At 46.2% G+C, this 144,179-nt stretch overlaps 1 protein-coding gene and 1 long non-coding RNA gene across 3 annotated transcripts; one reads left to right on the forward strand and one right to left on the reverse strand.

Moving 5' to 3' along the window:
- Positions 1–24,526: 24,526 nt before the first annotated feature.
- LOC137531718 (uncharacterized) lies at positions 24,527–27,070 on the forward strand. The gene is made up of 2 exons (XR_011023718.1): positions 24,527–24,925; positions 26,583–27,070. It is a non-coding gene; the product is annotated as an uncharacterized lncRNA (long non-coding RNA).
- A 20,576-nt stretch (positions 27,071–47,646) lies between these two features.
- On the reverse strand, positions 47,647–119,044 carry LOC137531719 (isovaleryl-CoA dehydrogenase, mitochondrial-like). Of its 2 annotated transcripts, XM_068251674.1 has the most exons (12): positions 118,899–119,044; positions 107,092–107,181; positions 95,327–95,378; positions 82,326–82,495; positions 78,808–78,901; positions 73,871–74,007; positions 72,584–72,680; positions 70,640–70,733; positions 64,357–64,438; positions 62,849–62,953; positions 61,879–61,951; positions 47,647–48,137 (listed from the first exon to the last, which is right to left on the reverse strand). In XM_068251674.1, the coding sequence occupies exons 1-12, from the start codon at positions 119,031–119,033 to the stop codon at positions 48,004–48,006; spliced, it is 1,263 nt and encodes a 420-aa protein (XP_068107775.1). In that variant the 5' UTR covers positions 119,034–119,044; the 3' UTR covers positions 47,647–48,003. The 2 variants fall into 2 exon arrangements, with proteins under 2 accessions (XP_068107775.1, XP_068107777.1); XM_068251676.1 differs by lacking the exons at positions 73,871–74,007; positions 78,808–78,901.
- Positions 119,045–144,179: the final 25,135 nt, after the last annotated feature.

Raw genomic sequence — 144,179 nt, forward strand, 5'->3', positions numbered from 1 at the left:
GCCTTTTGCGATTTTTACATCGCAAAAAGCGCGGATGTTCTGAACGATTGTCTTGACTCTGTGTGCCTTTTGATTGATTCTGATGAATGTGACGAGTGTGTTGTGGATCTGGTGATGTATGTGTGGCAGATCATTTTGGATGAATTACACACACACCAATTAATTGATCCCAATAAAGAGGTAAAAGATTCCCGTTCTGTTCCTGCTCCAGTTCCATCTGTAGACTGTGCACACTATGATTGTTCATCCTTTGTTAAGTGTGCATGGGAGCCCCCATTTGAGAAATGGGAGATCGAGCTCCTGATCTATGAATTGGAATGTGATTGGAGATCGTTTTGCAATCATTACCGTTCTAAAAACGAAGCAGTTTTGTATGCGTGCATTGAGTCTGCGTGCACTTTAATCAAGACTGGTGAATGTATCTCTGACTTTGTGGCTCCGCTGTTTGACGTGTGGAGAATGATTTTGGATGAACTACATGCGCTTCAATCTGCTAAAAACACATTGTCAGCGGACGATTGTTCCAATCCTCTGGATTTAAAGAAAGTGAGTTTTGAATGCATTCCCTTTCCCAAAGCAACTGAGTGTTTGAAGTCTGAGTGCAAGTCGTTCAGAGCAGTTGCTTGTGTGGAAGTTGAACCAGTGCGGTCTGATGTCGCCACCGAACGTATGGCTGCAAAAGGTCTGTGTGGTCCTGTGTCTAAGGAAGACAGATTTTTTCCCTCAGGTTCTCTAAGATCGTCCGTTTGTGAGCCTGCCATGGGGAAAATTCCTAAGTTATGCAACTTTAAGAAAATTATTGATGTGTCTAATAAAGTTTCTCCTGTTGTTGTCGCCACTTCTTTTGCAAATGAATCTATGTCTTATTCTGTTCGCACCTGTGCAGGCCTGTTGCCTGATGACAGTTGCTCCAGTGTTTCTGTCCTAGATGCCTTGCAGTCTGCTCCGCAGATCGCGGAGGTTTGCGATATGGAAGTGTCAGTTTCGCAACCTAAAGCGATCTTGGATCCGCAAATTTTGCGTTCTGACTCCTCGGATTCGACTTTGTTAGCCGAATCTAAGAGTGAGACAGCGCCATTCGGTTTTGCGAATCTGATGCTGAAGCTTCTTTGCCTTGTCCAGAGACGCTTTCTCTGAACCTGCCCTGTACCATGAATGAAGGCATGATGTCCACTTGCATTGACATTTGCGAGTCTGATTCTGAAGAAAGTATTGACTCTCCACCCAGTACTCTGGATGAGTCAATATTTCCTTGTACAATATCTCCTGCCCTGCCCCTAGAGGCTCGTCTAGGTATTGCTGCTATTTTTACCTGTCTTTCTGCAGTTTTGGAGTTGCAAGCTAGTTTGACTACTACGCAGAGTTCTGGGTGCAGCGAGATTAAAGTTAGGGAGTCAGTGTGTGGTCCAGTGAATATTCCTGTACGTTCCACTCATGATGATGAAAATCAGTCTCAGTTTATGGTGGAACCTTCCCTGGGACATCTGCCCTGTTCTCAAAGTAAAGTTCCAGTTTTGCCCTGTAACATGGATAGTACAGAATCCTTCTTAGACAACTTGAAAAATGATGTTCCTGAGGACTTGTTTGATGATCTGAAGGTCTCCGAGTTCCTCCCAAAGGGTGCAGAACTTGTAGGAGATGTCTCCTGCCCCCCAGGTCCTTCTGAGGTGTTGCCCACTTCAGTAGGCATTGCTGCCTTGCTGACTACTTTTGCAGCTCTTGTGGAGCTTCATTCATGTGTAGTCAATGATGATATTACAGTTACAGAAAATTCTGAATTTGAGTCCGAGTCTTCTTTTGAAAGACCAGTACCTGTGACCTTTACTCGTGATGATTTTCTGCCCGGTACTGGTTTTGGTCTTGTCGTGTCGGACTCTGAGGTTGGCAGTTCCCCGACATGTCCTGAGGTTTCTCCTGTACTAGTGTACCCCGATGTGCTCTGTGACCCAGAAAGCCCAAGTGTGCCTCGGTTACCAGCGTACTCAGATGCTTCCTCAGTGGAGACATGTTCTGATATAGCCTGCCTGCTTGCATGCCCAGAAGTGGTCCCTGAAAGTCCTGATCTTGATGGGTGTCCTGCTAATTTTGAGTCTGGAATGATCATAGGTTCCATAGGGGTTCTTGGTGGTTCTCCATGTGAGCCTGGTGAGCGTTCTGGCTTCTTGGGATCTCTGCGGAGCTTCAAGGCGTTCTGGGAGATTCCGGGAAAGGTTTTGCTTGGTGCCCTGAATACGATCAGCAATGGCTTTGGTGTTGTAAGGGACACTTCGAACAGGTATTGCAGCAGGTTTGGTATTCTTGGACGCTCCTTGGAAGGTGGTGGGTATTGTCTGGAGGGTGTCGATGGCTTCTTCTCTGGTGTCCACAGTCCTGATGGGTGTTACGCTGAGAATTGTAGTGCTGATGGGCATGTTTCGGTGGCTTCTGCTTCCGATGAGGTCGGTTTCGGATGGACTGACTCTGGAATTGGGCCTTGTCGGGCTGTCCCGACCTTCATGAGTCTTCAGTTAAAGTTTTGTGATGATACCAGTTTTGAGGGATGTCTGGAATCCATCCCTAGAGGGGGGGGGGGGGGGGGGTACTGTGATGATCCGCTCAGCTGGCTGCACAGGCAGACAGCTGTTTGTCCATTCCTCTAGTCTGTGGGTTGCAGGTCTCTGGAACAGAGACCTGTCTTTCCATTGCAAGTTTCTGGTCTGTTCTCTTGCTGGGGAATTTGCATACATTCGTTATGCAAATCCCCTACCTGCCTTCTTTGATGACTGGCACTATAAGAGCTTTATGTTTCCCAGAAGGCTTTGCTGGTCATTTCCTTTCCATGGTCTGTTCCTGATGGACACTGCTGGAGTGTCAGCCATTGCTATCTAGTATAGTTAATTCCTTGGGATTGCTTTAGGCTCCCCTTCTAGCCCAGTCAGGTTGTATTATCTGTATTGCCTGTTCTGTCTTGTCTTGCCTGTTGCCATTGTCCTGCCCCAAAGGTGGTCGACAGGAAATGGTTCTGATCTCTGTTCTTGGAGTATAGCTGGTGCAGCGGTTGCTACCAGCTATCTCTTCTGTTCTGTCTCCTGGGATCGCGCTAGCTACTTTTCGCTAGCGCTGGGGATCCTTCTGTTTTGTCTTCTGGGATCGCGCTAGCTACTTTTCGCTAGCGCTGGGGATCCTTCTGTTCTGCTACTCTGTACCTGGATCGTGCTAGCCACTTTTCGCTAGTGCTGTGGATCCTATCTCTCGCTTGTCCCTGTTTTCGTGTGTCTGTCTTGTCTGCTACGCTTGCTGGAGGCTCGGTGAGGTAACCGTTAAGCAAGCGCTCGCGTCCTCTGTTTCATGTTTGTCTGTCGATGGTTAGTTAGGCGTGCTTGTCTCTATTGTGCTTATCACGTGGAGACAGCGCATAACCGCGTGCACTGTTGTGAATGAGTGCGGTGTTCGCGGTTAGCTAGCGTTTGTTATTTTCCGTATCTCCTTATTGTATTATTTGCTGTGCCTTTGCTACCCTCGTATTCTATTCTGATCTGCCTTGTGTCACGTCTGGCGATTGCACCTCTCGCGATCGCGTTCCTATTTCATATCTGCTGTTGTGTGTGCGCGGTCGCGGGGTGGCGACTGGATTGGCGCACACACATACAACCTGTCCCTTTGCTCAATCTCATTCGCAATCGCCTCTCCTGCGATTGCGCTCTGCGCTTCGTACAATTCCTGTCTGGCACTTGTGGAGGTACAGAGGATTGGTTCCTCTGCACTCCCCAGCGCCATCTGCCGACAGGAATTTCCCTCTACAGGTGCGTAGCACCTTTTGCTGGGTGCCTGCAAATATACGCTTGTGGAGGATTTCCGCCGTGTCAGCGCACGCGTTGTGCGCTGATCACGGAGAAAGTTCCACAATCGTTACACTAACATACGTGGTACCAAAGGAATTAGACAGAATCAGCACAAACAGGAAAGCAGGGTCAGCAACAGATAATCAGATAAACACGGTACCAGGGATTAGGCAAGAGAGAGGTCAAAGACAGGATAAACGGGCCAGAACAAGAAGGAACAGATACAGATCGGGTAACAGGTATACAAAATGTCCAGAGGCTCAGGTCTGCAAAAGACTACGAAGTTCTGGCAATCAGCAGGAGGAAGAGGTAGATCTTAAAATAGTCAAAATAGTCTAAATGGTCTAAATAGTCCATGTGATTAGCACACACATGATGCAGCTGGTGGTGAGCACTTGCAATGAGAGTTTATTTGAGACCATCCAGTGAACTGGGAACTGCAAGTCTTTCCAATAGCAGTAACAGGCCGCCTGCTGGTGGAAGGTGGAAGTTCAGTCTTCAGAGCCCTCTGCTGGTAGAGTAATGAATATCCAGGGCAGTCCAAGTTAATAACACCACCAGCAGACATGAAATGGCAGGACATAGTTTGTGAGAAGAGACCAGTGCCTAACAGCAAAGCAGCTCCAGACACAGTCAATACCAGGGTAGAGAACTCAGACCTTACTAGCTCCAACACTGTGCGCAGCTTGGGTTTACTGATTGATGCGGAATTAAACTTCAGGAATCAAATTTCAGCTCTTGTGAAACACTCCTTTTTCACCTAAGGAAAATTGCAAAAATTAAGCACCTCATTTCTTCAGAGGATCTTCCAACCCTAGTTCACACCTTCATCACATCGTGACTGGACTATTGCAATGCCTTATATGCCAGGCTTCCAAATAAAGACATACATATACTGACTGCAGATAATAAAGAATGCTGCTGCAAGACTGTTAACAAGCCAACCCTGCCATTGCCATCAATCCTTTGCCCACTACACTGGCTACTCATAAAATGGAGAATTATTTTCAAAATTAGCATGTTAACATTCAAATGCCTACATGACCTAGGCCCTGGATACCTGAAGAATTTGTTGCAACTGCGTCATACTTCCCGCAACCTCAAATCAAAAGGATCCAATAAGTTAACCACTCTCATTCCAACTAAAAACCTTTGGAGCCAGAGCTTTCTGTCATGTTTCCCCTACCTTTTTGGAATGCCTTGCCAAACTTAATTAAGACAGCTCCAAGTCTGGACATCAAAACTGAAAAGCCACCTGTTTTGTCTGGCATTTATAAACACATAACTTTTACCCGCTAAACATCACTATGTACTGATCTGAGACAAGCTCATGTGCTTTGGGTCCTATAGTAGAAAAACACTTTACAAATATTTCTTTCTTGTTGTTGTAGAACATGTAACAATCACCACAGACCTAAACCCCTTGCTATTGACTCAAACGCCAATACAATCCAAATACAACAATACCACCCAAAATGAACAAACGGATTACAAACACTGACAACAGTTACAACAACATTCTAATGCTGGATACACACTATGCGTTTCCGCGTGCGACGCGGCCGTCGATACGCGTCGATTCGATTATTTCCGACATGTCCGATTCAAGCTTCGATGGATCATTAGGTCGATTTGCCATACTTTACATGGCATTCGACCTAAAAATCATCGAAATTCGTTCGGAAATGTTCGGAAATAATCGAATCGACGCGTATCGACGGCCGCGTCGCACGCGGAAACGCATAGTGTGTATCCAGCATAACAGATTCTGTGTTTTGCAATGCAAACATACGACCTGCATGATTTTTAAAGGCATACCAAGTTGATATGTGACATGATGAGATAGACTTTTGTATGTACAGTGCGGAGCACACAAATAACTATGCAGCATTCCTTTTTTTCTTTCTCTGCCTAAAAGAGTTAAAAATTAGGTATGCAAATGATAAGTTCTGAACGGAGCGGACTATAACGTAAGCCTCACTGATAAGGTATTACAGCCATAATACACTTTTCTGGCAGAAAATGGCGTATGAGAGCAGGAAAGAGATAAAAAAGGACCAATAGGTCATAGATTTTTAGCTCTGGCAAATGTCAATGAATTGGTCATTGAGCAGAGACAATGAAACAGTAAAAACGTAGATTTAAATATAAAATAAAACTGAGGGATATCTTAAAAAAAGAGTCCTTTTTAGGAGAAGGAGGATATATACAGGCCTTTAAGGACAGCAGATGCCTTTCCCACAGAGGCCTTTGGTGGAAATCTCCTCCAACCAGGCCACAATGCACCATTAGAGCAGACACTGCACTGTCCGCTTCAGTTGGCTTTTGACAATCTGACATGATGTGATGTCTCAATCCTTGACACACTGAATCTACTATTGATCCTGCTGCTATTTCTGTATCCCAGCCAGTGCTGTCGCCAGTATGGGTTCTCCATTTACCCTTCCTACCACTGGAACAGTGTCTACCACTGCTGCAGAGTCATCCCCTGTAATAAGCTAAAGTGTAGAGCAGGGGTCTCAAACTCGTGGCCCACGGGCCATTTGTGGCCCTCGATACAATATTTTGTGGCCCGCGCCGGCAAAAGCTTCCTTATAGTTCGTTTCAGTGCTCCCAAGTAATCTGCAGCATCCCCGGCGCTAAACGAGGGCTGCAGAGCCCCCAAATCGCCCGGGGGGCAATCCACCGGCATTTCCTGGAAGGGGCAGAGCTTTCAGCTTCAGCTCTGCCCCTCCTGACGTCAATTGTGGCGAATCGCCACCTCTGCCCGCCCCTCTCACTCTTCCTTCACAGAGAGGGGCGGGGAGAGGCGGCAATGCGCTGTGATTGATGTCAGGAAATCCAGGAGATGCCGGCGGATTGCCCCCCAGGCGATTTGGGAGCTCTGCAGCCCTCGTTTTGCGGCGGGGACACGGCAGATTACTTGTAATGGGAGCACTGAAGCGAACTATAAGGTAAAATAGGCAAAATAGTTCGATTCAGTGTGAATTTGATTTTGAAATAAAAATCAATGCAAGGGACGGGGGGGAGTGTTCGGGTCTGGAGCTGCTGATTGACTTTTTTTATGAAATCCCTTATGCCTGCCTGCCTAATCAGCCTCATCCTGATTTTGCCTCCTGCGACCCCCAGGTAAATTGAGTTTGAGACCCCTGGTGTAGAGGTTTGGTTAGGTTAGGTTAATACTGGCATTGTTGGCCAGATCAGCAACATTTAATCATAATTATTACACATCAGTCAAATAATAGTCAAGCCATTAATTACCTAGGAGAAGGGTTATGCTGTTCTGGCAGCAATCTGGTAACACTGAAGGATGGAGCTGAGGGATATGTTTGCAAGAGAAGAAACATCAATGTAGGTGCCAGCTATGTCTTCTGGATTTACTTTATTTAGCTATGGATTTCTCTGTCTTTTCCATATTCCAAGCAAAGTCATGATGACAATAAATGTTATTAAAAAAAAAGGTAGCGGATCACTCACCTCGGCAGTTCATCAAAATCTGGAGTATTGTCATGGATAAAACAGAGGCTTTATTGCATAAAGAAAAAGCAGCAAAACATTCAAAAAATTGTGACATTTCATTAAACTGGTTATTTCTCCAGAACAAATTCAGTATTTAGTAGATCCCTTCAAATATACTTCCTGGTATTGCGCGAAACACTTTAAAGGAACTCTGAGCCCATTGCAGATGCTTCTTAGGAGATCCATTGAATTTTAGTTGTATCATCTTATATAGACCCTGGAGAGAGAGCAATTGGTTGGATGGTACTTGGAAGTGTTAAGAGTGGGATGTTCTGGGTGGGTATGGAGGGGTTGAACAATTTGCTTTAGTTTTTTGGTTCTTTTGTTACCTGGACTTGATCTTTACTCTTACCAAGAAGGTGCTCTTAAAATAGTACCTTCCAAGGACTCAGCCTACATATTATACACAGTAGACATTGGCCTCGATTCATCAAACAGTATGTGGTAAAAATTTGCTTTTCGTTAATTTACCACATGCAAAATTTACCGAATGCTTAGTCGTATTCAGCACATTTTTTTTAGTTGTCGGCTTTTGTTCGTTAAAAGATTGCTAGTGTTCGGTAATGATGCGGTAAGCAAGCTGTAAATATCAACACTAGCGATCTTTTATGGAATAAAAGCCGTTTTCGAAGCGCATTGTGGGTAAGGAAGGTGCATTGTGGGCTATGGAGGCTGGGCTTAAAAGCTTTTGGCGCTACTAGGGGTGTGTTCATATGTGCTCCATAACAAGTAATAGTTACAATTTAAAGAGAACCTGAACTGAAAATGAAAAGTCAAAATAAACATAAACACGTCATACTTACCTCCTGTGTAGTGTACTCATCAATCTTTTTCTCCTCTCTTTGTCCACTGTGATCAATGGAATTTTTTGTCTACCATTTTGGGAAAAAAATGGCCATTACCCCATAACAGCTTCCTGGTCAGCACACTGTTAAACTGTAATATTGCCCATTTGAGCCATTGGGAAACATGGACATTTTCTTACACATTCAGTTGTAACTGACAGCAGCTGATATATAACTGACAGCAACTGGTATATTTCAGTTCTGACAAAATCGACGTAGGTAGCTACAGGTGCCCCTTAGTATTATGTATCCAGAAGTACCCTCAGTATTAAGTAGATAGGGGTGACCCCGCATGAAGGAGGGAGGGAGGTGCTCGAGTAGGGGAGTGAGCCGCCTTTCTATCATCAGGCGCCTGTAGACACGTGCCTACAATGCCTTTGTAAGGGACTCACCCGTCAGCGATTACAGCAATAGCTGGGGCGGCTCGCGCGGCGGAGTTCAGCCGCGAGCTTCCCCTTCTAATTCTACCGGCGCCACCCCAAGCACCCCTGCGGTGGTGAGTGAGTGTGCACGTCCCGTCCATTCCTCTAGGCAGGTGTGCGTTTCAGAGCCGGTCTTATGCCCTGAGACGCCGGCGATCATAGCGTCAGCAGTGCTGTTTTAGTTGTTCACTGCCCGTGATAGCACTCTGTCACTCTGTGATATTATTGTATTATTATTGTGATTGTATATTAATGCGACTGCCTGACTGACTTTAGTTTTGACCATAGCCTTACCAGTAGCGTTCCTACCTAAGGGCGCAGGGGGGCGGGGCGCACCGGGTACCAGTCAGCCAGGGGGGTGTCGCCACGACCCCCCTACACCTGACTAAGGAGGGGAAGAGCAGCGCTAGGAGGAGGGGTGACAGCAGGGATAGCGGCGGGGAGGGGGAAATATCCCCCCCTCCCTCACCTGGGTCCCCTCCTTCTGCCTCTCTTCTCCCCATTAAAAATGCGGGCAGCGGGCCGGTGGCAGTGGGCAGCGAGCAGGCGAGCGCGGAGTATACTCACGTTACTTCCGCGTATCAGCCTGGAACGCTGCGTCACCGTCACGTGCCTCTTCTGCGCCTCCAATCATTGGAGGCGCAGTAGAGGCACGTGACGGCTACGCAGCGTTCCAGGCTGATACGCGGAAGTAACGTGAGTATACTCCGCGCTCGCCTGCTCGCTGCCCACTGCTACCGGCCCGCTGCCCGCATTTTTGGGGGGAGAAGAGAGGCAGAAGGAGGGGACCCAGGTGAGGGAGGGGGGGATATTTCACCCTCCCCGCCGCTATCCCTGCTGTCACCCCTCCTTCTAGCTACACGGGGGGGGGGGGGGGGGGGGAGGAGCACTATACTACCTAAACTGGGGGCCACTATACTAGCTGGGGGCCACTATACTGGGGGCAGCTAAACGGGGGGGGGGGGGGCACTGTACTAGCTACACTGGGGGCATCTATGGGGGCCACTATATTACCTATACTGGGAGGGGGGGGCACCATACCAGCTACAATGGAGGCAACTATACTATCTAAACTGTGGGCCACTATACTAGCTATACTGGGGCAACTATGGGGGCCACTATACTAGCTATACTGGAGGGCAGCTGTACGGGGGCCACTATACAAACTACACTGGGGGCAGCGACACTACCTACATTGGGGGCAGCAGCTATGCTGCCTATCCTGGGGGCAACTATACTAGCTATATTGGGGCAACTATACTACCTTCACTGGGGGCAACTAGCTACCTATACTATGGGCAACTGCTAGCTACCTATACTGGGGGCAGTGGCGGCACGGGGGGGGGGGGGGGGGGTGGGGGGGGTGCTTTGGGTGCTGAAGCACCCCTTAAAATTCTCCAAGCACCCCCCAGCGTGAACTGACTTTCGGCGTCTGATAGACGCCGTATCAGTTCACCGCAGCGGCAGAGCAGGGCTATAGTAAAATGTCCGAAGCCCTGCTCTGGAGACTTTGGGAGTTGCTGGCTGCAGAGGATCGTGGGAGCTGCGCACTGGACGGAGGCCGGAACAGGAGCTCTGCTGCAGGTGAGTAAATGTTTTTTTTTTTTCTTTTTAATTTATATTAGCAGCCAGGGGTAGCATTTATGTTCTGGCCAGGTCTGCTACACGATTGAAGAGTTTTCTGGACAGGTCTGCCACACGATTGCATGTATTTTCTGGGCAAATCTGCCGACATGATTGAACGTATTCTCTGGGCAAATCTGCCGACATGATTGCATGTATTTTCTGGGCAAATCTGCCGACATGATTGCATGGATTTTCTGGGCAAATCTGCCGACATGATTGAACGTATTCTCTGGGCAAATCTGCCGACATGATTGAACGTATTCTCTGGGCAAATGTGCCGACATGATTGAACGTATTCTCTGGGCAAATCTGCCGACATGATTGAACGTATTCTCTGGGCAAATCTGCCGACATGATTGCATGTATTTTCTGGGCAAATCTGCCGACATGATTGCATGTATTTTCTGGGCAAATCTGCCGACATGATTGAACGTATTCTCTGGCAAATCTGCCGACATGATTGCATGTATTTTCTGGGCAAATCTGCCGACATGATTGAACGTATTCTCTGGGCAAATCTGCAGACATGATTGAACGTATTCTCTGAGCAAATCTGCACACATTACGTGTATTTTCACCCGGGTTCACGTCAAATTACAGTTAGCTCCGCCCTCATCCGGTCATGGCCACGCCCATTTTTTTGCCGCGGCTATAGCGCCACCCATTTTTTGCCCCTTTACTTTTTTTGGGGGGGTGTCTTATAACACCCAGCACCGGGTGTCAAATGCCCTAGGTACGCCACTGAGCCTTACTGAGCATTCTCTCGCCTAGTCCTATTGTGCCTCAGCCATCTGATATCTCGTGTATGACCCTAGCCTGATTATCGACCTAGCCTTTGTCTCAGCCTATTGTACCGCAGCCATCTGATCTCACGTGTATGACCCTAACTTACGTTTTGACTATGATTATCTGAGCCTCAGTGTATATGCCTTGTACCAAGCGTGATAGCCTTATGGTAAATTTATGTCTTGGTTTACTACTTGGATCTTTAATTCTTTTGTTAAAATATGAAAAAATCCAAATAAAACAAGTTTTAAAAAAATCTGGAATAAATTTACAAAGGTTTTATTTGGCACTTTCACAATACGTTTTGCGGCTCTTGCCCTTTCCCAGGTATCGTGCCTGGAAGAGGCGGCGTCTTACCTTGAAGGGTAAATAAATATGTATGGACTCATTTATCAACCACATATAAAATGAAAAAAAAAATTACATTAATATTACATACAATTGCAGATAAAGTAAATGATGAAAGTATATAGTGAAAAACTATTATAACTAAATGGAGATTTGCATTAGAAATTAGTAAGTAAAAAAAAATGAACAACAAAACAATAAAAAAAAATGTTGTAAAATAATATTAAAAAAAGGTAATCCATTATGTGGTCCATAGTCAATGGAAGTGGGTTGACACACTACGTTGGATCACAATAATAAGTCGCAAGCAAAATGTTATCCTGTGGCCGCTATGCTTCAAAATGTCCTGGTCCAGAGAGACACCTGCAGCTGCTGAGAGTTTCAGGGTGGCATCATGCGAATTTTGTAGTTACACAAAACAAGGACACATTTCTTGAGGTGATAATTTTGAGCCATAATAATAGGGCACTGAGAGAAGCAATACAAGATACCAATAAAAAATCAGAGAACAATCACCAAAAGAGACAATAAAAATGAAAATCATACCAAAACGGTTAAAAAAAAAAGTTGCTTGAATTTACTATATAAAATTCAAGCATTAAAGATATCTAAATTTTAATAAGATTGACAAGTCTAAAATACAGTCTGTCTGTGACACTATTCCTCCAAGTGTCAGTTAGCTGCAAGGTCCTCCTGCTCCTCAGAGAGTCCTTCCTGCAGTGCAGCCAGTGGCCTCTATCCCATATGAGTCCCCTGGCTGCAGTACAGTCTGATTCCTAGTTTACCAGGGAATCACTGGCTGCAGGATTATCTCTATCCCCTTCTCTTTAAGAGATAGTCCCTGCACTGCCGAGGGCCACCTGCTCCTCAGGTGGTCTCTGGCCGAAGTTATCTGTATCTCCCGCCCCACGGGAGATAGCCTACAGTTGCACCAAACACTTACACTTTATTAGGTGTCCAGAGGTTAGTCATACTTGTATTATTGGTGATTCTGCAGATCATCCATAATCAGGTATACATCTGTATTGTTGATGATTCTGCAGATCATCAATAATCAGATTCTCTCTGTGTGCCGACACCAATCGTTACAGTGAGAAGCAAAGTGCGTGTGTTAATACAGATAAGTTAATTGGCTTCCGCCCTAAATTGGCCCTAGACTGCAGTACATACACAATATGATATAGACATACAGAGGGATGCGAAAGTTTGGGCAAGCTTGTTAATCGTCATGATTTTCCTGTATAAATCATTGGTTGTTACAATAAAAAATGTCAGTTAAATATATCATATAGGAGACACACACAGTGATATTTGAGAAGTGAAATTAAGTTTATTGGATTTACAGAAAGTGCGCAATAATTGTTTAAATAAAATTAGGCAGGTGCATAAATTTGGGCAGCACAAAAATGAAATGAAATCAGTATTTAGTAGATCCTCCTTTTTCTGAAATTACAGCCTCTAAACGCTTCCTGTAGGTTACAATGAGAGTCTGGATTCTGGTTGAAGGTATTTTAGATACCATTCCTCTTTACAAAACATCTCTAATTCATTCAGGTTTGATGGCTTCCAAGCATAGACAGCTCTCTTTAACTCACACCACTGATTTTCAATTATATTCAGGTCAGGGGACTAAGATGACCATTCCAGAATACTGTACTTGTTCCTCTTAGTGGATTAGTGGATTTTGAGGAGTGGTTAGGGTTGTTGTCTTGTTGAAAGATCCAGCCCTGGCACAGCTTCAGCTTTGTCACCGATTCCTGGACATTGGTCTCCAGAATCTGCTGATACTGAGTGGAACCCATGCGTCCCTCAACTTTGACAAGATTCCCAGTCCCTGCACTGGCCACACAGCAACACAGCATGATGGAACCACCACTATATTTTACTGTAGATAGCAGGCGTTTTTCTTGGAATGCTGTGTTCTTTTTCCTCCATGCATAACCCCCTTTTAATGCCAAATACCTCAATTTTAGTTTCATCAGTCCACAGCACCTTATTCCAAAATGAAGCTGGCTTGTCCAAATGTGCTTTAGCATACCTCAAGCGGCTCTGTTTGTGCTGTGGGCGGAGAAAGGGCTTCCTCTGCATCACTCTCGAATACAGCATGTCCTTGTGTAAAGTGCGCTGAATGATTGAACGATGTACAGTGACTCCATCTGCAGCAAGATGATGTTGTAGGTCTTTGGTGCTGGTCTGTGGGTTTACTGACTGTTCTCACCATTCATCACTTCTGTCTATCCGAGATATTTTTTGATCTGTCACTTTGAACCCTACCTTGAACTGAGCCTGTGGTCTTCAATTTCTTCAATATGTTCTTACTGTGGAAACAGACAACTGAAATCTCTGAGACAGCTTTCTGTTTCCTTCCCCTAAACCATGATGCTGAACAAACTTTGTCTTTAGCTCATTTGAGAGTTGTTTTGAGACCCCCATGTTGCTACCCTTCAGAGAAAATTAAAAGAGGAGGGAAACTTACAATTGACCCCCTTAAATACTATTTCTCATAATTGGATTCACCTGTGTTTGTAGGTCAGGGATCACTGAGCTTACCAAGCCAATTTGACTTCCAATAATTAGTTCTAAAGGTTTTGGAATCAATAAAATCAGAATCAGAATCAGGTTTATTTCGCCAAGTACAACAAGAGTTGTACCCGGAATTGATTTTGGCACAACAGGGTCGGTACAGTAGCAAAATGGTGCAATTTAGCATACAATAGACATACAGTAGATACATACAGTGCATATGCATACTTACAGTAGGTACATACATTACATACAGCAAATATACACGGCATAGAATAAAAAGGATAGATAGAAGGAAAACTCAAGAGATGGACCCAGGAGAGGACCGGGGGTAATCAGCTGCCGTATAAGGCACTCAAAACGCTTCTTCAGTGATACTTTGAATCAGATGCCCCCCAGTCCATCCTTGGGAGAGAGAAAGAGAGTAAAAAGAATGAAAATGGAGAAGGTAAGAACAGTGAAAAAAAGTGAGTCCCCTTTTGCCGGGCAGCCTTTAGATGGATCAGGCGTTCACGCAGGCGGCAATAGTTTTTTGTGTTTGTTGTCTTATGGCGGCAGAGCATCAGAGTCAGCGGGACCGTTCAGCGATGTGGCTCCTTCTGTGCGATCACTGCATGTCTCCCAGCGGATTTTGATTGACCCCTTCTGCCATGGCTAGAGCAGTGAGGGAGTGACTCGATCCCCCTTTGTGCTGGAGATTGCATGGGGGCCCTGGGGTGATACCAGCCTATGATGTCTGGATGCTGTGATCGTCCTGGCAGTGGCCTGCCAGTGGTAGTCAGGCCTTGCGAGAGAGCTTGGAGAAGAGGATCTCCTCCACATGGTAGGTCTAGCGGGCTGGAGGAGGCAGTGGAAGACTGCCTCTGAAGCGGCCAGTGGAGCGACGTTGGCATCGAAAGCTCCTCCACGTGGGTGGCCCAAGCAGGAAGCGGCGACAAGTAGACTGAGGGGCTGGCCTGGAGGTGACCCAGCGCAGGGGCAACAATGGCTGGCATCAGGTGTTAGGTGACGGAGCGGACCGCGGCACTGTGGAAGCCTCCCTGGGGATCGATCAGCTGTGACCCGCAGAGTGCAGCAGCAGCGAATCTCCCGTCAGCGGCCCGGTATGGATCTGCAGCAGTGGAGCCGGCACTCAGCTGCGGTGGTGGGAGTGAGCAGCGGTCCCTCTGCAAGCCGAACGGCGCCCCCCACATGCCGCCCCAAACCGCCGATGTACCAATCAGCTGGACTCTATGGCCGGTGCGGAACAATACCGGCATGCCCGTGATCCCCACATCTCACCCCGGCGGTAGAGAGGCTCGGCGGCGAGTAGGGGTGGGAGACTACATAGAAGAAAAGAAACAAATCCGGAGCCCTGTGGCCGCGGCGTCCAGGTCCGGCGCCATCTTTGTGTACAACAGTGCCCAAATGTATGCACCTGCCTAATTTTATTTAAACAATTATTGCGCACTTTCTGTAAATCCAATAAAATTCATTTCACTTCTCAAATATCACTGTGCGTATCTCCTATATGATATATTTAACTGACATTTTTTATCGTAACAACCAACGATTTATATAGGAAAATCATGACGATTAACAAGGTTGCCCAAACTTTCGCATCACACTGTATGACAATGGTAGGGATTTGATTGTGAGCCCCTCTGAGGAACAGTTAACTGACAAGAAAATATACTCTGTGCAGTACGTAAGAGGTCATACCTGCGCGCAGCTACTACAGTTCTAAATAAATGAATAGGAAATTGAAGGCAAAATGCATTATAGCAGATAAGGCTCCATCTAGTGGTGGGTAATTAGAATACGCTGTGGCCTGAGTAAAGCTAAGTATACAAATAATTCTAAGTGTACACGCCCCAAGAAACTACCGTATGTATCAGTGATCAGCCTGGCGGATCTCTACTAACCACGTCCATCAAGTGACGCAACTTGCGTGCCGCCCCATCAACCATCCTCCCTACTGCATAGCCCCGGTCCTGTAATGTCACCGAAGGGATCACGACACAATCCCTGTCGGGTGACATGCCTCATACATTTGTACAACACTTTAGTTATAAATACTGAGATACTGCACTGTACATACAGATGTATTATATATATATATATATATATATATATATATATATATATATATATATATATATATATATATGTATATATATATATATATGTGTAGATATATATATTTATATATACAGTGGTGTGAAAAACTATTTGCCCCCTTCCTGATTTCTTATTCTTGTGCATGTTTGTCACACTTAAATGTTTCTGCTCATCAAAAACGGTTAACTATTAGTCAAAGATAACCTAATTGAACACAAAATGCAGTGTTAAATGATGGTTTTTATTATTTAGTGAGAAAAAAAAACTCCAAATCTACATGGCCCTGTGTGAAAAAGTGATTGCCCCCCCTTGTTAAAAAATAACTTAAAGGTGGTTTATTACACCTGAGTTCAATTTCTGTAGTCACCTCCAGGCCTGATTACTGCCACACCTGTTTCAATCAAGAAATCACTTAAATAGGAGCTATCTGACACAGAGAAGTAGACCAAAAGCACCTCAAAAGCTAGACATCATGCCAAGATCCAAAGAAATTCAGGAACAAATGAGAACAAAAGTACTGTAATTGAAATCTATCAGTCTGGTAAAGGTTATAAAGCCATTTCTAAAGCTTTGGGACTCCAGCGAACCACAGTGAGAGCCATTATCCACAAATGGCAAACACATGGAACAGTGATGAACCTTCCCAGGAGTGGCCGGCAGGGCCGGCCTTTGACCTGAGCGACCAGAGCGATCGCTCAGGGCGCCGGCCTCCAGGGGGCGCTCCTGCCGCCTGGCCGCATGCATTATCTGGCTGCTGCGGGCTCCAGATGGGTCCGTCTTGCTGTGCGTCTTTCTCCACCCCCTGGTGCCGCTGGGGGCGAAGAACAGCAAACTGCTGGCGTTTCAGCTGCACCTTTGCCACTGAGCCTCCCCTCCCGTTGCCGCCTCTGCACCCGCCGCCTGTCCCCGACAGACCTCAGATCGCGGCGACAGCAGAGTGGCTGGCTGCGCAGGCTATCCACACTGAAGGTATTCCAAATGCGGAAGTGACGTCATTGACGCTGACGTCACTTCCACATTTGGAATACATTGAGCGCGGGTAGCGTGCACGGCCAGCCACTCTGCTGTCGCCGCATCTGAGGTCTGGACTGCCAGACAGGTCTGTCGGGGACAGGCTGCGGGGACCGGTCGCCGTGAGATCTGAGGTCTGTAACTTGCCCCAGCCACAACTGCCCACCCAGCCACAACTGCCCACCCAAACAGCCCACCAAGCCACAACTGCCCACCCAGCCACAACTACCCACCCAAACAGCCCACCAAGCCACAACTGCCCACCCAGCCACAACTACTCACCCAAACTGCCCACCCAGCCACAACTGCTCGCCACAACTGCCCACCCAGCCACAACTGCCCACCCAGCCACAACTACCCACCCAAACAGCCCACCAAGCCACAATTGCCCACCCAGCCACAACTACTCACCCAAACTGCCCACCCAGCCACAACTACTCGCCACAACTGCCCACCCAGCCACAACTACCCACCCAAACAGCCCACCAAGCCACAACTGCCCACCCAGCCACAACTACTCACCCAAACTGCCCACCCAGCCACAACTACTCACCCAGCCACAACTGCCCACCCACAACTACCCACCCAGCCACAACTACCCACCCAAACTGCCCACCCAGCCACAACTGCCCACCCACAACTACCCACCCAGCCACAACTACTCACCCAAACTGCCCACCCAGCCACAACTGCCCACCCAGCCACAACTACTCACCCAAACTGCCCACCCAGCCACAACAACTGCCCACCCAGCCACAACTACTCACCCAAACTGCCCACCCAGCCACAACTACTCACCCAGCCACAACTGCCCACCCACAACTACCCACCCAGCCACAACTACCCACCCAAACTGCCCACCCAGCCACAACTGCCCAAACTGCCTCGCCACAACTGCCCACCCTGCACCCAGCCACCAGCCTGCACACTGCCCTAACCAGCATCCTGCCCCTGCACCCATCCTGCACACCGCCCTAACCTGCACCCAGCCACCAGCCTGCACACTGCCCTAACCAGCACCCAGCAAATACCCTGCACCCAGCCAGCAATTGGGGGTCCGCTATGGCTACCTAACATCTAGGGGCACATTTTTCTACCTACTGATATGTATGGGCACATAGCTATCTAATGCTTTTATTTTGTGAACATGGCTGTTTAATTTATGTATCCAGGGTGGACTTGGCTACTAAATTGTTTTATCTTGAGGCATCTGTCTATGTAATGTTTTTATTGTGAGGTACCTGGCTACTTACCGTAATTATTTTATCTGGTTGACTGTTGCAACTTTATTTTTATTGGGCAGCATGTGACTACTTGATGAATTATCTGATGGCATGTGATTACTTGATGAATTATCTGATGGCATGTGATTACTTGATGAATTATCTGATGGCATGTGACTGCTTGATGAATTATCTGATGGCATGTGATTACTTGATGAATTATCTGATGGCATGTGACTGCTTGATGAATTATCTGATGGCATGAGACTACTTGATGAATTATCTGATAACATGAGACTGCTTGATGAATTATCTGATGGCATGAGACTGCTTGATGAATTATCTGATGGCATGAGACTACTTGATGAATTATCTGATGTCATGTGATTACTTGATGAATTATCTGATAACATGAGACTGCTTGATGAATTATCTGATAACATGAGACTGCTTGATGAATTATCTGATAACATGAGACTGCTTGACGAGTTATCTGATAACATGAGACTGCTTGATGAATTTTCTGATGGCATGAGACTGCTTGATGAATTATCTGATGGCATAGGATTACTAGATGAATTATCTGATGGCATGTGACTGTGATGTGTTGGGGGGGGGGGGGGGCGGAGAAATTTCAGTGTTTGCCATAGGCGCCGTATTACCCAGATATGCCTCTGGCTGCCTCTTGGAGTGCGAGACTCTGCCAGGCCCCGCGATATGTCAGGAATCAGCATGGGCGGAGGCGCCCTGAGGCTCAGGCTGCTGCAGGGAAGCACGCAGTACATGTGCCACCAGCTCTGTGACAGTGTCCTGAGTGACGACAAGTCCTTCTCTCCTGCTCCCAGAATTCCAGCAGCTACACTGGCACTGCTCTGCAGACAGTAAGAATAGAAGACCAGCAAAAAAGTAAGGTTCCCTATCCCCAACCTCCCTACGCGAAAGGGAGAATATGCCTATGCTAGATACACTAAGAGGGGAGGGGGGGGGGGGATTGGCTGCCTAAATACACTAAAAGGGGATCTGCAACTGCAAGACTAGTAGCCTAAGCCTATATACACTAAGGGGGGATCTGCCTATATATACATTAAAGGGGATCTGCCTACATATGCAAGACAAGTAGCCTATATACACTAAGGGGGGGATCTGCCTATTATATGCACGTGAAGAGGATGAATGGGGAGGGGGGGGGGGCGCCAATATCTGATTACGCTCAGGGCGCTGTGAAACCTAAGGCCGGCCCTGGTGGCCGGCCGACCAAAATTACCCCAAGAGCGCAGAGAAAACTCATCCGAGAGGCCACAAAAGACCCCAGGACAACATCTAAAGAACTGCAGGCCTCACTTGCCTCAATTAAGGTCAGTGTTCACGACTCCACCATAAAAAAGAGACTGGGCAAAAACGGCCTGCATGGCAGATATCCAAGGCGCAAACCACTTTTAAGCAAAAAGAACATTAAGGCTCGTCTCAATTTTGCTAAAAAAACATCTCAATGATTGCCAAGACTTTGGGGAAAGTACCTTGTGGACCGACGAGACAAAAGTTGAACTTTTTGGAAGGTGCGTGTCCCGTTACATCTGGCGTAGAAGTAACACAGCATTTCAGCAGAAGAACATCATACCAACAGTAAAATATGGTGGTGGTAGTGTGATGGTCTGGGGTTGTTTTGCTGCTTCAGGACCTGGAAGGCATGCTGTGATAAATGGAACCATGAATTCTACTGTCTGCCAAAAAATCCTGAAGGAGAATGTCCGGCCATCTGTTCGTCAACTCAAGCTGAAGAGATCTTGGGTGCTGCAGCAGGACAATGACCCAAAACACACCAGCAAATTCACCTCTGAATGGCTGAAGAAAAACAAAATGAAGACTTTGGAGAGGCCTAGTCAAAGTCCTGACCTGAATCCTATTGAGATGTTGTGACATGACCTTAAAAGGCGGTTCATGCTAGAAAACCCTCAAATAAAGCTGAATTACAACAATTCTGCAAAGATGAGTGGGCCAAAATTCCTCCAGAGCGCTGTAAAAGACTCGTTGCAAGTTATCGCAAATGCTTGATTGCAGTTATTGCTTCTAAGGGTGGCCCAACCAGTTATTAGGTTCAGGGGGCAATTTCTTTTTCACACAGGGCCATGTAGGTTTTGAGTTTTTTTTTTCTCACTAAATAATAAAAACCATCATTTAAAACTGCATTTTGTGTTCAATTATGTTATCTTTGACTAATAGTTAAAGAGAACCCGAGGTGTGTTTAAAGAATGTTATCTGCATACACAGGCTGGATCTGCCTATACAGCCCAGCCTCTGTTGCTATCCCAAACACCAATAAGGTCCCCCTGCACTCTGCAATCCCTCATAAATCACAACCGTGCTGTGAGGCTGTGTTTACATCTGTAGTGTCAGTCTCAGCTGCTCCCCCGCCTCCTGCATTGCTCCGGCCCCTGCCCCCGTCCTTTCCCTCCAATCAGCAGGGAGGGAAGGGATGCAGGTGGGGACTGGAGTTCTGCAGGAGGCGGGGAGAGCAGCAGACTGACACTATAGAGATAAACACAGCCAGCTCTGACAAGCTGTTTGTCAGCAGCGTGGCTGTGATTTATGAGGTATTGCAGAGTGCAGGGGGACCTTAGGGGGGTTTGGGATAGCAACAGAGGCTGGGCTGTATAGGCAGATCCAGCCTCTGTATGCAGATAATATTCTTCAAACCGACCTCGGGTTCTCTTTAACGGTTTTTGATGAGCAGAAACACATGCAAAAGAATAAGAAATCAGGAAGGGGGCAAATAGTTTTTCACACCACTGTATATATATATATATATATATATATATATATATATATATATATATATATATATATATATATTAGATTTTTATTTAAGCTAGATCATCATAGGTGATGACATCAGTGCTAGGGATAAGCGGGCACATTTTTAAAGTTCAGTCTCACGGCAAATCGGGCTGATTTTGAGTTCTGAACGGTCTGTCAGAACATGCCAGCCGTTCCGTCTAAAATTTGCCTATTTGGCAAAATTGCATTGAAGTCAATAGCATTAAACAAAATAAAAATAAACAAAACAAAATAGTGGATAATAGCAAAGCTCCCATATATGCTTAGATTTTCTAAATATATTAGGGAGAATAGTAAGCAATACGTAAGTAATAGTAAGGAGAAAAACATCAGAAAGACCTTGTTGTGTTTGAAAAAATCGATTTAAAAGTTATGATAGGAAAATGTTTTTTAAATACAGTTAAAGAGACACTGAAGCGAAAAAAAAAATATATGATATAATGAATTGGTTGTGTGCTATGAATAATTACTAGAAGATTAGCAGCAAAGAAAATATTCTCATATTTTTATTTTCAGGTATATATTGTGTTTTCTAACATTGCATCATTCTCTAATATGTGCAGATTACACAACACTCAGCATTCAAAATGATTCTTTCAGAGCAGTCTGTGAACTAATGAACTCTCCTCTGGCAGATAAAAAGAAAACTGTACACTTACAGTTGAGATAATAAAAGTCAGAAGACAGCCCTCTCCACGACTTTGAAAGTCGTAGAGCTTAATGGTTTTTTTTGTATAGAGATAACAACTGGAGTTTCTTAAATCTTCCTGTACTGGAAACAATTAGACTGATGGATCTGATCTTAATGTTTTATTTCTTAGCTGTACTACACATAAAAATCATAATATCATAATTTTTTCGCTTTAGTGTCTCTTTAAGCGACAGAATCTAACCATCAGTATGGTAGATTTACATATTTTTGTGCACCCTGAGCTATACCAGCCCACATGGTCCATGATATAGGGGGCTCTGGGCGAGAGGGATGGTAAAGTCCATTTGCATACCATGGAAAAGGGGCTCATCCCCTGGAGGATAGAGTAACTACCCCCATGCCTGTGGGTGTAGAGCCGGGGGGGGGGGGGGGGGGGGTTTGTTCATGGTGGAATAGGGGGACCCCCCAGATGCCCACCTCCCCAGGTGAAATGGATATATGGGTACTGATGAATCCCTTGCCCATTTGCAAATTTAAGTAGGAAATAAAAACACAGACAAGTAAAAAGTCTTAATTGACCACAAATACTCATCTTTCGGTTTGTGCTTTTTAAACTGGTTGCTCAAGCAACCGGCAAGCACATCTATCTGCCATCAGAAAATCCCAGCTGTATCTAAGTTTTCTTGTTTTAATAATAATCCGAACATTTGTATAGCACTTTTCTCCTGTCAGACTCAAAGCGCACAAGAGCTGCAGCCACTGGGACATGCTCAAGAGCTGCAGCCACTGGGGAGCACTCAAGAGCTGCAGCCACTGGGACTCGCTCAAGAGCTGCAGCCACTGTGACGCGCTCAAGAGCTGCAGCCACTGGGACGCACTCAAGAGCTGCAGCCACTGGGACGCACTCAAGAGCTGCAGCCACTGGGACTCGCTCAAGAGCTGCAGCCACTGGGACGCGCTCAAGAGCTGCAGCCACTAGGACACGCTCAAGAGTTGCAGCCACTGGGACGTGCTCAAGAGCTGCAGCCACTGGGAAGCGCTCAAGAGCTGCAGCCACTGGGACGCACTCAAGAGCTGCAGCCACTGGGACGTGCTCACGAGCTGCTGCCACTGGGACATGCTCGAGAGCTGCAGCCACTGGGACGCACTCAAGAGCTGCAGCCACTGGAACGCACTCAAGAGCTGCAGCCACTGGGACGCACTCAAGAGCTGCAGCCACTGGGACGCACTCAAGAGCTGCCGCCACTGGGACTCGCTCAAGAGCTGCAGCCACTGGGACGCGCTCAAGAGCTGCAACCACTAGGACACGCTCAAGAGTTGCAGCCACTGGGACGTGCTCAAGAGCTGCAGCCACTGGGATGCACTCAAGAGCTGCAGCCACTGGGACGTGCTCACGAGCTGCTGCCACTGGGACATGCTCAAGAGCTGCAGCCACTGGGACTCACTCAAGAGCTGCAGCCACTGGGATGCGCTCAAGAGCTACAGCCACTAGGACACGCTCAAGAGTTGCAGCCACTGGGACGCGCTCAAGAGCTGCAGCCACTGGGATGCACTCAAGAGCTGCAGCCACTGGGACGCACTCAAGAGCTGCAGCCACTGGGACATGCTCAAGAGCTGCAGCCACTGGGACGTGCTCAAGAGCTGCAGCCACTGGGACGTGCTCACGAGCTGCAGCCACTGGGACGTGCTCACGAGCTGCTGCCATTGGGACATGCTCAAGAGCTGCAGCCACTGGGACGCACTCAAGAGCTGCAGCCACTGGGACGTGCTCACGAGCTGCTGCCACTGGGACTCGCTCAAGAGCTGCAGCCACTGGGACGCGCTCAAGAGTTGCAGCCACTAGGACACGCTCAAGAGTTGCAGCCACTGGGACGCACTCAAGAGCTGCAGCCACTGGGACTCGCTCAAGAGCTGCAGCCACTGGGACGCGCTCAAGAGTTGCAGCCACTAGGACACGCTCAAGAGTTGCAGCCACTGGGACGTGCTCAAGAACTGCAGCCACTGGGACGTGCTCAAGAACTGCAGCCACTGGGAAGCGCTCAAGAGCTGCAGCCACTGGCATGCACTCAAGAGCTGCAGCCACTGGGACGTGCTCACGAGCTGCTGCCACTGGGACATGCTCAAGAGCTGCAGCCACTGGGACGCACTCAAGAGCTGCAGCCACTGGGACGCACTCAAGAGCTGCAGCCACTGGGACGCACTCAAGAGCTGCAGCCACTGGGACTCGCTCAAGAGCTGCAGCCACTGGGACGTGCTCAAGAGCTGCAGCCACTAGGACACGCTCAAGAGTTGCAGCCACTGGGACTTGCTCAAGAGCTGCAGCCACTGGGAAGCGCTCAAGAGCTGAAGCCACTGGGACGCACTCAAGAGCTGAAGCCACTGGGACGCACTCAAGAGCTGCAGCCACTGGGACGTGCTCACGAGCTGCTGCCACTGGGACATGCTCAAGAGCTGCAGCCACTGGGACATGCTCAAGAGCTGCAGCCACTGGGACTCACTCAAGAGCTGCAGCCACTGGGACGCGCTCAAGAGCTGCAGCCACTAGGACACGCTCAAGAGTTGCAGCCACTGGGACGTGCTCAAGAGCTGCAGCCACTGGGAAGCGCTCAAGAGCTGCAGCCACTGGGATGCACTCAAGAGCTGCAGCCACTGGGACATGCTCAAGAGCTGCAGCCACTGGGACGTGCTTAAGAGCTGCAGCCACTGGGACGTGCTCACGAGCTGCTGCCACTGGGACATGCTCAAGAGCTGCAGCCACTGGGACTCACTCAAGAGCTGCAGCTGTAGCAGGTAGAAAGAGGGGGGATCTATTTATTTTTATTTTTATATTATTACCTGGTCAGCAGCTTTAAATAGAGGCGCTGCTGACACAGGTTTGTTAAGGGCATTTTTCCCTTAGTTGTAATGTGTAATGTGTGGGTAGGCAGAGCTGATGGCTGAGGGAAGGTTGCTAAGCAACCAGACACACAAGCAGGGGAGCCGTTAGGGAAGATATAACAGCTTTCTGAGGGGTTGAGTTGGCAGTTGGAGCAGACAGGAGAAGGGGAAAGATGCAGCAGGCACAGCTGAGTAGAAGCAGGCCAGACGATGCGATAGCTGACATTTTGTGGAGTTCTCCTTCAGTTGGCGGTTTGAAATCGTTTACACAGCCACTGGGACGCACTCAAGAGCTGCAGCCACTGGGACGCACTCAAGAGGCCAAGCTGCAGTGTTTGTGAGTCTTGCCTTGAACTCCATACTGAATAGACACTGACCCTGGCCAAGATTTGAACCCTGGTCTCCCATGTCAAAGGCAGAGCCCTTAACCAGTGCACTATCCAGCCACAGTCACTTCAGGGTCACCTTAACTAATTTAGGTACCGTAGCTCATTTTTAAAAATCTTCAGGACGTTTCAGTCATTTTTATCATTTAAAGACAACTGTAGAGACAAGTATATGGAGGCTGCCGTGTATTTCAAGATTAGCTGCATGCTTATTTCTGGTGTTATTTTGATACTACTGCAGCCAAATAGACTAGTAGGGCTGCCAGGCAACTGGTATTGTTTAAAAACAAATAAATCTGGCAGCCTCCATATTCTTCTCACCACAGTTGTCCTTTAAAATCCAGGTGGCTTCTTCTCCTAATAGATTTGGTTCACAACAACTATGCCCCCACCCTTGTCTGCTGCTTTGATAATAAGGTCTGGGTTATTGTTAGGTTCTAGGAGAGCTCCTTGTTGTTTCCTATTCTCCTTGTTCTTTCCTATTTAAATTTAGTTTAGGAATAAAATGATACTTATCATTGAATAAGCTATGTACAGTATAAGTTCTGTGTCTATTTATCACTTCAATCAAGAACAGCTTTTGCATGTAGGCTGTAATATTACATCTGACCACTGAAGGGCGAAAATTTACAACAGCTTATATTGTCGTTTTTCAAGTTCAAGTAGGACACATTTGTACACTGCATTGATAGTCTCTAGGCCAGGGGTCAGGAACCTTTTTGGTTGAGAGAGCCATAAATGCCACATATTTTAAACTGTAATTCTGTGAGAGCCATACAATATGTTTCAAACTGGAACAGTGCGCAGCGCAGCAGAGGACTCCCGTCCCTGTTCCCATGGTAATGTGTATACAGTTGATCCGCTGGGCAGCGGAAATGTCACATGTCTTTAGCTTCTCCTGGGTTTCAGCAACATCAGCGATTTCCCAGACAGGAGAAATACTGACTAACAGCTTGTACAATTAGCTAGGTGACTTGGGTTGTAGGACGAGATAACAGCACTTGGGCCCAATAGGCTGCCTGTGAAGTGACAGGCGGCCTATTGGGCCAATCATAGTGCAGGGATTTCATCCTACAATGTCACTGGACCTGACAGGGTCCAGAGTGGGACAATTGGAGCAACTGTTTGTGTTGGGGGGAGCACGAGTAAGTTAGCAGTGCATTCTACAGCAGTAGTGTGCCTACTATGAAAAATTGACTTGCGCTGCTAAACTAAGCTGCGCTGCTTGAGCAGTGTAACTTAGTGAATCAGCCCCTACTGATTTGTCTGTGAGCCAGTTGTAGCCATAAAAAGAGCCACATATGGCTCCCAAGCCATAGGTTCCCTACCCTTGCTCTAGGAAAACTTATATACCTCTAAACACATTCATCTCAGGCTGATCTTATGTTTAGTTTTCTAAAATGTTCCAAAACAAGCAAATACAAAGTTTTAATGAAACTGCCTTTGGCCTGTGTGGACTTTTTCTTATGTTTGGATTATTGTCTCTGTTGGTTTTCTTTTTAAAAACCCCCACAGAACCCCTGTAAGTGAAAAATAAAAGTTAAAATAAACATACACACATTATACTTATCTCCATAGTCTACTCAAGAATCATTTTCTCCTTTTCAGCGTTCCATTCGTCCACCTTGATAGATGAAATTCTCCATCCTCCATTTTAAAAATGGCTCTGATCTTGTAACAGCTTTCGCCTTCTTGAGTTTGTGAGTGCATAAGCCAAAGGAGAATGAGCCCAAAGACAGCGCATGCACGGAACCACCTTGTCCTTCAGCTCACTAGATCTAGACAGAATTTGGAAGGGATAATTGAAGAAAATGTTGAGCTTCAAAAAGAGCTGACGAAGTATGTAATGTTCTTTTGCTGGTACGTCATCATGTGCTTAATAATTTTACCTGATGCCCTTGATGCCGCCTCCATGCACTGCCCTCCATGGTGCGATCCAGCTATCAGCATTCAGCACTGAACCGGCAAGGTGGAGAGAGAAGGGAAGCCTCTGGAGCATCCAAAGGCTTCCCTCTCCCGAGGTAAGTATCAGAATTTTCCTTTTTCTAACCCCACAGGTTTACTTTAAAGATAAATAAAGACAAACTTAACTTAAAGGGACCCCATCATAAATTAGGTCATTTTGAGTTAAGTGAAATAATACAATAAATATCCAGCAATGAATTGTGGTGGGAATATACCAGCCAGCTCCTGACAATCTTGTTAGACAACGGGTTCTAAATCTTTGCCTTCAGAATATGAAGATGTGTACCTCAAAGAAATGGTAAATGAACAAATAATAGTGCAGATAAGGTTAGAGAAATCGAGAGCCCAATATAGTGTAGTAAGTTCAGCAAAAAATTAGTAAAGATAATAAGTGAGAAGAATATACTCACAAACGTGGGTTACCACAAAGGCAACCACTGTATAGGCAGGTGAGGAGATTAGACCTGTCCTCACTCAGGATTAAGAAGTCGCTCTCTGTAGATCAGAAAAGGGGTAGATCACCCCTCCACCAGGGGTGGACACGGTACAGCAAACGGGGAACAGAGGCACCAGCAGGATAAAAGTGAATAAAACCTTTAAAATTTGCTTGGAGGAAGCAGTGGACTTACCTCCATAAAGCAGACACAAAAGACTGTATAATAGTAATTACATTTATTGTATAGTACCCCAAAAGTGCAACGCGTTTCGCAGGCAACGCCCGCTTCATCAGGCAATAAAGTGGGGACAAACAGAATTTCAGCAGTAGCAGGAGTAGCGCCTCATTCTCACTGAGGAGAATTACCCAAATAATAGTGCAGTATCTTCCAATCTGTGGATAACCACCACCTCCCTGTGGCGAACCAGACACTTATGATTCACTCTACAGTGCTGTCACTAAAGACGCATGCAATGTGCTCACCAGAGTTGGATGCTGCCCAATTACAAACAGCTATTGCGCTTATTTCCATTCCACACAATTGATCTGGTCTCTACCAACATGGGATTCAGGAAAATTATAGTTCCATCAAGAATGGCAGGGGTGTTGCTAGGATCCTAAGAGATCCGGGGCACTTTTTTTTTCAAGCCGGAAAATAGGTGAGACCAAATGTGGGTGTGGTCATGGGTGGAGCCACATTTACGTGAACTTAACAGCAGTCTAAGTTGGCCTTCCCAGCAAAATGTTGGATGAAGCCCCCTTCTTCATTAATACAAAAAAATGCAGCATATAACATAGAAATACAGTGTCACTTAAACATAACTAGGCAGCTACCTGGGTATGTGCTGGTTAGTCTGGCTTTCTACTGGGCAGGCTGGCCTGCTGCCTTGTTATCTGGCAGTTTCCCTATAGAATTCCCTGACCTTCTAGTGGACCCCCTCCCATGGCCTCCCATTGAGGTACCACATCTTCCAGCATGCCCCCATAGAACCACAGCTCCCTGGATGCCCCCATAAAGGCAACAAAGCATCCAGCATGGCACCACAACAATTGATGCACCTCAGCTCCCAGCATGCCCGCCATTGAGGCACCACAGCTGACTCTGCCTGGGGGACATCCGGGGCACCCCAGAATAGACCCAGGGCACGTGCTACTAATCTTTGAGGCTAGCAACACCCCTGAAGAATGGTATTCTTTAAAAGCTCAGCCAGAACATAAAATAAATAATAGTGCAATATCTTCAAGTATGTAGTGTACGGCCACCTCCCCGTGGTATATATACACTTTTGTAATATCCTCTACACCACTGTCACTGACAATGGCTATCATTCATAAAGCATTCCCGCATGCGGAAATGCTTAATACCGCTGACTTTACCGACCACATTGCAAAATGTCCATTCATAAAGGCTCTTTCCGCATGCGGAGCTGACATTCCCGTGCAGAGTGATAACTTACCGCCTTGTGCGGTGTTGATACGCAGTTATCCAGAAAAAGTAGCAAAATGTCCATTCATAAACATTTCCGCATAGCTGTATGCGGACGGGGATTACCGATCCCCTGGATGTAGCGGGAAGCTTGCGGAGTACTTGTAAGTGAATGGGACGGACCTCCCAAGCAGCAGCAGAGAGAGCAGCGCACGGAGGGACTTGGCCAGCTTTTCTGTTTCCGCATGCCTACCGACAGCCTACCGACACCATTCTCCAGAAAACCTCCGCACTGCTATCGCACCAGGCACAATTTGGTTTGTGATGGATTTTCAATTTTTTGGGTCATTGGACATTGGTCAGATTTTTGAATTGTTACAATCAATCAGAAAAATTGATTGCTATTCTTGAATTGAACAAATATTTAAAAAATTGTATGGTGTGTGGCCACCTTCATTAGGCTTGTCCTGGATATTTTTCAGAAAAAAATGTTAAACTAGATTAGAACTGTCACATCAATCAATCGATCAAGGTAACTGATACATTTTAAATTAATTTCTCTATCTTAAAGTAGGAATGGTGGTATGTTCCTACTTTTCACATCTCCCTCACACCGCTGTTGAAGATATTATGCCTAACTACATTGTTCTTACTAACAGTAGTATCTCTGAGACCCCCAGCACTTTAGCAGGCTCTCGTAAGGACACCTCTGTGCGTCCGTCTACCACTGGAGTGTACTGCACATGTCCGAAATTCTTTGGTGTGCAGTACACTCGAGTAGTGTAATTCAATGCACTGTCACAGAGGCAGACTGTCTTTTTTTCTGCAGGCCACACCAATGTTATGACTGCTTTATGGTCTTCAGATGTCAAAATTAAGCAGCTGGGCTCCCCAGATACCAGAATTTAATAGCCACTATGTTTCCAGGATATATAAATTAAGTAGTCACATGCCTCCAGATAAAAATACCTAGTACTGTAGTCACATGCCTCCCGATAAAAGAATCAAGTATTCACATGCCTCCATACACAATAATCAACTAGTTTGATGCCTCCAGACAAAAGAATAAAGTAGTTGCATGCCTCTAGATAAAATAATCAAGTAGCCATGTGCCTCGAGATAAAAGAAGTAGCCAGGTATCTCCATAAACAGAACTTAAGTGGTCACATGCCTCCAGATACAATAATTACATAGCCATGTTCTCCCAGATAACATATGTCAGTAAACGCACATAATGACAGGTAGCCTTTCACCAGTAAATGCACATAAGAATCAGCTTTTCAGCAGTTAATGCACGTAATGACAGACTGCGTTTCTGCAGTAAATGCACATAAGAGCCTGCTTTTCACCAGTTAATGCATGTAATGACAGACAGTTTCCCCATTAAATGCACATAAGAGACAGCTTTTCACCAGTTAATTCACATAATGATAGACTGCGTTTCCGCAGTAAATGCACATAAGGGACAGCTTTTCACCAGTTAATGCACATAATGACAGACTGCGTTTCCGCAGTAAATGCACATAAGGGACAACTTTTCACCAGTTAATGCACATAATGACAGACAGCATTTCCCCAGTAAATGCACATAAGAGACAGCTTTTCACCAGTTAATGCACATGACAGACAGCCTTTCACCAGTTAATGCCCATAAGAGACAGCTTTTCACCAGTAAATGCACATAAGAGACAGCTTTTCACCAGCAAATGCACATAATGACAGACAGCGTTTCCCCAGTAAATGCATGTAATGAGAGACATCCTTTCACCAGTAAAAGCACATAAGAGTCAGCGTTTCCCCAGTAATGGCACAGAATGAGAGACATCGTTTCACCGGTAAATGCACGTAATGAGAGACAGCATTTCACCTGTAAATGCCCATAATAGACAGCTTTTCACCAGTAAATGCACATAATGACAGACAGCCTTTTTCCCAGTAAATGCATGTAATGACAGACAGCCTTTCACCAGTAAATGCACGTAATGAGAGACAGCATTTCACCAGTTAATGCACAGACAGCCAGTGTCCCCCACATAGGTAGCCAGGCATATAGCTGTCCCCAGTATATGTAGCCAGGCATATAGCTGTCCCCAGTATATGTAGTTAGGCTGGTGGGCTGGGGGACCCAGGGCAGCTCAGGCCTGGCTGGTGGTGGTGGGCTGGGGGCCCCAGGGCAGCTCAGGCCTGGCTGGTGGTGCTGGGCTGGGGGCCCCAGGGCAGCTCAGGCCTGGCTGGTGGTGGGCTAGGCGGAAGGCCTCAGGCCTGGCTGGTGGTGGGCTTGGGGGCCCTAGGGCAGCTCAGGCCTGGCTGGTGGTGGTGGGCTGAGGCCCCAGGGCAGCTTAGGCCTGGCTGGTGGTGGGAAGGCCTCAGGCCTGGCTGGTGGTGGCGCGCTGGGGCCCCCCAGGCCTAGTTGGTAGTGGTGCTGGGCTGGGCTCCGCTCAGGGAAGCTCAGGCCTGGCTGGTGGTGGTGGGCTGGGGCCCTCCAGGCCTGGTTGGTGATGGTGCCGGGCTGGTCTCAGCTCAGTGCAGCTCAGGCCTGGCTGGTGCAAAAAAAAATAAATACATTGGCAGATGGCTGGCTGGACACCCACTCACCTTGAGCTGCATTGAGTCTTCCCTCGGAGTTCCTCCTGCTGGCTGCTGCTGCTGGCGTCTGGACGTTTCCTGTGCTGTCCGTGGCTGTGGGTGCCTGTGTGGATGTGAGTGCTGCCGGCTGGCTGGCTAGTCACTATCTAAGTGACACAGTCTGTCTTCGCCTCTTCGGCCGTCGGCGGGAACTTGCTGTAGCTGCCTGGGCAAGTGGGCGGGCCAGGCGAGAGGAGCGGCTGCAAGTGTCACATGACGCCGGACATCGTCACGTGACACAAATTTATACGCCACCAACAACGTACACTTGTGGGCCGCTCTGCGTGGCTGCTAGCCAAAGCCAGCATGTATATGACCCGGCCGGGGCGGTGACTGACTGGCGGTCATACTGACAGAGTGACAGTCAGCGCCAGGCCCTCCTCCCACAGGCTCAGTCCAGACAGACAGTCCTCCTCCTCGTGTGAAGGAACTTGCGGCGGGGGGGCTTTAGGGGGGGCTGATAAGTCACCAGCTGGGGCTGAAGCCTGGGTAAGCCCCAGTGTGGCGCCGCCACTGCCAAAGCACCCCCTGGAGTGAACTGACTTCAGGCGTCTAAAAGACGCCAAGTCAGTTCACACAGCGGCAGCACGGAGCAGCAGGCAGGGCTACGGTAAGATGGCCGCCCGGAGCCCTGTTCTGCAGACTTCGAGTCTGCAGTGCATGGCTTCGGGCGGCCATTTTCCCGTAGCCCTGCTCTCAGCATGCAGGCAGGAAGTCTCGTCGTGACGTCGGGAAGGAAGAGGATCGTGGGCGCGCGGGCGCTGCGCGCCACAATGAGGTCGGGACAGGAGGTCGGGAAAGAAGGTCTTCTGGCTGTAGGTGAGTAAATGGGTTTTTCTTTTCTTTTTCAGGTGATGCTGATTGTGCATATTGGGGCCATATCTGCTACGGATTGTGCATATTGGGGTCATATCTGCTACGGATTGTGCATATTGGGGTCATATCTGCTACGGATTGTGCATATTGGGGTCATATCTGCTACAGATTGTGCATATTGGGGTCATTTCTGCTACCGATTGTGCATATTGGGGTCATTTCTGCTACCGATTGTGCATTTTGGGGTCATTTCTGCTACCGATTGTGCATATTGGGGTCATTTCTGCTACCGATTGTGCATATTGGGGTCATTTCTGCTACCGATTGTGCATATTGGGGTCATTTCTGCTACCGATTGTGCATATTGGGGTCATTTCTGCTACCGATTGTGCATATTGGGGTCATTTCTGCTACCGATTGTGCATATTGGGGTCATATCTGCTACCGATTGTGCATATTGGAGTCATATCTGCTACCGATTGTGCATATTGGAGTCATATCTGCTACCGATTGTGCATATTGGGGTCATATCTGCTACCGATTGTGCATATTGGGGTCATATCTGCTACCGATTGTGCATATTGGGGTCATATCTGGTACCGATTGTGCATATTGGGGTCATATCTGCTACCGATTGTGCATATTGGGGTCATATCTGATAACGATTGTGCATATTGGGGTCATATCTGATAACGATTGTGCATATTGGGGTCATATCTGATAACGATTGTGCATATTGGGGCCGTATCTGATAACGATTGTGCATATTGGGGCCATATCTGATAACGATTGTGCATATTGGGGCCATATCTGAAAACGATTGTGCATATTGGGGCCATATCTGAAAACGATTGTGCATATTGGGGCCATATCTGATAACGATTGTGCATATTGGGGCCATATCTGGTAACGATTGTGCATATTGGGGCCATATCTGATAACGATTGTGCATATTGGGGTCATATCTGCTACCGATTGTGCATATTGGAGCCATATCTGATAACGATTGTGCATATTGGGGTCATTGGACGTGTTTTTTGTTAAAATCTGCTCACATTACGTGTATTTTCTTGAGAACACCTGCACAATTATGTGAATTTTCTGGGAAAAGGGTCACCAAAACTTGGGCCCTCTGTCTTTGCGTTGCACTTTTAAAGGGAACCCGAGGTGAGAATAATATTGAGGCTGCCATATTTATCTCCTTTTAAGTAATACCAGCTGCCTGGCTGCCGTGTTGGTCCTCTGCCTCTAATTCTTTCAACCATAGACCCTGGACAAGCATGCAGCAGGTCAGGGGTTTCTGACAATATTGTCAGAACTGACAAGATTAGCAGCATGCTTGTTTCTGGTGTAATTCAGTTCACTACTACAGCCAAATAGATCAGCAGGGCTGCCAGGCAACTAAAATTGTTTAAAAGGAAATAAATATGGCAGCCACCATATCACTCTCACCCTGGGTTCACTTTAAATTACAGTTAGCCCCGCCCTCATCCGGTCATGACCACGCCCATTTTTTCGCCGCGGTGCGCGCCGCAGGTTGTAGCCACACCCATTTTTTGCCGCAGCGCGCTTCGCGCGCCGCAGGTCGTCAGCTCCCCCGGAAATTGGTGCAGCACCTGCATAGCACCCCCTAAAAAAAATTCCTGGAGCCGCCACTGCTAATAGCTGGATAATGGAAGAGGTTACACAGGCTGCCCAGAGCAACTGCAGCTCTGGGCTTCTGATATCGCTACAAATAAAACACAATGGCAGCGCAGTGCGATGTTGCGCTGCCTTAGTTCACACTGTGCTGCCTTAGCCATAGCAAGCATTCAGACAGATACAAGACAGGACTATAGATTGGAGCGTAACCAGTAGCAACCGCAGCTCACAGTCCCGTCCACAGAAGCGGAGCAAGCAGGCTAACAACAGTCACCAGCAAGCATCCACCCAGGCAAGACTACAGGATAGAACGTAACTAATAGCAACTGCAGTCTAAAGTTACGTTCCCAGAAACTAGAGTAGCAGGAATATTACAGTCATCAACGTGGTGATGGCAAAATCCAAGCTATCTGGATAATGGACTTCACTGACCCACCGCGGATGCAGCGAACGTCCATCAAGCATAGAACTAGGCAATACACAATAATAAGAAAAATAACAAACGGCTCAACTAACGGATAACTATATATTAGCAAGTCTGCATATATATTTATCAAGAACTAGCTAAAGCACAAGTAATAAGGTTGCATAGACTACAATAACAGAACTATACAAAGTAACAAGGTGCCCAGTAGATCAATGTACTGACCACTATGACGGGCGGGGTATGAAATGGGAGGCAGACTTTTATGCTGGCATCAGCCAATGGATGCAGGTATGCAAATCTCCACACATCTGAATGGTAATCACTCAATCCTGAGCTGGATGATTACCATTTGCTAGCTGGCTGTGAATGCAAAGGACTCCCATAGAAAATGCATGCAGTATTATGTAACAACATGCATGCAGGAAATCCAAGGCTATCTGGCCACAGCTCAGCTGCAACAAGCAATTGGTGGAATGATGACAGCATCCTGAGCTGCCCAGAACTGCAGAGCGACTGCAAATGACAATGAGACCCATTTACATAGTTACATAGTTATTTTGGTTGAAAAAAGACATACGTCCATCGAGTTCAACCAGTACAAAGTACAACTCCAGCCCGCCCCCCACATACCCCTGTTGATCCAGAGGAAGGCGAAAAAAACCCCACAAGGCATGGTCCAATTAGTCCCAAAAGGGAACAATTCTCTCCTGACTCCAGATGGCAATCAGATAAAATCCCTGGATCAACATCATTAGGCATAACCTAGTAATTGTAGCTATGGATGTCTTTCAACGCAAGGAAAGCATCTAAGCCCCCTTTAAATGCAGGTATAGAGTTTGCCATAACGACTTTCTGTGGCAATGCATTCCACATCTTAATCACTCTTACTGTAAAGAACCCTTTCCTAAATAAATGGCTAAAACGTTTTTCCTCCATGCGCAGCTCATGTCCTCTAGTCCTTTGAGAAGGCCTAGGGACAAAAAGCTCATCCGCCAAGCTATTATATTGCCCTCTGATGTATTTATACATGTTAATTAGATCTCCTCTAAGGCGTCTTTTCTCTAGACTAAATAAACCCAGTTTATCTAACCTTTCTTGGTAAGCGAGATCTTCCATCCCACGTATCAATTTTGTAGCTCGTCTCTGCACCTGCTCTAAAACTGCAATATCTTTTTTGTAATGTGGTGCCCAGAACTAAATTCCATATTCCAGATGTGGCCTTACTAGAGAGTTAAACAGGGGCAATATTATGCTAGCAGCTCGAGTTTTTATTTCCCTTTTAATGCATCCCAAAATTTTGTTAGCTTTAGCTGCAGCGGCTTGGCATTGAGTACGATTATTTAACTTGTTGTCGATGAGTACTCCTAAGTCCTTCTCCAAGTTTGATGTTCCCAACTGTATCCCATTTATTTTGTATGGTGCTAGACCATTGGTACGACCAAAATGCATGACTTTACATTTGTCAACATTGAATTTCATCTGCCATGTATGTGCCCATATAGCCATCCTATCCAGATCCTGTTGCAATATGACACTATCTTCCTGAGAGTTGATGATTCTGCACAATTTTGTATCATCTGCAAAAATAGCAACATTGCAAATGCACAACCGAATGCAAGCAGATAAGCCAGAATTGTCCTTTTCCAGCTCCACTGCAACAGACAGAACACACTACAGGACAATAGGTTCATGGTTGTTTCCTCATTTAAATTATTTATTTATTCTTATCAGTGTTTGCCTTAGTTTGTTTTCCCTATTGCAATATCAGACCATGCACCAGTGTCCTTTAACAGTAAGCTTCTATCTATGAGAGGTTAAAACAACCAGACAGCATTGCAAAAATTATTACTGGATAACAATGACAGTCATTATTTATTTTGTTTACAAATTTTTTGCAGAAGTCTTCTTTACGTTTCATGAATATTTCAAATATATAAACAAATATATTTATTAAAGAGATGCAAACTGTTTAGCAACCAAAACCAAGTTATTAAAGTAAAGAGCAATTGTACATCCTTACTCCCTCTTAGCTCAAATGACGATAATTCCAAAAGAAATGTGCACCCTTTTCCACTGTGAAAATGAACTTCCAATATCCTAGCTTAATGAATACATAAAACATTTGATAAAGTGTTAACAAATACATTTTTACCTGATTTAATCCACCCAGATCAAGCTGGATTTGTCTACTGGTGAGAACTGAGAAGACAAAGATAGTTCAAGAAGAGCTTTAAAAATTATACATCGGTCTAAATACAGGGAGTGCAGAATTATTAGGCAAATGAGTATTTTGACCACATCATCCTCTTTATGCATGTTGTCTTACTCCAAGCTGTATAGGCTCGAAAGCCTACTACCAATTAAGCATATTAGGTGATGTGCATCTCTGTAATGAGAACGGGTGTGGTCTAATGACATTAACACCCTATATCAGGTGTGTATAATTATTAGGCAACTTCCTTTCCTTTGGCAAAATGGGTCAAAAGAAGGACTTGACAGGCTCAGAAAAGTCAAAAATAGTGAGATATCTTGCAAAGGGATGCAGCACTCTTAAAATTGCAAAGCTTCTGAAGCGTGATCATCGAACAATCAAGCGTTTAATTCAAAATAGTCAACAGGGTCGCAAGAAGCGTGTGGAAAAACCAAGGCGAAAAATAACTGTCCATGAACTGAGAAAAGTCAAGCGTGAAGCTGCCAAGATGCCACTTGCCACCAATTTGGCCATATTTCAGAGCTGCAATATCACTGGAGTGCCCAAAAGCACAAGGTGTGCAATACTCAGAGACATGGCCAAGGTAAGAAAGGCTGAAAGACGACCACCACTGAACAAGACACACAAGCTGAAACGTCAAGACTGGGCCAAGAAATATCTCAAGACTGATTTTTCTAAGGTTTTATGGACTGATGAAATGAGAGCGAGTCTTGATGGGCCAGATGGATGGGCCCGTGGCTGGATTGGTAAAGGGCAGAGAGCTCCAGTCCGACTCAGACACCAGCAAGGTGGAGGTGGAGCACTGGTTTGGGCTGGTATCATCAAAGATGAGCTTGTGGGGCCTTTTCTGGTTGAGGATGGAGTCAAGCTCAACTCCCAGTCCTACTGCCAGTTTCTGGAAGACACCTTCTTCAAACAGTGGTACAGGAAGAAGTCTGCATCCTTCAAGAAAAATATGATTTTCATGCAGGACAATGCTCCATCACACGTGTCCAAGTACTCCACAGTGTGGCTGGCAAGAAAGGGTATAACAGAAGAAAAACTAATGACATGGCCTCCTTGTTCACCAGATCTGAAATCTGATTTGTTTTTGTTTTGTTTTTGAATGTCAGAAATGTATATTTGTGAATGTTGAGATGTTATATTGGTTTCACTGGTAAAAATAAATAATTAAAATGGGTATATATTTGTTTTTTGTTAAGTTGCCTAATAGTAATAGTCACCTGCACACACAGATATCCCCCTAAAATAGCTAAAACTAAAAACAAACTAAAAAGTACTTTCAAAAATATCCAGCTTTGATATTAATGAGTTTTTTGGGTTCATTGAAAACATGGTTGTTGTTCAATGATAAAATTATTCCTCAAAAATACCACTTGCCTAATAATTCTGCACTCCCTGTATAAAAGGTGCCTCGCTGTTTTTTGTCCACAGAAGCCAAAAAGCCCTTGGAAAGGTTAAACTGCATTATTATGAAAGAATAATTAAAACATTTAGGACTTAAAGAGAATCTGTATTGTTAAAATCGCACAAAAGTAAACATACCAGTGCGTTAGGGGACATCTCCTATTACCCTCTGTCACAATTTCGCCGCTCCTCGCCGCATTAAAAGTGGTTAAAAACAGTTTTAAAAAGTTTGTTTATAAACAAACAAAATGGCCACCAAAACAGGAAGTAGATTGATGTACAGTATGTCCACACATAGAAAATACATCCATACACAAGCAGGCTGTATACAGCCATCCTTTTGAATCTCAAGAGATCATTTGTGTGTTTCTTTCCCCCTGCAGCTATCTTCCACTGAAGTGTCAGGCTATTTCTTCCTGCAGAGTGCAGACAGCTGTGCCTGTATGTAACTCCTCAGTATGTGAAAGCCCAGCCAGCTCAGAGGAGGATTTATCCAGCTTGTAAAAGATAATAGAACAGAGAGAAGCTGCACTAAACTAAATATCACACAGGCAGTGTGCAGAGAAGGGCCTGGATGGATCATAGCAGAACCACGACACTGAAGAACTTGGCAGCCTTCCAGACACAGGCCTGACAAGTCTGACAAGAGAGAGATAAGTTGATTTATTACAGAGATGGTGATAGTAGAACGTGCTGCAGTAAGCCAGAACACATTAGAATAGCTTTTGGAACTTGTAGGATGATAAAAAACAGGATGCAATTTTTGTTACGGAGTCTCTTTAAAGAGAGTCTGAAGCGAGAATAGATCTCGCTTCAGACCTCATATATAGCAGGGGCACGTGTGCCCCTGCTAAAACTACGCTATCCCGCGGCTTAACGGGGGTCCCTGTCCCCCCAAATCCCCTCCGTAATGCGGGGGAGCGCTTCCGCATTGGGGCAGGGCTAACCGCCGCAGCCCTGCCCCACGCGCGTCTGTCAGCGCGTATCTCCGCCTCTCCCCCGCCCCTCTCAGTCTTCCTTCACTGAGAGGGGCGGGGGAGAGGCGGCGATGCGCGTCTGATAGACGCGCTGGGAGGCAGGGCTGCAGCCGTTAGCCCTTGCCTCCAGGAAGAAGAAATTAGCGACCAAGTCTGCGACCAAGGTTTGCGGGGGGTGGGTTGGGGGTGAAGGGACCCCCGTTAAGCCGCGGGATAGCGGCGTTTTAGCAGGGGCACGCATGCCCCTGCTATATATGAGAGCTGAAGCGAGATTTAGTCTCGCTTCAGTGTCTCTTTAAATGTAATACAATGTTATGAATTATCCTACTATACTCAACGTTCTGGGCCAGTGGATATTGACTCGATTTAATATACAGTATCAGATTGTACAAAGTAACAATGCTCTCCCTCTCTCTCTCTTCTTATTTCAATTATCAAGTATTATGAAGAAAGTTTACAATTACCAGTAACCCACAAATTTGTATTAAAGCGGATCTGAACTTAGAACTTTCTTTCTGCTCCAAAAGATAAGCAACAGCATAATGACCTTTAAAGAAAAACTTGTCTTTGTTACAGATGATACAAATACTGCAATAAATCATTAGTGTGTCCACTTCCTGCTGTCATGGAAGCAGACATAGGGTTAACATCCTGTGTTTTCAAATTAGCTGCTCTGCCAGGCAGCCAGCAGACACAGCTAAGAGATCAAATTACAGTTGTGATTAGCAAAAGATGAAGGAGAATAAGACAGGCTAAAGTAAACTCTCGAAATACATACAGGGTGCATTTCACTGTTTTCCTTCTGTCCTGTGCAAGACCTCCTGTGAGGTCCACTTTATGAGCATAAGATCAACCAAAGCCCTTACTCAATTCACTTTTTTCCCCAAGATTTCCCCTGGGTCATATTTTCACACCTTATTAATAAAATGCATTTTAAGCCATCAGAAAGTGAGAACAAACTCAGAAAAAAAAAGCTCTGTTGGTGGCAAGAAAAGGGGGCAAGATTAATTTGTGTGCTAAGTTGTATGGCTATGCAGCACACTGTTAGAGCTGCAGTGTACTGAGTTATAAAAATGGCCTGGTCACTGGGAGGGGGTGTAAGACTGTGTTCCTCAAGCGGTTAAACAGAAGAAGATAAATTATCTCCTAGGAAGTCCCCCAGGACTTAAATGGTGGAGGACTTAAATGGAGGAGCTGCAACGAGGGCAGCGGGAGAGGAGAGGGAAGGCTCTATAGGACCCAGAGCCTTCCCTTTCCTTAGGTAAGTATATGGTTTCTTTTTTTTTTATAGACTCCCATTAGCTTTAAGGAAATCAGAAATGTTGAGCCTTACAGTTCTTCAGTGTAAATGAAAAAAAAGAAAATATCCCTCAATTCATGGAAACAAGATTTCTTAAAATATCCCAGTATCAGATTAATGGCAGACTGTGAGTCATTACACAGATAAAATTATAAACCACACAGAAACAATTACACGAGACCTGGAGAAATGGAAACAACTAGCGGTTACATAGTTAGGATTTGTGAATACGGTATCCTGAAAATAAATATTCTGCCACAATATCTCTACAAATGATTCCAATTACATTCCCTCCGGGTTCTTAGAGGATCTGAAACTAAGTCCATCAAATCCATCTGGGCAAAGGAAAAAACTCAAAAAGCACGGGCTAATAATAGATGGTTAAGGCTAGTTGGCATAAAACTTTATTAGTGAAGATATACTAGATTGAGTGTATAGTGGTAAAAGTAAATTGTGTGTAGCACTGGGGATAAGTCCGTGTGCATGAAAAAAGGGCACCAGAAAAAAAGGGCCCAGCTGGATAACAAAATGGCGCCGGTGGATAACGAAATATCAATAACGATAAACATTGTTAACAAAATTGGTTAAGAATAAATACGGTTTTGAAACAGATGGATGTTGATAACGAAGATATATTAACGTTAAAAATTGGAACGTAATTCAACAATACAGCTTAACCCAACCCTACTCTCACACAGAACCCTTCCCTGGTGGTGCCTAAAATTATGGTAATTTAAAAGGTATTTTATAAACAAGTGGGAGAAAAAGTGAATTGAATAAGGCCCTGGGGCCCATATGCAACTCACTTTTTCTTCACTATGTCAATAAAAGGCTTTTTAAACTATTTACAAACAAGAAAATACTTTTTGGTATTTTTTCATTGCAAAGTGCTGAAAGGGTTATTTTAAAGGAAAATTGAAGTGAGAGGGATATGGATGCTGCCATATTTCCTTTTAACCAATACATGATGCCTCACAGCCCTGCTGGTATATTTGGCTGCATTAGTGTCTCAATCACACTAGAAACAAGAATGAAGCTTATCTTGAAATGCAAAAGATGGGCAATCTTGCGCTGCTCAGGCACCTGGACCGATGACGGGTCACACACTCTAGCGACTCCTGCAAGCTAGGTTGTACAGCTAGACTTGGTGAACAACAGAACAAAAGAGACAAGGAGCGCTCCGTAGTGTGTTATCCTTTAATGAATAAAAGCAATGTGCATACAAGTTGCACTTACTGGATTAAAAGCAATTCAAGCGTGTAACTGGGCTGTGATAGCCCTCTCTGCAGCAACTGGACGATGGTAACCTGGGGACAGCTGTGGCCACTGGCCAATAGCCGACCGGGTCTGGATGGTGAAAGGACAAAAGGAGAAGGAGAAAAGGGGGGAAAGGGGGAGAAAGGAAAAGTTTATGATGGGAAAAGGAGGTCTGATGCTGGAGGGGATCTGGCCAATAATGGAATCAAATTAGGTGGTGTTAAAGACTGGAACAGGGTGTTATCGGGGTGGAGTTAGGGCGATTGGGCCTGGATCATACAGAGCTGGCTGTTTTGAGAGGGGCTAGACTATATGAAGCTAGCTGTTTTCCACGTCTTTATTTAGGCCATTCTTTACCAAGGAATTCAGCTTGAAAATCCAATATGCTTCCCTTTCACATAATTTGCTGTACCTTAGGCATGGTGGTAGTCCTGATGAGATTGCCTCCAGGCCCATGACCGCCAAGCCCTGCGTACAATGACTGTGCTCATTAGTAAAGTGACAGGGTGCACTGTGATTCTTAGCTCCATCCTCTATCCCCGTCTGTGTTCTCCAAATGGTTTTCATAGGGGACGTGTTGTTCTGCCTACGTAGGGCTCTGGGCAGTTACAAGACAGCAAGTAGATCGCATACGGCGTCCCACAATTAATGAATTGCTGTATCTTTGTGACCATTTTGTCTATCTCCAGGTGTTGTGCACAATGTTTCATGAACTTGCAGCTTTTGCATCTCGATTTCCCACATCGGAAGTTGCCTACTATCTTCTGGACCTCCCCCTGTTGCTGACTGCTTTTGCCCCCTACGTTACTTTTAGCCACCTTGTTTTTTATCATTTTAGCTTTACGGAAAATCGTTCGTGGTTTGGTTAGTAGATGTTGGTGGAGTACGTGGTCACGTAATAGCAGAGGCCAATTTGATTGAATGATTGTGTCTTTTTTACTGGCTCCAGTGTTATAGGTGGTGATAAACAACGGACCTTTCTTGTTATGAATGTCAAGTGTCTACTTAGTCCTATTTAGGGCTTCTTTTCTCTCAAATTCCTTCCTGGCTCGGTCGATTGTGTTTGCATCTTGACCTTTATCGATAAACTTTCTCCTTAAGTAATCGCCCTGTGTCTGATAATCTGTGTCATTGGTAAAACGACAGAACTGGCTTCTGGGTATATTGCTAATCCATCTTGGATGATAGCAGCTGTCCTTATGCAAAAACGAGTTCCCTGCGATAGGTTCGAAATGGGTGCGTGATATGATACTCCCTTGCGGATCATGTTCCAGTTCTAGGAAGATGAGCCTATTTTTTTCACAGAGGTGAATGTTAAGCCATACGTGTTCTGATAACAGAATTCGTGGGATCCATTGAAAAGGGCGCCTGAGCTGCCTGTATGAAAAGGGCGCCTCCATAGACATCAATGTTATTTCTGGAAATATGGGCTACAAGGTGGTGAATAGAGCGCCAGAGTTTTGATATAGGCTACAAGCGGGCGCCCCTTTGTAGCCCATATTTTTTTGGCTACAGTAAGGCGCCCCTTTGTAGCCCATATTTTTTTCAGCTACAGTAGGGCACCCCTTTGTAGCCCATATTTTAACAATATTGGATGCTCTTTCAGACAGTAAGAGATTGCATGCTGGAACTTACCATCTAAAATGATAAAAGGAGTGGTTGTGATATTTATATACTGTGTAATTCACATATAAATTGAAGATGGCAAGAATCAGCAGTTTATAACTGAGCATATCGCGGACTCAGCTAAAAGTGGGCAGCCATACAGCTGGCAGTATGAGCTTACTTCTGTCAGGGGAAGCAATTTAGCTGGGATTACCCATGTCTGTGTGAGTATTGAGTGAGGAAGCACCAGCTGGAATCCCCCTCCTCCTCCAGTCAGAGGCTCCCTACTCACTACTGTTCTCTTTCCTGTTTACAGGCCTTTGACCATAAGGGATTGAATTAAATGTTTCTGTTCTTGCTTTGCGTAGCCTTTTGCTGCCAAGCGTTCAACGGCAGAAGGGGGCAGCATTGTTCCTTCCTTTACTGGTTACTGTATCTGTTACTGGCTGTGATTTGGTAGTGCAGCTCATTACTAGTTATTTAGATTTGCTTCATAATCTAAATTAATTTTTAAAGGAAACATCAGGGAAATTAAAGCGGACTCAAACCAAACATTTTTTTTTAAAGAGGAACTGTAACGTGAAAACGTCCCCTGGGGGGTACTCACCTCGGGTGGGGGAAGCCTCAGGATCCTAATGAGGCTTCCAACGCCGTCCTCCGTCCCTCGGGGGTCTCGCTGCAGCCCTCCGTACAGCGGTGACGTCATTATTTACCTTCCCGGCTCCAGCGCAGGCGCTCTGATGGCTGTCGCCTTCGAAGTAGGCAGAAATACCCGATTGCCGTCGGGTCCGCTCTACTGCGCAGGCGCAAGTCTCCGGCACCTGCGCAGTAGAGCGGACCCGACTGAGATCGGGTATTTCCGTCTACTTCGGAGCCAACAGCAGCCACAGCACCCCCGCTGGAGCCTGCAAAGGTAAATATTGAAGTCACAGTCGGGTCTGTCGCCGGCTGTTCGGAGGGCTGCAGCGAGACCCCCGTGGGACAGAGGACGGCGTGGGAAGCCTCATTAGGATCCGGAGGCTTCCCCCACCCGAGGTGAGTACCCCCCAGGGGCGTTTTTTTAATGTTACAGAGTCTCTTTAAATCAAAATATTTAGTTGCACCACTCTGACACATACAAAGATAAATAAACACTCCTTCAAGCCTATGAGCATTTCAGTGCATGCTTTTCACCCTTTTCTTTTCATAACTAGTGTTATGCAGGTGGTAGCCATTAGCAATTCCTCCTTTGCCAGACACCATCTACTCCACCAGTTTGCCGGATTCTGTCCCGGCAATATGAAAAGGAGGGAGGGGTTCCTCCAATAAATGTAAAATATTTATATTTGTCATCATGCAGCTGAAAAAAGGCTGCTATTTATTATTATAATTTAGAAAATAGATTGTATTTCTGAAATCTTGTATTTTTAATTTGGGTCCACTTTAAACTAATCTTAATTTACTTATCTGGGACTTCCTCCAGCCCCCGCAAGCTTATGTGTGTCTCACTGTAGCTCCGCTCTCAGAGCGTAGCCCCGGGGTCCCCATCGTAGCAGCAGGGGCTAATGTGCATGTGCGAGCGCGCAGCCACACTGTTCGCGTTCATGCTCCTGCCAGGAGCATTCTGCACAGGCTCAGTAGTACTGCGCAGAACACTCCTGGTGACGGGAGCATGAACGTGAGTGGCACAGCTGCACGCTTGCACATGCGCAGTAGCTGCCGCCGACCCCGCGGCTGTTTGGCGGCTGCTACGGAAGGGACCCTGGGGGACCTGCTGAGAGTGGAGCTGCGGCAAGGCACACATAAGCTTGCAGGGGCTGGAGGAAGCCCCAGGTAGGTAAATCTGGATTAGCTTCATTTTCTGGATTGGTGTTCAATGTTTGAATCGATAATTTATATCAAGATCAAGGGATATGTGCATGCGCAGATCATACAGACTGGACACGACTGAGCTGTTACCAGGGCTGATCGTTTTTACGCATACGCATTGAATTTAACCACATGCGGATTTTCAATGCGGATTTCCGCGTGACGGTTGAATGACGTTTTTTCCATTCAGAACATGCTCTACCCTCGTTGGTCGGCCCTCCAGTGGCCATTTTAAAATGATTGGAGTGTATAAATAGATGTAGTTCCCCATCAGGTCCTCCACCAGATGGGAGGGCCTACAAGCAGGAACTTAACCTAATTGGTTTATGACAGGGCCATTCTGATTGGCTCCCTAGTGGAGCAAGGACTATTTAAGGCTGATAGTGTTTCATGTATTCAGAGGGCTTGTCAGCTTGAGAAAGAGAGGAGTCGCCTCTCGAAACGTCGCACAGACTTGCCCTTTTTTGTCTTTCTGATGCTTTAAATAAATAAAAGAGCTTATAATACACTTGAAGACGGTGCTGGGTCTCTTCTCTTGGAGTTTCTACTTGCTGTTCCTGGAGACAGAGGGACAACGACCAATAGCACGTCGCATCTAGATGGTTGGGTGCTGCCTGTAACTATACGTCTACTACTATATAAATATTGTTGTTGTTGTTAAAAATTAACCCCCCCCCACGCCGGGGAGTTCGGTATGGATGTCCGCAGTATAGGTTAGCCAGGTCTAGTTGCAATCAGTATAGGTTGCCTGCTACAGGTACCCCCAGTATAGGTAGCCAGGCATAGGCGCCCCAGTATAATTGCCCCCAGTATAGGTTAGATAGGTAGGTGCCCCCAGTACAGGTTAGATAGGTAGGTGCCCCCAGTATAGGCTAGATAGGTAGGAGTCCCCAGTACGGGTTAGATAGGTAGCTGATCCGAGTATAGGTTAGATAGGTAGGTACCCGCAATATAGGTTAGATAGGTAGCTGCTCCCAGTATAGGCTAGATAGGTAGGTACCCGCAATATAGGTTAGATAGGTAGCTGCCCCCAGTATAGGTTAGAAAGGTAGGTACCCGCAATATAGGTTAGATAGGTAGCTGCCCCCAGTATTGGTTAGATAGGTAGGTGCCCTCCTCCCCCATAATGGAGGGGGGAGTCAGCCGCGGGGAGGGTGGCCCGACCTCTCCCTCCCTTCCTCTCCCGGGCCGGCCTCCGTGCTCCCCCTTCCGCTGCAGAGTTAGCGCAGCAGGAAGCGCTGTACACAGTCAGAAACCCACCTCCCTGCATTCCAATCGCCGATCACCTACCGCTGGTGTCCTCCTCTGCATAGCCGCTTATACACACTCTACTTCCTGCTAAACAGGAAGTAGTGCGTGTATAAGCGGCTATGCAGAGAAGGAGACCAGTGGCAAATAACCTGCGATTGGAGCGCAGGGAGGGGAGCAAACAAATAAAAGCTCATGCGTATCGGAGCGAGAATGGCTCCTTAATCATAGCTATGATTAAGGGGCCATTTTCGTTCCGATACGCGTGAGCTTTAATTTGTTTGCCATGATGTTGGATTGAAGAATAAAGACAATTTTATTTCACCTAACCATCTGGTGCAGCAGAAAATTCTTTTTGACTACTACTGGACTTTGGCATCAATGTTCCTGCACCCATTTGCTTGGTGAGTGTAGCAGCCTTTGCCATTTTTTCCTCTATCTCAGTTCTGATTTGATCCATTCATCAATATTACAAATAAGACCACAACAATGTGAATCCTCCCTAGCAACAGGGAGGATTCTCATTGGTCTAACTATATTCAGTTTGTTTTAGTACATACAGTAGATTTGGTAAAACTGGATATGATACTATAGTGTACGGGTAGCTTATGGGATACTGAAGAACTGACTTAAATTTATTATAACAGTTTTCTTTTTGCTGGCATCTGTCCGCGTGGTCAGCAAGAATTTTCCTGCAGTGTTCATTATGAAGGTCAGGATGACCTAGATTCAAATAGTTAAAATAAAAAAGGGGGGCTCACAGCCAGTGTGTGCACAGTACCGTTATACAACTGCTACTCTGCTCATTTAATAAATCTCATAATATGGCCTGATATAACTCAGGTTATTGTTAGTTACCATCGCCTCTCAATTACACACGGTTATCAAAAAACCTGATCCCGGGTTTCAGGCCCACTAATAATGGCGGATTATCTCTGGGCTAGGAATGCCTTAGTAAATCACACCCAGGGCAGTTTCTAGGCTAAATTGCACCCAGGGGAAGGGTGCAAAAATTGCGCCCCCTTCCCCCCCACCCCTGTGTACTCGCGAACCCTTACTCTTTAGGGACAGTCACGCAGCCACAGGTCACATGTAGATCTCCCTACTTACTAGTGACCAGCCGCTCATTCAGGAGGAAGCAGGGACCAGGAAAACACACAGGCAAAGAGAGCCCGGAAAGCCGACTCCTCCATTGGCGCCGCACACCAACAGCCTGCAGTACCGCTACAGAACATCAGGTGTCATCATGCGGTGGTGACGTGATGATGACTTGACGTCGGATGCATGCACCCCAGGAGGAGTCAAGGAAGGTGATCGCACTGGTAATCTTCTTCCATTTGGCTGCATCGCGTGTCATCAGCTCCCTAGCGGTTATATCCTTCTGCCAGCGCCCCCCTTCTTCTACTTGTCGGTCTGCACCCAGGGCAGTTACCCTGCCTGCATTGCCCAAGAAACGGCCCTGATCACACCCAGACTTTCAAAATGTTTTCATGAAACGTATTTTAATCACATTTTTGTAAATGTCTATTACCAAAATACCGGTCAGCATAGCCTCTTGGCTTCCTATGAGGGATAGTGTGGACAAGTTCAACAGGCCAGCTGTATAACAAATCAATTTATTCTTTATTTCATAATGTCAGAATCAGTTCCTGGTGAAAAAGTATAATCTGCTCTTCATGCATCCATGTTATAGACCGGGAACAAAACCTGTGACAGAAAAAATGTTTCCTGTGTCATTCTCTGTGCAGAAGGAATGAACTAAAGTTATTTTGGAGCGGTGGTTGATGTTTAGTCCATCTGCCACCAGAGGGGCCGTGGAGATCTTCCATAAAGTCCTGGTTATTTGTAGAGATTGTTGAAGGCTCTGCCTATGATAAGTCTCCGGATTTCGCTAGTGCCAGCACCTATCTCATACATTTTGGCATCACGGAGAAAGCGTCCCATGGGGTAATCATTTATATAGCCGTTGCCTCCTGCAAGGAAAGAACAGAGATCAGAATATGGAAGCAGGAAGCAGTCAGTGCTGTTCTTCCATACATGGCAACACTATGGTATGCTAAAACCTCATATCACAAATCTCATTAAAAGCAATGGGCATATTCAAGTTCAATATCTATAGGCAAAACAAATAGCAACCAATTAAAACATTTTTCATTGCTATGACTCCAGTAAACTGAGGTTTGATTGGTTGAAATAAGTAGCGGCCCTCTGTAATGCTTGAATAAAACAATTGGGGGGGGGGGGGGGGGGGTTGCAATACTGACAACTTTCTTAACTGTGAAATTTATTACCTGCTGCTACACAAGATGAATCTTTGGGGAAAAAAAATAGAGGGCACTAATTTATGAAAAGGTCTGATACAAAAAATATTTAGCAATTAATGACATTTAGAATGTGTATTTTGGAGTAAGCCAGTGGTTCCCAACCTTTTTGGAGTCGTGACACATCAAACCAAACGTTCAGATCTCCGTGACACGTAGACTAAATGCATGTAATGAGAGACAGAGTTTCCCCACTAAATGCACATAAGAGACAGTGTTTCACCAGTAAATGCAGGTAATGACAGACAGCCTTTCACCAGTAAATGCACGTAAAGAGAATCAGCTTTTCACCAGTAAATGCACATAATAAGAGATAGCTTTTCACCAGTAAATGCACATAATAAGAGACCTCTTTTCACCAGTAAATGCACATAATAAGCGACCGCTTTTCACCAGTAAATGCACATAATGACAAACAGCCAGTTGTCCCCAGTATATGTAGCCAGGGATATATGTGCCCAGTATATGTAGCCAGGGGTATGTGCCCAGTATATGTAGCCAGGGGTATATGTGCCCAGTATATGTAGCCAGGGGTATATGTGCCCAGTATATGTAGCCAGGGGTATATGTGCCCAGTATATGTAGCCAGGGGAATATGTGCCCAGTATATGTAGCCAGGGGTATATGTGCCCAGTATATGTAGGCAGGGGTATATGTGCCCAGAATATGTAGCCAGGGATATATGTGCCCAGTATATGTAGCCAGGGGTATATGTCCCCAGTATATGTAGGCAGGTGTATATGTCCCCAGTATATGTAGCCAGGGGTATATGTGCCCAGCATATGTAGCCAGGGGTATATGTCCCCAGTATATGTAGGCAGGGGTATATGTGCCCGGTATATGTAGACAGGGGTATATGTGCCCAGTATATGTAGCCAGGGGTATATGTGCCCAGTATATGTAGCCAGGGGTATATGTGCCCAGTATATGTAGGCAGGGGTATATGTGCCCAGTATATGTAGGCAGGGGTATATGTGCCCAGAATATGTAGCCAGGGATATATGTGCCCAGTATATGTAGCCAGGGGTATATGTCCCCAGTATATGTAGGCAGGTGTATATGTCCCCAGTATATGTAGCCAGGGGTATATGTGCCCAGCATGTGTAGCCAGGGGTATATGTCCCCAGTATATGTAGGCAGGTGTATATGTCCCCGGTATATGTCCCCAGTATATGTAGCCAGGGTGTATATGTGCCCAGCACCTCAGGGTGCTCTCCCTCCCTCGCTCTCTCCTCCGGAACGAAGTGCGGTGGCTGGCAGAGGGGCGGAACTTACCTTCCGTGTCTCCGTCTGGTCTCGTCGCCGGCGCGGGATGATTTGCCACTACTCTGGCCTGATCCAGACCAGAGCAGCGGCTGCAGAACCAGAACTTCCGGCCGGCGCTTGGAGCGACACGGAAGGTAAGTCCAGGCCGCTGCCAAGCGCCGCCACACACACAGTATCGGAGGGGAGAGCGAGGGAGGCAGAGCACCCTAAGGTGAGAGAAGGGGGGGAGATGGCCCCCTTCTCCGCCGCTGCCCACAGCTCTCCCTCCGCTGCGCTGCTCCCCTCAGAGAGAGCCGCGACACATACCCGAAGCTGCCACAACACATGTATGTGTCGCGGCACATGGGTTGGGAACCACTGGAGTAAGCAATGGGAAAGGCCCAAATGTTTTGGTTTGACTGACTTTTTGTTTGATGCGGTTAAAAAAAATTGGGGTTAGTGACAAGGGGATACATGTGGTGTTATTCATCATCTACACTTGTGATCACTTGTGCCAAACCTTTACCTCCGCCATTAAAGGGAACCTTAACTGAGAGGGATATGGATGTTTCCTTTTAAACAATCCCAGTTGCTTGTCAGTTCTGCTGATCTCTTTGGCTGCAGTAGTGGTTGAATCACACACCTGAAACAAGCATGCAGCTAATCCAGTCTGACTTCAGTCAGAGCACCTGATCTGCATGCTTGATGATGCATTAGAGACACAGGATCAGTAGGAGAGTCGGGCAACTGGTATTATTTTAAAAAGGAAAAATCCATATCCTTCTCAGTTTAGGTTCCCTTTAAAGTGAACCCAAGGTGTGAGTGGTATTAAAGAGACTCTGAAGCGAGAATAAATCTCGCTTCAGAGCTCATAAATAGCAGGGGCACGTGTGCCCCTGCTAAAACGCCGCTATCCCGCGGCTAAACGGGGGTCCCTTCACCCCCAACCCACCCCCGCAAAAGTGTGTCGTAGAAAGGTCGCAGAATTTCCCTTCCTGGAGGCAGGGCTAACGGCTGCAGCCCTGCCTCCAGTCGCGTCTGTCAGCGGCGCATCGCCGCCTCTCCCCCGCCCCTCTCAGTGAAGGAAGACTGAGAGGGGCGGGGGAGAGGCGGAGATACGCGCTGACAGACGCGCGTGGGGCAGGGCTGCGGCGGTTAGCCCTGCCCCAACCAGGAAGCGCTCCCCGGGTGTATCGAGGGGGATTTGGGGGTGAAGGGACCCCCGTTAAGCAAGGCGTTTTAGCAGGGGCACACGTGCCCCTGCTATTTATGAGGTCTGAAGCGAGATTTATTCTCGCTTCAGACTCTCTTTAAGGCTGCCATATTTATTTTCTTTTAACTACTTGTCGACTGCTCCACACCAATTGGCGTGAGCAGTGCGGCAGCCCCAGGTACGCTCCACGCTGATTGACGTGAACGGCCGTCTATGGGGCTAGCAAGAGATCGCGCGCATCTCCTGCTTTGGGGGGGGCATAGCTCCGCCCCGCCTTCAACCTCCGAGCGGCAATCGCCGCTCAGGAGACTGTTAGAGGGCGAAACCGCCGCCATCTGGGGACAGCCGTGTGACACGGCTGTCCCCCTGTGACACAGGGAAGCAATCCGCTGTGATAAGCTGAAGCCTATCACAGCTGATCGCAGTGATTGGCTGGCCAGGGGTGGGAGGGAGGTACAGAAGAAATAAAAAAATAGTAAACTTTATTCCAAATTTCATAAAATAAATATTTACAAATAAAAAACAAACACAAGGGGGGGGGGGGGCGATCAGACCCCACCAACAGAGAGCTCCGTTGATGGGGAGAAAAGGGTGGGGGGGGAGAAATCACTTGTGTGCCGAGTTGGTCGGCCCTGCAGCTTGGTCTTAAAGCTGCAGTGGCCGTTTTAGCAATAAATGTCTTGGTCACTGGGGGAGGTTAACACCGCAGTCCTCAAGTGGTTAAACAATGCCAGTTGCATGGCAATCCTGTTGATCTTCTGGCATCAGTAGTGTCTGAGTCACAACCCTAAAACAAGCATGTGGCTAATCCAGTCAGACTGGAGTCAGAGCACCTGATCGCATGCTGGTTCAGGGTCTGTAGCTAAAAGTATCAGAGACACAGAATCAGAGGGACAGTCAGGCACCTTGCATAGTCCTAACGACCGCGTCACACTGATGGGCGTGGATGCGACCGCAGCCGCAGGACCGCCTAACGATAATTGGCGACAAGTCCTGGGGTGGGGTTTTGCAGGAGATCATGCACGGGGTTTTGCAGGAGATCCGCTCTATCATCGGTCTCCCAGTGGCGTTCACCGCTAGGAGACTGTTAGCGCAACCGCCATCTATTTACAGTGTACAGATCTACGGCACGGCTGTCCCCCTGGGAGACAGGAGAGTGATCGGCTCTCATAGGCTGATGTCTATGAGAGCCGATCGCTAGGATTGGCTGGCGGGGGAGGGAGGGCAGTATTTATAAAAAAAAAAATAATAGTAATATTTTAAAAAAGGAAATCAATATTTATAAAAAAGACAAACAAACATTGGGGGAGCAATCAGAGCCCACCAACAGAAAGCTCTGTTGGAGGCCTTAAAGAGAATCTGTATTATTAAAATCGCTCAAAAGTAAACATACCAGTGCGTTAGGGGACATCTCCTATTACCCTCTGTCACAATTTCGCCGCTCCTCGCCTCATTAAAAGTGGTTAAAAACAGTTTTAATAAGTTTGTTTGTAAACAAACAAAATGGCCACCAAAACAGGAAGTAGGTTGATGTACAGTATGTCCACACATAGAAAAATACATCCATACACAAGCAGGCTGTATACAGCATTCCTTTTGAATCTCAAGAGATCATTTGTGTGTTTCTTTCCCCCATGCACTGAAGTTTCAGGCTGCTCTTTTCTTCCTGCAAACAGCTTTGCCCTTGTTTGTAATTCCTCAGTATGTGAAAGCCCAGCCAGCTCAGAGGACGATTTATCCAGCTTGTAAAAGATAAGAGAGAAGAGAGAAGCTGCTCTAATCTAAATAACACACAGGCAGTGTGCAGAGAGGGGCCTGGAAGGGTGAGTTCATAGCAGAACCACAACACTGAAGAACTTGGCAGCCTTCCAGACACAGGCTGACAAGTCTGACAGGGGAAAGATACATTGATTTATTACAGAGACAGTGATAGTATAAAGTGCTGCAGTTAGCCAGAACACATTAGAATAGCTTTTGGAACTTGTAGGATGATAAAAAAACAGGATGCAATTTTTGTTACGGAGTCTCTTTAAAGCTGCAGTGGCCTAAATAGCAAAAATTAGCCTGGTCACTAGGGGGGTGTAAGCCTATAGTCCTCAAGCGGTTAAAAGGAAATGTATATGGCTCCCGCTGCATCACTCACCTTGGTTCCCTTTAAGCAGCCATTCCTGATGCCTAATTTTACTAATAATGTTAAACCCTCCCACTACCCTACTCCCAAAGCTTCCAGTTCCTGATAATCAACAGATCTTAAGGCCCCATTTACACTTAATCAGTTGCCCTCAGTTATAACTGAAAGGACAGCTGATTTTCAAAGTAATGCCCATGTTTTCCTATGGCACCTTTCACACTTAACGCATTTTAACTGAAATCTTTTTCACAATGCATTGCTATGGAGAAGAAAAAACCGCGTACCAACTGATTGAAGTTTAAACGGGGCCTAACTGAAACTCATCTCTAGGACTCATTCCTAGCACATTGCTCAATAATGCAGTAACTTAGCGCAACAAAGTACACTGCCTTTACACTTAAGGCATGTTCAAATACCTGCGATGTAATGGACTGCGTTATACTAACTCTATACTGAGTTTCTGGGTAACAAGTGAGAAAACTTCTTACATAGTAAGCGGCAAGGCTATGAAATAATGTGCACAGTGTGTATTGCATTAGGTGTGCATTATGACATGACATAATTGTGCAAAAGTAAATGGAATTTTTCTATCCACCATATTCCCAAACCTTCAACTGAAGTAAGTCTGCTGTAGCTCTCTGCATCAGCTGACACTTGTTTGCAATGAGTATGGTAACATCAGTTTGTAGACTGAGAAGTACTTGCCACCATCAGCTGTAAATTATGTGATTATTGTTACCTTTAGAACTTTGTGTCTGCACTGAGCTTCAACTATCAGCAGAGCCATTGTTAAGGCCTACAATCCTCCATCATAGCGTCATCCCTATTATTAGTTACAACATAGTGTACATAGCCTGCATTCTCACTGCTGCCCCTCAACTCCCAGAACATGCTGGCTGCCAAGTATGCATTTTGAGAGCAAAAACCTAATATTTGGATTTTTAAAAAGGTATGCAGATACCCAGGTCATCAGGCAGCCACATGACTTCCGCTATGATCACGCATATGCAAGGAAGTACAGAGGCGCCAGTAGGATAAAAATCAATAAAAACGTCTAAAATATTAAGGCTGCGGTGGTGGACCAGCCAGCCTCAAACAGACACATGTATTGTTAATATAAAGCAGTAACAATTTATTTAAATACTCCCAAAAAAAGTTGCAACGCGTTTCGCAGGCAAAATCCCGCTTCATCAGGCAATAGATAACAGGAGTGATACACTGAAAGAATGACAAAAAAGAGTGGCAATCAGAAGGATGAGTGTGGCTACATGGTAAGTCAATGGTGTGGAACAAACAGAAATTGCAATACGGTATCTGGTGACGTGATGACTACAATTGTATACCAGTGAACACATGGAGTAAAGACAATTATATTAAATGCTTGGTGTAAAAAATGCCAGCTTATAATACATTCAGTAAATATATTTTTACACATGAATAACTTAATGTTTTTAACATTTCCTATGGGCAATACTTGGCAGTCTCCCTGTGTGTGGGTTGTAGAGTGGGATGGGTAAAGACTGTTAGTAAGGGAGGAGAGGGGAGGGCAGGAAAAGCGAGGGGTAAACCTTATGAGTATGTGCTACACCTATCTGAGGGTGGGACAAAGGTAATATCATGGTAGCCATAGGTGAAGGGGGGAGAGCGTGCAGGAGTGTACATAATTGACAGTAAAAAGTCGCATTTTTAATATATTGAACTTACCAGCACGGAGTCAAGAATGGACTTGGCACCTCTGTGCCGGCATGTTGATACTGAGGTAGTATAAATAGGAGGGAGAGCACGTGTGTGATGATGTGGGAGGTGCGTGGTGGTGAGTGGGAAGTGATAGGTCTGAGAATGACAATGGCCAATGGGGTGGGGGTGGGCGGAGCCAGGTGGGCGGCTGTGTACTCCGTGCGGGCATATAGACGCGTGGAGTGCAATAGATACGGGTGGTGAATGGGGCAGGGGAGGTGACGTGGCATCTAGTTTTATGTACGCATGTGCGGACGGACGATGGAGGCGGGGATGAAAGCGGAGTGAGTCTGGAAGTATGCTTACTTCCGCAGTAGCGGCGGACATGTTGGATGAGGGAATAGGGGACGTAGGTAAAGGGAGAGTGTCCTGAAATGAAATAAATAAAACTAAAACTACATCAAAGAGTGATAAGTTTGCCATTATGTAGGGGAAAAGGGCATGATTTGTATATGTAAATATGGTGTATATGTTACGGCCAGAACCCGAAGTGTGGCCACTTCTAGTTCTGGCCGGCCACTTCGGGTTCTGGCCGGCCAATGCGCGAAGTGGCCGCAGCGCAGCGGCCAATGTTAGAAATGGAATGTTTCCTTTTATTATGAATGTAGTTTTCCGGCCGTCTCTGGCCAAAATGTAGCAAAACAGTTCGTTCATTAAATGAAATGAAGCTGGCGGCTCCGCCTCCTCTCCTCCGCCCCTGCCTCTTCTCTCTCTCTCTCTCTCTTCTTCGGGCAGCCGGCGGGGACACGCGTGTCCCCGAGAGTCGTTCGTGGCGGCAGGAAAGCAGAGCTGGGAGGCTGCAGACATTGCTTCTGCCGGCACCCGCTCTGCAGGGACGAACGACAGGATTGCCTGCCGCAAGGAACGACTCTGGGGGGACACGCATGTCCCCCGCTGCCAGTATCGGGGAGAAGAGAGAGAGGCAGGGGCGGAGGAGAGGAGGCGGAGCAGAAGCCGGGCGGCTTCATCCTTCTACATTGCCGCCAGCTTCATTTCATTTAATGAACGAACTGTTTTGCTACATTTTGGCCAGAGACGGCCGGAAAACTACATTCATAATAAAAGGAAACATTCCATTTCTAACATTGGCCGCAGCGCTGCGGCCACTTCGCGCATTGGCCGGCCAGAACCCGAAGTGGCCGGCCAGAACTAGAAGTGGCCACACTTCGGGTTCTGGCCGTAACATATATAAGAAAACTACGTTGTATCATTCTGGAGCTAAATATGGGCACTGGTGACCCCTGCTGGTATAAACAAGTAAAGGCACTATAGAAGTGTATACTTTGTATCATTGTTTGACAATTCATTAAATAGACTCGTTCCTCATTGTGACATGATATACACCAGTGAATTTAGACCATACAATTATAAATAAGTATCAGTGTATGATGTGTGATTTAGGATTATCTGTGCAGAAGATAGATAATATAACATGTTCTCTGGAAAAATATAAATAGTATATTATAAGCATAATTTAAAATACATAAAAATTCAAAAAAAAATTAAAAATACAGTAAAATAGATGAATAAAATTTTCGATTTTACAAATGACCCTCGTCTATGAGGTGTCATGTGTGTGTAAGGGGTTAAAATCAATTTGTGATAGGTAAAAAGAGCGGACGGTATGAGAAGGATAAAATAATGACTGACAGGATGATGGGTTAGTAAATTTTTTTCCAGCTGTTCGTTTAGACCGCCTGGAGTTAGGGCTTTTAGAATCTGTATCCAATACATCTCACGTGCTCGTAAGAGCTCAAAAGAGTTGTGCCGGTTATGTGGAATGATTTCAATTAGTGTGATCTGTAGATGATTAGGATTATTGTCGTGATGGGTAGTGAAGTGTCGTGACACGATGTGAAGTGGGTATTTATTGAGGATGTTTCTTTTATGTTGTCCAATTCTACTTCTTGCGGGCTGGGTGGTTCTACCAACATACTGGAGCTGGCATGGGCATGATATAACGTATATTATGTATTTGGATTCGCAGGTGATACGATGTCTGATCTGGTATTCCGTGTTAGTGACCTGCGATCGGAAAGAGTTTGTCTGGTGGACAAATTTACAGGCCAGACACCTTTTATGGTTACATGCAAACGAACCGTGGGGTGAACTAGTAGAAAAATCGGTGGGGTCTGTGTGAGCTGTGCGTAAACTGCTGGGAGCTAGAAGGCCGCGTAGGTTAGGAGCGCGTCTGTAAGTGACCGCTGGTTTGGGAGGTAAAATGGATCGGAGGTGGGGGTCTTGTAAAAGGATCTCCCATCTATTGTTTAGGATATTGCGAATGGATGAGTGTTGGGCGCTAAATTTGGTTATGAATTGGGGTGTGTCGTTGGTTTGGGGGTTGAGAGTAGGTTGTGGGGGTTTATGGTATTTAGCTTTATGATGTGCGTCCTGCAGTAGTTTTTTCGGGTATTCGCGGTCTGTGAATTTTTTAGTTAGAATTTTGGATTGGGTGTTGTATACCTGTATGTCTGTGCAGTTGCGATAAATTCTTTTATATTGACTGTAAGGAGTGTTTTTAGTCCAGGGGCGATGGTGAAAGCTGTGGTAATGTATGTAGTTGTTGGCATCTACAGGTTTGAAAAAGGTTTTGGTTTTTATGTGGGATGAGTCGGTATATAGAACAAGGTCCAGAAATTCAATGGAAATAGGGTCATGTTGAGAGGTGAACTGTAAACATGCTGAATTAGTGTTGAGGAATTTTACAAAGGACGGTATTAAATCTGTGGGAACTTTCCATATAAAAATTAAATCATCTATGTACCTTTTGTAGAAAATTATATTATTAGAAAAGGGGTTGTTTCTGTACATTTTAATTTGTTCTAGATATCCCATTGCAAGATTTGCATATGACGGGGAGAACGAACTTCCCATTGATACGCCATTGACCTGTTGGTATACATTGTCTTGAAAGGTGAAAACATTGTTTTGAAGTATGAATTCTGTACAGTGTATCAAAAAGGCCTGTTGTGTTATGGGCATGAGGGTATTGGATTGTAGATAATGTTGTAAGGCGGTGAGACCAAATGCATGTGGTATGTTCGTGTAAAGTGAAGTAACGTCACAAGTTAACCAGATGTAATCGTCTTGCCATGGTGTGGATTGTAGGAAGCTGATGAGGTGTTGCGAATCTTTGATGTACGAGGGGAGAGATTGGACGTGGACTTGTAAGTGTGTGTCTATGAACCTAGATAAATTACTGGTGATGGAATCGATTCCCGAGATGATTGGTCTCCCTGGAGGTTTGTGCATATTTTTATGTATCTTTGGTAGGTAGTAAAAAAATGGAGTTTTGGGGTGATGGTTGATAATAAAATTCCTTTCATTTTTAGTGATGATATTGTTCAATGCGACTTCGTTGATAAAACTCTTGAGAGTTTTATTTAGTTCTAAAGTAGGGTCAGTGTCAAGTTGGATATAGTGTTTGGGATCACTGAGTAATCGTGTGGATTCTTCCAAATAGTCAGTTTTGTTGAGGATGACAATCCCTCCCCCCTTGTCAGCGGGTTTAATGATAATGTTGGTATTGTTTTTTAAGGTTTTTAGGGCCATTTCTTCTGATGGAGTGAGATTGGATTGGGGGGGGGGGGGGGGGGTGCTGTCAGGGCTGAGCAATTGTTGTAAGTCGTCTAGGACTAGGGCATAAAAGGTGTCTATGAAATTACCTTTGGAGGCCGTGGGATAGAATCTTGAGCGGCCTTTGAGATGAGTGTTGATGTACCTTTCTGTTTCAATTTCTGAAGCGGATGCTGTGACTATGGGGAGGGAATCATTATTTGTGATGATGAGGTTGGGGGGGTCTACGTGGGGTGTTGCGTTGAGTTTTTTTTATTGCGAAGTGTCGTTTTAGGGTAAGCTTCCGGATGTAGATATTTAAATCACTGAAAATTTCAAACAGATCAGACTTATTTGTAGGGCAAAAAGACAAGCCTTTTTCTAGAAGGCTAGATTCTTGTTTTGTTAGAGTGTGGTCAGATAAATTAAATATGCTTCGATTTGTGTGGGCTGTTTGGGGGGTGGGGTTACCGGGGTGTGTATTGACTAGCGTTTGTTTCTTTTTTCTTTTCCCTCGGCATCCTCGCTTTCTGAGTCTGATAGGGGGCGTTTCGTTTTCCTGAGGGGCTTCATGATGGTGCGGGACGAGATGGGGCTGGGTAAATGGGTGGATAGAACATTCTGTGATAGGTAGGCTGGCAACTCTAAAAAAGATGAAGACATAGTGAGATTTTGAGTCACATCTGTTGGGATTGGATTGGTGGATCACTGTCAGTATCATTGCAGCTTATGGAGCGACGTAGCGCAGGCTGCCACTATTACTTCCTCCCAGGGCTGTGGAGTTGGTACAAAAATTATCCGACTCCAACTCAGACTCCTCAGTTTATGAAACCACTGATTCTGACTCTAGGTACCTAAAAATTGCTCCAGTTCTGACTTCACAACACTGCTTCCTCCATTATGGTCTTCTGGGAGAATGTACACCCAGGCTACCACTCATCCTGCTGCTTAATTCAGGTACCAGCAATCAACAGATCCCCGAATTACTCCATGCACAGGCTGCGCCAAGTTTCGGTGCTGCGCGGTCACTCAGCCGAAAAGTCCTGCTTCAATCCTCCCTCCCATTGGAGGAGGTGTGTGCCAGACAACCAGGCACTCACACAGTGTAGAAGGGAGCCTAGCTGTCCATGGTGCTGGACAACTGCATGCGACTGCTTGTTTGCGCACTTCTAGCAATAATAATGTTGATTATATGGGGTGAATGGAGTGGGCAGGGCAAGAATGATCTTCCTGGAGAGGAGATTTAAAGTGTACCCGAGCCAAAGCGTGGGTCAAAAAGGAAATACTTACCTAAGAAGAGGAAAGCCTTTGGATCCTGTAGGCTTTCCATGGTGTCCTCCGATACCATGTTGCGCTCGCGGACCCCCCAATGATTTCCAGCAAGGGCTTGTCACAAATCTGATCAGGGCTGCGCTCCTTTTCAAGCACTAGCATGGCATACTGCACTTGCATGAGTACAGCTACACCTACGCAGTAAGCTTGAGCTGCTCGTGCACGAATAGCTCCGTGCTACTGCGCAGGCAGGGCCATGCTTGTGCTTGAAAAGGAGCACGGCCTGGATCTTCTGGAGGGTCCCGTAGAGCTGCGACAGAAGCAAGGAGGATCCGGGAAGCATCTATAGGATACAGAGGCTTCCCTCTTCTACGATACGGTAAGCATTTCCTTTTTGACCTGAGCTTTGGCTCAGGTTCACTTTAAATCCTTCAAGACAATATTGTACAGTAGAAACTAAAATGCACAGATTCCACCCTGGAAGGAGAGAAAAACAAAGACTACTATTTAAAGAGACACTGAAGCGAAAAAAAAATTATGATATTATGATTTGTATGTGTAGTACAGCTAAGAAATAAAACATTAAGATCAGATACATCAGTCTAATTGTTTCCAGTACAGGAAGAGTTAAGAAACTCCAGTTGTTATCTCTATGCAAAAAAGCCATTAAGCTCTACGACTTTCAAAGTCGTGGAGAGGGCTATTATCTGACTTTTATTATCTCAACTGTAAGTAAACAAATGTCTTTTTCTCTGCCAGAGGAGAGGTCATTAGTTCACAGACTGCTCTGAAAGAATCATTTTGAATGCTGAGTGTTGTGTAATCTGCACATATTATTGTCATGATTGCTTCTGCAGCATGTACTGCTGGCTGCAGAGGTGCTGCAGCCAAGTAGTTCTGATTCCTTCACATGCATTTGCTAGCATAGCATTGCTTGTGATAGTCTGTCAGCTAGGGAATGGTGGTCAGGCCAGCCTGCTTGTGACTGATTACCATTCACCTGTGTGGAGATTTTCATCTCTGTTTTCATTGGATGACTTCAGTATAAAGGTTTGCTTCCTGCAGGCGTGCCCGGCCCATCATAGTTTCAGTCAGTCTAGGCTGATACTGGATCTCTGAACACTGTGAAATGTAGTTCCTTGTACTGTTCCTTTCTAGTTTAGTTCTTGTGGAGTTACATTATATATTTCCCACGGGGACATACATACGTACTCCTTCTAGTATAGAGTTGTAGTATTGTATTGCCTAGCTTAGTTGCTGCATTGCTTCAGATCTAGCTAGTCATCCTGATTTATGTTATATATTGGTTCATTGCCAATATATACATATTCTAGTCAGCATTTGTTATTTTTGCTAGTCTTGCGTCATATATTGGTTCATTGCCAATATATACGCATACTAGCGTGTTTGTTGTTTTCCTTATTGCGTTCGCGGATTACTGTATCACATTGATAGCTGTAATTATAATTCTTGTGATACTCTTGTGTGATTTATCTGTGCTCTTGTACTCTGCCTTGTGGGTTGCGCCAATCTCCTGCGCAGGAGCGGCAAATCCTCCCAGTCCTGTCCTTGTGAAGTAAGCCATTTCTGCGGTCGCGATTGGCTGCTTCATTCCAGTCCTCTCCTTGCAAGGTAGCCATTGCTGTGGTTGCTGTTGGCTACCTCACTCCAGTCTGTCTTGTATTCGCCTGAATGTTTGCTATCGCAAAAGTAGCGCAACATCGCGCTGCGCTGCTATTGCGTATTATTGGAAACCCAGAGCTGCAGTTGCTCTGGGCAGCCTGTGTAGCCTCTTCCATTATCCTGCTCTTAGCTTTATTGTGCTGGGTGGTCAGACAGTATGCCCCCCCAGCATTACAATTATAGAATGATGCAATGTTAGAAAACACTATATACCTGAAAATAAATATTTTCTTTGCAGCTAATCTTCTAGTAATTATTCATAGTACACAACCAATTCATTATATCATATATATTTTTTTCGCTTCAGTGTCTCTTTAAGCAGGGTAGTAACTAGGCATAGGTTTTTGACTGGTTGGTCACAACCATGTCTGACTACTGCTTCCTGTGTAAACTCAAAAAATAAGCAAAAGTGAGAAACGACCACATGATTAAAACCAGCCAGACTTTGAAAGCTATTAATTTATCAAATCAACCACATGCTTCTCCGTGTATTCTCCTAGAGAAATAGATAGAAAATAATAATTTATCTAATTTATCTTTGTTAGTGACAATCTTACCTAAGCACTGGATACCATCAAGGGCCACCTGAGTAGCACTTTCAGCAGCATAAAGAATCACTCCAGCACAATCCTGCACAACAAAGAAAAGGACATTGTCATGGATCAACCTGCATGTGCAACTTACAAACAATATGTCTTCTTTGCATGTCTCTGGTTGTGAAAACCCTTGTACGCACCAAGGTATTTCTGTCGCCTGGCAGGGATCAGTACTGGGTCCAATGGGGGACAGTGCAGTGCCGACACTGTACAGATGCATCACTAGCCTCCAGGCTAGCGAGACATCTGTTGCTATGGGAGGAGGAACAATGAACGGCACATGACAGAGCAGTTTACTATGAGTGGGGTAAGTGGAGAGAACAATTCGACTATAACTCGCTCAGCGTCAAAGATATTTAAAGATGACTGGCAAAGGATTGATCCAAAAAATGATCAATAATCGATTGTTCATTGTCAATTGGTACCACCAACGATGCCTGATCCGATTAAATTGGATTGTTAATGGGCACATTAAGATGGATTTTTAAAGGAACATTTCAAACATACAAAATAAACGCGGTGGCACAGTGGCTAGCATAGTTTGTAAGCTTTTTGGGCGTCTGCATGGACTTCCTCCAGGCACTCGGGTTTCCTCCCACATCCCAAAAACATACAAAGAAGTTCATTGGCTTCCCCCTAAATTAGCCCTAGACTACGATGGACATATGACTATGGTAAGTATTACACTGTGAGCTCCTCTGAGGGACAGCAAATTACATGAGTGACATGTTGGTGCTATATAAATTCTAAATAAATAAATAAGTAGTTTCTATCTCTGGAAATACACTGTATGTATTTGTGTGGCAGATATTCAGTCTCTGTTGCCTAGTTTGGTGAATTTATATACTGCTATGTAATAGATTTACAGCCCCCTTTGGATGTCGCACAGTAAGGAAATCAGATACAAGAAAAGCTCTGGGCAGCCACTTACCTTTGCACTGAAATGTCCCTTGTCACAGGCTCTGGCCACATTATAAACATACTGCCGGCAAGCTGACAGACGGGTGTACATATCGGCCATCTTCCCTTGCATCAGCTGTCAAACAAACATTTGATTTTACATATGCCATTTTCCTGGCTCTACCTAACAGCCATTCATCGTCGTTCTATACTGTACTTATAAAGAGAACACTCTCCTGCCTTGCTACACACTTGTTCTGCTAAATTTGGAACAAACACACTGGTAATATTACAAACACCATAACAATCAATCCCAGTACATGATTCAACTGATGATGTTCTGGCTAGAGCCTTTTGGAATGCATACTATCGAGTTGTCTAACAATGCTAAATTTCTGATCTGCAACCAATTTAGGTATATCATAAAACACTTCATGGTCCATATCTATTTACTGTATAAAACTTGTAACAGTCATCAGATAATTCTGATATTGTGACCCTGGATGCCAATCTGATCAGGTTACATACAACAGCTAAAAACATATCATGGATCATTTATATAAACAGAGGAACCAGTTTAGGGTATCCAGGCCCGGATTTAGATCACAGGCGCCTATAGACACAGATGTTCCGGCGCCATGGACTTCACACGCCATGAAACTACAAACCCCCACTGAACCGAACCGCAAGTGTGCTGGCTGGCCCAGCTGTCACTTCTCCCTTTCTTCCCTTGCCTATCATAGGTACATGTGTCCCTTAGTATTAAGAGACCAGAGGCACCCTATTTATTAAAGGGAACCCAAGGTGAGAATAATATGGAGGCTGCCATATTGATTTCCTTTTAAGCAATACCAGTTGCCTGGCTGCCCTGCTGGTGCTCTGCCTCTAATACTATCAACCATAGACCCTGAACAAGCATGCAGCAGGTTGGGGGTTTCTGACAATATTGTCAGAACTGACAAGATTAGCTGCATGCTTGTTTCTGGTGTCATTCAGTTCACTACTGCAGCCAAATAGATCAGCAGGACTGCCAAGCAACTAGTATTGTTTAAAAGTAAATAAATATGGCAGCCTCCATACCACTCTCACCTCGGGGTCACTTTAAGTAGCTAGAGGTGCCCCTGACTGAGGGGAGATCTTGTTAGTGGAATGCAGAGAGCTGGATGAGTAACCTCATTTATGATCTGCTCTGGACTCCGCATAGGGAAGGAGGGAGGGAGGCACTAAGGGAGGGGAGTGAGCGGCCCTTCCATCATCAGGCGCTTGTGGGCGCATGCCTACAGTGCCTTATGGTAAATCTGGCCCTGAGGGTAGCGTCAGCTTTAAGTGCCTAATTGGTAAGGTCCTATATAGTTCTGTTAGCTGCACTTACTCATGGCAAGAATCCAAAGCAGCATGAAGTCTGCAGCCTGAAGGACAAACCTGCATACATGCTATCCTTCTCACAAACAAGGTCAATACAGTGGGATATACATATAGTGTGATAGCGGAAAACGTAATAAGTAGTTTGCGGGAAAACATGGAATTTGAAGTGCTTACCTGGAAATGTCCAATTTTCTGACCAAAAGCCTCTCTTGTGTGTAGATAAGGCAATGCATGGTCCAAAACACTTTGCATGATCCTAGAGGGGGGGAGATAAAGCCTTATTTCATGGCAAAATAAGAAGTAGCCCCTATAAATAGTGTAGTATCATGAAAAAAAAAACTTGCTTATATGGAGATCCAATAGAAAGAGCAGTTTCACGAAACGGCACAACGAAGCATACCCAATGTCTATGATGCCACTCTAAACTAGGAGAAATTGTGCCGTGGTGAGTAATTTCAATACAGCACACACTCACTATCATACAGGATTCCAGAGAAGAATGAGAAAAAAATTTAAACTTAATAGAGAAAAGGGTCTTAACCGCAGGCACTGTGGGAAGATCCTCTGAGGTCTTGATCCAACATACCTCTGCCCAGTGAAACCTGCTATCAGTGCAGTAATTCATGCCAAAGATGGCTGCAACATCCTCCACATCTTCTGCTCTCCAGCCTTCCCTCTGGTCTATCTAAAGCAAGATGAGAGGCTAGTAAATATGTCAGAGCAGCTGCCCTGACCTTATGGTCTAGATCAGGCATGGGCAAACTTGGCCCTCCAGCTGTTGAGGAACTACAAGTCCCACAATGCATTGCAGGAGTCTGACAGGCATGACTCATAAAGGCAAATGCATTGTGGGATTTGTAGTTCCTCAACAGCTGGAGGGCCAAGTTTGCCTATGCCTGGTCTAGATTTACTAAGGCTGGGAAGCAGTTGAGAGCCTGTGCTGGATTCCTTTAAAATTGTGGGCTATTAGGTGCCAACCCCCCCCCCCCCCCCCCCCCGCATTATATCAGACCATAGTGAAGACTGCTAAACATCCAGCAGTCCTTTATGAGGTTTGCCGACTTTTGCCCCATAATAGACAGTTTTCTATAATCCACTTCAGGTGTGAGGAATGGCACAGGTGGTTAACCACCTGCTCTCCAGCCTTCATTAATCAGGGCCTCTGCCTTGCACCTCACAGTGACAGGACTGGGTACAATGATTATCTTGAATAGACCCGTATATTCTCAAATATAAAAGTCAACCTTGTGTGTAAGTCGATCCTTTTAAGCTGGAATGTAATGTTTTATTGACTCCAGTATAAGTCTACCCAGCCAAGTTAATGACTGCACATGGGGACCAGGAGGAATTAGCAGCTGCTCTTGGGGACTAGGAGGGGTTAATGACTACACTGCATACAGAATTGCCGCCATTAACCCCTCCTGCCCCTTAAGTACAGCCAATAACGCCTCCTGGCTTTCAAGTGCAGCAACTATTAATTCCATTTCGTGTGTGTGTGTGTGTGTGTGTGTGTGTGTGTGTGTGTGTGTGTGTGTGTGTGTGTGTGTGTGTGTGTGTGTGTGTGTGTGTGTGTGTGTGTGTGTGTGTGTGTGTGTGTGTGTGTGTGTGTGTGTGTGTGTGTGTGTGTGTGTGTGTGTGTGTGTGTGTGTGTGTGTGTGTGTGTGTGTGTGTGTGTGTGTAAAAACGCACAAATTCATACCTAGTGGAAACAGCCCCTTAGCGCATTTTCCTTGATACATTCACAAATGAGAAAAAGGCAAAAATGAAAAAATGTATATATACATGACTATAGCTTTCACTCTAAGGGTGCAGAAAAGTAGATCTTCTATCAAAGAATGTCTTGCTATTGGCTCAGTAACGATTGTGGAACTTTCTCCGTGATCAGCGCACAACGCGTGCGCTGACACGGCGGAAATCCTCCACAAGCATATATTTGCAGGCACCCAGCAAAAGGTACTACGCACCTGTAGAGGGAAATTCCTGTCGGCAGATGGCGCTGAGGAGTGCAGAGGAACAAATCCTCTGTACCTCCACAAATGCCAGACAGGAATTGTACGAAGCGCAGAACGCAATCGCAAGAGAGGCGATTGCGAATGAGAACGAGCAAAGGGACAGGTTGTATGTGTGTGCGCCAATCCAGTCGCCACCCCGCGACCGCGCACACACAACAGCAAATATTAAATAGGAACACGATCACGAGAGGTGCGATCGCCAGACGTGACACAAGGCAGATCAGGACAGAACACGAGGTTAGCAAAGGCACAGCAAATAATACAATGAGGAGATACGGAAAATAACAAACGCTAGCTAACCGTGAACACCGCACTCATTCGCAACAGTGCACGCGGTTATGCGCGGTCTCCACGTTTTAAGCACAATAGAGACAAGCACGCCTAACTAACCATTAACAGACAAACATGAAACAAAGGACGCGAGCGCTTGCTTAACGGTTACCTCACCGAGCCTCCAGCAAGCGTAGCAGACAAGACAGACACACGAAAACAGGGACAAGCGAGAGATAGGATCCACAGCACTAGCGAAAAGTGGCTAGCGCGATCCAGGTACAGAGTAGCAGAACAGAAGGATCCCCAGCGCTAGCGAAAAGTGGCTAGCGCGATCCCAGAAGACAGAACAGAAGGATCCCCAGCGCTAGCGAAAAGTAGCTAGCGCGATCCCAGAAGACAGAACAGAAGGATCCCCAGCAGTAGCGAAAAGTAGCTAGCGCGATCCCAGGAGACAGAACAGAAGAGATAGCTGGTAGCAACCGCTGCACCAGCTATACTCCAAGAACAGAGATCAGAACCATTTCCTGTCGACCACCTTTGGGACAGGACAATGGCAACAGGCAAGACAAGACAGAACAGGCAATACAGATAATACAACCTGACTGGGCTAGAAGGGGAGCCTAAAGCAACCCCCAGGAATTAACTATACTAGATAGCAATGGCTGACACCCCAGCAGTGTCCATCAGGAACAGACCATGGAAGGGAAATGACCAGCAAAGCCTTCTGGGAAACATAAAGCTCTTATAGTGCCAGTCATCAAAGAAGGCAGGTAGGGGATTTGCATAACGAATGTATGCAAATTCCCCAGCAAGAGAACAGACCAGAAACTTGCAATGGAAAGACAGGTCTCTGTTCCAGAGACCTGCAGCCCACAGACTAGAGGAATGGACAAACAGCTGTCTGCCTGTGCAGCCAGCTGAGCGGATCATCACAGGCTCTTGGTGCAATAGAAGAGGGCAGATTTCCTCAAAAACTTCAGTATTTAGAGACCAAGGGCTTGATCAACTGACCGGCGCTAAGTGTTAGCGCCGGTGTGAAAAGCCGTTTTTTGTCCCTAGTGTGCGCAAAGCTACTTTGCGCGCAGCACCGCTCACTGCGCGCACAGCGCGGATGCGCCTATATTAGTGCGTGGTGCGACGATCACACCCGCTGCCCCTTAAGCGACGATAACGGCACATCGGGTGCCCCGAAGCGGCGCATTAATGCGCCGTTTCAGGGTCACCCGATGCGCTATTATCGTTTAAGGGGCAGCGGGTGCACTAATATAGGCGCACCCACGCTGCACGCGCAGTGAGCTGGGCTGTATCCAATGTGTGGGCGCAAACCACCTAACGCCGTGGTTTGCGCACACTAAGTATTAGGGCACACTACCTGGCTTAGCGCCGGTTAGTGAATCAAGCCCCAAATGTAGTAGAACATCACCATCACCCCATACACAGCAGATTTCTCTACGAGACATTACTCTCTGTGATACAAAACCTGCTTACAGTATGAGAACAAATGGCAGGCGGTGCTGGGGAGAGAACTCGCCCAGGAGTTGTGGGACAAGGCATTCCTATTTTAAGAAAGGTCACGTTTCTCTCAGAGCATACATTTATCAATCTTTAAATTCCCATTTCCTCATGCTACCTATGGGCTGGTTTATACCAAGAGTGCTTTAGAGACAATTCAAAAGCGCTAGCATTTTTTTTTTGAAAAGTGCTTGGCTAATGCGTTTGTATGCGCTAGGTCATACCAGAGGAATGTGATTTTTCTCTCAAACACAAATGCAGGTCTTGCAGCCTTTTGGAGGCGATTAAACCTTAATATAAAGAATAGGAAGACTGTAAAACCGCTTTGAAAAATCGCTGAACAGAATAATTTTCAAGTTAGTTTTTGCAAAAAGCTGTTCGCTTACAGGTCAAAGTGTGCACCCTTTGCCACAAGAACTTCACAATGGCCAAATGCCGAAAATCGCTGGGCACAAATTGAAAATCACTAGGCTCATGCCGAGAACTGCTACTGCAAATCTCTACATAAAGCAATAAGCATTTACAATTACGCTTAGCGATTTTCAATGTGAACTAACCCTATGACTTTGAAAAAAAAACCTAACTCAAGCACATACTAGTGGCAGCCAGGTTTTCCCCAATTCTGGAAGTCCACTATAACTCCCACAATCAAGGCCTGGCTTTTAGAAGTTACCTATATTCAAAAAATGTACAGTAAGTGATTGTGCAAGAATCCAACAACAGATTGCTTAAACATCAAATTACATTGATCTTTTGGTCTCTTTTCAAAGAATCTGAAGAAGGAAAATTCCTGTAGGCTGTGCACAATGTTAAAGGGAACCTGAAGCGAGGAAAATTATTTAAAATAAACACATGACGTAGCTGCAAATTAATATTACATACTAATTTCACCATCAGTTCCTCTCAAAGGCATTTTCTACTTACAGGGATCCCTTCCAGTTCTGACAATATTTTGTCAGAACTGAAATGTACCAGTTGCTGTCAGTTACAGTATATATCAGCAGCTGTCAATTACAACTGAATGTGCAAGGTAATGTCCATGTTTCCCTATGGCTCAAGTGGGTGATATTACAGTTGAACAGTGTGCCGACCAGGAAGCTGTTAGGGGGTAATGGCCTTTTGTAAAATGGAAGACTGAGAATTCCATTGATCACAGTGGATCAAATGGGATGCAGGAGAGGAGAAAGATTGAGTAGTAGACTACACAGGTGGTAAGTATGACCTGTGTATGGTTATTTTGACTTCTTATTTTCAGCTCAGGTTCTCTTTAAAGAGATTCCGTAACAAAAATTGCATCCTGTTTTTTATCATCCTACAAGTTCCAAAAGCTATTCTAATGTGTTCTGGCTTACTGCAGCACATTCTACTATCACCATCTCTGTAATAAATCAACTTATCTCTCTCTTGTCAGACTTGTCAGCCTGTGTCTGGAAGGCTGCCAAGTTCTTCAGTGTTGTGGTTCTGTGATGCATCTCCCCCCTCCAGGCCCCTCTCTGCACACTGCCTGTGTATTATTTAAGATTAGGGCAGCTTCTCTCTTCTCTCTTATCTTTTACAAGCTGGATAAATCCTCCTCTGAGCTGGCTGGGCTTTCACACACTGAGGAATTACCTACAGGCAGAGCTGTCTGCACTCTGCAGGAAGAAACAGCCTGACACTTCAGTGGAAAATAGCTGCAGGGGGAAAGAAACACACAAATGATCTCTTGAGATTCAAAAGGAAGGGTGTATACAGCCTGCTTGTGTATGAATGTATTTTCTATGTGTGGACATACTGTACATCAACCTACTTCCTGTTTTGGTGGCCATTTTGTTTGTTTATAAACAAACTTTTTAAAACTGTTTTTAACCACTTTTAATGCGGCGAGGAGCGGCAAAATTGTGACAGAGGGTAATAGGAGATGTCCCCTAACGCACTGGTATGTTTACTTTTGTGCGATTTTAACAATACAGATTCTCTTTAAGCATGCCTCGCTGTGCTTACGTGCCTACCTAACTTCATGCACTACTTGTTAGGTAAAAGCTTTTTTCTTTGTATTTGCTTCTTACTTTTATTATTAGTAAAAATCTACTTTACAATAAAAAAAATAAAAAAGATCAGGGCATCTGCCTGCAGTGTTCCCACCACTGGTGGTAAGTATGTTCCTTCCTTTCCAAAAGGCTTGCTTTACATTGAACCGGATTGCTAATGGCCAACCAGAGCGGACAGTGCAGTGTCCTCTGCGATGGTGCATTGTGTCTGGTTGGGGTCTGAAGCAGACGCATTTCCACCATAGTCATCTGTGGGAAACGCATTCACTGTCCGTAAAAAAATGGGCAGGTCGGATTTTCCACTGCAGTTACCGATGGATCCATTGTGGACTGACAAGTGTAAGCGGATCTGTCAACTGTCAGTTTTTGTGATCTGGCAAAACGGACAATAAAATATTTGCTTTGCATTGTAATGTGAACCGAGCCTCACGGTGGGTTCAATTCTCCCCAGGCCTCGACTATGAATTATGACTGAATGTATAACACAAACACGGAGCAAAGTGTAACAATACTAATATTTTTTATTCAACCCTTTCCATGGTTACCAAAGTGTTCCCAGTGTACAGTTATTTATCTATTTACATTGACTTGCTTTGCATAGTAATACTGTATACAGTTTAGTAACATTACCCAAGTGGGCCTCCACTGAGCACCAGTCTTTCAAAATCCAGACCGCTCATCAGCACATAGACACCCTTTCCAACATGGCCAAGCAAGTTCTTCTCTGGAAGAAAACAGTTAGATGTAAAGGTCGCAGGCAGTGTGAATGAATCGAAATCATACAAACACAAAAAGCAACATAAAAAAAACATAACAGAGGACAGGACACACCTGTACAGATGATAGACTTCCACCAGACCATATCTAGTGAGGAGCATCAGCGGTGTAACTAGACATCACTGGGCCCCCCTGCGAAACTTTGGATGGGGCCCCCCACCCCCCTCGCTTTCTGCACAGGAAGAATGAGGAACTATGTGTTTTCCCCATGCAGATAAAAACACTTTGACTTTAAGGAAATGTCAGGCAATCTATGCTCCCCCCAGATCTACTTACCTGGGGCTTCCTCCAGCCCCTTGCAGCTGACAAGTCCCTTGTCGCAGCTCTGCTCCCAGTACATACATACACACGCAGCTGTATTATTTTACTACATGAGAGCACATGCTATATGGAGGAACAACAATGACATGATGAACCTAAGATATAGTATCAATGTAACTTTGGCAAAACATTCAGAATGTCACTGATTGATACTGTTATTACAAGAACTTGGACTCAGTATGAGACAAAAAGCTCTCAATGAAGCAGCAACAGTAAGACACCAATCTCCACTCCATTGCGTTGTAAAAGTATTCAGAGGCCATAAAGTCATTAGCCTGCGTGATAAGAATCTAGGAATCCTTTTGCTGAAAAGGGAAAGTCTACAACTTTTTTTTTCAAAATGTGACTCCTTTGTTTCTAAGGTTGTACATCAAATCATCAGAACTTTGCAGCAGTGAGAGACAGATGTTTTTTTACAAACCCTAGGGAGCAGGGACAGTGTACAAATTCCAAAGTGTGTGCGATTCCTTATCTGTGTGTTGGACACATTCAGTCAATATAACAATGGTGCGAGAGCAGAATACGTTTTCTCCATGCACTTAGCTGTCAGTCTCTTAAACTTTCCCCCCCCCATGGGCCCCCTGTGGCTTCTGGTCCCCCCTGCGGAGGCATCCCTTGCAGGGTCTATTGTTACGCCCCTGAGGAGCATCTAGCATCTGTACACAGCTCTACAGTCATCTCTACACTTTCTTCTACATGGCCATATAATGCAGAATTACCACATATAAATGCAGCAGCTATCAGTGGAAAGACTTGCACTTGTGTTGCCCTTCACAGACAGCATATGTATTGAACTTTGAATGGCTTCAGTTCAGCTTTACAGCAGACCAGAACTCAGAATTCCTCTCTGCTCTAAAGGCCCGTTTCCACTTGAGCCGCACGCGTCTGTGAGGGTCTGCGGATACACTGACGAATACCATCAGCTGTGCCATGCACTGCTATGGGATTCTCACAGATTCGGATGGAATTGCCCGCCGAATCGCTAACGCAAACGATTCGGCCAGCGGTGCCATTGTTCTTGATGGCAGAGTTTCCCCACGCGATTTGCTTGCGGGGAAACTCTGCGGATTCGGAGCGAAAACCGCTCAAGTGGAAACGGGCCCTATGTGATACACTACTACAGCATAATAGCCTTTAAAGAAAAACATTTCTTTGTTACAGATGATACAAATCCTGCAATAAATCTGCAGTGTGTCTCCTTTTTGCTTTAATGGAAGCAGACATAGGGTTAACACCCTGTGTTTACAAATTAGCAGCACTGCCTGGTAGAGGAGATTCCTGAGCGGATATAGCTGAAAAGATCAAATTACAGTGGTGGTTAGTTACAGATGAGAGGGAATTAGACAGGCTAAACTCTCTAAATAGATACAGGGTGCCTTTCTCTATATTTTCCTTCTGTCCTGTGCAAGAGTTCAGGTCCACTTTAACATCTTCCTACACAACGCAAAGCAAAGGACGTCACTGTGATAATCTCACCAGGAATCTTGCAGTCCTCAAACACCAGTTCACATGTATTAGAACCTCTCATCCCCAGCTTGTCAAGTTTCTGAGCTGTGCTAAACCCTGGCATTCCCTGAAAGAGATAAAGTGACAGGCAGGCATTACACACAGGCAGTAGGAGGCACTCAAAAGTGAACTCCCTCTTTCACTAACATTTTCTATGTTTAACCTTTTAGAAGCCAATTTAGAGGCTTGCAAGTGTTCTAGGCCAATTTATTTTAGCACTTTTTTTTTATTTCTTTATTTATTACATTTCATTGTTACTAATTAGTACTGCTGTAATCTGTATTTATGGCCTCTCATCACTAGGGGGCAGTGTGAGACAATAACAGAGGACTTTTGCTTTCAGTTTCTATATCCTCTGCTAGCAGAGAGACATTAAAGCATTCCAAGAATTTACAGCACAATGAGTTCTGCCGGCTGAGGTTAAAAGCAGTGCACTTATTTTAAATAAGAAAATTCCTTTGAATCTGCAAATGGGCAAATCCAAATTAATTTAAAAAATGTGGCTACTCCAGAGGCTTTTCCGAGCTTCCTAGACCTCTCCGGTATCAGCCGATGCCCTCTTATTCTTTGCGGGCCGTGCTCCTCTCCTTGTACGGGTATGAGTACGGCCACACTGTGCAGGACCCAGTAGGGTTTGCAGCTGTTCAGTAGCACAGAGCTGCTCATGCATGGAGGAACAAGCCGAGCATGAGCAGCTCCATGCGACTGCTTAGACACAGGCTGTACTTTGCACCTGCGCAGTACGGCCACGCTCGTATTGCTGAATATTTCCAAAGGGCCCCAGTGCAGGAACGGAGGACCATAAGATCGGGAAAGCCTCTGGACTATCCAGAGGCTTCTCTCTACTAAAGTCAGTTATCTAAAATGTTTATTTTACCCTTAAAATGCTGCAAAAAATGTATAATAATGTGATGAAAAAAAATGTACTTCCCATTTCAGTCTGCAGCTGGCTATCAATTTACAAAATTGACTGCACAAATTACGTTTATTTTCTAGTCTGATAGCTACACTCAGTATTGTAGCACATACAGCCCAAGTATTTTATTTAGTAATCAATAGCATATCTTGTTAGTTATTTTGCATGCCTACATCATGGACACTCCCAAGTTGCTAGACTGTGTTAGGGTGATAGTGGAGGAACTGGGCGATTTCTGTGCTCAGAATTAAGATAAGCAAGCTTTGGTGTTGTGGAACTATAAACTCATCACAGACGCAGCAGTAAAATACTGTAATCAGACTGCAGAAGGTGTGACTGACCTTTTCCACAATGAAGGCACTAATGCCACGTGAGGCTGGCTTAATACTGGAGTCTGTCTTGCCATAGACGATGAGAACATCAGCATCCGGGCCATTTGTAATCCAGAACTTGTTCCCATTGAGAACGTAATAATCGCCTGGGAAGATACAGAAATAGAGATGAAATGTGTTACAGGACATAATCCAGTGCAGAAGTATTTACTAACCAAAAAGTAAAATAAATATTCTAGGGCCGTAAACACGAAGCACCCGCAATCTCCATAATTGCAGAAATACAGCGATTTCCTGGAGCAATTGCGATTTGGCTAATGAGAAGCCACTGATGCGCTCGCTCTGAGGTCACTACTAAAGTGCTGCAATCACCATTTTACGATTGCTCTGCGACTGCAATGCTGCTAATGGGTCCACCCCCATAGGGATTCACAGGCATTCTGCTTTGCTGATCGCCGGTGATCGGCAAGCGCTGCCAAAGTGCGCCTACTGGGTCTCAGCCCTGATTTACAATGTCATTCAAGCAACTCATGGCTGGGGGGGAAAAATCATCTAAAGTGGAGCTCCATCCAAAACTTTGCATTTTCATTCTGGATGGGGAGTGGTTGTAGGACACCTGAAGTGAGCGGGATATGGAGGCTGCCATATTTATTTCCTTTTAAACAACGTCAGTTGCCTGGCAGTCCTGATGATCTATTTGGCTGCAGGCGTATCTGAATCACACCAGAAACAAGCATGAGGCTAATTTTGTCAGATCTGACAATAATGTCAGAAACACCTGATCTGCTGCATGCCTAATCTGGGTCTATGAATAAAAGTATGCAGACCAGCCAGGCAGAGCCAGGACAAGGTCCTCCAGCACCCAAGGCTGAGACACCAAAGTGCACCCCTCCATCCCTCCCACCCTAGCCGTCACACACTGATTGCTATTAGAGTAAGAGGCGCCCCAGGGCCCCGAACCCCCACAACTCCTTAATCTCTAGTTATCTGGCTTGCAGTCACTGGCATTTATCCCCATTTCCTTTTTCTCTTTGCTTCAAACACAATATGGGAATGATAGCCGAGTGAGTTGTGCTCCTCCTCCTACACTGGGCCGAGGCTGGAGCCTCTATTGCCTCTGACTCGGCCCAGCCCTGCAGCCAGGCCTGGGTGATGCTTGGAATAAAAATTAACAAGGCAGCCTCTATATTCACCTCACTTAAGTTGTCCTTTAAATCATCTTGTAAAAAAAGTCAGGCTTCTTTTCACCAATTCACTAAAAGAAAAGTGAAGAGAAGAACATCTAGGGGAATCAATGCAGCAATAATGAGAATATACTCAGGCAATGGAAGGGTCACAAGGTTTGATGGCTGAGCCTCATAGGAGCACCAACACACAGTCTCATTATAGGACAATGGTACCTACAAAGCTGAAGGTGGCCATACATTGGTAAGTGTCTATTTGACATGCCCAAAAAATACCGTAGATCCTTTCCTGATCAAAATCTGATCACAGAGGGATCTATTCATGCAACACACTGCAAATACACTTTTAGTAGATTTTAGCTTCAAATTTATTTTAAAAAATCTGAAGTGGGGTAGGGGGGAGATTAGATTTACTTACATGGAGCTGCTTCCAGCCCATAGTCTATCAGGTCCCTCACTGCACTGCACATGCGCAGGACCTTCCGTGCGCCTCTCTCAATTGCGCTCCTATGGCCCGGAACGTTCTGCGCAAATGCAGTTTAAGTCTTGTTAGTGAACTGTGCTAGCCCCAGGTAAATCTAATTTCACCCCCCAGCTCAGATATACTTTAAGTTGCCCATTAACAGTACAACTTTTAGTGGACAATTGTATTTTAATCAGATTATTCTTATCGTATTGTATGCAAACAAACAAGCTGGTGGGCCTAATCGTTTTTGGGCCTAATTGTTTCCTTAACCACTTAGGCCTAACTGGACGGATATATACGTCCAGTGTAGTTGTGGAGACTGCACCACCAGTTTGTTACTAAATGAGGCACATGTGGTATCATTTTAATCGCGACGAGTTGTAGAATACATTTTGGTGTGTCTTAAAGCTTGAACACTTCACATAAAAAATGGGTAGGGACAAGCTCAATCCAACATAAAAAAAAGTAATTTTCAAAATTATGATCAACTTTGGGAAAGTCTTAGCAAAACTACAAGAGACATATGTGGTAACATTTTAACCCTGATAAGTTGTAGAATGGAGTTTAGAAAGTTTTAGGTTTGAGGCCCATGTCTTGTGTATTCTTTTTAGTCACAAACTGAATCAAAAGCAATTACATTTTTGCATATTCTGTACCAAAATAAAAGACGCAAACAAAGTGACAGAATATAAGAGAAAAAACATGAATCGTTACCTTAGGAACTTGGCTTTTTAACCACTTGACCACTGAGGGTTTTTTTCCCTTGTGGACAAGAGCAATTTTCACCTGTCAGCGCTCCTCCCTTTCTTTCAATAACTTAATCTACTAATCACAGTGTAATGATCTATATCTTGTTTTTTCTCGCCACCAATTAGGCTTTCTTTGGGAGGAACAGTATGCTAAGAATTATGTTATCCTAAATGCATTTTTACATTAATAATAAAAAAAATTGAAAAAATGCATTATTTCTCAGTTTTTGGCCATTATAATGTTAAAATAAAACGTTCTACTATGGTTAAAAGCCACACATTTTATTTGCCTGTTTGTCCCGGTTATTGCAACGTTTAAAAAAATTTCCCTAGTACAATGTATGGCACCAATATTTTATTTGGAATTAATGGTGCATTTTTTCAGTTTTGCGTCCATCACTAATTACAAGCCCACAAATTACAAATTAATTAGTAATATACCACCTTGACATAAATTTTAAAAAAGTTTAGTCCCTAAAGTGACTACTTATATATATTTTTTTTTGTACATTCCCCCCCCCCCCCCTATATCAAAAAATAAAGTTTGGGTACTATGGGAGCGTGTGGGTAGGGTGGGGGAATAGTTAATTATAAAAGTCAGTGTGGCGATTTTTATTAAATAAAAATGAATTTTGGTGAATTTACTATTTGGCCACAAGATGTCCTCAGTCATTATTTCCGATTCATGTACGTAAGCACGTGAATCGGAAGTAATGCGTGGCAGTTTGACAACAGGAAGATACAATGAATGCTGGCATCATGTAGAGGCCGGTATTCATTGAATCGGGGACTTAGATTTCTGACTGGGAATTGCGGTCCCATTCATTAACCTCCCCACTAAGCGGCGGTAATGGCGGTGCACGCGCAGGCGAACGGAGCGAGTGTCGGCTGCACGCCGCTGCAGACTTGCATTCATGGCCCTGGTGTATCTTGTGAACTTTGCAGGGCCATGAATGTACTGTACGACGTGCATCAAGTAGTTAAATATGTAAACCATGAGGGTAGATTACTGTTATTTTTGCAAATAAGGTCACATAATCATTGATGGTGTACAATGAGAAATCAAAAAACACAAAAAAAAGTAAAAAAAGGCACTTTATTTCCAAATACAATATCACAATATTGTCACCACCATACATTGTGCAAGGAACATAATCTAAATGTTGTAATAATCAGGACTGATAAGCAAATAAAATGTGTGGGTTTAACTTATACATATCACTGTAAAAAGCTATAATGGATGTAAATGGAAAAATAGTATTTTTTTCTATTCTATTTTTTACCTTAATTTCACTTTAACCACTTGAGGACCACAGTGGTAAACCCCCCTAAAGACCAAACAATTTTTTTCTAAAATGGCCACTGCAGCTTTAAGGCGCAGCTGCAGGGCCGCACAACACCGTACATGAGTGATTCCCCCCCCCCCTTTTCCCCCCACCAGAGCTCTCTGTTGGTGGGGTCTGATCGCCCCCCAGTTGTTTATTTATTCATTTTTTTAATAAATATTTATGTTTGCATTTTAAATGAAAAAAAAACCTGCGCACGATCGCATGCAAATTAGAACCCCAGGACTTGACACCAATTGGCGTTAGGCGGTACTGGGGCTGCCGCTGCATTCACACCCATTGGCGTGACGCGGTCGTTAGGTAGTTAAAATGCATAGAAAATAAGGTATTTACTTAAAAAAAATTTCACACACTAAAAGCCTAATTTGTCCTACAAAAAACCCAATATATAGATAATTTAGTTGTGATAAGGAGTAATACAGTTATTGGCGAATGAATGGGAGCAGTGCTGGTATGTGATAATTGCTCTCGTCCTGAAGTGGTTAAAGAAATGGTCAATCAGCATGGTGGATTTTTCATAGATACGATCGTAAATTGGCTTTGTTAAGGCGGTGGATAGATTAAATATGATATTTTCTTTCAAACTGCATTAATATATCTAAAGTATTGCAACCTTAACAACGTTAGCGGTAATGGCGAGCTCAGCTCGTCCATTACCACCGCGGTGGATTTCTCAGCCCCTGGAGGGTCTTTTTACACCAAATTTTCAGAGGGGGTGTAGCTAGCATTTGGCTAGCTACATCACTCCTCCAATCGCTGCCGGCACGCTCTGATCCCCCCGATCGCGCTGTTTTATACATATCCCCCCCCCCCCCCGGAGCCTGCGCCTCTCCATAGCCTCCAGGGGTCGCTATGGTGGTGATCATAACTGCGCATGACGTCAAATGTCATGCCCTTTCGTCGCCATAGCAACGCCTGAAGCTATGGCGGAAGTCTCGGCCATCGTGGGATCGCGGCCAGGTAAATATCGCTGGCGGAGGGAGGGGGACAGTGTCCCGGGGGACTTAAGGGGGAAAGTGTAGCTAGCCTAGTGTCAGCTACACCAACGTAGAAACATATTTAAAAAAAAAACAAAAAAACAAAAACAAAAAAAAAAACACCCGCGGCCGCATGCCCGCAATTAATCGAACGCCAGGGTGGTTAATGGAAACCTTCAAGGAGTTTTCAGGGAGCACTAAAAACTGCCTTCCATCATACCCACCTTTTTTCTCTGCCTTCAGAGTCATGGATACCACATCAGAGCCAGAATTGGCCTCACTCATGGCCAGGGCTCCTATGTGTTCTCCACTGATTAGCTGTGGACAAAGCATGAGTGAGTGAATAATCAATCAATCAATGAGTGACTCAACTATGGACACATTTACCAGAAAGTAATATATTATAGAGATGACTGAGAAAGCAGAAAATAATGGAAACTGCACCGCATATGAGTGGAAGAAGTGGTGAGATTGACTAAACAACAATGATCCAAAAGGATGTCCATTATACTATGGAAAAGGGGTTCCTTGGCTTCCAGGCACGTTCTATTATCATAAGGTATACATTTATCCAACAACAAGTGGCGGCACTACAAATGCTGCCCCCCCCCCCTTGTAAACCATGGGTCATATCTATTTGCCATAAATACCTCACAATCCTTGGGAGATCCCTTGTAATTAATGTATTTGGATGACACTTACCGTATATACTCGGCTATAAGTCGAGAAATTTTGGACTGACTCAAAGTATAAAAGTGGGGGGGTCGTCTTATACTCGAGATAGTCCAAAATTTCCCCACTTATAGCCAGGAATGGGGAGGCACCTCTTTCTCTCCCCTTTCCTGTAATGCAAAGCAGACAGTTTACTAAAAATCCCCCTCCCTCCCACCACCATGCAAAGGAGCCTCTTGTCTCTATCTCTCCCCCCTGTGTAATCGCTTAAGTGGAAGCTTCTCACTCACTAATCCATCCGAGCGCAGCTCTCTTCTCCCTGTATTCACGCTGGCTGGGCTGTGTGTGCATTAACTCACAGCTAAGGCTCCCGATGTCATGTGACTTCATGTATCACATGACATTGGGAGCTGTAGCTTATGCATACAGCCCAGCCAGCGTGAATACAGGGAGAAGAGAGCTGCGCTCGGATGGATTAGTGAGTGAGAAACTTCCACTTTAGCGATTACACAGGGGGAGAGATAGAGACAAGAGGCTCCTTTGCATGGTGGTGGGAGGGAGGGGGATTTTCAGTAAACTGTCTGCTTTGCGCGCCGGGATAGCTCAGTGAGTGATGGTTGGCTTCAGTGATCACACAGAGGGGGAGAGGTAGAGAGAAGAGGCCTCTTTGCATGGTGGTGGGAGGGAGGGGGGCTTTTTAGCAAGCTGTCTGCTTACACTGCTGGAAAGGGGAGACAGGGGATAGCTATTCCCCACAAGTGACTGCACAGGCAGGGGGGCACAGGGGCCTCACAGCAGGAGCCACACAGCCAGCAGGATACAGGGGCCATCCAACATGAGCCACATAGCCAGGGGGACACAGAGGCCACACAGCCAGGGGAAACAGGGGCCACACAGCAGAAGCCACACAGCCATGGGGACACAGAAGCCACACAGCCAGTGGGACACAGACTAGAGGGGCCACACAGCCATGGGGACACAGAAGCCACACAGTCACTGGGACACAGAGGACACACTACTAGAGGGGCCACACAGCCAGGGGGCCACACAGCCCTTAACTTTGCTGCACAGACTTATATTTGAGTAATTAATTCCTCTTTAAGAGGGTCAAATATTGGGGTCAACTTATATATGAGGTCGACTTGTATCCGAGTATATACGGTATATTTAAAAAAATATTTCTCTACCTCCTTCTGGTTGCATGTTCTAACATTGCCAATCAACAGCAATATAGAGTCTGAAGAAGGCTTACTAGTTGAAAGCTTACGGCTTTTCTTTGTAATTAACCAATAAATGGTATTATCCGGATTCAAAACTTTCTGTCTGTAAAGCTCTAGTCTGCAGAAATTCTTAGCTACTATGATAAGGAATTACACACACAGCATTTCTCTCCCTCCTGCCTCTTCCCCCTCCCCTTGCTTGTAGAGTTGTCAAACACAGGCTGGGGGCTGGAATGATTTGTCTGTTATCTGTCTACACAGGAGCAGCTTGCTGGCAAGTAAGGATTAAAGCATGCCTGCCAACTAGCCAAGTACATCTGTAGGCAACTTTTCTTCCATAATAGCACCATCATTTGGACAATCTGCTCTGCTCAAATGCCTCAGAGTTCTGTTTGTGATATGTTTACATTTGGTTCCTAGCCTTAATTTTTTCACCTGAGTTAGACAAAAAATATCTACAACTCACCATACAATCATCCATTTTGAACACTCAAATGCGCCCAGCCAACCAGCCATGGTGCTCCCCCCAAAATTTGAAGCTGGAACCACCACTGCCAACAATACAATTTTCATTTAAAACCAAAATTTGTATTCTTTTTTTAATTTTTCCAGTGGAAAGAATGGAAGAATGGATAGAATGGCTGTCTTAAGCCCTGTACACAAGCTAGATTAAAATCAGCTGATGTGGCTGATAATGACGCCTCAGTCGATAATCCAGTGTGTGTGCAGTGGCCTCCGACCGGCAAGCCATCCGCCAGGCAAATCAACTTTCTCAAGAGACGGCTGATAGCTTTCTTCTCGCCGCTCGCCCCACCCATCATGTCTGTGCCTCTCTGTCAGCCCTCCCTGGACTGGAATTTTTTAGTGATTTTTGTTGCAGTTGGTGTCTACTGCAGAAATGTGTGGACTCTCACTTCCTCACACAATGGCCCCGTCACCAGGTCAGGAAGTGAAGGAAATGTTCTGAAAATGGAACGACAGCAACAGACCTTCCGACGTTTCAAAGTGGAATGTTTTAATGCTGCCTGTCACCACTGGATGGATTTCACTTCACTCTCTGTGACTACATTACTGGGATATAATAGAAATTACATTTTAGCTGGAGTTTCACTTTAATGCAATACGAATAAACATGCAAATTACCGGGAAAAAAAATGCTCCACGTTCTGTGCTGTATTTTGAACTTTCATATTATTCTAACTCTGTTGATACTGTATAATAATACAATCTGCAGTTATAAAAATACGTATTTACAAGTACTATTACATATTTCTGCCCAGCTCTGAATACCGGTAATTAGCATGTGCAATTAAAGGGATACTGTAGGGGGTCGGGGGAAAATGAGTTGAACTTACCCAGGGCATCTAATGGTCCCCCGCAGATGTCCTGTGCCTGCGCAGCCACTCACCGATGCTCTGGCCCCGCCTCCGGTTCGCTTCTGGAATTTCCGACTTTAAAGTCGGAAAACCACTGCGCCTGCACGGCCGTGTCCTCGCTTTCGCTGACGTCACCAGGAGCATTCTGCGCAGGCCCAGTACTGTCTGCGGCTGCACAGTATGCCTCTGGTGATGTCAACGGGAGCGAGGACACAGCCGTGCAGGCACAGTGGTTTTCCGACTTTAAAGTCGGAAATTCCAGAAGTGAACCGGAGGCAGGGCCGGAGCACCAGTGAGTGGCTGCGCAGGCACAGGATGTCTGCGGGGGACCATTAGAAGCCCTGGGTAAGTTCAACTCATTTTCCCCCGACCCCCCTACAGTATCCCTTTAAGGGATATTTCCATGTTTAGTGCAGTCAGCTAGTGGGAGTTACAGAGGGAACTGTTAGTGGCTGGTGACCTCACACAACATACCTTAGGAAGATATTTTTCTTTCTGTGCTTCGTTCCCGTTTCTCACCAGTTGGTTGACACACAGGTTGGAATGGTCACCATAACTAAGACCAATAGCCGCTGACACCCGAGAGACTTCCTCCATTACAAGAATGTGCTCCAGATATCCCATTCCTGAGCCCCCATAATCCGCTGCAATACAGATGAAGTCATATGGCTTTTTCAGATTAAGAGACAAATACATAAATATGACTTGTAAGGGGACAGTTACCATAGGCACCCATTGACATATCGTTAAAGGGTAAAAATGTAGGCTCCAGAGGTGCCCAATAAATAACCATTTCAAAAATAAATGTTTTTTAACTGCATTGACAATGGTGGGAGTTAAAGGTTACCTCAGGAGGTTAAAGTTAGCCGTGGAGGGTTATAGTTAGCTATGGGGCTTGGTTAAGGTTAGAAATCGGTAACGAGAGGGTTCAGTGTGAGAATAAGGTTATGTTTAGTTGTAGTAAAACATCCGTATTTATTACCGATATTTTACTATTGTTTTTTTCCTACTTTAACTGTAGAATATTGGTCAATTTACAGATAGTCTACTAACTGCTTTTTTGGGCGCCCAAATTTCTGAGCACCCTTGTACGCTGGATCTAGACATTCATACATTACACTGGGCAGTGTAACAGGCTAGTCATCTTGTGCACTGGGCGGATGGGTTGGCCACTTTGAGGATACACAATACAAGAAAGACTGTCACAGTGAGGAAACAACTGGAGACTAGATGATTAAGGAGATACTAATTTCTGTTGCACTTTACCATACACAAGGAGAGTTTTAGGCTAGGTTCACAGTGGTGCGTTACATAACACATGTAGTGGAATAATGTGATCTGTTACAATGCAGTACTAAACAGGCCCATAGAATGGCTGTGTAATGGTTAAGGGCTCTGCCTCTGACACAAACCTGGGTTCGAATCTCGGCTCTGCCTGTTCAGTAAGCCAGTAGGCAAAACGCTCACAGCGATGGAAGTGTGATCAAACATGTCTGACTCACTCACCTACATGTCATGGTTGACATGCAAGATTAGTGATCCAGCAAACCTGACTGGGCTTTTTTTTCAATTGAAATGTCTGCTCCCTAGTTACAAAAGTTTTAAAAACAATGGTGCATGAGCCAGCCTGGGGCCCCGGGAACTCTCACTGCCCGGGGCCCCAGAACCAGCATCTAACACCATATGTGAGCGCAGCCAAAACCTTGGAGCTGCCACCTCCAAGGCCTGTCTCCTACTGCTCTAAAACTTACCAAGAGGTTCTCCAATTGTGGTTAGTTACAAAAGTTTGTCAGGTCTGGGTCATATCAGTACATTCACACCGTATTTTTCTCCGATTTTCTTCAATAGGTCGACGAAAGTGGTAATCCGCATACTTTTTGAGTCATTAAACAGAGTATAATTCAAATGTTACTGAACAAACCTCCTAATGATAACGGTATGATTTTCAGACATAAAACTTAAAATGCACTGTCCTCAATTTTTTACACACAGACTTTCTAACCATTTTATAGGTTGTAAAGAACTGTAAATGGTCACTAGTTGAATTTGCAGCATTAGGAGGTCATATTTACTGAAATCAAAAGCCTTTTCAATCAAAAACATCTTAACAGGTCAAATAACATATTTGATAGCAGCTTCACAATCCTTGCATCTATTGAACTTGTGAGTTTTTGGAAATGTTCTGCTTGAATTTCATTGCAGGATGTCAGAATAGCCTCCCAGAGCTGCTGTTTGGATGTAAGCTACCTCTCACCCTCATAGATATTTTGCTTAAAGGGAAGGTCCAAGCAAAAAAAAAAAAATGAGTTTAACTTACCTGGGGCTTCTACCAGCCCCATGTAGCCATCCTGTGCCCTTGTAGTCACTCACTGCTGCTCCAGTCCCCCGCTGGCAGCTTTCTGACCTCGGAGGTCAGGGCCACATTGCATACATTTTTACGCATTCCAGCTAGTGCAGGAACAAAAATTTACGCGTTGCACCACTAACGCGTAAAAATGTATGCGTTAATGTTCCTGCACTAGCGGGAATGTGTAAAAATGTACGCAATTCGGCCCTGACCTCCGAGGTCAGAAAGCTGCCAGCGGGGGACTGGAGCAGCAGTGAGTGACTACAAGGGCACAGGATGGCTACATGGGGCTGGTAGAAGCCCCAGGTTAGTGAAACTCATTTTTTTTTTTTTGCTTGGACCTTCCCTTTAAGGGTGCTACAAAGGTTCTCAATAGGATTGAGGTCAGGGGAAGGTTGGATCCACACCACACGCTTCTCTCCTATTATGCTCAGGGGCAAATCCAGGATTTCCAAGAGTGGGATTCCTGAAAGCGGCGTGTGGGCGTGGCCAAAACATGGAGTGGGTTGAGCCAAATACTAGCAGTTTCTAGGCTAAATTGCACCCAGGGTGAAGGCGTAAAATGCGCCCCCAACGTGGAGACAGGTATAGGTGCCCGCAGTATAGGTAGCCAGCTATAGGTCCCCCCCAGTATAGGTAGCCCATATAGTTGCCCCCAGTATAGGTTAGATAGGTATATGCCCGCAGTATAGCTTAGATAGGTATATGTCCGCAGTATAGATTAGATAGGTATATGTCCCCCAGTATAGATTAGATAAGTATATGCCCAGTATAGATTAGATAGGTATATGCCCCCCAGTATAGATTAGATGGGTATATGCCCCCCAGTATAGCTTAGATGGGTATATGCCCCCCAGTATAGATTAGATAGGTATATGCCCCACAGTATAGATTAGATAGGTATATGCCCCCCAGTATAGCTTAGATAGGTATATGCCCCCCAGTATAGATTAGATAGGTATATGCCCCCCAGTATAGATTAGATAGGTATATGCCCCCCAGTATAGCTTAGATAGGTATATGCCCCCCAGTATAGCTTAGATAGGTATATGTCCCCAGTATAGATTAGATAGGTATATGCCCCCCAGTATATCTTAGATAGGTATATGCCCCCCACTATAGATTAGATAGGTATATGCCCCCCAGTATAGATTAGATAGGTATATGCCCCCAGTATAGATTAGATAGGTATATGCCCCCCAGTATAACTTAGATAGGTATATGCCCCCCAGTATAGATTAGATAGGTATATGCCCCCCAGTATAGATTAGATAGGTATATGCCCCCCAGTATAGATTAAATAGGTATATGCCCCCCAGTATAGATTAGATAGGTATATGCCTCGAGTATAGATTAGATAGGTATATGCCCCCCAGTATAGATTAGATAGGTATATGCCCCCCAGTATAGCTTAGATAGGTATATGCCCCCCAGTATAGCTTAGATAGGTATATGCCCCCCAGTATAGATTAGATAGGTATACGTCCCCCAGTATAAGTTAGATAGGTATATGCCCCCCAGTATAGATTAGATAGGTATACGTCCCCCAGTATAAGTTAGATAGGTATATGCTCAGTATAGATTAGATAGGTAGGCGGGGGGAGCGGGGAGAGAAGAGTTTCCACTTACCTGTCTTCATCCTGCACGCAGCTTCTATCGTCATCCTCTCCCGGCGCGCGTCGCATCGGTAAGAGCTCCCCCTGTGATGACATGCGGTTACGTCATCACAGGGGGCGCTGTTACCATAACGACAGACGCCAGCCGGGACAGGATGTAGATAGAAGCTGGCAGGATCGAGGAAGGTAAGTGGAAAGTCTTCTCCCCGCAGCTGCCTGTACGCCCGCCGCCTGCAGCAAGCGAGGCCCTCCGCAGCGTGAGGCCTCGGGTGCCCCTGCTGCCATTCAGACCCTCGGACCCTCCGCCGTACACACATACGGCAGCCCCACTTCCGGTCTCGGTGCAGGGGGGGGGGGTGTTCCAGACACCCGGAACACCCCCTTCCGTGTGCCAGTGATGCTGATAGCAGCCAATGATGCAGAGATTGAGATGGTCCATTGTCATGCATGAAGATGATTTTGTCACGGAAAGGACAGTTCTTTTTGTACCATGGAAGAAAGTGTTCAGTCAAAAACTCCACTTTTAGATGTCCTTTTCATACCTTCTTGAACCCTAAAGGGGCCAACCAGCTCTCTTTCCCGTGATTCAGTCCCAAAACATGACTCCACCACATGGCAACCGTGTTTGGACATGATGGCCGTCAACTCCACCACTCCATCCATCTGGACCATCCAGGATTGCACAACACTCATCAGTTAACAAGACTGTTTGAAAATTAGGCATTCGTTCTTGTAGTTCTGGGCCTACTGCAGCCGTTTCTGCTTGGGGCATTGGTTAGGGGTGGCTAAATAGAAGGTTTATGCATAACTGCAATCCTCTGGAGAATCCTGCACCTTGATGCTCGTCGGACTCCAGAGGCACCAGCAGCTTCAAATACCAGTTTGATGCTTTGAAATGGCATTTTAGCAGCTGCTCTCTTAATCCAAACTATTTGTCTGGCAGATACATTCCTCATTATGCCTTTATCTACACAAACCTGTGTGTGCTCCGAGTCAGCCACAATTCATTTAGCAGTACAATGATCATGCTTAAGTTTTTGTGAAATATCTAAGGTTTTCATACCTAGTCCAAGGCATTCAAGGATTTCATGCTTTAAAACACCGTATTTTTCGGACAATAAGACGCACTTTTTCCCCCCCAAAAGTTGGGAAAAAAGTCAATGCATCTTATGGACTGAATTCAGGAAGTCCCCGACTTTCAAGCACCCGCCGATACGACCGTCCACCACCCCGTTATGTCAGGGACTCCCTGTAGTGTGCTCCGCCTGGCCAGTGCAGTTTGCACAGTAATCTGGGTAGAAGCGCCACTCACCTGCTATGGAGGTGGAAGTCAGCAGGTAAGGATTCCCCCAGCAGACGCGAGGCAGGAAGTGGAAGCCGCAGTACGTGTGTCATCTGGCAAGCCTGTTTGTATGAGGTGGGAGATGCTGTATACGGGCCGGTGGCAGAGGCGCTTGCAGAGGATCGGCAAAAGAACAAACAGAACTGTCAGTAATGCTACATGTAAGTCAACTGGTTTGCCTGTTTGTGTGAGGCGGGAGATCGGCGAGTGCCGGTGGCAGAGGCGCTTAAGGTGAATCGGCAAAAGAACAAACACAGAAGCTTCGTGTGAGTCAGCTACCTTGCCTGTTTGTGTGAGACGGGAGATGTAAGCGCCGGTGGCAGATTCGCAAGTAGCGGATCATCATAAAATCCATCTGGGAACTGCCAGCGAATCACCACCTAAGTGAAATGGCTAGCCCTTTTGGCGGGACAGTAATCTGCGGTAGAAGCGGCGCTCACCTGCTATGGAGGTGGAAGTCAGCAGGTCAGGATTCCCCCAGCAGATGCGAAACAGGAAGTGGAAGCCGCACCACGTGTGTCATTTGGCAAGCCTGTTTGTGTTTTCTGGAGATCTGAATGCCGGTGGGAGAGGCGCTTGCAACGGATTCCGGAACTCTTAGTGAAGCTTGGTGTGAGCCCACATAGACACAATGTTTTACACAGCACATTATCCGTTATTGGAAATCAGCTTGAGGGGCTGACGTTCTTCATTATTGCCAGAACTGTGGGATTTTATTGTCAATTGCATTGCCTGCAGACACGCTTGTAAGGAGAATCAGGCAAACAGTTTGCTTATTGAGGCAGGACTTTGTCTAATTTACACTGCTGAGATGGAAGAGTGTCTTGAAGCATAAGGCTAAAATCAGTTTAGCAGTGTGCATGAGCAGGGAATGTGTGTTAGTATGTCACACAGCCAGCTGTGAGTGTTTCTTTGCGGGAAGTGCACTTCACAGCTGTTTTATGGGGGTATAGGGTTTTTTTTCACACAGTTGCTTAGGATACATTAAAAGTGTTATGTAGACACCTGTGGAATGTCAGAAGGAGGAGGAGGCTAAAAAAGCACAAGAGGGTGATGGGGACAGGTACAAGGGGGGCACAGGGGGACATACAAGGTACAAGGGGTACATATTAATTGGAAGGAATTGGTGGGAGAAGATCCACAAGACGCCCCTGCATCATGGACGCACTAGGTTTAGCATATTTATTTTTGTCCCTAGTTTTTGTCCTTTAAACCTAGGTGCGTCTTATGGCCCGAAAAATATGGTAAATAAAAGCATTTATACTTACCTTCAGACCTTCAGCTCCCTCACCATCTTCCCGGGCCGCTCCAATCCTCCACTGGCCATCCCAGTAAAGTCGCACATGTGTGGGCCAGCCAAGTGCGCACCCCGTAGAACTGCTCAGGTGCAGAACACTCCAGGCCATGGGAGCGCAACAGGAACACACATGCGTGACTGTACAAGTTTACCAGGACAGTCAGCAGAGAATCGGAGCAGCCCAGGTGATGGTGAAGGAGCCCACAGCTTGAAGGGAGCTGGAGAAAGCCCCAGGTATGTATAAATGCTTTTCTTCATCTCAGGTACACTTTTATAATGTGAAACATCCATCTTTGGTAGTTTATACTTTAATTAGGCAGATGTGGCAAACTAATTATCACAGGTGCCCGAGACTGATTTCAGTGATCAAAGGAGCCCTGAGACACACTACCATCCATGAGTGTTATTAGAAAACAAAATATTTTACTCTTTATGAAACATATACAATTAGCATAATCATTTTTAACATAACGTATGGGGGCTACTTAAAGGTTAGTAAATTAGTGACTTTGATATTACAGTCATGTGAAGTACCTGTGAAGAATTTTTTCTTTAATGTAATGTAGGCTACTCTGATTTTATTAAACGTAGTGTGTGAGAGAGCGAGAGAGAGAGCGAGAGAGCGAGAGAGAGAGTGTGTGCATGAGAGAGAGAGACTGACTCTGCAGTAGCTCAAACTCTAATTCACTGATCTTCTCTCAACCCTTACTACATTCTGATACGATTCAGGAAAGGGTTGCAAACTTAAAAACTTAAAGGGAACCAGAGACGAAGCACCCTTGTGCATTTTACCATATATATCAGTAAGAACATTAGAGAAAACACTTACCATGCTCTCTGTTTCAGCCCCACTGTTAAAAGTGTCTGTTATCAGCTGTGATAAGAATCCCGGACTGAGCATTCAGTCTGGCTTTGCAGGGAATAATTATAGCTGAGTCATTATGGCAGAGCCACAAGGGGGCAGGCTTGGGCTTGAAAAGACACCAGAGAAGACAGACTCAGCTATAATCTTTCGGTAGCAAAGCTAGACTGAGTGCTCAGTCGGGGATTCTTATCAGAGGTGATAACAGTCAGATTAAACAGATAACAATGAAGCAAAGAGCAGATTAGGTGTTTACTGTCATGTTCCCACTGATTTATAAGGTAAAATACAAGAGGGTGCTTTATCTCTGGTTCTCTTTAATAACACACTCCCTTTACAAAAACTCCAGGTTTGCTGGATCTTAGTGTTGGGCGAACACCTAGATGTTCGGGTTCGCGAACGTTCGCCGAACATCGCCGCGATGTTCGGGTGTTCGCGCCGAACTCCGAACATAATGGAAGTCAATGGGGACCCGAACTTTGGTGCTTTGTAAAGCTTCCTTACATGCTACATACCCCAAATTAGCAGGGTATGTGCACCTTGGGAGTGGGTACAAGAGGAAAAAAAAATATTTGAAAAAGAGCTTATAGTTTTTGAGAAAATTGATTGTAAAGTTTCAAAGGAAAAACTGTCTTTTAAATGTGGAAAATGTCATGTTCCTTTGCACAGGTAACATGCTTTTTTTCGCCATACAGTCATAAATGTAATACAGAGAAGAGGTTCCAGGAAAAGGGACCGGTAACACTAACCCAGCACCAGCACACGTGATGGAACAGGAGGAGGAGGCGCAGGAGGAGAAGGCCACGCTTTTTGAGACACAACAACCCAGGCCTTGCATGAGGACAAGAAGCGTGCGGATAGCATGCTTTGTACCACCATGCAGTCATAAATGTAATAAAGATAAGTGGTTCAATAAACAGGGACCACGCGGCAACGCTAACCCAGCAGCAGCAGACATGATGGAACTGGAGGAGGCGCAGGAGGAGAAGGCCACGCTTTGTGAGACACAACAACCCAGGCCTTGCATGAGGACAAGAAGCGTGCGGATAGCATGCTTTGTACCGCCATGCAGTCATAAATGTAATAAAGATAAGTGGTTCAATAAACAGGGACCACGCTGCAACGCTAACCCAGCAGCAGCAGACGTGATGGAACAGGAGGAGGCGCAGGAGGAGAAGGCCACGCTTTCAGGCGCAACTCAGGCCTTGCATGAGGACAAAAAAATGCGTGCGCAAAGCAATGCAATGAGTAGTTTTCAGGACACAATGGGCTATTCGGAGGAGCTATTCCCACCCCCACAATCTTCTACCTGTGAAAGGTCAATGGAACAGCCACAAATGTTGTGCCCGGATTCACAACCTTTTTCTGTGGAAAATGCACCTCGCACTGAAATGCAAGGCGAGGCCGAGGATGAACATGACGTCAACAACTCAACATGACGCAAAATAGGGGCGGAACAGAAAGCTGCTTTCAATGTTTTGAAGGCCTTAATTGCCTCCGGTGGCCAGTTAGATGCATCATTCATCACACCCAAATCCCAGAGCAATGTGTGCAGTAATTTGAATCGCAGGAGGTGTACCGAGATCATCTGGACAAGTGACCAAGTGACAAGTGACCAAGTGACAAAGTGAAAAGTGACTGACAAAGTGACAAAATGACAAAGTGACAAAATGACAAAGTGACAAAGTGACCAGTGACAAAGTGACAAGTGACAAAATGACAAAGTGACCAGTGACAAAGTGACAAAATGACAAAGTGACAAAGTGACCAGTGACAAAGTGAGAGGTTGTTCTGGGGAGCTCTACTCCACTGCACACAGTCACATATGAGGAGAGGTCTCGTCGGGACTGCTGATCCCCCTCAGCTTGCTCAAAGCCTTGAGGGTTCCTGAAGATCCTCTGCTTGGAGTTTGCGGGGTTCAGCTTGGTGTCGGGGTCGGCGGCGTCCTCCTCACTCCAACGTGGCAGATCTTCTGTTGAAGGAAAAAAAAAAACATTTTTAAAAGTCCAGTACCGCTTCTGAAGGACTCACCAAGAGATGCAGGAGCGCTTCAATCTAGCGCACCATCGCTCGCTGGGTGATGTCCCTCCCTACGCGCTGGAATTCTACGCTGCACATGCTAGCACGCTTTTGCGCAGTGCCGAGGCGCATTCCAGCAGCTAGCTACCAAGCTTCTGTGGATCTGATTGGGCCACCATGTTGGATCTCTGCCAAGTCCTCCAAAATTTTGAGCAATCCACGTTGCTTGTGACTGAGCAGTGACAACTCTACAGTCAGCATTACAATACCACTGCTGTGTTTACTGAAGAAATCAATGTTGAAGATGGAAACCGCTGGCATGATGCAAGTGGGGGAATCTGAAGATGAAAACGATCAGCGTGATGATACCAACATCAGGCAACCTGCCTCAGGAAACGCTGGTCCCAGCTATGACAAAGAACAGGACGAGGAACAGCTGGAGTTGGAGCAGGAATTGGATGCCCCCACTGCCGAGGGACAGAGCGGTGCACGTTGGACTTCCACAATTTATCGGGAATGGACAGCAGAAGAGGAAGAAAGTGATGCTGGTGACGAATATGGTGCATCACAACAATCACAACGCTCACAAGAACATGAAGACAGAGGAGTCTGGCAGGATTCTCTGGCACACATGGCTCAATTCATGCTAGACTGCATTGAACGCGGCCCGTGCATTATTCACTATTCATTATTATTCATTATTCTGGACAACACCAATTACTGGGTTTATACCCAGTTTATACAAACACAATGTTAAAAAACTGATTGAAGAAAGTGTCAGACAGGTCAAAAATGGAACAATTCCAGCAGGCCCTTGAGGATGGAGACTTTAGAGAGGAGATTGACATCCTCCTCCTTCTCTAGCCAGTTGTACGCCGACAGACTGACTTCAGCAAACCCAGGAGGACCAGGAGGGCAGCAAAGAACACAAGCTGCTGCTAGTGCCCAAAAGGGAATGGTATTGGCAGTGTCCTTGGAGTGGGAACATTTTCTGACACCCATGCAGCAGCCCACAGAACAGCAATCGGGCAGTTCCACGTCCTCCAACACCAATCGCCTGGAGAAGATGGTCAAGGTCTACATGTCAGATGGCGTAGCTGTGTTGAACAATCCATCTGCAGACAGACGATGAGTGTGACAGCACAGAAGGACCATGGCAACTCACTCATAGCCCACAGTTTGATAGTGCTGCCCAAAAAATTATATGGATCCGTGGACCCGGGCAGTACTGGGAAGTGGGAACGCAGATTTTAGTACCTAAACACACGATACAACATGTTTTCCGGGGTCGGACTCTGAGGCACATACAGATGGTCCCGATCATCATCCTCATCATACAACTCTTCTCCTGAGTCTGACCCACCCACCACCTCTGCCACCCCAACATCCCCAGACACAGACCCCTCATCGTCCTCAAAATTAACTTGGGATGCTGGCCTGAGCCAGACCTCCTCCTCCACATCAGGCCCCATCATCTCCTCAATGGCAGCCCTCATTAATCGCTCTGGCGACGGACCGATGGACACAACGTTCTCCTCCGGGGAGGGCTGCTGCTGACCACTGGCTGCTGGGGTGGATGTTATAGCTTGCGTGGGGCGTTGGCTGTTGCTGTTGTTGGGAGTGCTGCTCACAGCAGAGGTCTCTGAGGAACTCATGGTGAGCTCATATAGTGGTTGGCGGTGAGTGGAGTATTACTGATCCCAGCAATATACACACTGACTGGCAGAGTACGCAATGCTATATAGTGTGGCTGAGCGGTGTACACAGAGTGGCAGTAAACACAATGCTATATAGTCTGGCTGAGCGGTGTACACAGAGTGGCAGTACACACAATGCTATATAGTCTGGCTGAGCGGTGTACACAGAGTGGCAGTACACACAATGCTATATAGTTTAGCTGAGCGGTGTACACAGAGTGGCAGTAAACAATGCTATATAGTTTGGCTGAGCCGTGTACACAGAGTGGCAGTAAACAATGCTATATAGTCTGGCTGAGCGGTGTACACAGAGTGGCAGTACACACAATGCTATATAGTCTGGCTGAGCGGTGTACACAGAGTGGCAGTAAACAATGCTATATAGTGTGGCTGAGCTGTGTACACAGAGTGGCAGTAAACAATGCTATATAGTCTGGCTGAGCCGTGTACACAGAGTGGCAGTAAACAATGCTATATAGTGTGGCTGAGCGGTGTACACAGAGTGGCAGTAAACAATGCTATATAGTGTAGCTGAGCGGTGTACACAGAGTGGCAGTAAACAATGCTATATAGTGTGGCTGAGCCGTGTACACAGAGTGGCAGTAAACAATGCTATATAGTCTGGCTGAGCAGTGTACACAGAGTGGCAGTACACACAATGCTATATAGTCTGGCTGAGCCGTGTACACAGAGTGGCAGTACACACAATGCTATATAGTGTGGCTGAGCGGTGTACACAGAGTGGCAGTAAACAATGCTATATAGTGTGGCTGAGCCGTGTACACAGAGTGGCAGTAAACAATGCTATATAGTGTGGCTGAGCCGTGTACACAGAGTCGCAGTAAACAATGCTATATAGTCTGGCTGAGCAGTGTACACAGAGTGGCAGTACACACAATGCTATATAGTCTGGCTGAGCCGTGTACACAGTGTGGCAGTACACACAATGCTATATAGTGTGGCTGAGCGGTGTACACAGAGTGGCAGTAAACAATGCTATATAGTGTGGCTGAGCGGTGTACACAGAGTGGCAGTAAACAATGCTATATAGTCTGGCTGAGCGGTGTACACAGAGTGGCAGTACACACAATGCTATATAGTCTGGCTGAGCGGTGTACACAGAGTGGCAGTACACACAATGCTATATAGTCTGGCTGAGCGGTGTACACAGAGTGGCAGTACACACAATGCTATATAGTCTGGCTGAGCAGTGTACACAGAGTGGCAGTACACACAATGCTATATAGTCTGGCTGAGCCGTGTACACAGAGTGGCAGTACACACAATGCTATATAGTCTGGCTGAGCGGTGTACACAGAGTGGCAGTACACACAATGCTATATAGCCTGGCTGAGCGGTATACACAGAGTGGCAGTAAACACAATGCTATATATAGCGTGGCTGAGCGAGGTACACGGTGGCAGTACACACAATGCTATATAGTCTGGCTGAGCGGTGTACACAGAGTGGCAGTACACACAATGCTATATAGTCTGGCTGAGCAGTGTACACAGAGTGGCAGTACACACAATGCTATATAGTCTGGCTGAGCCGTGTACACAGAGTGGCAGTACACACAATGCTATATAGTCTGGCTGAGCGGTGTACACAGAGTGGCAGTAAACACAATGCTATATATAGCGTGGCTGAGCGAGGTACACAGTGGCAGTACACACAATGCTATATAGTCTGGCTGAGCGGTGTACACAGAGTGGCAGTAAACAATGCTATATATAGTGTGGCTGAGCGAGGTACACAGTGGCAGTAAACAATGCTATATATAGTGTGGCTGAGCGAGGTACACAGTGGCAGTAAACAATGCTATATATATAGTGTGGCTGAGCGAGCGGTGTACTACTGTTCCCAGCAGCGACACACAATGACTGGGGGGGACCCTGGCTAGCGTGGCTGGAGAGCGAACTACCCTGCCTGCCTACCCAAAGCTAAACCCACAGAGAAATGGCGGAGATATGACGTGGTTCGGGTATTTATTTACCCGAACCACGTGACCGTTCGGCCAATCAGAGCGCGTTTGGGTCCAAAACACGTGACCAGCGCTAGCCGAACGTTCGGGGAACGTTCGGCCATGCGCTCTTAGTTCGGCCATGCGGCTGAACGGTTTGGCCGAGCACCATCAGGTGTTCGGCCGAACTCGAACATCACCCGAACAGGGTAATGTTCTGCAGAACCCGAACAGTGGCGAACACTGTTCGCCCAACACTACTGGATCTCTTATGTTTTCCAACTCAAGCCTGTTTACATCCTTAATATGCAAGATGGAAACTGTGTGCTTACTTGGAGCGGTTATTCCAAGAAGTCCCAGGTCTCCAAGTTTCTTCCAAAAGTTCTAAATAAATGTAGAAAAAAGAAAGCACAAAATAAGACTAGCTTAGCCCAGTTTTAAAAACAGTGATGAATGGGGATGACCCATAACCAGAATTTAAATCAATGCCTCTAATTTCACCGTCAAGTTATAATGGACTGACAAGCAGAGAAAGTGTGCTCTATAGGGTGTACCCTAGTAAAGCTGTGAAATGAATGTACTACAGTATATTAATGTGCAATGAAGTAAAGTAATATTTTATGCATAAGATTTTTGTAAACTGATGATGTCTTCGAGCTGAAATGCAACATAAATGGAACACAGCGCTAAAGTAGGCAGGGGGTCATATAACAAGTCTCTAAAAGCATTGCAAAGGAATGAGGAAATTGCATGCACATGCCCTATTGACATACATGCAAGAATGGCATCGGGAGATTTGGGTTCAGGGTGAAGCCGGAAAACAGCTCACCTAGCTCCTGCAAATGTCCCGGCGGCATTACTATTCCCCCTCCAGGTCGCCATGGACTTAGGGGAAAGACGCAATTCGGCTGCCAGCTATTATGCTGTTTTTATAGTAATTTGGGCTCTGTCTTTTGACGGCGCCTAAATTACTGTCTGAGCGCTGCTCTAGCTGCAATTCACATTACAACCTATGGTGGCGCATGGTGCGCCCAAATTTCCCTGCACCATTTTGCACAGTCTCAGCTCTGATGACCCATGGGACTGTCAATGTAGCTTTAAAATAATGAAAAGCTAAAAAGGGAAACAAAGAAGTTAATGCCAAACAGCAGTTTGACAAGCTTGCCTTAATGATACACTGGAGCACTACTTGGGACTATCTACACATACATAAATATAGGTAGAGCCCAGTTTAACAAACAGGATAGGGACTGTAAGTTAGTTCTTAAAGGACCTTTATAGCAAAAAAAAAAGTAAGCCGTTAAAATCTGAAGAAACCGATAGGTGGTTTTGGACTATTCCATCTAATCATGGGGGTTTCTCAGTATTTTGTTTTCAAAAGCATTTCCTGAATGGCAGTTGCTAAGTCTAACAGAGGAAAGGAGAGGTAGGTATAGCAACCTCTCTCTCTTTTCTGAACGCTAGGCTACAAATACTGTACAGATTAGGCAAGTGGAAGGATTTGCTGCATACTAGGATTGGAAAAGTGGGTATGAGTAAGAGACACTTTGCACTGTGGGCACATCAGTGACAGCAGATTATCTTAGTGTTGGAAAGATGCTTTGTTGTGCAAAATCTCACCAAACCATTATCCTACCCCAGCTTACACCTCTATGACATTGCGCGTGATTTACAAAGCTTTTTCACCTGTTTTCACCTTATCTATGTTGCACTGTTAAGTTTCCAAAGAGCAAAAATATAATATAACACTTTATAGAGAATTTATGTGTGCATCAAACCAAGTAACACCTGACAAATCTGGTTTTGCAAATTTGGCCTAATTGGCTACTCACGAGACATAGCTCATGCAAATACGCATTTGCTTTCGCATGCCAAAGTTTGCAGGGTTAAAACCAATACCGCAAAGCGGTTGCCCTGAATTAGTTCGTGCTACATTAGCACTATCCAGGAGCGCCACGGGGAGGCTTCCCAATGCCCCCATACAACCAGGGTGCCACGGGGACCCAAGCTCTCTCACTGCCTGGAAACCACAGCGGCATCCCGGAGGGGGAGGTCGGGAGGTGCAGGTGACCCCCACCCCCCCCACCCCCCCAAGCATGGCCAGCGCCGGGAAGAGCCGCCCGCATGAACTAATTCCCGCAGGGCAACCGCTTTGCGGTATTGGTTTTAACCCTGCAAACTTTGGCATGCGAAAGCAAATGCATATTTGCATGAGCTATGTCTCATGAGTAGCCAATTAGGCCAAATTTGCAAAGCGAGATTTGTCAGGTGTTACTTGGTTTGATGCACACATAAATTCTCTATATTGGCTATCATGCGGAAATGCTTAAAACAGCTCACTTTACCGACCACTTTGCAAAATGTGTATTCATAAAGCCTGTTTCCGCATGAAAAGCTGACATTACCGAGCAGAGCGATAAATCACCGCCTTGTGCGGTGATTATCGTAACAAATGTAACAAAATGTTAATTCATAAAGATTTACGCAAGCGGCATGAGGATGGGAAATCCCGCTCCCTTGGATGTGGCGATAACAATGTTAACCACTAGGGCTTTACCCCCCTTAAGGACCGGCCACTTTTTTTCCATTCAGACCACTGCAGCTTTCACGGTTTATTGCTCGCTCATACAACCTACCACCCAAATGAATTTTGGCTCCTTTTCTTGTCACTAGTAAAGCTTTCTTTTGGTGCTATTTGATTGCTCCTGCGATTTTTACTTTTTATTATATTCATCAAAAAAGACATGAATTTTGGCAAAAAAATGATTTTTTTAACTTTCTGTGCTGACATTTTTCAAATAAAGTAAAATTTCCGTATACATGCAGCGCGAAAAATGTGGACAAACATGTTTTTGATTAAAAAAAAAACATTCAGTGTATATTTATTGGTTTGGGTAAAAGTTATAGCGTTTACAAACTATGGTGCAAAAAGTGAATTTTCCCATTTTCAAGCATCTATGACTTTTCTGACCACCTGACATGTTTCATGAGGGGCTAGAATTCCAGGATAGTATAAATACCCCCCAAATGACCCCATTTTGGAAAGAAGACATCCCAAAGTATTCACTGAGAGGCATAGTGAGTTCATAGAAGATATTAATTTTTGTCACAAGTAAGCGGAAAATGACACTTTGCGACAAAAAAAAAAAAAAAAAAAAAGTTTCCATTTCTTCTAACTTGCGACAAAAAAAAAATGAAATCTGCCACGGACTCACCATGCCCCTCTCTGAATACCTTGAAGTGTCTACTTTCCAAAATTGGGTCATTTGTAGGGTGTGTTTACTGTCCTCGCATTTTGGGGGGTGCTAATTTGTAAGCACCCCTGTAAAGCCTAAAGGTGCTCATTGGACTTTGGGCCCCTTAGCGCAGTTAGGCTGCAAAAAAGTGCCACACATGTGGTATTGCCGTACTCAGGAGAAGTAGTATAATGTGTTTTGGGGTGTATTTTTACACATACCGATGCTGGGTGGGAGAAATATCTCTGTAAATGATAATTTTTTTAATTTTTTTTACACACTTTACAGAGATCTTTCTCCCACTCAGCATGGGTATGTGTACAAATACACCCCAAAACACATTATACTACTTCTTCTGAGTACGGCGATACCACATGTGTGGCACTTTTTTGCACCCTAACTGTGCTAAGGGGCCCAAAGTCCAATGAGTACCTTTAGGATTTCACAGGTCATTTTGAGAAATTTTGTTTCAAGACTACTCCTCACGGTTTAGGGCCCCTAAAATGCCAGGACAGTATAGGAACCCCACAAATGACCCCATTTTAGAAAGAAGACACCCCAAGGTATTCAGTTAGTAGTACGATGAGTTCATAGAAGATTTTATTTTTTGTCCAAGTTAGCGGAAATAGACACTTTGTGAAAAAAAACAAAAAAAATCAATTTCCGCTAACTTGTGACAAAAAATAAAATATTCTATGAACTCACCGTACTACTAACAGAATACCTTGGGGTGTCTTCTTTCTAAAATGGAGTCATTTGTGGGGTTCTTATACTGTCCTGGCATTTTAGGGGCCCTAAACCGTGAGGAGTAGTCTTGAAACAAAATTTCTCAAAATGACCTGTGAAATCCTAAAGGTACTCATTGGACTTTGGGCCCCTTAGCGCAGTTAGGGTGCAAAAAAGTGCCACACATGTGGTATCACCGTACTCGGGAGAAGTAGTACAATGTGTTTTGGGGTGTATTTTTACACATACCCATACTGGGTGCCAGAAATAACTCTGTAAATGGACAATTGTGTGTAAAAAAAATCAAAAGATTGTCATTTACAGAGGTATTTCTCCCACCCAGCATGGGTATGTGTAAAAATACACCTCAAAACACATTGTACTACTTCTCCCGAGTACGGCGATACCACATGTGTGGCACTTTTTTTGCACCCTAACTGCACTAAGGGGCCCAAAGTCCAATGAGTACCTTTAGGATTTCACAGGTCATTTTTGTTTCAAGACTACTACTCACGGTTTAGGGCCCCTAAAATGCCAGGGCAGTATAGGAACCCCACTAATGACCCCATTTTAGAAAGAAGACACCCCAAGGTATTCCGTTAGGAGTATGGTGAGTTTATAGAAGTTTTTATTTTTTTGTCACAAGTTAGCGGAAATTGATTTTGTTTTTTTTTCACAAAGTGTCATTTTCCGCTAACATGTGACAAAAAATAAAATCTCACCATACTCCGCACGGAATACCTTTGGGTGTCTTCTTTCTAGAATGTGGTCATTTGTGGGGTTCCTATACTGCCCTGGCATTTTAGGGGCCCTAAACCGTGAGGAGTAGTCTTGAAACCAAATGTCGCAAAATGACCTGTGAAATCCTAAAGGTACTCATTGGACTTTGGGCCCCTTAGCGTACTTAGGGTGTAAAAAAGTGCCACACATGTGGTACCGCCGTACTCCATTTCTTCTAACTTGCGACAAAAAAAAAAAATGAAATCTGCCACGGACTCACCATGCCCCTCTCTGAAAACCTTGAAGTGTCTACTTTGCAAAATGGGGTCATTTGTGGGGTGTGTTTACTGTCCTCGCATTTTGGGGGGTGCTAATTTGTAAGAACCCCTGTAAAGCCTAAAGGTGCTCATTGGACTTTGGGCCCCTTAGCGCAGTTAGGCTGCAAAAAAGTGCCACACATGTGGTATTGCCGTACTCAGGAGAAGTAGTATAATGTGTTTTGGGGTGTATTTTTACACATACCCATGCTAAGTGGGAGAAATATCTCTGTAAATGACAATTGTTTGATTTTTTTTTACACACAATTGTACATTTACATAGAAATTTCTCCCACCCAGCATGGGTATGTGTAAAAATACACCCCAAAACACATTATACTATTTTTCCTGAGTCGGCGGTACCACATGTGACACTTTTTTGCAGCCTAGGTGCGCTAAGGGGCCCAACGTCCTATTCACAGGTCATTTTGAGGCATTTGTTTTCTAGACTACTCCTCGCGGTTTTAGGGCCCCTAAAATGCCAGGGCAGTATAGGAACCCCACAAGTGACCCCATTTTAGAAAGAAGACACCCCAAGGTATTCCGTTAGGTGTATGGCGAGTTCATAGAAGATTTTATTTTTTGTCACAAGTTAGTGAAAAATGACACTTTGTGAAAAAAAAACAATAAAAATCAATTTCCGCTAACTTTTGACAAAAAATAAAATCTTCTATGAACTCGTCATACACCTAACAGAATACCTTGGGGTGTCTTTTTTTCTAAAATGGGGTCACTTGTGGGGTTCCTATACTGCCCTGGCATTTTACGGGCCCAAAACCGTGAGTAGTCTGGAAACTAAATGTCTCAAAATGACTGTTCAGGGGTATAAGCATCTGCAAATTTTGATGACAGGTGGTCTATGAGGGGGCGAATTTTGTGGAACCGGTCATAAGCAGGGTGGCCTTTTAGATGACAGGTTGTATTGGGCCTGATCTGATGGATAGGAGTGCTAGGGGGGTGACAGGAGGTGATTGATGGGTGTCTCAGGGGGTGGTTAGAGGGGAAAATAGATGCAATCAATGCACTGGGGAGGTGATCGGAAGGGGGTCTGAGGGGGATCTGAGGGTTTGGCCGAGTGATCAGGAGCCCACACGGGGCAAATTAGGGCCTGATCTGATGGGAAGGTGCGCTAGGGGGTGACAGGAGGTTATTGATGGGTGTCTCAAGGTGTGATTAGAGGGGGGAATAGATGCAAGCAATGCACTGGCGAGGTGATCAGGGCTGGGGTCTGAGGGCATTCTGAGGGTGTGGGCGGGTGATTGAGTGCCCTAGGGGCAGATAGGGGTATAATATGATAGGTAGCAGTGACAGGGGGTGATTGATGGGTAATTAGTGGGTGTTTAGGGTAGAGAACAGATGTAAACACTGCACTTGGGAGGTGATCGGACGTCGGATCTGCGGGCGATCTATTGGTGTGGGTGGGTGATCAGATTGCCCACAAGGGACAGGTTAGGGGCTGATTGATGGGTGGCAGTGACAGCGGGTGATTGATGGGTGGCAGTGACAGGGGGTGATTGATGGGTGATTGACAGGTAATCAGTGGGTTATTACAGGGGAGAACAGATGTAAATATTGCACTGGCGAATTGATAAGGGGGGGTCTGAGGGCATTCTGAGCGTGTAGGCGGGTGATTGGGTGCCCACAAGGGGCAGATTAGGGTCTGATCTGATAGGTAGCAGTGACAGGTGGTGATTGATGGGTAATTAGTGGGTGTTTAGAGGAGAGAATAGATGTAAACACTGCGCTTGGGTGGTGATCTGATGTCGGATCTGCGGGCGATCTATTGGTGTGGGTGGGTGATCAGTTTGCCCGCAAGGGGCAGGTTAGGGGCTGATTGATGGGTGGCAGTGACAGGGGGTGATTGATGAGTGGCAGTGACAGGGGGTGATTGGTAGGTGATTGACAGGTGATCAGGGGGGATAGATGCATACAGTACATGGGGGGGGGGTCTGGGGAGAATCTGAGGGGTGGGGGGGTGATCAGGAGGAAGCAGGGGGCAGGGGAGGGGGATAAAAAAAATAGCGTTGACAGATAGTGACAGGGAGTGATTGATGGGTGATTAGGGGGGTGATTGGGTGCAAACAGGGGTCTGGGGGGTGGGCGCTGTGGGCGATCTGGGGCAGGGGGGGGGGGGAAATCAATGTGCTTGGTGCAGACTAGGGTGGCTGCAGCCTGCCCTGGTGGTCCCTCGGACACTGGGACCACCAGGGCAGGAGGCAGCCTGTATAATACACTTTGTAAACATTACAGGGCTGTGGAGTCGGAGTCGGAGTCATGGAGTCGGAGTCGGGCAATTTTGGGTGCCTGGAGTCGGAGTCGGGAAAAAATGCACCGACTCCGACTCCTAATGAATTTGTAACTGTAATTAAAATAGAAAATATGATAAAATGTTCTATTTCTCAGATAATAGTCATTAAAAATAATGTATATATATACAGTAATAGCTGTGCTTAGTCCACAAAAATGAAATAAACCAATCAAAATTAGTTACTTGTGCTGCTTCAATAAAGCAGTCCCCGTATTTTTAAGGTCAGATATACACATCTGATTGTGACTGTATATATGATGTGTACACAGGAATCTCTTATATATACTAAATAACATCTATGCTGTAAGAATAAAGCCTGATGTGTAGCTGTGTCACTAATAGAGATGGTCAACGAGATGGAAATAATTCTGCATTGATGCTGATTTATGCAAATGTATGCACTCCCTTTGCTGATGAAATCAAATAATGTGATATGTTATTAAAATTTGGTTTGGTGACTACAAATTAAAGGGTAACTGAGACGGATGAAAAGTAAAGTTTTATACATACCTGGGGCTTCCTCCAGCCCCCTTCAGGCTAATCAGTCCCTCGCTGTCCTCCACCACCCGGATCTTCTGCTATGAGTCCTGGTAATTCAGCCAGTCAGCGCTGTCCGGCCGCATGCCGCTCCCACAGCCAGGAACATTCTGCACCTGTGCAATAGTGCTGCACAAGTGTAGTATGCTCCTGGCGGCGGAGTGTGTGCATGCGCACTACGCCTGACTGGCTCAAGTACCCGGACTCATAGCAGAAGATCCAGGTGGTGGAGGAGAACAACGAGGGACTGATTATCCTGAAGGCGGCTGGAGGAAGCCCCAGGCATGTATAAAACTTTAATTTCATCTGTCTCAGGTTTACTTTGTTACACAGTAGTACTATACTCTACATATGCACTCCCCACAGAGCTGCAGGGAATCCACTGAGAATGCTGTGCACATTGAACACAGAGGTGTTGTCTGTTTACAATCTCCTCATTCCCCTGCAGAGTACCTGCACATCATTCTTACATGTACCCACACTTACATTGCCTAGGGACTGATAGATGTTCTTTGTTCCGGTTTGTACCTTTTACAAGTACTCTTACCAAGGACTAGTTTTAGTCTAAAGGGAATAAATATAGTAGTCTACATATCCTTCTCACTTCAGTTGTCTTGTAAAATTCCTAAGCGTTGGCAGTTAAGAGACAAATTTCATGTTACATACTTTTAATCAACAAAATTGTAATATGCAAATTAGAGGAGTCGGAGTCGTGGAGTCGGTGGAATCCTAAACTGAGGAGTCGGAGGATTTTTGGACCGACTCCACAGCGCTGGTATTATACACTTTGTATGTGGCGATCGTCGGGTTAACATCACGCCGGCGCTTCCGTATGGCCGGCGGGATGTTGCGGCGGGTGAGCGGCGCCAGGCGGAGGCGAAGGATCGCGTCACTGATGACGCGATCGCTCCGCCCATGCCCCTACAAGGACCGCCACCATTTGTCAATACGGCGGTCCTTGCGGGGTCCACTTCCTGGCCGCCATTTGTCAATACGGCGGTCGGGAAGTGGTTAAGTGAATGGAGACACAGACCTCCCAGGCAGCTGCAGTAGAGCGGAACACGGAGAAATGTATCAACTCGGCTGCTTCCTGTGTTTCCGCAAGCCTACCACCAGCCTAGTTCGGGGAATCTCCGCCCTGCTATCGCAACTGGCAACATTTTTATGAATGAGCAGCCAGAAGCCTAAAATACCGACAGCGGTGTTTTCCCTCACAGATTCTCTTTACTGACCACACTTTTATGAATGATAGCCAAAGTGTAAAATATAATATAACTAGCTGATGGCCCGGCGTTGCCCGGGTATGCATTTGGCTGGTGATGGCTCCATCCACTTTTTCTAACCCTAACACACAATTACTCACTGACCTAGTTTGTGAGTTCTGCGGTCTTTGGCATCAATAATTTACATTGAAATGAAACAAATCTGATTGGCTGTGGCTCCATCCCCTTTCCTGAATTTGAACCCCAGTCACCCAATGACCAACTGTACCAGGTTTAAGGCTTGTGCCATTAACAGTGCAATAATGGCAGCAATTAAATATTCCCTTTGAAAAGCAATAGGCGAATTTTGATTGGCTTTTGTAGGTTCTACCCACTTTTCTGAATATTAATCCCAGTCACCCAGTGACCAACTGTGCAGTTTGAGAACCCTACCAGTGTAAGAATGGCTGCAGTTTACATTTTCCCAGTGAAAATTGTATTTGTCTCCACCCACTTTTTGGTTATGGGGATGAAAAGTATCCTATGTGTTATTCCAGGTAATGTACTATGTGTGACAAATTTCATTCAAATCCGTCCAGCCATTGTTGCGTGATAGAATAACAAACATCCAAACTTTCACATTTATAATATTAGTGAGATTAGGGTGAGAAAATTAATACTGAAATGAAGCTGATCAGGAACAACTTACTTTGAGTTATTATTTTGCTTGTAAATGTGGCGAAAGGTTGTTATTGTTATCAGTTAGGTGATAAATAAGACTGAGAAGTATTGTTAATAGAGCCCGTAATTGTGGCAGGTTTTGGGTTTCATATCATGTAGTCGCCATGTACAGTGTTCTTGAAAAGCCCAATGTAAAACTCAGAGCGCACCCATAGCTCCTTAGGGCCTGTTCAGACTATCTGCGTATGAAGAATGCGTTTAAAATCAAAGAAACGCAAGTTGAAAAACGCATGCGTTTTTCTTGCGTTCTAATGCGTATTCTATTGCGTTTTGCACACACACGTGACCCAGGAGAAAAAAAAGAATTATGGGAACCGTAGAGGAAAATGGACGCTAAAAACGCAATAGTACGCATTTTTGATACGTGTCCATAGACTTTCATTGTGTCCGTTTCTATGCGTAACGCACAGAACTGCGTGCAGCAATGCGGATGAGAAACGTATGCGTCTCATACGCATACATGTGAACTAGCCCATTCAAAAGCATTAGGAGCCGTTCCTATGCGTTTTTGGTACCCAGACACGTTCCCTGAAAACGTCTAGGAACGCGCATATGGCCTCAATTCACTAAGCTTAACTCCTGTCTTTAATAACTCTTCTGAGCTGTTTTACAGTTATCACAATTATATCACCATGGTGATAACTGTAAAACAGCTCAGAAGAGTTATTAAAGACAGGAGTTAAGGTTAGTGAATTAAGGCTTGTCTGAACAGGCCCTTAGCTATGCCACTGAAACTGTGTAGTAGCTGCTGAATGTACAACTTTAATGTAATAAATGTTTACATTACCACAGCAGAAGTAAGTGTAGCTTGTACTTTAGCAGTTACCATGTCACTGTGGGGAAAACTGTATTTTATGGAGGAGTAGTGCTTTAACCCATTAGCAGCTTGAATAGTTATCTCATTTGAGATAAGTGCACTGCTTTTGACATCAGTTGGCAGAACTCCTTGTGTTGTAATTATCTTGGAATGCTTTGGTCTCTGCTATCATAAAATACAGAAACTAAAAGCAGAATTCTTCTACTAAGCTGGCCATACACTAGGCCGATTCCCGCCAGATCGACAGCAGATTCGATCACTGGGATCGAATCTGCTGTCACATCGTTCCCGCTACACGCCGAATTTTGATCTATTTCGTCCGATCCCGTCGATCGCTCCGTGCGGAAAATTACCGTCGATCGCCCGCGGGTAGGGAGCGCGTCGCTAGCGGCGTTCGAGTGCCCGACGACTGACGCAATAGAGCCCGCATACATTACCTGCTCCGCCGGCGCGACTCACCCCGGTCACCGCTGCTCCGTCTCCGGGTCTTAACTTCTTCCTGCCCGGCAGGAAGTTTAAACAGTAGAGGGCGCTCTACTGTTTAAACTTCCTGCCGGGCAGGAAGAAGTGAAGCATGCCGGAGACCAGAGCGGAGACGGAGCAGCGGTGACCGGGGCAGTCGAGCCAGCCGGAGTAGGTAATGTATGTGGGCGGGGGGGAGCGGCGGCAGCACCACCACAGATTGTGAACGGTTTCAGGCTGAAATCGGTTCACAATCTGTTTGCTGTAAAGGTAGCCATACGATCCCTCTCTGATCAGATTCGATCAGAGAGGGATCTATCTGTTGGTCGAATCTGATGGCAAATCGACCAGTGTATGGCTACCTTTATTGTCTCACACTGCCCCCTAGTGACAAATGGCAATAAACAGACATCACAGCAGTACTAATTAGAAACTAGGAAATCTAACAAAGAAAAAAAAAAGTGCTAAAATAAATTGGCCTGGAGCACTTGCAAGCCTCTAAATAAATAGGCTGCTAAAGGGTTAAAGATGAACTTTAACCAAGGATTGAACTTCATTCCAATCAGTAGTTGACACCCCCTGTACCACGATAAATATTTACCTTTCCTCAAATAGATCATCAGGGGATCTGTATAGCTGATCTTGTGGTGAAACCCCTCCCACAGTGTGATGTCATCATGACCATGGTCTTGGCAGTTTGCAGTCTACAAACTTTGGTGCATTGTGGGAAGTAACGACTTTTCCAACTGCCAAGCAAGCAGTATCTCCCTCTGTGCATAGGATAAGTAAATGAACATTCAGTACAGATCACCTGGCAGAACTAAAGCTGCCACCACCAGTGATACATGTCGGAATGTAAATCAGGGAGAGGAACGATTTTACAATGGGCAAACTCTTACTAAATTATATAAAAATTAATATTGTAAAAAAAATAATCAATTTTATTAAATTATGTTATTTCACTACAGTTCCTCTTTGAAACAGTGTGGAGGGAAATGCACTCCAGTCCCAGTAACCACAATAGTACTCACTCTCAGGTCCTTGAATTCATTTTGTTGATCAATTTCTTGTGCTTTTGGGGCAAGCTGGTCCTGCAGAAACCTTTGTACGGTGTCCCGGAGCTAAAAAACAGATAAATATTATGATGTAGGTTACAAGCGCACAAGGATGGCTGAACTGCAGAACATATGAATAGTGCCGCAGCTCGCTTTATTCCGGTAACCCTACTTGCCTAGTGGCAAGTGGCGAAAGACAGCTCATCTCGCTTCTGCTGAAGATCTGGGCCGTGTTAAATACTATTCCCCCTCCAAGTTACTGCAATTCTCAATTCGGCTCATGGCGGCGCCCAAACAATTGGTGCAGCACTACACCGAAATTAGCTGATCCGTCTTCAGCTCCTGTCTGTCAGTGGTGTGGAGGGACAGGGAAAGTAATGTAACTGATGTCCAGTCTTCCCGTGGCTCTGGAAAAGACTCCGCCTCGCACTACCACCCTTAAAGGGAACCTTAACTGAACGGGGGTAAAGAGTTTTACTTACCTGGGGCTATTACCAGCCCCCTGCAGCAGTCCTGTGCCCTCGGCGCCGCTCTGGAATCCTCTGGTCCCCCGCTGTCACTTAGTTTCGTTTTTGACGACTCACCAGTCGCCGGCCGCCATGCGTATTATTGGACGCATTCACCAATGCAATTATCGCTATTGCGGACCGCAACGCGTACAAAAATACGCGTTGCCGCATATCTACGTGTGCGGAATGCGACAACGCGTATTTTTGTACGTGTTGCGGTCCGCAATAGCGCTAATTGCATTGGTGAATGCGTCCAATAATACGCATGGCGGCCGGCGACTGGTGAGTCGTCAAAAACGAAACTAAGTGACAGCGGGGGACCAGAGGATTCCAGAGCGGCGCCGAGGGCACAGGACTGCTGCAGGGGGGTGGTAATAGCCCCAGGTAAGTGAAACTCTTTACCCCCGTTCAGTTAAGGTTCCCTTTAACTAGTCAGAGCTACCATTTGACCAATGAGGGCCGTGGCCTGTCACTCGGGACACCCAAAGGACTCAGCAAGGAACTTTTGTGCTGGATCATCTGCCATGGGGAAAGTGAAGGCCTGAGTAACAGGTAGAGGATCCTGAGGGAGTACGGTGCTGTGTCTGGGGGAACCAGGGACAGGACGCCGTCCACTGCAGCATAAAGGCACATGTCGAACTGTGATTCACTAGTGTATCTAAGTCTGTGACACATGCACCCTCTGCTGTGAGCTGGTGGTATTGCAGTGTATTGCAATCACCCATGGTAGCTCACAAACTGACCCCAAATCTCATCAATATAATGAAATCCACACGTGACCCCCCATCCCCACCCAGTAGCATTCAACTTGACCTTCTCCTCCCCAACCCAGTAGCACCCAGCGTAGTCTTCTCCTCCCCAACTCATAGTAGCACCCAGCATTATTCCCCCAACCCCAATCCAGTAGAACCCAGCGTGATCTTCTTCCCCTCTAACCCAGTAACACCTAGTGTGTTCTTCTCCCCCCAACCCAGCAACACTCAGAGTGGGCTTCTCCTCCCCATCGCACCGTAGCACCCAGCATTATCTCACCCCTAATCCAGTAGCACCCAGTGTGATCTTCTCTCCAATCCAGTAGCACTCAGCAGAACCGGGACAAGGTCCTCCAGCACCCAAGGCTGAGACACCAAAGAGCGCCCCTCCATCCCTCCCACCCCAGCCGTCACACACTGATTGCTTTTAGACTAAGAGGCGCCCCAGAGCCCCCAACACCTTAATCTCTAGTTATCTGGCTTGCAGTCTCTGCCATGTATCTCTTTTTCTTATTTCTCTGCTTCAAACACAATAGTGGAATGAAAGCTGAGTGAATTGTGCGCCCCCTCCTACACTGCGCCCTGAGGCTGGAGCCTCTCTCGCCTCTGCCTCGGCCCGACCCTGGCACCCAGCATAGTCTTCTCCTCCCCAACTCACAGCAGCACCCAGCATGATTCCCCTAACCCCAATCCAGTAGAACCCTGCGTGATCCGCTCCCCCCAACCCAGTAACACCTAGTGTGTTCTTCTCCCCCCAACCCAGTAACACCCAGCGTGGTCTTCTCCTCCCCATCTCACCGTAGCACCCAGCATAATCTCCCCTCTAATCCAGTAGCACCCAGTGTGATCTTCTCCTTCCCAACCCACAGTAGCAGCCAGCAGGATTTTCTACTCCCAATCCAGTAGCACCCAGCGTGATCTTCACCTCCCCAACCTTGTAGCACCCAGTGTAAGCTTCTCCTCCCCAGCCCACAGTAGCACCCAGCAGGATTTTCTACCCCCAACCCAGTAGCACCCAGCGCGATCTTCTAACGCCAACGCACTAAGACCCAGCATGATCTTCTCCTCCCCAACTCAGTAGCACCCAGCATGATCTTTCCCCACCCCCAACCCAGCATAATCTTCTCCTCCCCAACCCACAGTAGCACCCAGCTTGATTTTCTACCTCCAACCCAGTAGCACCCAGCTTGACTGTCTCCCCCCAAACCAGTAGCTCTCAGAGTGATCTCCCACTCCCAATCTAGTAGTCCCCAGCGTGATCTTCCTCCCTCCCAGTAGCATCCAGTGTAATTCATCCCTCTCCACTCAGTACACTCAGTGTGACCCTCTTATGTGCCTTTCCGAACCCTCTATAAACCAATTCTCACTATAACCCTCCCCTATCTAACACTAAACTTTCCCCCACCTACTCCTCCTAACACTAAACCCACTAATTAGCCAGGCAAGTATAAAGGCCACTACTGCTCCCAGCCAACAGCTACATGTAGTCACTATTTTACAGCATTTTTTTTGGGGGGGGGGGGGGGGGGGTGCGCAGCTGGTTTCTATTTCTATCCGGGATTTATTCTTTTTCTTTTTTAGCCCCCACTGCTTATAGCTGCTATATTTTTCTTTCAGAGAGCCAGAGGTGTCTAAATTTCATGTCATAGCTGCTAGTTGTGGCTTTCAACATAGGGGTCTATGGTGCCACCCAAATATGCTGCTTTTGGCGCGATCCTTCCTCTCATCCAGCGTGACCTCACTTCCCCACCCGGCTACTTTTTCATGCCACCTTGCTGGAAAATATTTCTGGGGAGAACACTGCTCTATAGTTATCCTATTGATGTTCTCGCAGTAGGGCACTGCTTGCTCTTCCTCTCGTTTCCCTTCACCACAGCTGTTGGTGCATACCAGACAGTACGGCACCATGCACACTTATTAGAATTCACTTTTGTGCAAAGTTGTGATTTCAAATTTGTTGCTAATTTGTTGCATATCTAATGTATTGTGGAATCACATTTTTTTCAGCGTTTTTTTTCCCAGCATTTTGTTATATTTCTGCATTCTTAAGTCACGTGGAAGGTCTTTTTTTGTGAACAATGTGCAATTCACTTTTTAACACAAGTTAATAGGAATGCAGACAAATTGTGATTTGTGCGGAAAAAACGCATGCAATTTTGAAGTTGCAGTACATTCTCCGGTAAATTAAGTATACAGGGAAAAGCCACAATCCAAATATCTGCGTACGAACGCACACAAAAATCACAAAGCAGCAGAGGGAAAAAGAAAAATACAGGTTAATTTTTTTTTTGCAAGACCCGATTCATGCATTCTGGAAATCGCAAGCAGAATTCGCAAAGATTGCGGCTAAACTGTCACACTGTAAAGACTGTTTTGGGTATAAGTTATTAACAATTTGTAGCTTTGGACAGAGCTTTTGTATTCAGCAAGGGTATCTTGAGGACTGACGGGTGTTTTAACTGCATGATAGAGACCACTAGGTAGGGATAGCGCACTTGTCCAGCAGCAGTTCAGTCTCCTGACTGCTGGCCACAAGTGGCAGGGAACTTTGATACAGTGGGATGCGAAAGTTTGGGCCGCCTTGTTAATCGGCATGATTTTCCTGTATAAATCGTTGGTTGTTATGATAAAAAATATCAGTTAAATATATCATATTGGAGACACACACAGTGATATTTGAGAAGTGAAATGAAGTTTTTTGGATTTACAGAAAGTGTGCAATAATTGTTTAAACAAAATTAGGCAGGTGCATAAATTTGGGCACCACAAAAAAAATAAATGAAATCAATATTTCTTTTGCAGAAATTACAGCCTCTAAATGCTTGAAGAATGGGTAATAGAGGAAGAATTTCCTCATTCCCCTGCAGAGTACTTGCACATAATTCTTACATGTACCCACAGTTAGAGCTGAGACACACCAGAAAAGCTCCCCAAACGCTAGAGGTTTTAAAAGCTCTTCCCAATGTAATGCTATGGTTTTTTTTTTACAAAACCTCATCGCTCCGGCGTGCATAGACACATAGGATAACATTAGCAGGAGGTTTCAAAAACTCAAAACGCTCAGAAAAACTCCTCTGGTGTGCACCAGGCCTTACATTGCCTAGGGCCTGATGTTATTTGTTCCGGTCTGTACGTTTTACAATTACTCTAACCGAGGACTAGTTTTAGTAATAAATATGGCAGTCTACATATCTTTCTCACTTCAGTTGTCTTTTAAAATTCCTAAGCATTGGCAGTTAAGAGACGAATTTCATGTTACATACTTTCAATCAACAAGATTGTAATATGCAACTTAGAGGAGTCGGAGAGTCGGTGGAATCCTAAACTGAGGAGTCAGAGTCGGTGGATTTTTGTGCCGACTCCACAGCCCTGGATGTGTGAATGTTTATTTTGACTTTTAACTTTCAGTTCAGCTTTTCTTTGACCACCTTGGGACCGGTGGGTTCTGGCCCCTTCAATACCAGAGCTGCACTTTCCCTATTAGTAAACAGTGCTGCTCGGATACCACTTTTCATTATCTGGATCTAATTCGGATCCGGATACCCAGATATCCGATCCGGGTCGGATATCCGAATTTAAAATTTTTCAATCTGGATCCGAATCGGATATCCAACCTCAGTATCCGGCCGGATTCGGATATCCGGATAGAAAACCGGAAGTGACCTGAAAATGGCAAAAAAAACTTTCGGACGTAGCGCACTCTCTCTCTCTTCGAAAGGGATTTTTGCCATTGAAGGCTATTTTGGCTTCTGCTCGGATATCTGAACTAACTATCCACCCGGACTTCGGATTTCAGATGGGAAATCCATGTTTGCTCGGGCACGTGCACAGGGGGGTGCTCTGGGTGCCCAGGCACCCCCCTTTTTAAAATTTTCAAAAAAAGGCCCCTCTCGCCACGCAAAATAAGCCCCGCCCCCCACCGCGGTACGTCCCGCCCACCCGCGGGAAGCTCCGCCTCCGCCTGGGACACTTTCAAGTGAAGAGCCCCAGACAGGAATCCTAGTGTGGCATACTGACCTCTCCCTCCACCTAGGACTCATACTGACCTTTACCTCCCCCAGCACCCATAGTGACCTCTCCCTCCACCTAGTACCCAGTGACCACTCCCTCCCCTAGCACTCACAGTGACCTTTCCCTCCACCTAGGACCCATACTGACCTCTCCCTACCCAGTACCCACAGTGACATCTCCCTCCACCTAGCACTCACAGTGACCTCTCCCTCCACCTAGCACCCACAGTGACCTCTCTCTTACCCAGCACCCACAGTGACCTCTCCCTCCCCCAGCACCCACAGTGACTTCTCCCTCCATCTAGCACCCACAGTGACCTCTCCCTCCCCAGCTCTAGCAGTGATCCTGCCTACCCCAGCACCCACACTGCCCTCTAGCAGTGATTTTTCCCTGCCCCAGTGGCTACCCTCCTGTCCCCTGCAGCACCCACAGGGACCTCCCATCCCCAAAGCAGCACCTACAGTGACCTCTCCCATTACCAGCGTTCACAGTGGCCTCTCCCAACATCCAGCATCCACTCCCTCCTCCAGTAACCACACTGACTTCTCCCAGCACCCACAGTGACCTCCCCTTCCTCCAGCACCCATACTGATCTCTTCCTTCCACAGCACCCAAAGTGGCCTACTCTTCCCCCAGCACCCACACTGACCTCTACCTCCCTTAGCAGAAACGATGCCATTCATAGCAGCACCCATAGTGACCTCCCACCCCTGCACCCACAATGACCTATACCTCCCGAGACCCACAGTGATCTCCCCCAAAGCGACCTCCCTTTCCTCCAGCACCCATACTGACCTCTACCTTCCACAGCACCCAGTTACTTCTCCCCCCAGCACCCACAGTGACCTACCTTTCCCCCATCAACCACACTGACCTCTACCTCACGTAGCAGCAACTATGCCATTCATAGCAGTACCCACAGTGATCTCCCACCGCCTGCACCCACAGCAATCCCACCAATATTCAGCACCCACATTACACTCAACCAGTAACCCCAGTACTTGCACCAAGCACCCTGCACGCAATACTCACATCCGGCCTCAATATGGCACTTAGTACTTGCATCAAACAGCCACATGACACCCAATACCTGCACCCCTTCACCCTATAGCTGACACCCAGTACTCACACCTACATGGCACAGTACTTGCACCCAGCTCTGACATGTCACTCACTACTCACACCGGCACACAGCCTTCACATGGTACCCACTATCTGCACTCACATAATTAATACTGGCACCCAAAGTACCTGCACTTAAAACCCACATGACACACAATGCCCACCCAGAGCTAGCACCCAGTGCAGGCATGGCGCCAAGTATTTGCACCTATGTGATACCCAGTACCTGCACCCAACACCCACATGTTTCATCTACAGTAGTTCCAGTTGCACTAAGCCTCCACTTGGTGCCCAGCACCCAAACCAAGCATTCACATATGACATCCAGTACTTGCACCCAGAACTCACAAGGGACTGAGTACCTGCAATCAACACCTACATGATGGTTGATACCCACATACAGCCAGAATCCACATGACACCCTGTGCCAGCACCCAGAACCCACATGGCACCCAGCATCTGCCTTTAGCACTCACATGACAACAAATACCCCACTAGCCAGCACCCATCAGTCATATGTCACCATGTACTCACTCCCAGTACCCACTTGGCACTCAGTATTTGCACCTAAGACCCACATACGCCCATAATCAACACCCACATGGCACAGTACTCACACGTCACCAAGTTCCAAAGCCATTATATGCACCTAGTACCTGTCCATGGCCAGCACCCAAATAGTACCCAGTACCCATCCTTGGTCCGAACCCATATGAGACTCAGTGCTCTCCCATGGCACACATCCAGGCCACACATGGCACTCCCTACTCACTCATGCCCAACACTCACATGTCTCCCTGTACCAATTAGCACTCACATGGCACCCACTATTGTTTATCCCCATCTGCTACTCATTCAGCACCCAATACTGCATAGCACCCACTGCAAATAAACACCCAATACAAACTGGACCTTGGTACCCAAAGCAGCTTGACACAGACTTTACTTTGTTATCTCGGCACCCACTGCAACTTAGCACAAAGTGAACCTTTGCATCTTACCATCTACTGCATCTGGGCACCCGCTGCACCTTGGCACTTACTGCAGTTTTGCATTTACTAATGTTTAGCAACCACTGCATACATATTGGTAACCACTTCTTTGGCTGGAAAGAGGCTTGGGTGCTGATCAAGAGGGACAGAGGTCCCAGTAATGAAAGGTGAGTCTGTGCCTCCACTGTTGGCTCCACTGTGCCCACTGTTCACTGTGCCCACTCTAACCAACTAACAGTGGGCACCTATCACTGCTGACTTGAGGGTGGTAGCACCAAAAGAGTTGGTTGGAAGGAGACACAAAGTCTGCCTGATACTGCTATAAAGGTGTGTGTGTGTGTGTGTGTGTGTGTGTGTGGGTGGGGGGGGGGGGGGGGGGGGGTTAAGACTACCTTATGCTTTCTGATAAGGGGGTATTACATACACAATTTAGCACGATTTATCGACTTCAAATTTTAGCACCACACCCTTGCGGATCCTCTGCACGGCCCTGCCCTTCCTGCAGCACCCACACTGACCTCTACTTTTACCATCAGCCACCCCTTCCCCTCAAAGTTGGCACCCAGTACTCACACTCACATGACACCAAGTATCTGCACGCAGGCCTAAAATTGCACCCAGTACTCACACTTGCACACAGCTTCCACATGGCCCCCACTATCTGCACCAAGCACCCACTTAACCCGTACCCGCACCCAAAGTACCTGCATTCAAAACCCATGTGATGTCAAGAGCCCACCCATAGCCAGCACCCAGCACAGGCATGGCGCCAAGTGTTCGCACCCATGTCACACCCAGTACCTTCACCCAGCACCCACATGACATCGAGTACATGCACCCAGATCTTACATGGCACTAAGTTCTTGCAATCAACACCCGCATGACACTCGATACCCAACCATAGCCAGAACCCACATGACACTCAGCACTTACACCCAGAACTCACATGGCACTAAGTACTTGCAATCAACACCGGCATGGCACTCGATACCCAACCATAGCCAGAACCCACATGACACTCAGTACTTACACCCAGAACCCACATGGCAGATGGCACCCATCATCTGCATCCAGCAGCATGACAATCAATATCCCACTATCCAGAAACGAGGAGGGGGGTATGCGGGGGAAAGCATTGCCAGGCCTCTTTTTTTAAATTTGAGCACCCCCCACTTAAGGACCCTCTGCACGGCCCTGCTCGGATAGTCTATTCGGATTTTAAAAAATATCCGAATTGCTATTCAAAGTTCGGATAGTGGAAAAAGTTCAGATTATCTGGGTAGTTCGGATATCCGAAATCTTGCTGAGCACCACTGTTAGTAAACAGTAATCCCAGAGTCAGTAGCCAATAACTGGCGGATGGAGCTGTGCTGCCACACTGACAGATACAGAGCGAACAGTGGGAAGGTTGTGACCGAGCGGCGTAAGGGATGGAAATCTACGCAATGGCAGAAATAACTGCTCCCAAACCAGTTAGAGCAACATAATGACACTCGATTTCTGTTGCTGGTGATCAGTTCTGATGTCAGTTTTAGGGACAGTTGCTGTACAGAAATGCTGCTTGCCTAGATCTCAACAGCCTGGTGTGCACTATGGAGAGGGAAGAGAAGACAGAGCAGGAGACAAGCCAGCTGTACTCAGGACCAGAAGAACAATGGCACTCTTTACGTACCAATGATCCTCTCTAGCTAGGAAAATCTATCTTCTATAACAGGGGTCAGGAACCTTTTGGCTGAGAGAGCCATAAACGCCACATATTTTAAAATGTAATTCTGTGAGAGCCATACAGTATGTTTCAAACTGGGACAGTAGGGCTCATGTCCCTGTTCCTATGGTGATATGTACACAGTTGATCCGCCAGGCAGCGGACGTGTCAGACACGTCTTCAGCTTCTCTTGGGTTTCAGCAACATCAGCAATTAACCAGAGAGCCAGACAGGAGAAATACAGACTAACAACTTGTACAATTAGCTAGCTGACTTGAGGGTTGATTCGCTTTGTAGGACAAGATCCCCGCACTTTGGCCCAATAGGCTACCTGTCAAGTGACAGGCAGTCTATTGGGATAATCAAAATGTGGGTATCTTGTTCTACAAAGTCACTGGACCTGACAGGGTCACAGGACCTGACAGAGCAGCTGATCGTTTTGGGGTAGCACGAGTAAGTTAGTACTGCATGCTACAGCAGTAGCATGCACTACTTTGAAAATTTTACTTGCACTGTCACACTAAGCTGCGCTGATGAGCTGCTTAGTGAATCAACTCCTACTGATTTGTCTGTGAGCCAGATGTAGTCATCAAAAGAGCCACATCTGGCTCCCGAGCCATAGGTTCCCTACCCCTGTTCTATAAACACTGAAAGCAAATACAACAGACTTTTAGTTCACTTCAACTTTAATTTAACTTGAACTGTAGCACACAGAATGGGAATTATTGATCGGAAAAAATATCTGGTTATTGAACTATACATGCTCAGTGTCAATCACTCTTTAAAAAAAAATGTGTCCAAAATCTCACTCTCTCTTTCACAGACTTACAAGTCGACGTCCACTGTGCCAGAGCGTCCTTACGTCCTGCACAGTACGAGAAAATCTCTACTTTGCCTTTTGCAGGATGCTCCCAGCGAAGAAAGTGTGAACGAGGATATGTGTGGCCAGGGCTGTGCAGGTGGATGGCGACCGGGGAAAGAGAAAGTAAGCCGCAGCGAGGGACCATAGGATCGTTCCAGGTATGCGTGGGCACAGGACGGCTACAGGGGGCTGAGAGAAGCCCCAAAAAGGTGAAACTTTTTTTTTAAGGTATCTTCAGGTCCGCTTTAAAAAGAACCCGAGGCGGATTTTTTAATTCTTAAAGGGGAACTATGCCGAAAAATTGTAAAATTTTAAATATGTGCAACCATATACAAATAAGAAGTATGTTTTTTCCAGAGTAAAATGAGCCATAAATTACTTTTCTCCTATGTTACGGTCACTTACAGTAGAAATCTGACAGAAGCGACAGGTTTTGGACTAGTCCATCTCTTCATGAGGAGTTCTTGGGGATTTATTTATCTTCAAAAGCACTTAGTGAATGGCAGTTGCTCTGTCCAACTACCAAAAAAAAAACTGTGTAGCGAGCAGGGAAGCTGGGTGCATCATTGTTTAAATCCTTTTTAGGGAATATCTTTATAAAGAATGAAGAGATGGACTAATTCAAAACCTGTCGCTTCTGTCAGATTTCTACCTACTGTAAGTGACAGCAACATAGGAGAAAAGTAATTTATGGCTCATTTTACTGTGGAAAAAACATACTTATTTGTCCATGACTACACACATTTTAAATTTTACAATTTTTCGCTGAAGTGCCCCTTTAATAGGACACATGTTCTGTGCACGATGACATGCCTCTGTATCCTTCTGTTGTTGCCGGTCTCTCCCCCCCCCCCCCCCCCGGGGCTCTGCTGTCCTCCCTGATAAATAATGCCAGGCTAGCGACAATCTGCTTGTCGCTAGCCGTCTGTTTACCTGCATCTTGTCAGTTTCCCGCATTGCCTCCCCTGCCTCCTTTAGTACATGTCGCTCCTCGCTAGATTCCTCCAATCGGAAGCTAAGCTGCGACGCAGGAAGTACTCCTGGGTCGCGTTAGCTTCCAATTGGAGGAAACTAGTGGAGACGGGGAGTGGCATATAATGGAGAAGGCAAAGCCAATGCGGGAAAACTGATTGCAAAGATGCAGGTAAACAGACGGATAGCGAAAAGCAGATTGTCGCTAGCCTGGCGCTATTTATCAGGGGGGATAGCAGAGCCCGGGGGAGGGAGGGACTGGTGGCAGCAGCAGAAGGACACAGAGGCATCATTGTACACAGAATATGCCTCTCTGTCCTACTAAGATTTTAAAAATCCGCCTCGGGTTCTGTGACCGTCATTTGCCACGTTTGTACACAGTTCACGGCAACCTCATCACATGAGAGGTATGATGTTCAAACAAGCATAGCTCCCAACTGTCCCTTTTTCGGAGGGACAGTCCCTTTTTGGGAGCCCTGTCCCACTTTCAGGACTTTGTCCCTCTTTCTATGTAAATATATATATTTCTCTACTAAACATGTGTTTGATTGACTCTAAACTTTTTTTTCCCAACCTTTAAATTGATATATTACTAATTTTAAAATGTTACTTTGAAGGAAAATGAACCAGGATAGAAAGGATCAGTGTGGTTTGAATTATAAAACAACATGTTTCTCATGAAATCTTTATGGTATGTGTGAGTAGAGGCGTGGTGAGGGCGTGGACAGGGGTGTGCAAGGGGCTTGGCTTAAGTGTCCCTTTTTCTCATCTCAAAAAGTTGGGAGGTATGATAAGTCCCACTGAATAAAAGCAGCCCTATAAACACGTAGTCACACAGAATACAAGATCACCCCCCACCTGCTTCTGCTCCTCGGTCAGCCCGTTCACAATGTCATCTAGAGGCGCTCCAGCAACACCCCGGCTGCCTTGCGCCAGCACAGGCCACCCCCGGCGGCAGCCAGCAGCGAGAACTCTGCGGAGGAGAACAGCCATGATTACCAGGAGGCAGGAGCCACCGGAGCACTTCTGCCCTATCGGGTGCTGGGAAGAGAGGGGTGGGAAATCAGAGCCAATAGGATTCCTACTGTCTTCTGTACGCCTGGCACAAACTCCGCCCAGCGTACGTATCTGGCTACGGGCTGTGGCCCGGTGGTTCAGCTTGTAGCGCAGGTGAATACTGTATGAATGCACGATATAGATTTTTACTAGGCACATCTATCGAGCTGCAGCGCAGAGAGAGAGAGGTGCGGGCAGTGATCGATCCATAAATGCCGTGCTATCAGTGCATCTCAACACAAGACGCAGAAGCTCGTTAGCAGCAGTAGAGAGCAGGGGGAGAGAAGACCTGCCTGCTGGGACTCGGGAGATGTGTGCTGAGCGCACACGCAGTCACTACAGTCTGCAGGCAAAAACTTTCCTGCATAGAGACAGCTTGGTGTGCAGAAAAAGTATGCAGGAAACAGCGCGCAGAAAACTGAAAGACAAGTGTTCTGCGTGCGTTTTCCTGCATACTTTTTCTGCACACCAAGTGTGTCTCTATGCAGGAAAATGCGCACGTTTTTTCATAGCAGCTGCTTACCTCCGGCCCCGTTCACACTGCACACGTTTCTTTCCGCGTTCCGGGAACGTGAGCAGGAGGCCGACATCAGACAGTGCATAGAGTGCACGGTCTGATGTTCACACTGCATGCGTTTCGGACCTGTGCAGTCAGGGAACGCATGCTGCACGCATTTTTTCCCAAAACGTGTGGCTGCCCCATTCAGCCACACAACGCATACAAACGCGGATGGCGTGCGATCAGCCACACAACACATACAAACGCGGACGGCGTGCGTTCGTACGCGTTGCGTTCCGAACGCATGGCCGTCCGTGTTTTGGCAATGTGAACAAAGCAAACTGACAAAATGTGCAGAGTCATGATGTAGAATGTCCGTTTTTTTTCTGCACGCGAACAAAATATTAAGTGTGTACTAGCCCATTGATTAACATGAGTTCTCAGTTTTTCTGTGCAGAAAACACCTACGAAACAGTCAAGTGTGTTCCCTGCCGCAGAGAAGTAGGTGCGCGTTCAACCGAAGTTTTTCAGACTGGCAGCAGAGCCATGACCTCAGGTCAGCATGTACACTCTCCTGCCACTTATCTCTCCCTTACTTGCTCCCTTTTAGCCCTTGCTATAGTCAGGCAACCCCTAGGCTCCCAAGACCCAGCAAGTCCTCTACTAGGAATACACGGGTCGTTTCTAGCGCTCGATTCTGTGCCCGATCGTTTTTGCCGCTCGATTCTCTTATCTTCCGCTCGTATTTCTTATCTTTTTCAATTCACTTCAATGACAAATCGAGCGGCAAAGTGAACGGACATGTCAGAAATTATATATCTAATCAGCTAAAAAACGAACCGTGTATTCCCAGCATTATTATTAGACCAGGCTGAGACTTTCAATTTTACAAAGAAAATGGTATATTTCTAATTCAGAGCTGTGCATGCGCAGTAGTCCCCGATTTGCTCAGTCAGAGATTTATCTGGGGCTAACTGCAAGAGAACGGATTGGACCGTACACATTAAGGGGGCTGGAGGAAGCCCCAGCTAAGTATAAATCCTTTTCTTGCCTTTTTCACAGATACACTTAAAGCAAACACGTATCCAGCGCAGGAGATTTGGGGGCAGCCGGCGCTACCATAGACCCTAATAGGAATTACGGCTATAGCAACGCACAGTGAGTAACTTCGGGGCCATCAAAAGACGCAGCTGAAGTTACTTTTAAAACACTGGAATTCAGCCCCAAGCGATAGCTGGAAGCCAAATTACATCTTTCCCCATCATCCTTGTGGACCTGGGGGGGGAATAGTAATTAACACCTCCGGGACTTGTGCAGCACTAAAGACTAATGGTGCCCCAATCCTTCCATAGAACTGAATAGTGCCGCTTTAGGATCTCTAAAGGTGCCCGTTAACGGCACATTTTTTTTTCATCAGATGCAGTCTTTTGACACACTTTATGATCAAATTGTACAGAAAACTGCACAGTGTGCGGTGAATATTGATGTAAAACAATTTTTTTTGGTCGATTGGAACAGAAAATTTAATTGATCTGAAAGTTGGATTTTAAAATCATATCTGAAGAGAGAAAATGCCCTAATTGACCCATTTAGGGAGCAATCGATAATTACTTCCTGATTATTTACGATTGTAAAAAAGCGTCAAAAGATCGCATCTGATAAAAAAAAATTGTACTATTAATGGGCATCTTAAAGGGAACCTAAACTGACCCCCCCAAAAAAAGAGTTGCACTAACCTGGGGCTTCTGCTAGCCCCCTGCAGCTGCACGTACCAGGACAAACTGATCCTCTGCTTCCCGGCAGTGAGTCAGTTTTGTTTTTGGCAACGATGGTCACTGCGCCTGCACAGCCCTGGCCGCGCGCGTACTTGATCACACTACCACTGCCGGGAGTGTCCTGTCAGCATGAACGAGTAGGCGCACAGGCGCAGTGGCCATCAACTGGCCAGTAGGCAAAAATGAAACTGTCTCGCTGCAAGGGGGTCCAGAGGATCGGTGTGTACTGGCGCGGGCACAGGGCGGCTGTAAAAGCCCCAGGTAAGTGAAACACTTTTTTTGGGGAGGGGGGGATGTTTGTCGGCCAGTAAGTAGGCAACTCTGGACAATTACTCTTCCACAGGTGCCCTGGATCTTCTGGGATCGTTGTGTCGGGATATCTGACACAAGGACATGGTGACGTGGTTTAAAAAAAAACAGGTAGTTCCCACGACATGCATCAAGACCTGAGGGTAGCTGTATGCAGGTCTGTTGTCATTCTACTGCTATGCAGGTAGTTATCTATACAGCTGTTGTCCATCCCATGCACTAGCCGTGACTAACCCTAGCCTACAAGCCAGGCCTCCTGGCTGCGGACCCCACCCCTCCACCACCCTATGGTCACATCCCAGGTTGGGTCCGGAAAAATATGGTAACTGTACCTTATAGCTACTGTATACGCATGCATGCTAAATATTAAAGCAGCTACAAGAGACGGTGCTAGTACTGTTGAAACACACATACTTTGGTTCTTGCGCTTGGAGTATTTTCCCTCCACCCCCACAGTTTTATATAAGTGCAGCCTGCCTTCATAATTTTCCTAACAAGTGAGGTCACCATTCCTGTCATAACCAAGTTTCCCCAGCCCTAACCTCTTTCATTGTCACCTGCAGTGTGACTATTCCACTCTCCACCCGCATGAACTGTGGATGTAATAAAAACAAAAAAACATTTTATACTTACCGTACTTAAGATGAGGGATGTCCTCCTCGAGACCACTACCCCTGTATAGGACTTCTGAAAGATCACGACTGCGCTCCCCACCTTGCATGAGCGCAGTCTCTGAACCAGCACAACTTTGACCTAGCCTGCACAGTAGCATGGAGCCGCTTGTGGATGTGTGGATTTGGCTTGCTGCGCAGTTGTGGCTGTTCTCACGCAGGCACAGTACGGCCGTGCTTGTACACAGACTACAAATGCATTATCCGACAAATCTTGTCAGATACGTTCAGAGGGTCGGCACGTAGCGAGGGGGGGGGGGGGGGGTTGGCTTGGGGCAGGGCTGCCATCAGAAATTACTGGGCAAATCTACTCGAGGCAGGGTTTCTTTTTGGTGCGCATATCGCGCCATGTAGCACCTGGGTTTAGCATGGCTACAGCAGCAATGCGCACCCCGCATACCTGTATTTCTGTGATGCGGCGATTGCTCTTCTTCCGAATTGGTGCCGCCTGGAATTTGTGCGGTAGCAGGGTGAGCTATCATTCGGCTCACCCTGTTCCAAAATGACGGGCGCCCACAACCAATGTACGCAACCTACTGGGCCCCCCTCACGCCAAATCACAAACTACAGAAACAAAACTTTAACCTGTTAACGTCCGCTCCACGCCGATTGGCGAGAGCGGAGCGGCAGCCCCAGGACCACTCCACTCCAATTGGCGTGAAGTACTAGGGGCGGAGATTGCAGGGGATCGTGCGCGCGCATCCCCCCTTGAATGACGGTGCTCTGCTCCGTTATCAGCCCTCGCATCGGCGAGCGCCGTTAGGAGACTGTTAGACGGCGAAACCGCTGTCTATTTACATGGTACAGTGCTGCGATCTACGGCAGCGATGTACTGTGGATAGCAGGGAAGCGATCCGCTGACTGCCGATCACGCTGATTGGCTGGCGGGGGGAGGGAGGGCTAAAAAAAAAGACGCACATTTATTACAAAAATAAAGAAATATTTATAGAAGAAAAATAAACATCCTGGGAGCGATCATAGCCCACAAACAGAAATCTCTGTTGGAGGGGGGGGGGGGAGATATAATTGTGTGCTGAGTTGTGCGTCCCTGCAGCGAGCCCTTAAAGCTGCAGTGGTCTTGATTGTAAAAAATAGCCTGGTCACTAGGGGGGTTTAAGACCGTCCTTAAGTGGTTAAAATCAGACACTTACAGTACATGGGGCTTCTATCGGCCCCCTGTAGCTGTCATGTCCCGCGCCGACCTCCTACTCCTACGATCATCCGTTCTCCGCCGCTGGTCCCGGTCTAATTATTCCTCTAGTGAGACTGCGGCTGCCCGGAGACGTGAGCGGGATCGCTAATTATTTGTCTTGTTAGACGAATAATTGACCCGTGGCGGGGAATCGTAGGAGGATGGCACGGGACATGAAAGCTACATCTGGGCCTATATGTGTTTGGACATTGTAACTTTTAAGCTTTAATGTACCTCTGTGTTTTTTATGTACACCAGAGATGCATTTTAACTAACCTTAGGGTATTGTTGTAGAGTAGCTGTTAAAGCAGTGATCCCCAACACTGTCCTCAAGGCCCACCAACGGTTCATGTTTTATATAAATCCACAAAGGTAGTTAAAGGGACTCAGAGGCATACCTATAAAACAAAATAGTACTCACCCAGGTCTTTTTCCAGCCCAGTGCTGGTCGGGAGGTCCCACGACGGCGTCCTGGCTCCTCTTCTAGGCCCAGCTCCAGAATGGCTGACAGGCGGCAGCCCGGTGACACTCGGCCGAGTGTCGGGGTTCTTCTTCCGCGATAAATCGTGCTTGCGCAGTACTTTCAGGCCGTCTGCCGTGATAACGCGAGGCGGCCGGCGTCGTGACGTCAGCCGCGTCATATGCGGAAGAAGAAGCCCGACACTTGCCTGAGTGTCGCCGGGCTGCCGCCTGTCAGCCATTCCGGAGCGGAGCCTAGGAGAGGAGCCAGGACGCCGTTGTGGGACCTCCCGACCAGCACTGGGCTGGAAAAAGACCCGGGTGAGTACTATTTTGTTTTATAGATAGACCTCGGAGTCCCTTTAATCAGCTCTGCAGACACCACCTGTGAGTGTGGGTGGCTTTCTGCAAAACATGTACTGTTGGTGGGCCTTAAGGACAGGGTTGGTGAGCTCTGTGTTAAAGGACAATTGAAGTGAGAGGGATATTAAAGCTGCCATATTTATTTAGTTTTAAGCAATACCAGTTGCCTGGCTGCCCTACTGATCCTCTGTCTCTAATACTTTTAGCCATAGACCCTGAACAAGCATGCAGCAGATCATTGGTTTCTGACTTAATTGTCAAGATTATCTACGTGTTTGTTTCAGGTGTGATTCAGTCAGTACTCATGCCAAATAGAACAGGAGTACTGCCAGGCAACTGGTATTGTTTGAAAGGAATTAAATATGGCAGCCTCCATTTACCTCTCACTTCAGTTGCTCTTTAACCACCCTGGCGTTCTGATTAAATCGCCAGGGTGGCTGCGGGAGGGTTTTTTTTAAATAAAAAAAAAAACTATTTCATGCAGCCAACTGAAAGTTGGCTGCATGAAAGCCCACTAGAGGGCGCTCCGGAGGCGTTCTTCCGATCGCCTCCGGCGGCCAGAAGTAACACGGAAGGCCGCAATAAGCGGCCTTCCGTGTTTCGCTTACCTCGTCGCCATGGCGACGAGCGGAGTGACGTCATGGACGTCAGCCGACGTCCTGACGTCAGCCGCCTCCGATCCAGCCCTTAGCGCTGGCCGGAACTGTTTGTTCCGGCTACGCTGGGCTCGGGCGGCTGGGGGGACCCTCTTTCGCCGCTGCACGCGGCGGATCGCCGCGCTGCAGCGGCGATCAGGCAGCACACGCGGCTGGCAAAGTGCCGGCTGCGTGTGCTGCTTTTTATTTGGTGAAAATCGGCCCAGCAGGGCCTGAGCGGCAGCCTCTGGCGGTGTTGGACGAGCTGAGCTCGTCCAGACCGCTCAGCTGGTTAAAGAGACTCTGAAGTCTCATAAATCTGACCTTTTTATTTTAAAAATCTTTTACATGATTGCCCTAACTAAAACGCTGCATCCCCGTGGCTGAACACTAACTAAATCCCCCTAAACTACCCGGGGCACACTGCGGGGAGCGCTTCCGTGAGAGGCAGAGCTTTCAGCTGCAGCTCTGCCTCTACACGCGTCTATCAGCACAGATCACCGCCTCCACCCGCCCCTCTCAGTCTTCTTTCACTGAGAGGGGCTGAGATACGCGCTGACAGACACGCATGGAGGCAGAGCTGCGGCTGAAAGCTCTGCCTCCTCCAGCAGCAAAATCCATGACCAAGAAAGTCATGCATTTTGCCGGGGAGGCGGGGGGAGTTTAGGGGAATTTACTTAGTGTTCAGACGCGGGGATGTAGCGATTTAGTTATTTAGTTAGGAGAATGATGTAAACGAGATTTCTAAAACAAAAAGGTGAATTTTATGTAGCGGTGCTCATTTCCTAATGGTGGAATTGATATTTCCGCATTACCGGCCGGAATTTCCATTTCCGTGCCGGTATGCGGAATCCGGAATTGCACAGTAGACAGAACCGGATTTCCGCGGAACTTCCGCAATACCGCCAAGCGGTATTTTTAAGCCAATCAGTGGATTCGGAATGAATAAGCCAATCAGTGTAGCCGCCGGTAATCCGCGGAAAATTGCGGAATTGCTGAACAAATATGGCTGCTTAAAAAAAAGATAAACCAATCATACGTTAGCAACCATATCCTAGCGACCTATCACAGGCTATCCCAACCATCTTGTATAAAATAGAGGCGAGGCTGGCCTGCATTCCGTGGGTTTCAGTCTTTGTGGAGCAGAGGACGACCCCAGCAGAGGAGAGAGACAGACCCATATTGTGACTGTACTGTTTAATAAAACAATAGTCTTTTTAAAGACTGTGTGAGTGAGCTTTAGAGTGAGGTTTAGTGAGTTAGCTTAGTAGCTAGGTGTGATTTATTGATAGATTGTACATTGAGAGACTGTGAGAGATAGATTGTAGTGTAGTTGCTGTGAGAAGAACCAGAGAGAGTCAGTGTAACGATCGGTGTCAACTCGCAGAGAGGATCTGATTATTGGTGATCTGCAGTATCACCAAGAATACAGATCTATACCTGAGTATGGATGATCTGCAGAATCAACAATAATACAGATATAGTGCTAACCTCTGGACACCTCTAAATAAGTATATAGTGAGTGCTTGGTGTAACAGTATGACTTTGAGCAGCCCACCTGATGAGCAGGTGGCCCTAGGCAGTACAGGAAGTACTGCTATAGAGAGTACAGAAACCTTCCAGCAGCCTGAGACTCTCCAAGGGGTGGAGTCAGGCTGAAGGTAGGAAGGACCAGTGAGTGAGTGACACCTGCAGGTGGATGTCACTGATAGATCTGGAGACTATCTCTTAAGTGGAGAGAGATAGCTCTCGAGGTCGGGCAAGCCAGGTCGGCAACACACGGACAGACAAAGTACAAAAGACAGAAGGCTGATTCGGTATCCAGGGCAGGCAGGGTTTGGCTACGGTATATCAGATATGCGTGGTACCGAATCAGAAAGCAGAGGGATAGTCAGGAAAGCAACAGGTAATAACAAATATCAAACAATGCCTAGTCTTGGGTGTGAGGTCTGTGGTCTCTACACCCTGGAACTAGTCTGATGTATAACAGAACACAAGTTCCCTAGTCTTGGGTATGAGGTCCGTGGTCTCTACACCGTGGAACTAGTCTAATGTATAACAGTATAATAACACAAGTTCCCTAGTCTTGGGTGTGAGGTCCGTGGTCTCTACACCCTGGAACTAGTCTGAAGTATAACAGAATAATAACACAAGTAATCTGGCTCAGTGTGAATTCCCAGGTCCTCCTGGTTCAAACACACTGTTGGATCTGACTAAGGTCTGAGTGCTTCCACGTAGTGATCGCAACGGCAGACAATTTGAGAGTGGCCAGCAGTAACCATATATAGAGCAGTGCTCTCTGGCACCGCCCTAAAGTGATCAACCAATGGTTACCAGCTCTGAGGTCAGCTGACCACCCTGGTCAGCTGATCCCCCCTTGGCCATCATAAAAGCTCTGCCTTTCAGCGCGCGCACGTGTATTCCTAAACCTATGTGAACTAACAGGCTCAGCCACCCCAGCTGCACGCTGCTGCGTGCAAACCGCCGCGCCGGACACAGCACCAGCCGCCTCGCCATCAATACATGCGGCGGCTTTTCCGCGTTCTGCCATGTCACTAGATGCACGCTTCCGCGTGCAGACCGCCGCGTTGGACGCGGAATCAGCCGCCTTGCTGCTAGTACACGCGGCGGCTTTTCTGCGTTTTTTCACAGTATCCCTCCCCTGAGGAGTGGACTCTGGACATCTCCTACCCGGCCTCCCAGGATGCAAGTTATGGAATTCCCTTTTTAACTCCTCTGCGTGCATACGACAGTCTGGCACCCAAGTTCTTTCCTCTATGCCAAACCCCTTCCAGTAAACCAAATACTGCACAGAGTTCTGCACAAGCCGTGAGTCCAGAATCTTCTCAATTTCATACTCAGGTTGGTCATCAATCAACACGGGGGGGGGGGGGGGGGGGAGGAGCGGAATCCACGTCCACTTCCGGCAGCAGGGACACATGAAATGATCTCACACCTCGCATGCTGGTAGGGAGATCAATGGCATAAGTAATATTATTGATTTTCCTGGTCACAGGAAAAGGATCCACAAATCTAGGGCCTAATTTGGGAGACAGTTGTTTTAGAGCCAAATGTCGTGTGGACACCCAGACCAGGTCTCCTGGAAGAAATTCCAATTCTATGGAACGTCTCTTGTCAGCCTGTTTTTTCTGGTTCTGAAAAGCCCTCCCCAGATTTCTTTCAACCATTCCCCAAATCTGGTTCAGAGACTTCTGCCAGTTCTCCAGTGCTGGAAACGGAGTAGAAGCCACTGGCAATGGGGTGAACTTAGGTAACCTTCCCGTCACCACCTGAAATGGGGAAAATCCTGAGGAGGAACTCTTCAGATTGTTGTGTGCAAATTCTGCAAACGGCAAAAATTTGACCCAGTCGGTTTGTGCGTCAGCAACATAACACCTCAGAAACTGCTCCAGAGACTGATTCGTTCTTTCGGTCTGGCCATTGGTCTGTGGGTGGTAGCCTGATGAGAAAGAAAGCTCCATGTCTAACTGATGGCAGAAAGCCCTCCAAAACTTGGAAACAAATTGGACTCCCCGATCTGACACTATATTTTCCGGAATGCCATGCAGCCGGAAAACATGCTGGATGAAGAGATCGGCCAATTCCTGGGCCGAGGGGAGTCCTTTCAGGGGGACAAAATGGGCCATCTTACTGAATCGATCAACTACCACCCAAATGACCGTCATTGCCCTCAGACCTGGGGAGCTCGCCCACAAAATCCATGGACAAATGGGTCCATGGTTCACTCGGGACTGGCAGAGGCTGCAATGTTCCAATAGGGGCCTGACGGGGGGGTTTGCTCCTAGCACACACTGCACATTTCCTCGCATACTCCTTGCAGTCCGTTGCCAATGACGGCCACCAAGCACATCTAGCAATGAGATCCTGAGTTCTGGTGGCCCCAGGATGCCCAGCAATCTTGTGGGAATGGAACAGCTGCAATATTTGCAAGCGGAAAGGCAATGGTACAAACATGACCCCCTCAGGCTTCCCCTCTGGTACATTTTGTTGGAACGGACCCAGCGTCACTGTCCAGTCTTTCCAGGTCTCAGTGGCTGCAAGAACCATCTTTTGAGGAACGATGGTTTCTGAGTCTGAGGGCTGTGCTGTCTCGGGCTCAAAACATCTGGATAAGGCATCAGCCTTGATGTTCTTACTACCAGGGGTATACGTGATTACAAATCTGAATCTTGAGAAAAATAATGACCACCGGACCTGTCGGGGGCTAAGTCTCTTAGCGCCTTCAATGTACTCCAAATTCTTGTGGTCAGTGTAAACCGTAATGGTATGTTCTGCCCCTTCTAGCCAATGTCGCCATTCCTCAAAGGCCAATTTGATGGCTAGAAGTTCCCTATTGCCTATATCGTAGTTTTTCTCTGTGGGTAAAAACCTACAGGAGAAATAGGCACAAGGATGCAGTTTTCCCTGCAACCCGGAACGCTGAGACAGCACAGCCCCTACCTCTGAGGCATCTACCTCCACGATAAAGGGAAAGGAAGTGTCAACATGTCTCAGTATGGGTGCAGAACAGAAGAGTTTCTTCAGGGTGGAGAAAGCAGCATGGGCCTCACAGGCCCAGTGGTGAGTGTCTGCCCCTTTTTTGGTGAGAGGTGAAATCACCGTAGAGTACCCCTTTATGAACCTCCTATAGTAGTTGGCGAACCCCAGGAATCTCTGGAGAGCTTTCAGCCCTACAGGTTGGGGCCACTCCAAGACAGCTGAAACTTTCCCAGGGTCCATAGAGAGGCCAGAGGTCGAAATTATGTACCCCAGAAAGGCGACAGAGGTCACTTCGAAAATGCACTTCTCCAATTTAGCATACAGCATATTTTGTCTTAACTTTCGCAACACAAACTTAACATGCTTTCTGTATTCTGAGAGGTTGGACGAGAAAATTAGTATGTCGTCCAAATACACCAAGACGAATTTGCCCAATACCTCTCTGAACACCTCATTAATAAACTCTTGGAAGACGGCCGGGGCGTTACACAACCCGAAGGGCACCACTAGGTACGCGTAATGCCCATCGGGCGTGTTAAAGTGACTCCGAGCTCATAAAAAAAAATGAAAGTTGTTCGCCAACTACTATAGGAGGTTCATAAAGGGGTACTCTACGGTGATTTCACCTCTCACCAAAAAAGGGGCAGACACTCACCACTGGGCCTGTGAGGCCCATGCTGCTTTCTCCACCCTGAAGAAACTCTTCTGTTCTGCACCCATACTGAGACATGTTGACACTTCCTTTCCCTTTATCGTGGAGGTAGATGCCTCAGAAGTAGGGGCTGTGCTGTCTCAGCATTCCGGGTTGCAGGGAAAACTGCATCCTTGTGCCTATTTCTCCTGTAGGTTTTTACCCACAGAGAAAAACTACGATATAGGCAATAGGGAACTTCTAGCCATCAAATTGGCCTTTGAGGAATGGCGACATTGGCTAGAAGGGGCAGAACATACCATTACGGTTTACACTGACCACAAGAATTTGGAGTACATTGAAGGCGCTAAGAGACTTAGCCCCCGACAGGTCCGGTGGTCATTATTTTTCTCAAGATTCAGATTTGTAATCACATATACCCCTGGTAGTAAGAACATCAAGGCTGATGCACTTGGCTGGAGAAAGCCCCAGGTGAGTACAACTTTCATTTTTTTTTATGAGCTCAGATTACCTTTAAAGGCCGTCTTCCATTCATCACCGTCCCTGATACGCACAAGATTGTATGCACCCCTTAAAGGGGAACTGAAGAGAGAGGTATATGGAGGCTGTCATGTTTATTTCCTTTTAATCAATACCCGTTGCCTGCCAGCCCTGCTGGTCTATTTCTCTGCAGTAGTATCTGATTAAAACCAGAAACAAGCATGCAGCTAGTCTTGTCAGATCAGACTTATAAGTCTGAACCACTGAAACACCTGGTCTGCTGCATGCTTGTTCAGGGCTATGGCTAATAGTATTAGAGGCAGAGGATCAGCAGGGCTGCCAGGCAACTGGTATTGTCTAAAAGGAAATAAACATGACAGCCTCCATATACCTCTCTCTTCAGTTCCCCTTTAAATCCAGCTTCGAGAAAATCTTAGCACTGGTGACCTGGGTAAACAAATTGTCTATCAAGGGCAGGGAATAACGATTCTTTACTGTAATTTTATTTAAGCCCCGATAATCAATGCATGGACGGAGGCCTCCATCCTTCTTTTTCACAAAAAAGAACCCGGCCCCTGCTGGAGACCGAGATGGACGAATAAAACCCTTAGCTAGATTTTCTCGGATGTATTCTTGCATGGCTAATTTCTCTGCCCAGATAGATTATAGAGATGACCTCTAGGGGGCATACAACCAGACCTAAGATCCATGGGGCAATCAAAAGGACGGTGTGGAGGAAGTTTATCGGCTGACTTAGGACAAAATACGTCCGCAAATTCTGAATACTGATCTGGCAATCCCTCCATGTGAATCTTGGTTTCACCCAAGGTTACCTTCTCTAGACAATGATGATAACAATGGTAGACCAGCTCGTTAGCTGACCTGTAGCCCAATTGATCTGAGGCAAGTGAAGTTGTAACCATGGCATACCAAGAATGATCGTGAAGGTTGTCATTCGCAACACTAGAAACTGTAAAATTTTCTTTATGTAACACCCCTACCGTAACCCTTAACTCAGGGGTCTGAGACAGAGGGTGGTTACTCTGCAGGGGGGAGTCATCCACTGCAGTGACCAGAATCTGTTGCTTTAATGGAGAAATTGGAATCCCCAATCTCTTAGCAAATTCATAATCCATAAAGTTGGCTGCTGAGCCAGAGTCAATGAAGGCTTCAGTGGTCTCTGTCTTATCCTTCCAGGATATAGTACAAGGAAGGAGCAAACGTTTATCATCTAGAGGTAATGACTGCGCGCCTAAGGTATTACCTCCGACTACACCTAGGCGGCAGCGTTTCCCGACTTCTTGGGACAATTCTGCACTTTATGACCCCCCTCTGCACAGTATAGACAGAGCTGCTCTGTTTCTCTGCGCCTCCGTTCCACCCGGGACAATCTGCATTGGTTCTGGTGGAGGCGAAGCGGGTGTAGATGAAACAGATGGAGGCGCAGTGTAGGACACATATCTCACATTGTTCCTACCCCGAGTCTGTCTTTAGTAACGTAAGCGACGGTCAATCCTGATGGCCGATGAAATGGCCTCATCGATAGACTTCGGCTCAGGATGACCCAGCATAAGATCAGAAACTGCGTCTGACAAGCCTGACAAAAAGCAGTCTAGAAGAGCGAATGAGTCCCACCTAGCTGACACTGCCCATTTCCTGAACTCTGCAGCATAGTTCTCTACCAGACCCTTGCCCTGCCGCAGTGTCTTGAGCTTCCGCTCATCGGTAGAGGCAATGTCCGGATCATCATAAATTATAGCCATAGCTTTAAAGAATTCTTCCACCGAAGTTAGGGCCAGATGCCCTGTCTGAAGATTGTATGCCCAAGTCTGGGAATCCCCTGACAACAAGGTCTTAATAAAGGTTACTCTCTGTGCCATAGTCCCTGACGAATTAGGCCTTAACTCAAAGTATGATAACACTCTATTTCTAAAATTCCGGAAGTCAGATCTGTGACCAGAAAACCTTTCAGGTACAGGCATGCGTATGTCTGTGCTAGGAGATCGCGCTGTGTCTACAGCCGTCTGATAGACTTGTACAGTACCAGACAAAGCGTTAATTTGGGTCTGGTGACTGTCCAGCACTCGGGTGTAATTCTCCACCGAAGTGGTGAGTGCATCAAGATGGCTGCTAAGTGCGTCCATTTGGGTTTGGTCTGCCGTTCTGTAACGATCGGTGTCAGCTCGCAGAGAGGATCTGATTATTGGTGATCTGCAGTATCACCAAGAATACAGATCTATACCTGATTATGGATGATCTGCAGAATCATCAATAATACAGATATAGTGCTAACCTCTGGACACCTCTAAGTATAAGTCTAAATAAATAAGTATATAGTGAGTGCTTGGTGTAACAGTATGACTTTGAGCAACCCACCTGATGAGCAGGTGGCCCTAGGCAGTACAGGAAGTACTGCTGTAAAGAGTACAGAAACCTTCCAGCAGCCTGAGACTCTCCAAGGGGTGGAGTCAGGCTGAAGGTAGGAAGGACCAGTGAGTGAGTGACACCTGGAGGTGGATGTCACTGATAGATCTGGAGACTATCTCTTAAGTGGAGAGAGATAGCTCTCGAGGTCGGGCAAGCCAGGTCGGCAACACACGGACAGACAAAGTACAAAAGACAGAAGACTGATTCGGTATCCAGGGCAGGCAGGGTTTGGCAACGGTATATCAGATATGCGTGGTACCGAATCAGAAAGCAGAGGGATAGTCAGGAAAGCAACAGGTCATAACAAATATCAAACAATGCCTAGTCTTGGGTGTGAGGTCCGTGGTCTCTACACCCTGGAACTAGTCTGATGTATAACAGAGCACAAGTTCCCTAGTCTTGGGTGTGAGGTCCGTGGTCTCTACACCCTGGAACTAGTCTGATGTATAACAGAATGATAACACAAGTTCCCTAGTCTTGGGTGTGAGGTCCGTGGTCTCTACACCCTGGAACTAGTCTGAAGTATAACAGAATAATAACACAAGTAATCTGGCTCAGTGTGAATTCCCAGGTCCTTCTGGTTCAAACACACTGTTGGATCTGACTAAGGTCTGAGTGCTTTCACGTAGTGATCGCAACGGCAGACAATTTGAGAGTGGCCAGCAGTAACCATATATAGAGCAGTGCTCTCTGGCGCCGCCCTAAAGTGATCAACCAATGGTTACCAGCTCTGAGGTCAGCTGACCAGCCTGGTCAGCTGATCCCCCCCCCCCCCTTGGCCATCATAAAAGCTCTGCCTTTCAGCGCGCGCGTGTATTCCTAAACCTATGTGAACTAACAGGCTCAGCCACCCCAGCTGCACACTGCTGCGTGCAAACCGCCGTGCCGGACACGGAACCAACCGCCTTGCCATCAATACATGCGGCGGCTTTTCCGCATTCTGCCATGTCACTAGATGCACGCTTCTGCGTGCAGACTGCCGCGCTGGACGCGGAATCAGCCGCCTTGCTGCTAGTACACGCGGAGGCTTTTCCGTGTTTTCTCACAGTCAGGCTTAGCTTAGTGTGATAGAGAGTCAGGCTTAGCTTAGTGTGATAGAGAACGAGTCAGGCTTAGTTTAGTGTGATAGAGTCAGGATTACTTTAGTGTGATATTAGAGAGAGAGTGTACTTGCTTTAGTGTGACAGGGTCAGGGTAGTTAGATTACAAGAGGCAAATGGAGCGAAAGCAGCAGGATGCACCTTCCACTCCAAAAAGAAGGAGAAAATGACCCACTTCTCATGGACTACCTGGAAGTGACAACAACTACGAACTTCCGCCTGGGCGCCATCCCCCCAGTGCACATGTGAAAAACTCCGGAATTCCGGAAAAAAAGGCGGAAATTTATGAAAATACGCTTCTGACAAATTTACAGTATACACAACAACTTCATTGACCATACACTCTTCAACACAATCTTCATGATCAACTTAACTGGCAGAAGAAACCAAAAACGATGTAGGAAATGTGCAACTGACGGACTGAGTAACTCTTCTGAAATTTACAGAAGTCCGGAAAAAATTACGGAAACATACATACGGAATACCGCCGGATTACCGCCGGAATGTACAGGTATGCGGAATTACCGCGGAACCGGAAATTGGCATTCCGACCATGCCTGATTTTATGAGACTTCAGAGTCTCTTTAAATAGAAATCAAAACTAGTCCTTGGTAAGAATACTTGTAGAGGGTGAAGATTGGAACAAAGAATATCAATCAGGCCCTAGGAAATCTCTAAGAGTGATGTGCAGGTACTCTGCAGGAAAATGAGGAGATTCTTCCTCTATTACACATTATTTTTTTATAGAATTATTTCCTTGACCATGCCTGCAAGTGACAACTACATCAGTTTTTATTCTTACAGTAGGGACGGTATAACAGATTCCTGTGTACACATCAGATATACAGTCACAATCAGATATGTATATCTGGCTTTAAAAACACGGTGACTGCTTTATTGCAGCAGTACAATCAACTAGTTTTTTTATTGGGTTTAAGAACTATATACAGTGGGTTGCAAAAGTATTCGGCCCCCTTGCAGTTTTCCACATTTTTTCACATTACTGCCACAAACATGAATCAATTTTATTGGAATTCCACGTGAAAGACCAATACAAAGTGGTGTACATGTGAGAAGTGGATCGAAAATCATACATCATTCCAAACATTTTTTACAAATAAATAACTGCAAAGTGGGGTGTGCGTAATTATTCGGCCCCCTGAGTCAATACTTTGTAGAACCACCTTTTGCTGCAATTACAGCTGCCATTCTTTTAGGGTATGTCTCTACCAGCTTTGCACATCTAGAGACTGAAATCCTTGCCCATTCTTCTTTGCAAAACAGCTCTAGCTCAGTCAGATTAGATGGACAGCGTTTGTGAACAGCAGTTTTCAGATCTTGCCACAGATTCTCGATTGGATTTAGATCTGGACTTTGACTGGGCCATTCTAACACATAGATATGTTTTGTTTTAAACCATTCCATTGTTGCCCTGGCTTTATGTTTAGGGTCATTGTCATGCTGGAAGGTGAACCTCCGCCCCAGTCTCAAGTCTTTTGCAGTCTCCAAGAGATTTTCTTCCAAGTTTGCCCTGTATTTGGCTCCATCCATCTTCCCATCAACTCTGACCAGTTTCCCTGTCCCTGCGGAAAAGATGCACTCCCCAAGCATGATGCTGCCACCACCATATTTGACAGTGGGGATGGTGTGTTCAGAGTGATGTGCAGTGTTAGTTTTCTGCCACACATAGCGTTTTGCATTTTGGCCAAAAAGTTCCATTTTGGTGTCATCTGACCAGAGCACCTTCTTCCACATGGTTGCGGTGTCCCCCACATGGCTTGTGGCAAACTGCAAACCGGACTTCTTATACTTTCTGTTAACAATGCCTTTCTTCTTGCCACTCTTCCATAAAGGCCAACTTTGTACAGTGCATGACTAATAGTTGTCCTATGGACAGAGTCTCCCACCTGAGCTGTAGATCTCTGCAGCTCGTCCAGAGTCACCATGGGCCTCTTGACTGCATTTCTGATCAGCGCTCTCCTTGTTCGGCCTGTGAGTTTAGGTGGATGGCCTTGTCTTGGTAGGTTTACAGTTGTGCCATACTCCTTCCATTTCTGAATGATCGCTTGAACAGTGCTCCTTGGGATGTTCAAGGCTTTGGAAATCTTTTTGTAGCCTAAGCCTGCTTTAAATTTCTCAATAACTTGAACCCTGACCTGTCTTGGACCTGTCTTGTGTGTTCTTTGGACTTCACGGTGTTGTTGCTCACAATATTCTCTTAGACAACCTCTGAGGCCCTCACAGAGCAGCTGTATTTGTACTGACATTAGATTACACACAGGTGCACTCTATTTAGTCATTAGCACTCATCAGGCAATGTCTATAGGCAACTGACTGCACTCAGATCAAAGTGGGACGAATAATTATACACACATCACTTTCCAGTTATTTATTTGTAAAAAATGTTTGGAATCATGTATGATTTTCGTTCCACTTCTCATGTGTACACCACTTTGTGTTGGTCTTTCATGTGGAATTCCAATAAAATTGATTCATGTTTGTGGCACTAATATGACAAAATGTGAAAAACTTCAAGGGGGCCGAATACTTTTGCAACCCACTGTATATATATAACTACTATCAGGAGAATGCACACATCATAATAATAAAAATAACCAAATGTTTTTTTCTGTGGTTGGATCTCAAAGTGACCCTATAAGAAAATATGTATAAAGCCAAGTTGTAAGCGGAGATAAGTATCAACGAACACACACACACACACACACATCTATGCAGATGTAATAGGGCAGGGGTAGGGCTCGGGAGCCAGATGTGGCTCTTTTGATGGCTACATCTGGTTCACAGACAAATCAGTAGGGGTTGATTCACTCTACACTGCTCAAGCAGCACAGCTTAGTGTGGCAGCGCAAGTAAAAATTTCAAAGTAGGCACGCTACTGCTGTAGCATGCACTACTAACTTACTCACGCTACCCCAAAACTAACGGCCACTCCAATTGTCCCACTCTGGACCCTCTCAGGTCAAGCGACTTTGTAGGACAAGATCCCTGCACTTTGATTGGCCAAATAGGCTGCCTGTTACTTGACAGGCAGCCTATTGAGCCAAAGTGCGGGGATCCCGTCCTACAAAGTGAATCAACCCCCAAGTCAGCTAGCTAATTGTAGAAGCTGATAGTCTGTATTTCTCCTGTCTGGCTCTCAGGGAAATTGCTGATGTTACTGAAACCCAAGAGAAGCTAAAGGCGTGTAACTATATACACATCACCATGGCACCAGGGACGTGAGTTGCACATGCGCACTGTCCCAGTTTGAAACTGGGACAGGGATTAGATTTTAAAAAATGTGGCGTTTATGGCTCGCTTAGCCAAAAAGGTTCCTGACCCCTGTAGTAGGGTAATAAGCTTGAAATATATAGGATTTCTGCTGAAGTTATGTCCAGATAAAAACATTAGTGCATGGAAGCGCTTATGAATAATCAATTGTATGCATTAATGTAGGGATTAAGATAAAATATATATGTGAACAGGGCTGTGGAGTCCAGGTCGAGGAGTCGGAGTAATTTTGGGTACCTGGAGTTGGTGGTTTCATAAACTGAGGAGTCTGAGTGGGATGACTTTTGAACCAAATCTTTACGTTTTTTTTTTTAAATTAGACGTCGGAGTCAGAGCAATTTTTGGTACCTGGAGTCAGAGTCAGTGGTTTCATAAACTGAGGAGGCAGTCGGATGATTTTTGTACTGACTCCACAGCTCTGTATGTGAAAATATAAAATTAAAAATACATCCATTGTAATGGACTGTGTCTTAGCAATCATAATAGTATGATTTACATGGGTATATGGGGAAAAAAAAGCCAGGAGCGGTAACCCCAAGGGTGACGTGGTAGCCTTGTGCAGAGCATAGTGTGCAGCGGGCGTTTTCACTCGCCTACCTGGGGATCCAGACACCGGCAGCCATTCTCCTTCCCGGCGTCGGATTCTCTGCTTCCCTCGGGTGAGATCACCGTTGGTTGTCATAAAGACAGATGGCAATACCACTACAGTGTTACAGCCACCCGGAGGACGGAGAGAGAACTGCAGCGCTGGATCCCAGGGAGGTGAGTAAGTGCTGGGGCCTGGAATAAAGTTTAGTTTTTATCTGTATTCTAAACAAAGATTCTGGGTTTTTGTGAGCATTGTGCAGAGTTTTAGGTGGCCACCTCCAATAGATTATAGATTTCAGACTCATTAACATTTGACTGACAGGTTTATTTGTTTCTGAACAGGGCTGAGGAGTCTGAGCAATTTTGGGTACTCGGAGTCGGTGGTCTCAATAAACTTCGGAGTCGGATGATTTTTTACAAACTCCACAATCCTGATAAGACTAAGGGCTCGTTCCCACTATCGCGAATCTGCATGCGTCCAACGCATGCAGATCCGCACATGTAATGCAAGTGGATGGGCCTGTTTCCACTGTAGTTTTGTTGAGGTGCGTTTTTTTCAGCGTGAAAAAAACGCACAAAAGAGCCAACGATTTCGCCTGCGTCGGGAATCCGTGCAAATCACCGCTAATGTATTTAACCACTTCCCGACCGCCCACTACACAGGGGCAGCGGGGAAGTGGAGCCCTTCAGGACGGCCTCACCCACAGAGGCGGCGGTCCATTTAAGGGCATGGGCGGAGCGATCGCGTCATCCGTGACGCGATCCTCCGCCGGCGCCTGTCACCGCTCGCTCGCCGCAACATCCCGCCGGCTATACGGAAGCGCCGGCGGGATGTTAACCCCGCGATCGCCGCATACAAAGTGTATAATACACTTTGTAATGTTTACAAAGTGTATTATACAGGCTGCCTCCTGCCCTGGTGGTCCCAGTGTCCGAGGGACCACCAGGGCAGGCTGCAGCCACCCTAGTCTGCACCCAAGCACACTGATTTCTCCCCCCCCTGCCCCAGATCACCCACAGCACCCATCAGACCCCCCCCCTGCCCACCCCCCAGACCCCTGTTTGCACCCAATCACCCCCCTAATCACCCATCAATCACTCCCTGTCACTATCTGTCAACGCTATTTTTTTTTTTATCCCCCCCCCTGCTCCCTGCCCCCTCCTGATCACCCCCCACCCCTCAGATTCTCCCCAGACCCCCCCCCCAGACCACCCCCCCCCCCTGTTTACTGTATGCATCTATCCCCCTGATCACCTGTCAATCACCTGTCAATCACCCGTCAATCACCCATCAATCACCCGTCAATCACCCCCTGTCACTGCCACCCATCAATCAGCCCCTAACCTGCCCCTTGCGGGCAATCTGATCACCCCCCCACACCAATAGATCGCCCACAGATCCGACATCAGATCACCTCCCAAATCCATTGTTTACATCTATTCTCTCCTCTAAACACCCACTAATTACCCATCAATCACCCATCAATCACCCCCTATCACCACCTGTCACTTTTACCTATCAGATCAGACCCTAATCTGCCCCTTGCGGGCACCCAATCACCCGCCCACACGCTCAGATTGCCCTCTGACCCCCCCTTATCAATTCACCAGTGCATTAATTACATCTGTTCTTCCCTGTAATAACCCACTGATCACCTGTCAATCACCTGCCAATCACCTATCACCCATCAATCACCCCCTGTCACTGCCACCCATCAATCAGCCCCTAACCTGCCCCTTGCGGGCAATCTGATCACCCACCCACACCATTAGATCGCCCGCAAACCCGCCGTCAGATTACCTCCCAAATGTATCGTTTACATCTGTTATCTTCTCTAAACACCCACTAATTACCCATCAATCACCCCCTATCACCACCTGTCACTGTTACCTATCAGATCAGACCCTAATCTGCCCCTTGCGGGCACCCAATCACCCGCCCACACGCTCAGATTGCCCTCAGACCCCCCCCCCCCCCTTATCAATTCGCCAGTGCATTAATTACATCTGTCCTTCCCTGTAATAACACACTGATCACCTGTCAATCACCTGCCAATCACCTATCACCCATCAATCACCCCCTGTCACTGCCACCCATCAATCAGCCCCTAACCTGCCCCTTGCGGGCAATCTGATCACCCACCCACACCATTAGATCGCCCGCAAACCCGCCGTCAGATTACCTCCCAAATGTATCGTTTACATCTGTTATCTTCTCTAAACACCCACTAATTACCCATCAATCACCCATCAATCACCCCCTATCACCACCTGTCACTGTTACCTATCAGATCAGACCCTAATCTGCCCCTTGCGGGCACCCAATCACCCGCCCACACGCTCAGATTGCCCTCAGACCCCCCCCCCCCTTATCAATTCGCCAGTGCATTAATTACATCTGTCCTTCCCTGTAATAACACACTGATCACCTGTCAATCACCTGCCAATCACCTATCACCCATCAATCACCCCCTGTCACCCCCTGTCACTGCCACCCATCAATCAGCCCCTAACCTGCCCCTTGCGGGCAATCTGATCACCCACCCACACCATTAGATCGCCCGCAAACCCGCCGTCAGATTACCTCCCAAATGTATCGTTTACATCTGTTATCTTCTCTAAACACCCACTAATTACCCATCAATCACCCATCAATCACTCCCTATCACCACCTGTCACTGTTACCTATCAGATCAGACCCTAATCTGCCCCTTGCGGGCACCCAATCGCCCGCCTACACGCTCAGATTGCCCTCAGACCCCCCCTTATCAATTCGCCAGTGCAATATTTACATCTGTTCTCCCCTGTAATAACCCACTGATTACCTGTCAATCACCTATCAATCACCCATCAATCACCCCCTGTCACTGCCACCCATCAATCACCCCCTGTCACTGCCACCCATCAATCACCCGCTGTCACTGCCACCCATCAATCAGCCCCTAACCTGCCCCTTGCGGGCAAACTGATCACCCACCCACACCAATAGATCGCCCGCAGATCCGACATCAGATCACCACCCAAGCGCAGTGTTTCCATCTATTCTCTACCCTAAACACCCACTAATTACCCATCAATCACCCCCTGTCACTGCTACCTATCAGATTAGACCCCTATCTGCCCCTAGGGCACTCAATCACCCGCCCACACCCTCAGAATGCCCTCAGACCCCAGCCCTGATCACCTCGCCAGTGCATTGCTTGCATCTATTCCCCCCTCTAATCACACCTTGAGACACCCATCAATCACCTCCTGTCACCCCCTAGCACACCTACCCATCAGATCAGGCCCCAATTTGCCCCGTGTGGGCTCCTGATCACTCGGCCAAACCCTCAGACCCCCTTCCGATCACCTCCCCAGTGCATGGATTGCATCTATTTTCCCCTCTAACCACCCCCTGAGACACCCATCAATCACCTCCTGTCACCCCCCTAGCACTCCTATCCATCAGATCAGGCCCAATACAACCTGTCATCTAAAAGGCCACCCTGCTTATGACCGGTTCCACAAAATTCGCCCCCTCATAGACCACCTGTCATCAAAATTTGCAGATGCTTATACCCCTGAACAGTCATTTTGAGACATTTGGTTTCCAGACTACTCACGGTTTTGGGCCTGTAAAATGCCAGGGCGGTATAGGAACCCCACAAGTGACCCCATTTTAGAAAAAAAAGACACCCCAAGGTATTATGTTAGGTGTATGACGAGTTCATAGAAGATTTTATTTTTTGTCAAAAGTTAGCGGAAATTAATTTTTATTGTTTTTTTTTCACAAAGTGTCATTTTTCACTAACTTGTGACAAAAAATAAAATCTTCTATGAACTCGCCATATACCTAACGGAATACCTTGGGGTGTCTTCTTTCTAAAATGGGGTCACTTGTGGGGTTCCTATACTGCCCTGGCATTTTAGGGGCCCTAAACCGCGAGGAGTAGTCTAGAAAACAAATGCTTCAAAATGACCTGTGAATAGGACGTTGGGCCCCTTAGCGCACCTAGGCTGCAAAAAAGTGTCACACATGTGGTACCGCCGTACTCAGGAAAAGTAGTATAATGTGTTTTGGGGTGTATTTTTACACATACCCATGCTGGGTGGGAGAAATTTCTATGTAAATGGACAATTGTGTGTAAAAAAATCAAACAATTGTCATTTACAGAGATATTTCTCCCACTTAGCATGGGTATGTGTAAAAATACACCCCAAAACGCATTATACTACTTCTCCTGAGTACAGCGGTACCACATGTGTGGCACTTTTTTACACCCTAAGTACGCTAAGGGGCCCAAAGTCCAATGAGTACCTTTAGGATTTCACAGGTCATTTTGCGACATTTGGTTTCAAGACTACTCCTCACGGTTTAGGGCCCCTAAAATGCCAGGGCAGTATAGGAACCCCACAAATGACCCCATTCTAGAAAGAAGACACCCAAAGGTATTCCGTACGGAGTATGGTGAGTTCATAGAAGATTTTATTTTTTGTCACAAGTTAGCGGAAAATGACACTTTGTGAAAAAAAACTATTAAAATCCATTTCCGCTAACTTGTGACAAAAAAATAAAAACTTCTATGAACTCACCATACTCCTAACGGAATACCTTGGGGTGTCTTCTTTCTAAAATGGGGTCATTAGTGGGGTTCCTATACTGCCCTGGCATTTTAGGGGCCCTAAACCGTGAGGAGTAGTCTTGAAACAAAAATGACCTGTGAAATCCTAAAGGTACTCATTGGACTTTGGGCCCCTTAGTGCAGTTAGGGTGCAAAAAAGTGCCACACATGTGGTATCGCCGTACTCGGGAGAAGTAGTACAATGTGTTTTGGGGTGTATTTTTACACATACCCATGCTGGGTGGGAGAAATACCTCTGTAAATGACAATCTTTTGATTTTTTTACACACAATTGTCCATTTACAGAGGTATTTCTCCCACCCAGCATGGGTATGTGTAAAAATAGCAGGGTGCCATGCGAAATCGCATGCGAAATCGCGGGTAAAAACGCATGCGGAAACTCATCCGCATGCGTTTTTACAAGCGTCGGAATGCGGCCGAAATCGCGTCGCAACAGTGGGAACGAGCCCTTAGACTAAGAATTCGGAGCAATTTTGGGTACCTGGAGTCGGTGGTTTCAAAACTTTGGAGTCGGTTAATTTTTGTACCGACTCCACAGCCCTGTATGTAAAAATATAAAATGAAAAATACATTCATTGTAAAGGACTGTGTCTTAGCAATCAAAATGGTATGATTTACAATGGGTGTATGCTCACACTGAAAAACAGCTAGAAGAGAGGGGAAGACGTGCATATAGATTATACAAGATGTATGTTATCAGTTTTCACTACACACATCAACAAAATTGCATTTAAAAAATACAGCTGACGTATGGCAATAAACACTAGACATGCTGAATGGCAGGTACTCTTTGCTGGGCACACTGGACTTACTTAACAGCGTGACCCTGCAGATAAAATCAGACATGTCATTAGAGACTAAAAGAAAACCCACCAAAGCTGAATAAGGAGAAGAGGGGGAGCGGTTTAAAGGGAACCTTAACTGAACGGGGGGTATAGAGTTTTACTTACCTGGGGCTATTACCAGCCCCCTGCAGCAGTCCTGTGCCCTCGGCGCCGCTCTGGAATCCTCTGGTCCCCCGCTGTCACTTAGTTTCGTTTTTGACGACTCACCAGTCGCCGGCCGCCATGCGTATTATTAGACGCATTCACCAATGCAATTAGCGCTATTGCGGACCGCAACGCGTACAAAAATACGCGTTGCCGCATATCTACGCATGCGGAATGCGGCAACGCGTATTTTTGTACGCGTTGCAGTCCGCAATAGCGCTAATTGCATTGGTGAATGCGTCCAATAATACGCATGGCGGCCGGCGACTGGTGAGTCGTCAAAAACGAAACTAAGTGACAGCGGGGGACCAGAGGATTCCAGAGTGGCGCCGAGGGCACAGGACTGCTGCAGGGGGCTGGTAATAGCCCCAGGTAAGTAAAACTCTTTACCCCCCGTTCAGTTAAGTTTCCCTTTAAGGTGGAAGCAACTGAGGGCAAAGATGTGGTAAGAGGATTGACTTTCCAGAATATATGAGCCAAAGCACATCGAGCACCTCTCCTGTTCAGTTGGTGAGTCAATGTATAAAT

This window comes from Hyperolius riggenbachi, chromosome 9 (genome assembly GCF_040937935.1).
Source record: "Hyperolius riggenbachi isolate aHypRig1 chromosome 9, aHypRig1.pri, whole genome shotgun sequence".
Lineage (NCBI taxonomy): Eukaryota > Metazoa > Chordata > Amphibia > Anura > Hyperoliidae > Hyperolius > Hyperolius riggenbachi.

Bases quoted from the DNA above. Each gene is read 5' to 3' on its own strand.
- LOC137531719 (XM_068251674.1), bottom strand. From the start codon at position 119,033: ATGGCTGTTCTCCTCCGCAGAGTTCTCGCTGCTGGCTGCCGCCGGGGG. The intron at 78,902-82,325 runs GTATGTTGTGTG...CTTTGTCCACAG, and splicing joins AAGAAAAATATCTTCCTAAG to CTAATCAGTGGAGAACACAT. The intron at 64,439-70,639 runs GTAATGTTACTA...CCCCCCCTCTAG, and splicing joins CTCAGTGGAGGCCCACTTGG to GATCATGCAAAGTGTTTTGG.